Genomic DNA, 144,179 nt, shown 5'->3' on the forward strand with positions numbered 1-144,179 from the left:
GAAAGCAGCGCCGAGTTGTAGTCCACAAAGTGCTCTCACACAAAGTCTACCCGTATCAAACTTCTACCCGCTAAATTGTCGCATTCTTCACACGAAAGATTATATAAAAAATTCACAGACAACATATGTTCACATTCATGGCACAATTCGAACGGGACCAGAAAATAATTATTTTCTCCCATTCACTTGCATTGACGCTTTTTCAACTTTGAGGTCCAGCGGGGTTTTCGGAAGGGGCGGGACTTACCAGCTCTATAACAAAGATTGTCATCCAACAAACGCACTTTGTCAATCATTAAACACACCTGAAAAACACTAACATTAGGTTGCATTATTCAATGTTTTTATTTGTAAAATTTATTTACAAACCAAGAATGACACTACTGCTTATAAAGCACTGCAGTAGGCTATATGTTACATGGTCCATGTTTACATTACAGTACCAAATTATTCGTAAGTTTCCCTTTTGTATAGATGGTAATAAAATTGAAAGACTAACAGTGTAGGTGTTCAGTTAAATTTAATTGCTTTGATATTATTTGATTTTTCTTTTTAGATATTTAGAATATACAGTGTTTCAATATCGGATTACTGTCTTATTCATTTTTGTGTTGTGCTAGGTTTTGAACTTAAGTTTAAGAGTTTTGAAAAGAATATGTAAACAAGTGCGAATTGGTCTGTGAAGTACATACAGTTTTGGTGATGTTTGTGTCTAAGTGAGAAAGAATTAATGTAAATTGAAAGATGCCATCATTGAATGCATCTTGTGCCAAAGCAATGATACATGATCCACAGTTTAGCCCACATAGACTGATGCTGTGAACACTGTGTCAAGAGTTTTGGGGGAGAGAAAAAAACTGTAATGCCTTTATAAGTAGGCTACTCACATTTAAATTAATCATCTGATACAATACATTTGTACATACATGTACATGTTTTTAAATTGACCTTACATTTGTACTTGCATTAAAAAAATACCTGCATGTAATTACATATGTAATTAATTTCTATAATTACACTGCTGACCCATTAACCCACCCTTAATCATATCTCACCCTAAACCATATCACGAAACATGTAGCTAACCTAAACCGTATTCCGCCTCAATAGCAGCAAAAGTGTTTTGCAATACAACATGAAGACAACAATTTTTATTATTTTGTTTTATTATTCTTTGACGCATATAGTAAAAAACACCTTATATAAAGTGGGACCCATATTAGTTTGGTCTTTGCCTCAATCGCTCTTAAATTTAAAAAGGTATTTTCTCAACTTTATAGACCTTTACTACAGATTTGATCATATTCATCTGGGCAGCAGGTTAAACATCAAATGCATCTTAACGTAAGCTAATCATTTTCAGCTCTGCTGTAGAGAAAAACATTTACTGTAAATAAAACACTCCTATAACCAGTTCTCTACCATGAGGTCCATCAAAGGAAAAATAAATAATATGTGCCATTTGCTAAATAGCACATCACATTTCTATTTCAGGTAGCTGTCGACCATAAGAGCCTGAGGGAAGAAGAATGTTATCACAACAACAAACTAAGGGACAGTTGTTTCACATAATGACGTAAATTTAGGCAATTTACACTGATAAACTAACACTATGGCCCTTCTCAGTCCAGCTCCAGTCTTGGAGAAATGTAATCCACTGTAAAGTAAGTATGATGTGTTTTAAATAATGTTTAGTTAGCTAAAATACTAAATGTGCTGGAATTGTACAGTTTTGACCAGCTAGTTGGACTTCCTGATCATTGAACTGTTTTATTATGGGTTGCAAAGTTATTTGTCTAGTGACTGATCTGGCTTTTAGACTGTGATTTTTGTAACATTTTACAGTACTGTCACTAGGACCCATTTCTCAATATCACAACATCAGTATATGTGGGCTAAACTGTTTATCATTTATCACTGCTTTGGCACAGAATGCATCTTTCAAATGACATGAATACATGTCTCACTTAGACACAAACACTTTATGTACCTATACAGGCCAATTTGCAAGTTTACATACTCTTTTCATAATACAACATTGAAAAAGACAGCAATTTGCTACGTTCTACACTAATGCAATTGCAATATATTCTCAATCTAACAAATGTAACACTATCATAACTGTTTGATGTACCTGAACACCTACACAGGTGTTAGTCTTTCAATTTCATTACCTATCATCTATACAAAAAATAAATGTAGGAATAATTTTGTACTCTAATGTAAACATGGACTATGTAACATATACTGCAGTCGATAGCTGGCTGTCATTCTTGTTGCTAGTGTATTTTAGGTTGTTGTTTAATGAGTGACACTGTTTGTCGATGACAATCTTTGCTAGTGTTATAGAAGAATGAGTTGATTTGAGACATGAATGAAGTGTTTTGGTGCATTTTGAAAGTAAAATGAACTGCTGTGCCAAGCTGAAAGTTGATTAAGAGAACTATGTGAAGGGTTTTGGAAAAAAATGACCTAAGTATTGAGAAATGTGTCCAAGCGATTGTAAAAAAAAAAACTGTAATGCATTTCTATTCTGTCCACACACTGCTGCCTGCTGACTAGTCAATTATAATGAATAATAAATCATTCATCTGTCAATAAATGCAACCATGCATTATTTGAAATGCTCCAGAATTGAAAGTGAAATTCTACTTTACTTCTCTCCTACCTGCCACAGCTGACCATCTATATTAAGAAATCATGGATGAGTCGCTGAATCGCACAGATGAAACATTCATCAGACTGAGGAGAGGAAGAATCCTCTGTGTTGATATAGTAGCTTTGATTTGTGCTTCTTTTGGCTTTCTCTGTGTAGCCGTGATCACAGGACTACCGAGGTGGAAACTGACTGTACGCTCTGGAACATATGCAGAATATGGACTATGGACTAAATGTTCTTTTAGCCATAATGCCAGTTTATTAACATGCAAAGCCTATTTAGATCCAGCCCTGTGGTCAGCTCGTTACTTTATAACTCTCTCTTTGGTTCTGGCTGCGGCTGCATTGGTCAGTTCACTCGTGAGCATTCAGTGCACCCGTCCCGACAGTGCCAGGTGTTGCCTGGTTGGAGCGGCCTGTTTGCACCTGCTCGCTTCACTCACTACTCTCATCCCTGTGTCCTGGACGGCACTCGGCATCTTCCATGCCGATCATGGATTGAGCTCCATTCGGTTCCACATGGGGGAGGCTCTGTTTGTAGGCTGGCTGGCCTCGTGTTTGCTATGCACGGCTGGCCTGTTGCAGTGTTGTTCTGGCCCCCTCGGCAGGGAAGGAGAAGAAACCACCATCTCTGAGTCCTCCAGCCACAGCGACATCAGTTTGGACACACTGTTTAGCTCAGCCAGCCTAGACTCTCATGCAAATGCATGCATTAGTGAATTGTAAAAATGGATGAGTTGGTGACAGTAGTCTTTTTTAAAGGGATAGTTCACCCAAAAATGAAAATTCGGTCATAATTGACTTACCCTCATGTTGTTATAAACCTGTATGAGTTTATTTCTTCTGTTGAACACAAAAGAAGACATTTAAAAAATTGTGGTAACCAGACAGTTGACCGCGCCCATTGAATTCCTATACTATTATTTTTGCCTAGTGTGGAAGTCAATGTGTGCCATTAACTCTCACGAGAACCAATAATCTTTTATTTTAATATCTTCTTTTGTGTTCAACAGAAGAAAGAAACTCATACAGGTTTGGAACAACTTGAGGGTTAGTAAGTAATGACAACATTTTCTTTTTTGGGTGAACTATTTTTTAATTCACTTATAAATACAGAAAATAAAGACTGAAAGTATACTTTATGTGTGCCACAAGGCCACAACTGAAGACGTCGCATCATAACAAGGTTTAATTTCACGTTTAATTTTATTTTATTATGTTTAATTTAGTCAAATAACTATCTATCTACACTCAGCTTCTTCCCTTGCCATATGGGCTGTTATAAGATTTGCCCAACAGATGGCGTTGCTCCACAATTTGGCAAAAAGCAAGTCAGCTTTTGGTCCAATTCAATTTACCGAATCGGTTCCTTCCAATGAACAAGACCAAATTCAAGTCATTCAAGTGTTTCCAGATGTATTAGGTTTGATTTTTAATTATTATCACTACGTTTTCACAATTATGTAGATTGTCAAATCTGTTCCAACATTTTATTAATAGGCAAACAATATTATTGCTAACATATTATTATTATTATTATTAAGAGGACCATAATAGTAAAAATAAATATGATTAATAGTATTGCTGCTCCTAAACAAAGTCATCCTTTCAGTCGAGTGTTCTGCAAACGCTTATCGAATCATTTCGACTGAGTCAATCAAGAATCGGTTCAAAACATTTCGTGCGAACAAAACATCGTCACTCACTATAATTCTGAGGACTCTCTCTCATACATATTTTTTGAACATGAAGTGAATGAGAGCAACTGTTTAACTTTCCATGACAGCATTCAGCTCACTTTACCTCAAACGGATTGTCTCAATGTGTCTATTTGGAGGGGGAAAGAATTTAAGACCCAAGGAAAAGTCTGTGCGGACTTATAAAAGAGGATAACACCGTAAAGAAAGCCAAAACGCTGAGCAGATTTTGCTTTAATCCTGCGTCTGGATCATGTGTCTGCCAGTGGCACGCGCACTTTACTATCCTCGCAGTGCGCGTGCGGTGTGCTACAAGTATTTGAAGCGATGAACGGAGGATATCAGCACAAAATCTTACCTGAAATATCTTGAAGACTCTATTACATCGTGGATTTTCCGGTAAAGGATGATTATGTGTTGTTTTTGAGGCAATAACTGGCTTTTTCGAGGAGCTGTTTCCATTCCGCGCGATGGGAGGTGAATGGTTGATGAGCGCGCGCTACGATTCCCTGAATCCAGTTTTATGACATGAAGTTTTTTATTTTTATCAATTTTGATTACAAAGCCATGGATAAGCGCAAAAGACTGTTATTTTTCCTTTTTTACTTGATATCAAAATTTTACCTTAGTGACCAGCAGGTCATACGAATCGGTAAGTGCTTGTCTATCATGTCACGTTCATTGCAACTTTGTCACCTGCAGTTACTTGTTAATTTATGAACTTTCGGTGTTCGGCACCGTGGGTCTTTTCGACTCGTGAAAGGTTTTTGTTATCGCTTGTTTCAAAATATCTTTATCCTCTATTTATTTTTGTGACCTCTCTAAAAGTATCGTGCAGTTGTTATCTGCATATTGAAATAGCCTACCTACATATCCATTGAAATTATCAACATTAGGCTATCATATATAGCTACTATAACAATGTTTTGTTCGAGAACTCAAACGTTAAAACTTTCTATAAATTGGGATGAAATCATTAACAAAGATAGGTTTCTCAAAGTCCTTTGTTCTGGTTGACCTTTCCTGACATAAGAAGTGTCGTTGACGGGCCATCTTGAAAGTATTATGTTTAATATTAAACCATCAGCATCATCGTCACTAAAATGTGATGAGAGATTTGATCACTGGCTGCCCTCTATGTGTTATTGAGATAAAGCCTGCTGTAGTCACACAGAGTACAGTACTGTATGATGATTGCTGCTGTCTGACTTTGGCATCACAGTAAATCCCCAAAGCAGTTTTAACAACCTACATTAATCCTCTTTCCTACCCAAGACTTGATTTGATGCTCCTCTCCAAAAGATGGGACTTCAGTTGAAACAGAGAGCTTGGCGTATTGCTTCTGTGGGAAAGACTGTGAAACATATATATATATTATGGAAAAATTAAGAGACCACTGCAACATTAGCATTTTCTCTGGATTTAATATTTATACGTGTGTGTTTAAGTAAAATTATTTTTTAATATTATTTTTTAAATTACTGACAACATTTCTTCCAAGTTTCAAGTAAAAACATTGTCTTTATGAAGGATGCATGACTCAAGCCACGTACAAGGTTATCCCGGTAGAACAATATTGCTCCCTTCTGCTCGGACAATATTCCCCAACTCGAAGCATTGTTTTTTTCCACAGGACAATGCTCCTTGCCCCACAGCCAGGCCAATAGGACCACCAGACCAAGACCATTTCATGGCCAGCTTAATCTCCACACCTGAACCCCACTGAAAAAAACCTCTGGAATGTCATCAAGAGAAAAATGGAAGGTCACAAGCCATCAAACAAAGCCAAGCTGCTTCAATATTTGTGCCAGGAGTGGCATAAAGTCACCAAACAGAAATGTGCAAGACTGGTAGAGCATGTAAAGACACATGAAAGCTGCTGTAAATCAGGGTTTAAACCAAATATTAATTTCTTAAGTTAAGACATTAGCATTGTGTTGTTTAAAAATGAATGCGCTTTTTATTCGAGGTCCGGCATCTTTTTTTGTGATTTGAACCAGTTGCCATTTTCTACAAATAAATGCATTTTTTTCTTAAAATTTGGAAGAAATGTTGTCAGTAGTTAATAGAATAAAACAAAAATGTAACTTTTAGTCAAACACAATACATACATATAAATAGTATTATTAATTTATTAAATGAATGATTCGTTTATTTAAGTTATTATTCATTTTTAGATTACAGTCTGTTCAAACTGTAGTCTGATATAAGCACACCACTGGACCATTTCAAATCAAATAGTTAAAACAAAAGGTTTACACACTTTCTATTTCTGTATATGTCAACCTACAGTGTTGAAAAAAAATATGCATCATCCATCCATCCATAAACTACAATGAAAGGTTTACTGCAACGATCCACTCTTAATGTTGGTAATTTTTCCTAGGATGTATACACTACTTGTGTGTGAAAGAGTTCTTTAGCCCCCTGATGTAACCTCCTAACTGCCCTATTGATTCCACAGGTATTTCATCAGTTCTGTCCCTGAGGGGACTTGTTTAGAGAACACCATGTGTGGACCCTTATTATCTGAGTCATTTGTCAAAGTTTATCAGATATTGTAGGTTTACAACATATTTTATCTGTTCTGTCTTTAAGATGGATGTGCACTGGAGCAATGAATAATATAACTAGATATACACACCCTTACACATACACATGAATTTGATAGGACGTTGTATTTCAGGAGACACTGTCCTTATGTGCTTTCTAAAATACAGGTGCATCCACCTGCCATCTGTCATCTGAATGTTATGATGGGCATGTTACAAAGCGCAAGGCACTGGAGACATGCGATAATGATGGGATTAGTTTGCATAACAATGAGCCATAGTTGATACACTGACGTTCCTTGGCTTTTCACAAATGTTCATGTCAGCATTGTATGACAGTGTGCAGCTGTAGTTTCTGTTTCACATATGATGAGTAAAGATTAAAAATAGATGTTGGATGATACGGAAACAAGATTTTTAAGGTTTACTTTTTAAAACAACTCATTTTAATTTTAAATTGCCTCTATATTAATTGTATCCCTCTATTCAGAGAAGAAATATATGTAAATGTAAAAAAAAAAAACGTATCTTATTTATTTTAAAACAAGTTTGGTAATACTTTACTTAAAGCCTTTGCATTATAAAGGTATTTATACTGTTTCTTATAGCCTAATGCATTATAGCTTTTTATAAATAATTGTAACCAAAAGTATAATGCAATTATAATATTTGCAGATTCCTTGTAACATCTGAAATTTGTTGTTTGCCATGTGTTGTTATGCATTATACTTTCTAAAGGTGTAATAATGAATAGATACGTATTGTAGTAGCCTATAACGTATAACTGTGGTTACAATTATTTATGAGACCATACAATGCATTATTACAATGCATAATTAATGCATTAATCAGAGCACTCACCACGCTCTCCCAGCTATTAGGTGCTGAGACCTATGTCTCTGTAGTCAAAAATTGCACTGTGCACTCTAAAAATTGTTTTATTAACTTCAGGAGATCAAAAACAATGTAAACAATTTGGCTGTCTGCCTCCCTCAGTGCATAATTAATGCATTCAAATACCTTTATAATGCATTATATATAAAGATTTTAAGTAAAGTGTTACCAAAAGTTTAATAAATAAATGATTTTTGTATAAAAAAAAATCTAATAATCTAAAAAATCGAATCTAATGGCCTAATAAAAGCTGTTTTAATTTACATGGAGCGGGTCCATCCCATGGCAGCTGCCATTTTGAGATCACATAATCAGCTGTTTGCTTTACGGTATCTAGGACGGTAACCATATACTATCAGACAATTTCGGAAATTCGGTCACCAAATAAATGAATCATGGCTTTAATTAGTCATTGCATTTCTACAATAGCACAATTTTTTTACATTTACATGATGCTGCATCAATGTCACGTGTTTGGTACAGCCATTTACAGGTTTCTATCAGCATGAAGGAAATGCAAACTAAATTTGTTTTCTCATCTTCATGAAAAATAAGTCATAAATGTGTCATGTGATGTCTGCGGATGCCATTTGTCATCCCATTGGTTGCTAGCACAGATTTTGTGACTGCATGACAGCAATTTTGTTAGTTTTAGACAGAACTATTTCGCACACGTTCTTGTTTAAGATCTTTATAAATCTTATAATTACTGTCCAACCCTGTATGAATTACTGTGTTTAAAATCTTGAGAATATTAAGCTGCATCAGCTCATTCCTGAGAGTGGTTCAAAATAACCTGCGCTCTGTAAGTATCACAGTGTTGACTGAGGAAATGTGCAGTGCTGATGGAAGTATTTCACAGGCCATGAGTAGAAATTAATCCTTTTAGATTTGGATCCACGTGGCCTCAGATGTATGTTCAGGACTGTGAAATGGCACTGCTCTTTGGCGGTCAGCAGAATTGCCCTAAAAGTCTGTACGGATACGGTGAATTAGGAGCTGGTTTGCATGCCTCTGTGCATTTATTTGAACACTCTGTAAAGTATTTGTCAATTAATTAACAAATATAGTTGGTTGTATATATTTGCATCAAAAAATACTGTTAATGAACCTCTTATAGATTGAGCTTGAAATAACAGCGAATTAACTCGAGCGTTTAGGACGATCCCCATGAGAAAATCAAAGAGTTCGATCACAGTGGCGGAGAAAGTGGAGAACAGCTAATGTCTCTCGCTCTTTCTCTACTAGAGCATTGGTATGCATGCTGACTCTTTATCCCTTTGTGTTTTCTTGTGTTTGTCTGAAGGGATGTGTTTGAACAAGATTTCATGAATTTGAATGAGAGAGAAGGTTTTTTCTTTGATGATGCATTTGGCCTGTGTGTTTGCAGAAATCATTGTGATGTCTTTATGAGGAGTGTGTGGAATACATCATAGACAGTGACCGAAATGTTGAAAAGAAGGTCAGAGACAGAAAGACAAAGACTGTGTCCGAGGTGATCTGAGTATTCAGCAGGGGCTTATGCGCAGGTTTGTGTAGCCTATGTGTTTGTACGTGTGCATGCTTGCTTGCATTGGTTGTTGCTCATTTGTGCATTAGAAGGTTTTATATGCATGATCTTTTTGATTAATCAAGAACGTGTACATTACATTTATTCATAAATGCTTTTATCCAAAGTGACTTACAAATCAGGAATATCATACAAGCATTTCATCTTACAAGCCACAGTATGCAGCAAATTGTTAAACGAAAGTAATGACAGAAAGTATTATATAAATTAAGTCATTTAAAGGTGCACTCAACAGCTTTTAATAAAAGGTTTAAGCTAAAAGTTGTACATATAAAGAAAACACTTTTTTTTTCACATGTACAAATGTGCATTTTTAAAGTCCACATGAAATTACCCTATCTACACGGTAAAAAAAAAAAACCGCATGGTGTTTTTCAATTTCGATTTTGGCTCCCAACGATCACCAAAATAGTACAATTGAGTAAAAACGATTATTTTGCCATGTTCTGTTGTGCAAGAACACTCTTATTTTGTCTTGTGTTCTGAATGACACGCACACATCCGCCCCTCCCGAAGCCATAACCTCTCTCAGCTTGAATGTTTAAACTGATAAGACTTAAAAAGAAGTAAAAAATTCTCAAATTTAGTTACGATGCAATGTTGGCCCGATTGTGCAAGTGACAATTCCGTCATGTCCCGACTCCTAAACGCGAGAGTGTACTTTCGACGCTTGCCTTGTCCAACCCATTTTGAGAGACAGAGAGAGAGAAGACGCAGCACCGCTGAACACTCAGAATTTGCGTCTTGGAGAAAGTTTTAAAATGATTGATTTGATTGTATAATCTCTGTGGATTCATTTAGGCTACTCATACAATCCACATGCTAAAGTGAATCAATGCTTTTGCGGGGGAATTTATAAGTGCCAGACCTGCGGAATTATTAAAAAACTTATTGAAGTATTATCTGTTTGTTATATTATTTATTTTAATAGTTCAAAAAGTTTTTTTAAGAATTGTTGAAAGGTGTTTTTTTAATAAATGCAAATACGTTCCCAAAGTCATGTGAAATAATCGTGTTACATAATCGTGATTTTAATACTGACCAAAATAATCGTGATTATGATTTTTTCCATAATCGAGCAGCCCTTTATGTGTCCGTCTGTCCGACATTGTAAAGAACGATACTATTCCGAGTGGATCTCTGAGCTGGTGTGAGTGAGAGGAGGCGGGGCTAATTAGTATATTCATGGTTCTATTTATACTAAATGAAGCAGCAGTGTAGAGTTACATTCCAGCTATTTTAAGGCATGAAGACATTTTTTCATAGAATTTTTTTCTATGAATTTCATATTTTTCACTATCCCAGTTTTAAGGGATACAATTTTTGACAGGGGCACTTTAAAGGACTTTTTACAAGAACATAACATTTTTCTGTCTTTCTGCTTAACAATTTCATGTTTAATTTAATGTTACTTGCCGTTTACACACAAGTAAATCCATCAAATTTACACACACAAAAATCCCAGTGTATTTTATTTTATTGATTGTATTTTTTATTTTTTTTGTGATCATTCAATCATCCAGTGAAACGCGTTCTGTCTCCATCTAATCAATAACCGATGGGTAGAACCAAGTTCTTGTCGGGTCTCGTTGTCTATGTTGGATGCGTTTCACTACTCTTAATCTGATTTATTAAAAAGACTGCCTAATTATCTTAATCTTTGTGTGTATTATACCAGCACAATCCGTGACACCTGCCATGTTAAGATCTCGAGTCGTGTCATGTCATTTACGTTAGTTCTTTCAGCCAGTGCTCTAAACAAAACAAGCAAATCAAGTGGAAAAATGAAATATCCAAATTGGCTGTTTTTACTTGAATGATGAAACAATCCATGGCACACGAAAAGCCTCTGTGATCATCCAAAACACAGTGTGACAGCTAGCGGTCACAGTGCAATGGTGCATGAGACAGAGATAAACAGACGAAAAGGATCAAAAAGAGATAAACAGTTTAGCAGTTAGTAAACACACTACATACATCCGGACCACTAGGTGTCCAATACAACCGTGATGTTTAAATTGAACAAAAATGTACTTAGTGAACTTGAACTCCCCATAATTATACTTGTCTGACTCAAGTTTGAATAATTACATTGAGTGGAACAAAGGGAAACTCATCAACATTAAATATTGATTTTAATCATACAGTACATTATACAAATCAGCCCAGTTCCCTCTGCCTTTGTGAAATATTTGCTTTTATAAACTGCTGAATTTGGTTGTTCTTTTGCCAAAAAAACAATGCTGGATAAAAACACATCCATTCTGAGAATTCAGTTTGTTCTTACGTTGTGCAGAGCGTTCTGTCAGAATATAAGCAGCGTGGTTGAGGACAATGATATATAGTTAAGAGCTGGCAGATTTGTAGCATTGAAAAGCCTCAACTGAACATCTCCCGGAATGATCCAAGGGAAAATGAAAAAAAGTACCGGCTGAACGCACAGAGCAAAGTTTGAGATCCTTTATGGCATTACAAGGTCAGATGCACTCAAAAAACAGTCCCCATCCCCAAACACTTATGCATGCACTATCATCTGCTTATTGTTCATCAAAAGACTCGGGCTGCATCCAAATATGCATACTTCACTAGTATATAGTATGTGAAAAGAGTAGTATAGCCGAATTTACAGTATAAAACAGTAGCCAAAAATGACACGGATGACCTACTTCCGGCTTGATTTTAAAGTGCACATCCAGTCCCACAGGAGAGGATTTGTAAATGGCAGTGAAGCAGCACAACTGATGCTGTAGGTCACATGACAATGACAACATAGATTCATAATATAAAAATAATGGTCACAAAGTAAGTACGTAAAAAGTACGTATTCAGAGAGTGTTTTAGATGTAGTCTTTACGTCACTTTCAGTGACATTTTGTTTTGTTGTCTTAGAGTTGAATATTCTAAAGTTCATTGAGCTCAATATTTGGAGGGGGAAATAATGAAGGCACTTAAAGACCAGCAGCATTTCAGGGCTGCATTCAGACATCATCTCCAAAAGGCCTTTGAGATGTTAATTTTGGTAAAATGTTAAGAAAAGTTGAGAAATAGCACTTGACTGTAATTGCACACATGCTTCATCAGGGTATATATTACAGCTATTAGCTAAAAATCTCCACTGTTTTATGAATGAAAAGTCTTACTGTTTCCTTTATCAACCAGTTCCTGAGGAAAATGAGAATGAATACATGTGCAAAAATAGGAAAGAGGCACAAAGGGTTTGTGAGCTAAAAGGCAAAAAGACAATGCATCCAGTAACACAGTCTGGGAATGGCGACAATTACCCATAATTCAACTAATTTACATCAATTTAAATGTAAAAACTCTAACCTCTGCACCATTTTTGTTCATGTGTGCAGAATTTTAATGAAAAAAGAAAAAACTCTGAAGCAAATATTTCCACTCAAGTGTTCGTTGACAGTCAAATCCTTCAAAAGTTTATTTTAGTCTTTTTGTACTTTGATATCTTTAGTATATCTTTGATATCTTTTCAATCTTGATAAAGCAAATTATTAAAATAAATACAATTATTAAAACATTAAAGGTAATACATTTATTTATTAAATAATACATTCATAAATAATAAAATTTATTTAAAAAATGGATAATAAAAAATGTATTAAAATAATTTAACAATACAGTACTATAGTGAGATTAGGTGATTAGTGATGTAGGTTGATGAAATAGAAACAAAATTATTTCCAAATATTATTTTACACATTATATTAATATTATTAATATTAATATTATTAATTTTTCACAGTATAAATTGGGTCTTTATACATTAACTTATAAAGCTTCCTTTTTAAGCCAGCATGCACAGATAAATAATTTAAAATGAGTACGACAATATTCCATAAAAAATAACTGTCCATTTTGATTTTTGACTTTAAATTTAAGGTCCCTTGCATAGGCTATTTGGGGATCAGTGGTAAAAGATTGAAAACATGATCTATAGCAGAAACTACTACTTTTAGTCCATACTTTTTGCCAACCACTGGAGTTTGTGTTGCCTGCTAAAACCTTATTGCTTACCGACTCTGGGAGCCTTTGAACTGTCTGTTGATCAAAGAGAGAAGGCACTGCATACTGCGTATGTGACATTCTGGGAGGTAGGACATGTTCTACATTAAAGTACCATGAACTGCATTAATGAATTGTCCACTGTGAGAATATTTTAAGGAGGATGTGCTGTATACTGTCTGGCAGACTATAGATTGAACTAGGGCAGTGATCAGCCCTAGCCTGATCCTGCTGTGGCATATGGCACTGTGTGTCTGCAGCAGAATACTTTTGGATAAAACAGCTAATAATCGGTAATGAAATTTTACGATCGATTATTCGGGTCTGTATGGAGAAGCTTTGTCATTAACACAACTTTAAAGTAGTGGGGGGGGGGGACACATTCGAAAAAATGTAGGAAATAAACCCTTACAAAAAATATGTTTATTGAAGTATGCTATTAGTATACTTCTTTTAAACAAAACAAAAATACTTCTCAGAAATATACTACTTCTCAGAAATATATGTACTTCTATAAATATACTTAAAATTGCACGTCTTAAGTATACTTGATTTATACTGAGAAAATATTAGTATATTTGGCCAATACTTGTACTCAGTCTTTTGATCGAGATATACTTAAAAGTATAATGAAGTATTCTAAGTATACTTGGCTTGTAGTTTTGATTTGAGTAGCCTATTAAATAATTTTCACATAGTTTTACATACTGTCTTATAAACTTGCATTGTTTGAAAATATTGATTTATAAAGAAAACTAAAACTAAACAAGTATTTGACTAGTAAACTATTAAACTATATCACTTGTAGTATAGTTGTAGTACAAATGAGAAATGTAGTTGTAAACTAGTTGTGTACTCAAAGTATACTACTTAAAGTATACTTGTTTTTCGTAAGGGGAGTGAGCTGCTGCAGGAAACAGCACCAGCCAAAGCATCAAAAGCAGGTGAGAATTGTATTAAACCCCTCAAAGATGCTCATAAGCCCTTTCAAGTCTAGTGCGTGCTTTGTTTTATGTGTTTGAGAGGACTTTTTCTCTAGCGCATAACTTACATTTGACAGTTGTATTCTTATCTCTAACTCTACATTACAAATGCTAAATATCTGGACCTGTCTGACCTGCATGCCGTGTGAAATGTGTTTTGTCTGGACATTACAAATGCTGATGACCTACAGCCAATGCGAGAGCAAGATACAGGGCAAGGGAAAGTTCAGGGAAAGGAGTCATAGACTAGAACATCATCAAGCATAGCTTCTGCAAGCATCTATTCTCTCCTTCGTATTTTTTTCCCCCTGCAAATCAGCGCACAGACAACTTGGATCGCAGGCTTCTTGCGGGCTATCATTTTGACTAGAAGAAATCCAGTCCTGCGTGAAAAGGACTTGTGTCTTGTGCGTGATCATGTTGATTTCCTTACTTCCTGTACCACTTCTCGTGGTGTTTGGTTTTTGTGACACGTAGTTTGTAGATCAGACATAGGCTGGGTCCATCACTGGCATACTAACTTGAGTGGGTACTTGTTTTGAATAAGTACTTACTTCGCAAGCGCTTAAGAAAGCATGTTCTAAATAGTATGCATGTGTGAATGTAATGTAACTATATTCGCCATGCTGTCATTATCATGTGACCTACCGGAATCAGTTGAATCTCTTCACTGCCATTCATAAATCCTCTCCCGTGGCCTCATGGGATAGTAAAGTGTCCATCACACTTCAGAATCTCACTGGAAGTAGTAGGTCATCATCCCATCTGGATTTTTCTTTTATGAGTACTGTGAATTTGTATTACTTTAGAACACATTTGTATTACATTAGTACATTCTTTTGTCACATAACATTTTTCACATACTGTATAGTAGGGAAGTATGCGATTTCAGACTAGGGCTGTCACTTTTTATTCGATATTCGAATATGCATTCGAACATGACGTGAAATAACCGTAATCGAACTTCAAATAAACTATTCGGTTTTTAAAGTGCCATGTCTAGCGCATTTTTTACAGTCTATGATAAGACCGTTTGCTTTTTATTTTAAAAAAGCGTGTTATTTTGAAAGGGTGTTATTTTGAAAGCGTGTTACAGGCTGCTATGTTATAGTCAGATATGACGGCGCGCTGCAACACGTATCACCGCAGATGATCTATTCATCAAGCGTCAAGCCAATGTGCAAACTATCGCAAATCAAAGTGAAAGTAAGTCGCAGACGCTTTAACACACAATAATAATAATCTTCATTAAAAGTAAAGAAACGAAATGATCTTACCAGGGCTGCCGCTCTCTCTTATTGCAGTCTTTGATGTTAGCTGATGATCAATAAAATGCAGCTCATATGTTGCTTTCGGTGACATTAAATCCATTAAATCTGCATATAGCGCGGGAATTGAAGATCGGATTTATATCCGGTTTAAATCACATTTAGGCCTATGTGACCAGGTGTAAATGGAATCGTTTTGATAGCTATCCGATCTGAGAAAACGCGGCCAGGTTTAAACAGCCCCAGAAACGCAGCAGACGGCCAGAGCATCGCCAGGCGTCCAACATCGTATGACTGAATACTTTCCTGCACAACCGGTTTCGGATGGGAATAGATATTCGAATATATTCGAATACATAGGCTGGTATTTGATATCCGTTCGAATTTGATTTTTCTCAAAAGTGACAGCCCTATTTCAGACCGAGTCATAGCGTCTGCGATTCTTCCTATTGAAATGTTTTGTAATGTGATCCATCATGTAATGGGCACACAAAAGTGAATAAATGGTACCCCAGACAGTCATGTAATGTGGGAAGAACAGTGATTTAACAACTTTGAAAATCGTGTAGTGTGTTCATTGGTAGTGAAGAATAAGTTTGTGCTTTTGTACTTCTTTAGTCAAATTCATAAATGAGTGATTTGACGTTTAAAAATTAACACTTTGTAATGAACTTTATATAACAGAAATTGAAATATTTTTTTCTTTTCTTTTTTTTTCTCGATTAATCATAAAAATATGCAAAGCTCTACTCCTAAGTACAAACATATAGATCCAAAGCTTATAACTTTATTTTTAACTTATAATGTTTATTGCAAGGTCAAAATGCATTTAATGGCACACACATGATAGAAAAAGAAATTCATTAAAGTTGCGGTCTCCAAAGTGAGCCGCAGAGGCTTTTGGACATCCCTTGGGGACCATTTTCCAATGAATAGAAATAAAGCATTAAGCATGCTCAAGTAACCATCACTGTGCCTACGCACACATACACAAGTGTCTATATGCCACTCTGTCGGCTTTTTCATTCCACTCTAATCTAATGCTATGTCTTAAAGACACTGTAAATCTATTTGGTTCCATATGGCTGACTCTTGACGTGCCAATTAAAGGACATTTGAAGCTAGATTGATTTGGTGTTTCCAGTAAAAGATCAATGAGGGATCAGACTTTTTAGTCAGCTGAAAGAGTAAATAAACATAGCAAAAACGTAGATCCGATACCTCCTCAAAAACGAACCGAGACTTGTTTGCTGCCAGACTCATTGTTATCCACTCTCCTTCATGTTAGTGCATCTGCCTCTTCTAGAAAAGCTTCAGGCTTCATTTTCATCTCCAGCCTTCCAATCGGACACATTCTGACCATCTCGCTCTATATGAAAGCAATCAGTTTTTCACAGACGAAATCTCCTCTCCTTTCTCCCTGTGTGTGGAGGGCTCGGTCTGCGCTCTTTCCTCGAGGGACTATCTGAACATCAGACAGTGTTATCCACAGCAGGACTTTTTGGCTTTGCTCATTCCAACTCAGCTTTCAAAAAGCCAAAACAAGCCACTGAGACCCGGGTTTGGTAGAAGCTCGTATCTGCGCTCTGATGAGCTTCATCTCACACACATGAACATTTCCATTTAATTACTCTTATCTTCATTCACAGTCTTTTCATTAAACAGCCAATCTGTCACTTTCACTGTTGGAGGTTGGCTGTTTTTTGGTGAGTTAATGGCCCATTATTTCCTGCTGAGACCTGTTTGCTGGCCGTCTATGAATAGAGCCCGATCTCAGGTGGATGTCCTCCATGCGGATCTCACCGTTGCATTGTATTTGCATGTTGTGTAGTTTTAGTATCTCCAGCATTACAAGTAATGTGTCATGACAATGCTCTTGGTAACAGATGTTCATGCATAATTGTGGAGATGCACTCCAATGCAAGTCTTGGCCACTTAGTCATTTACGCAATGTTGACTTTGCACCCTGCCAAGTTAAATAGATTCTTGATTGGCATATTCAGTAACAAAGTCTGATGTTTTGACCATGATTATTTGCTGATTCAGGTGTGAACAATTTGTTTTGATCTCGATGATTGTGTGATTTGCATATGATCATTGAGAAGAGATGATGTTGATTAACCTCATGCGATTGTGAGAATAAGCTTCACCGCCAGCAATGGAAGTGATTTAAAAATGGCGTGTTAAAGGTTAAACGCACTGTAGGCCAATTAGTCCACATTTTTTAAGCAGTTAAATCTGCATGATTTGCCATTTCAGATTTTCTAAATGTTATGGAATTGCTGGATGACCTGGTGTAACCTGTTTAGCGAATTATATCACATACTTGGCATTGACATTTAGATGCATCATATCAGACTTGGAATTATTCAAGAGCAGAAGTAAAACAGCTATTGTACTCTGTTTTTTATGAATTATTAAGATAATGCATTCATGTCACTCTCTTTTATGTTCTTAATAATGATCAAACAGCAACATTGACAAGAAAAGCTCACTGAGAAACTGAATACTGAAAAACTCACACTGTTTGTTCCTTTGCTTGTAATTTATTTCTTTGTTCTTCATTTCATTACAGACTGTTTACTGATGATGTTTACTTAATTGAAAAATACTCAAACTCAAAGGCTGCATAACTTATTTTTGAAAAGTGTCCATCACTCAAGGGATGTTAATACAGAGCAGTCCATAGCAAGACTTCTGCCTGGATCCTCAGTTTGCAATCCTAAATTGTCAACCTGTGTCAAGCGTCAATGTGGTCTGGATGGAAAAAAAAAATCTAGAACAGACTATGAACTTTGTCAGCTGTTTGAAAATACCATTGACTATACCTGAGCCAACTTGTATTATTTACATGCGTCTTAGCAATGTTGTACCATTTCTTATTCATATATATCTTTTTTTTCACTAAAGGTGAACTCTTTGTTTAAAGGCTCATCTTGGCAAGATAATGTAAAAATAGTGAAGTTATATCTTTGATGAGTGTAAACAGACAGGACAAAAATATGATTTGTCAAAATAAATGTGTGCATTAGCCTGTTAGCCTTTTAGAGAACTTTAGCTGGGATGTGCTTGGATGGGTAATTTTTGAGAAGGTTAATTTAGTTTAAATGGTATCTAACAGATGGTTTTAAATATGTGTCTATACTCTCAGAGTGTTGGTAATGGATATGACAATGTTAATATGTTTGGTCTTGGCAGAATAGATCTGCTACACTGCTGATGTTATTGCTGCTGCTGCAGAGCAAGTACATGACTTGCTAATACATATATGACATCCTGCTGTGAGCAAGTAAGACATGCTGCTCCTGCTGTACAACATAGCGTACATTACCCGTAGAAGGTACAGGTGGAGTTGGGGAAGGTACAGAGTTTATTAAAGCGTGCTGCAACTGCTACAGTACATGCTGACCAAGTAAGGTTGAGCTGCGAGCTCATTGGCTACTGATACAGCAGGAACCAATTTGTGTACGTTTAGCTAGACACTGGTTTTTAAATGTGTTTTTAAGGAACTGTAACAAAAACTAGATTGTGCTTTTTTAGCAAGCCTATGCTTTAGAATGAACTTGAAATTTATTTATATTCTGAATGGGATTTATGCATTACCAGGGCATTCATTTTAATGTTATTCATCAGTACAAGTGAGATTAATCAGACTCTTTACTTACTTGTTGCTTAGCCCTCTTTATTTTGGTTAAAGGGGGAATCTTTGAGACACGGGAGAATGAACCCGTCAGTATGGATGAACTCGCCTTTAAATTTGCTGTTACAAGTATCAACCGAAACAGAACCTTGATGCCAAACACCACGTTGACCTACGACATCCAGAGAGTTAACCTCTTTGACAGCTTTGAAGCCTCCCGAAGGGGTATGACTCTTTTTTTGATTGATTTGATGTTGAATTTATTTGACTATTTTAGTCTTTGAAATTTGCTAAGTGGAATTAAATCAAATGTATACATGTATCGTTTTTTTATTTATTGGTTTGTAGTTTAGATTTATAATATTATATTTATTGTATTTTATTGTTAATTGAATGTTAATTCAATATATCATGTTATAATTATTTTAAATTGCTGGATACAGTTGAGAAGGTCAATACCTCTGATGAAGGACATGCCAAAATAACCATTTTAAGGGGCAAATGTGTAAAATTACCTACTTTGTTAATTTTATGTATCGTATCTAATTCAACAAAAACATGGTATTTGTGCCTCTAATGCTTAAAAATAGAAATTATACTCCAACCATTTTCATGGAAATTGCCATTATAAGCTAATTTAATGAAAACCCAGAACTGAAAAGGCCAGACTATTGCTTTTATTATATTAATGCTTTGTTCTGTTCTTTCCTCTTATGTGTTTCTAATACTCATTTTCTCATGTCACCTGCTTTTCTTTCCCTGTCTGTTCTCTCTCTCTCTCCATTTTTCTTCTCTCAGTATGTGACCAGCTGGCCCTGGGGGTTGCTGCGGTCTTTGGTCCCTCTCACAGCTCCTCGGTCAGTGCCGTCCAATCCATTTGCAATGCTCTAGAGGTGCCACACATCCAGACACGCTGGAAACACCCATCTGTGGACAATAAAGACAATTTTTACATTAACCTCTACCCTGAGTACACCTCCATAAGCAGGGCTATCCTGGACATTGTCATTTTCTACAAATGGAAGTCTGTTACTGTGGTTTATGAAGACAGCACAGGTGAGTGACAGTTATGGTTTAGAAAGGGAGACAAAGGGATATTTGAAGGGCAGATCAATGTGTTTTTTGAGGTTTTGTGATCTTCAATGGGATCTTCACAGCTTTGTGCTTTACAATGGGACACTGCAGGCCACAACATTTATACCGAAATCCTATTTTCTGTTGGAAAGAGTGACTGATGTCCACATATATTTACATTCTATTATATTTAAAACAAATGGGAATTCAAATTGTTGAACTGTTGAATTCAACAGTAACCCTAGCATTGCTTATCACCATCATATGTTTTAAATGCTGGTTCTCAAGCACGGAATACTGGTATCCCCTTCAGGCCATGCTGGTCAAGTTTTGTTGGTGAACAAGTATAAACCAATATGAAACCAGCATAAACCAGTTTGCAAATGCCTTGTGGTTTAAACTGGTCTTTTCAGCAGGGATCCCCTTATGAATTTTAGACATTTTTGTGTCGACTTACAGTACAATTTTTTAATATAAGGAGTTTTCTATTCTGTTAATGTTAGATATAGTATTTTTATGTCAATTAACAGTTCTGTAACTGGTTCGGTAACCGCCAATTTAAAGGAAAGGCACAGAAATACTTTTCTTTGAAAACTGCAAAGTTTCAAAGATCGAAATGCATGATAAATGTCATGTTCTGTCATGACAACTGTCTAAAAGATTGGCATGGTAATGGATATGGCAATGTTAATGCATTTGGTCTTGGCAGAAAAGATCTGCTACGCTGCTGCTGCAGAGCAAGTACAGAGACTGGCTACTGCCAATATATTCATTGCTGTGAGCATGTAAGACATGCTGCTGCTGCTGCACTTGTAATATACATGAATTAACCCCCGTAGCAGATCTATACAGGTGGAGCTAGGGAAGGTGGAGGGCTGCTAACAGCAACACTATCGGTATTTAAATGTGGGGCAACAGCTCATTGGCCGCTGATGCAACAGTAACCAATCAGCTGCGCTATGTGTACTGTAGATGACGATGCGATCGCTACCAAATTTAGTTAAGGACTTATCAGCCTGCACCAATAGAGTTTCTTGCTAGATCTTGGTATTTATTGTCTCCTAAAAGAAAGAACCAATTCTGAACTGCCAGAAACTAATAGAAAAAATAGCATAATGCCAGCCTATGGTCTTCATTGACTGCCTGCAAACAACGTCTACTTTGACCTGCCCTCAAACACTGTAGTTGTAGCTGAGGCCGTTTGGTTCGTGTCGTCAACATGTCGAGGAGACGTTGTTTCCTGTGCTACAAAAGCAAATCCACTTTGCAAGCACTTTCAAAAGGATGAAATTGATTCGGTAAAACCAACGCCACAGTTATTGTTCGTATCACTGTGTATCAAGTGCCGAAATTGAAAGCTGAAATTCAGATATGGTAATGCCGTTTTGTTTCCGACACTCCCTGTAAGCGGTAGACCCATCACAACAGACTGAGCCATCTGACCAATCAGAGCACAGTAGGCTCTTGGATTGGATGGTTTAGACCAAATCCTTGATCGAACTGTTTCAGGCACTCTGAGAAAAAAAGGTGATGCTGCAATGCATGTAAACCTATTGTAGGAGACCTTCAAAACTTAATTAGAGACCTTTAAAATAGCATAATAGGGGCACTTTAAATTCCTGCAATAAAATGCACAGTAATGAAACATTTCATATGTGGCATTGGTGTGTTTAATGCATGATTTAATTTGGTAAGTCTTCTTTTGTTTTTTCTAGGTCAGTTTGGTTTACCTCGCCCTTGCCCTTATCAGTTTAATTTCCTTTTGACTGCATTATTTCAATACCATATTTCATTTTCTATATATTTAGACTTTTGTGACCTTTTCTAAACTAAAATATTTTTGAAAACAGAGAAATATTGACTGAATAATCTCCTCCCACATTGTTTCCTGCTGATTACAGATATGTATTTCATAAGCCTTGGCTCATGTGTCAGCAGACGGAAGAAATATGTTGTTCAGATTTATAATTTTTATTATTTCTCTCAAAGAGGTGATCAAATGTGTCGATTACTCTCTCTGAAGATAACACTGAAGAGTCAAACAATAACTGTAGATATAAAACACTTGAAATCAACATGACATTAAGGGTGACTGACTACATTTTTAATAAATTGTCAATATTGTGAAAAAATGTATAATTTCAAACGTTTTTATCAAATCAAAATGTAATAACTTTCTCTGCCTCTGAGATGACTTCTGTTTTGATGTAATCAAAGCCATGCAGATGGGGAAATACTAACCTATAAAAATATCATAGCACCAATATCACCACACAATCAAGTTACTCCTTACATTTAAATCCAACTAAATAGTTGCATATGCAACTGCAGCATAATGCGTAATATGCAAATCACGCATGATGCTATTGTTCACCAACACACTTCAGGTGTCCCCCTGATGGCATCAAACTAATCTGGAGAGCGAATCAAATGCAGACAAACTATAAAAACAACCACAAGTCCAAAAAAAAATGGAAAATTAAAAATTACCCTGCAAACACTTCTATTTCTACAGCTTAAAATGAACATGCTGACACTGTAGCCAATGTCTTTGTAACCATTTGCTTGCACCAGATAGAAATTGTGTTAGATTGACCAGTTTCAAAATGATTAGTGTGTCTGATTCATAGCCAGTGACTTGGATCGAAATCATTAGGGGAGCTCAGGGAACAGATGCCAGCTCAAATTTACCCTAGTATTTACACATCACACCATCTCAGCTGTAGTGTGATTTGTCTTGGATTCCTGTGTTCCTATCCCATCTGTTTGAAAACACAAATTACTCACAACTTTCTGTGTTTATGTCCTATACTTTGATAGCATGATTTATGATCTTATCATTGCTTGGAAGTACGTTATTATATGGCCAAGACTAAATCAAGGCAAATAACTTGCCTGGAACTAAAAGGGGTTTCATACCTGTTTTTTTGTTTATTTTTTATTTTTATTTTGTTGCCCACACCTGTTATTATGACAGACAGGACATATTTCTTTATTCATGTCATTGAATTTAGTTGCACAGCCTTTATAAGAAATTCATGTCCCTAATATTAGTCTGCCACCACTTTTATTGACTTTCCCCCTAAGCCTGCATGGGATATTTTTTCTTTCAAAATATCTAAAAAAATGTAAGAAATGTGGGTTTTTAATTTTTAATCCAATTTGAATCCCTTTAGGTTTCAGTTACCATAAAGAGATAGTTAATAAAAGCTATTTTAAAGACATACCATTCGGTGTGATAATCTAATAAAGCCATCATGAGATTATAGACTAAAATACAAACAATACTAGCGTCATCAGAAATGTCTTATCAGATCTAACACCAGGAAACCAGTTTCAGCATATGACTTAAAAGTGCGGTTTATAATGCCATAACATTTTGAGAGTGAGGGAATAGAAACAATATAGAAGCTTGATATTTTAACCTTGACTTCCAGGAGCCCCTACGTGTACTGGGGGCCGGTATGTATCCGTTTCAGAGTCTCATCCAAGAGCACAGGGACCCCTGAACTTGAGAGATGAACCCCTGAATCTGAGCTTGTCTGGATATTAAAGTAATATTCATGAGAAGGAAGTCTGTCTTTAACAATCTGTATTCATTCACTGTTGTCACATTTTAATGCACAAGAATTACACTTAATTAAGTGATCTGCAAGATAGCCGCTTAAAAGAGTTTGCTCACCTGTATCAGTGTTGTTATTGTTAACTAAAACTATTAACTAAAATACAGCTAAAATTTGATGAAAATCTTACATTTAAAAAACTTTACTATGTTTACTACTTTTTACTATTATCAAGTCTGTTGGAATCATTAGAGAGATGCAATCATATGCAATCATATTCTAGTGAAAATAGCATAGGGGATCCTTATTATCTAATAACACTGACTGAATCTGTCATTTTCTGCAGTGGCCCTTGCTAATGCCTTTCCCAGGTCTGTTCAACCTTTAGATAACCTTTTGACCTGCTGCGGTTTAATGCATTACTTTTCGCTACTATAGACTGAGTGTTTTGAGAAGAGAAGCCCCAAATGCATCTTATGTATCAACAGAATAAATCAGTCCCAATTTATGGTCCCTGTAAACATCTGCTATAACACTAGGGAAATCAAAAGTGTAATTACTGCAGCTCGTGATGAGTTTGTTTCTCTCCACCTTCGATCACTTTTTTTGTGTTCTGTTTTTTCAAGGATTAATGCGTATGCAGGAACTGATCAAAGCTCCGTCCAAAAACAACCTGAAGATCCGTATCCGCCAGCTGGCGTCGGGAGGAGGTGACAGTCGCCCCCTGCTGAAGGAGATGAAGAAAGAAAAAGAGTTTTACGTCATCTTCGACTGCTCCTACCAAGTAGCCGCCGAGCTTCTCAAACAGGTGCACCGTCCTTTCAATAAATTCTCGTTTTGAACTTTCGTTGAACTCAATGTTGCGCAGATTGAAATGGATTGAAAATGAGAGTCAAGTGCTCTTGCATGCTGTGACCCAGCAGGTTCTCAGAGCTGTACTTTAAAGCGGACATGTAATTCAGTATGTGCCATGCTGCCTTTATTTCTGAATACTGCTGAAAGCGTCTTATTTCACACTCAATCCATCTTTGCTTTCGTTTCCTTCTGGATTCTTCCCAAAAAACATCTTTTGTCGTGTTTCTCCCCCACAGCTGATGTCGATGGGTATGATGACAGAGTATTATCATTTCTTCTTCACTACTTTGGTGAGTCTGAAAAGCTCCCTGCTTGCTATTAATAAGAGCTCTTTTCATTGCATTAGATGATGAGCAGGCGAAGTGATTTTCTGCTGTTTCTTATAATTGTTACTTGTCAGATTGTATGATAAAACCCCACTGACATCTTGACTTACCTTATACACCCTGGGTGACATAAACTGTCTTATGTCAGGCTTTACAATATTCATTCTGATTTATGTTTGACAGTGTTCACTGAGTTCACTCATTGACACATGAAACTAAAATGGTAGCGCAAAATCCTAAGCTTTTGTGCTAATGTTGAAAAAGGTTTTAAAAAATCAGAGTGAAATTGAATTTAGAGAAGAATTTATAACTAGAAAAAGAAAGTCATCAAGGCAAACTTTTAATTTTGGCTTGGAAACCTTATCAGAAAGTTTAAAGAAGTTTAAATAGTCTGAAGGCCTTGACAAAAAGCCCTGACAGACGGACAAGCAGATATGCTACCATTTAAAAGTTTATTGTTATAAAGTTTTTTTTATAGAAATTAATACTTTTATTCAGCAAAGACACATTAAATTGTTCACAAGTGACTTACATTAAATACTTTTACATCGTTACAAAATATTTATATTTCAAATAAATGCTGTTTTTGAGCTTTCCATTCATCAAAGTATCCTGACAAATGTATTAGTTTCCACAAAATATTAAGCAGCTCAACTGTTTTCAACATTGACAATCACCAACATTTCTGAGCACCAAATCAGCATATTAGAATTTTTTCTGAAGAATCACTGAAGACTGGAGTAATGATGCTGAAAATGCAGCTTTTTCCATCATAGAAATATATTACAACTAAAACAGAAAACAGTTACTTTTAAATTGTAATAATATTACCTGTTGAATTCAGTAAATTCAACTTTCTGCTATTTAAATTCCAATTCTACTTCCTGTGGGTTGTGGCTAATTCAATCCAAATTCCAACTTATGAATTTAAAGGAAGACAATTCTTAAATTCTGAGTTTTGCACAACCATAATTTATGGACTCATAACAAGAGCTTCAGGCTGCACCACAAACAAAATGGACCATTTCATCTCTTATGGTAAAGAAACACATGGCATAAAGAGGTTATATCTTGTGCAAAGTTTGCACAGCTCTTAAGGCTAAATCTGAACAAACTCTTGTTGTCTTGCAGGATCTGTTTGCTTTGGATCTTGAGCAATACCGCTACAGTGGAGTCAACATGACTGCCTTCCGCCTCCTGAATCTAGATGATCCGTATGTGGCGTCCGTGATCCAGAAGTGGTCCATGGAGCGCCAGCTGGCACCACCCAAACCTGAGAGTGGATTGATGAGCGGCATAATGACTGTGAGGATCCCTCTGCTGTCATGCTGAGTCCTGTTCTACAGTACTAATACAGTTTACTTTTTTAACATTTCCGCAATCAAATTCTGGGAGTTAATTTAATCTTAAACTCTGCGGTACATGAACAGTGTTGATCCTGGATGTTGTCGTCTGCACAACATATTTTATATATCCCTCCATGGCATATTTAAGTCCCACATTAATGCCCCTCGACGAGAGGTGGTCCTTCTGTGTCCAAAATTTATGAAAAACATCTTGGGACAAGGTTTTCACACTGACAGCTGTCATTGAATGACAGTTAGCAACTCTGTTTGTTTGTCCGAGTTCGCAACAGTAACTAAGAGTCAAACCTCTTAGTAAACACAGTTGTCGATCCTAAACACTGACTGTGTGAACACATAGTAAAACGAGCCAATCGCACTGCTCAAAATCCTCATTTACATATAGACCAGAACTAAAACCAATCCCTAACTTCTTATAAGCACATCCTTCACAGTTAGAATAACTAGGATTAAGTCTTACCGCTGTTGACTAATCTACCCGTCCTCCAGAAGCCAGTGTATACTGCTAGCACACTCAGCCTCATTAGACATGCATGAAGAGCTTAAAGCAGAAAGCATCCAGAGATTTATTCAAATCTATTTTTACCATCCAGGTCACATTTTAGCACTGAATAATACCCAGAGAAACATAAGGTGTGTGCGGCAGGGGACAGGGGAGGAGCTCTTTTCCTGTGATCAGATGGAAAGGAAATGAAACTTAAATGCCATTAATAAAGGTTCAATATTGTATGAATGGTAAACAAAAACACTTTCTGCGTGTATATGAATGCATTCATGTGAAGTTTGATTATATTTAGAGCATGTTTTGTGGGTAAATTCTTCCCTCCTTCTACAGACCGAGGCTGCTCTCATGTATGACGCAGTGTTCATGGTTGCTGTGGCGTCTCAGCGTGCCACACAGATGACAGTGAGCTCCCTACAGTGCCACAGACACAAACCCTGGAGGTACGGCCCGCGCTTCATGAACTTGTTTAAAGAGGTGAGAATATTGTCCTTTATGTAGCAAAACACATTCAGTTGATTTGAATCGTAAACTTGATTTTAATTGCATGCGGTTATAGACATTTTATTTTTAACTTTACAATAAACAGTGTTTACAGTTAATTCAAGTGATTACAATTAAATCAAGTTAAAATGATCAAAATTAAGTTTTATTTTGTCAAGGACTATGATTTCTTGCTGCTAAATCGCATACACTACCATTAAAAAGTTTGGGGTTTAAAAGAAAAAAAATTGTATAGCGGCACAACTGTTTTCCACATTGATAATAATAATAAGTAATGTTTCACCAAATCAGCACATTAGAATGATTTCTGAAGTATCATGTGACACTAAAGACAGGAGTAATGGCAGTTTTGCCATCACAGAAATAAATTACACTTTAAAACATATTTAAAGTTATTAATGCATGAATCCAACTCTGAATTATGACAATTTCTGATATGTTTTTCATGCATATTTTTTTATATATATCAAGGGCTGCGTTAATTGCAATAAATATTTGTAATGCGTTAAACTGGAAAAAATATGCACAGATACGCCACAATCGAGTTCTCTCTCGTGCTTGAACAATAACACAGTAATGCCAAACTGTCAGTTTTGTCGAGTATCCTCATAAGAGCAGCCTTAAATAAATTAAATAAAGTCTTAAATGAACATAAAGAGTTGTGAGAGAATGAGACGCGTGTGAGATCCGCATCATGTGCAGCAGCGGCAGGTCTTAAAGTGACAGCAGCCAATAATTCTGTCTGTCCGTAAAGTTAATCAAAGAACAAAGGGGACAGAAAAAAAATCACTCAATGCTCTAGACTAAAGAACTTTTGTAGCTTTAATAAGGATTAATATTTTCTACCTGTTAGATGAGGAAGGGAAACTGTAAATATGACATTTATTATGGGTTTATGTGAGGATTGTTTTAAGTTCACTTAAAAAAAGTTGTTACATTTTTTGAAGCCTAACAAATGTAAAAAAAAAAAAATGATCAAGACATCAGTAGCTGTATTAGTATCAATGGCCTAATTTAAAATATACTGTCTTTATGTTGTTTCTACATTCATTTGGAGATTAACTGTTAAATTATTACATTATAAAATATATTAAAAATGAGTTTTTAATTGTGATTAATCACAGAAAAAAATGTGTGATCAATCAAATACATTTTTTTCATCGATTGACAGCACTAATTATATCCCTTTGTGGTTACAAATAAATTGTACAGAACGGTGAAAACGACAATATCTCAAAGGGGATAAATTGCAAGAGCTTCAATGTCACTCCTTTTAGTAGTTGCAACATTGCATTGTTACATTGTTAAGTCAAACCTGTAGTTGCGTCGATGGCCGTGCACATATCATAGCTTCAACAGTCGCTACCACTCATATTGAAAAGGAGTTCATTTGGTAGATCACTGTATGATCACTGAATGTGTGAATCCTGCTTAATTGTGGAATATTTATCAGACAGTCTTTTTGTACTCTTTTAGACTTTAAACAACTTTTCCTTTGGATTTTTGACCCGTAGGTTACATAAAAATGTTTTTGTAAATGAAAAACATGTTTTCAGGGCAGAGGTGCCTGAAAATGGATACTAGTACTTTTGCGTTTTGATCTTTTTTTAAGTCCCAGATCACTGCTGGATGCTCTCACCGCCTTTGAACCGAGGGGTCATAACACTTCTCATTCATGTTTGAGTGTGGGGTGTGTGTCCATCCACTCTGAGAACTCAAAAAGCGATGCCTGTGATAGCTCAAAATGGCTGTCTAGGGGAACGAAAGCTTGTCCTGAATAGGCCTTTCAGTATCATTTTTAGATATGCTTTCAATTCCACTTGCATAGTGACTCAGCAGTCAGAGTGTTCCTGGCTTTAGAAATGGAAGAGGCTTTTTGGCTGTTTTTAAAAATGAATAGTGCCACATTGCATTAGGGAAGGGGCGGCCCGGCAATGCTCAGCGGTACAGAGAGTGAATTTGTTTCCCTTTTTGAGTCTGCCGTGTCGGTTTGTACTAGAAACCCTCGGTAATCAGTTTGCACCTTATTCACAGAGCTGCAATGCCAGAAAAAGAAAAAGTACAGGACTTAAAGATGTTTTAATGTTTCATGAGGAAATCACACTGCCTGCCATTTATTTCGTACAGTTGGATTTGCTGACATCTGGTTGGTTGACATGTCTTTAGAGGGTTTTTGAAGAGATTTGTGGTTTCGGTGATGGAAATGTGGTCGTTTAAAGCGGCGTGTGTAATTTCTGCACCATTAGTGTCACCAAATGAAATTGGAAACATAATGGCTGTTCTCAAACAGGCTTCTGGAACATTTCCTTCATCTTCCAGAAAAACAGGTAGCCCCACCCCCAAACTCATGCTATAGGTTGAAGTTTGTCACTTCTGTCCTATAGAGTGCAACTGTGCCCGCCCACTATTTCAGCAGCCTTGGTTACGGAAGTATTTTTTCTATTCATTTTTCCCATAGGGATTTTTAAAGTCTTTGTTTAAGAGTTATACAATAAACCAAACCAACCAGCTACGCTGTGAATCACACCATAATAAGCATTAATTTTATGTAAAAACTTACAAAAATACAAAAGTACTAGACTGTGTACTTAATGGTGTTATTGAGGGAAACAAAAAACAAATAATTTCAAAGTAAAAAATAAGAGAAGCATAAAAGTGTTGATTTAAAGAAGGTGATTATATATAGAAACAATATTTTGTGTGTATTGTATAAACACATAAATTATTACGGTAAGTAGTTTGAGAGCTTAGGGAGACTGACTCTATTGCGTCTTTAGCAGAGCAATTCTCTCATTGCTGGAGATTCCTTTGCAGAATCATGGGTAATGTAGTTTTTCACCAGGAATTCCACTGCTGAAAATGATTGTTAAAAAAAATAATTGAAACAATGTGGGCTGATGGCTATACAGAAGCAAATACCATCTATTAACAACCTCCTAGCTCATAGTAGTTCTTTAATGGTTTATAAGTTATTGTTAAAAATCAATTCTCCAATGGCAGGCATGTTTACACTTTTGAGGGAAATGAACCTTTAAATGGCTTACTTATAGTCATTTCCACATGTTCAACTGGGAATGGAGAAAGTATTGAGCATCTGAAAAATGATGCACTTTGGCTTTAAGTGTGTTTAAGTGTCTAATTAGGCTTGTTTTGAGTTGAGCAAATGTAGAGTTTTCTGTTCATGCCAACACCATGACGAACTGCTAATGAGTCCAGATGCTATATTTTAACGACCCATAAACTCTGTATCACAGCACCATTAAAGCCATAAAACACTGTTGTAAGAGGCCTCTCTATAGATGCTGAGCTAGAAAAAAAATGATATTCAAAATGTTGTAGGATACAAAAACACATCACTCTGTGAACTGTGTATGTGCTGTAGCCGCTGAAATTCTTCACTTTAACAGCAGAAGCAGCCATGCTGGAGAGCTTTTAATAGATTGCCAGGACAAATAAAAACCCTTTTCATTTCATTTATTCTTTTTCTTGCTTGTCCTGTCCATTTAAGTCATTTTCACTCACTTAAGTACTGTAATGGGAATTTTGGTGCAACTAATCAACTGTGACAGAAGGCTGAACAGCTTTAAATGTTGTATTTGTTTATGTTGACCCGTTGAGCAGGAGATGCTGAACAGTGCGGTTTTGCTTATGAGCTGCATTTTATGAGGAAATAACTAACAGAAAGTATTACGTGCCATATAATTTAAAATTGTGCAGCTCCTGTACTGTAGCAAAAAAAAAATTTTTTACACTCATTTAAGGAGCTTTGATTACACACTGTGTAGGACTTGGCAAAGCCATTCTGACGAAACGACACTGCATATACAGTATAGGACCCACAGCTCTAGTGACACATTTAGGGGAGGCTTTCACACTATTTATCCCTGCTTGGGGCCAAATTGTAGGGTTGAAGTGAAAAATAAGTATCATTATGTTATTTTCGGCACCAAAAATGTTTGTGGTCCCATTAGGGTCACCACCCTCTGCTTCTCAAAACCAATAAGGAAAGTTAGTGTCGTCATTATCAAATTATGCAGTACATGTTAGAGATTTTTAGAGTTACACTTTAAAGTTTAAAGCAAGATTAAAGCAAGTTTACATTCTTATTGTGAATACTCAGTGCTTGTATTCCAAAGAAAAATATATATATATATATATTTAACTTATTATCAACAGAACAATTTGACTAAATAAATAAATAACATTGTGACATTTTTCAATTTCTTAGTATTTGGTGTATTCCAAAGTGACAAACTTGGTTAGTGGCCTAGAAACAGTGCAGGATCTGAAATATTTCTCATAAAGTTTGTTTAATTTCTTTGTTTTAAATTTTTCAAAATCTTAAAGCTTGTTTTATTTCCAGGTTTGAAAATTACTTAAAATACCTATACTGGCAAAGTTTATTGCAATGCCGATAATCTAGCCTTTATAAAATATAAAAGCCTGATTTGGTGGCCAAAAGCTTTTACTTCTTTCTCACCCTAGAAAGTAGAGACATTTAAAGTAACAGTCGACCATTGTTATAACCACCACTGCAGTTCAGTGAACATGACAGTAAAGGCCCGTTTACACCAAGGACTATAACAATAATGATAAAGTTATAGTTTCAACATTCGTTCTAAATATAAAAGAATAGAAACTATATAATTGGAATCACTTTCAGAATTAGAATGCAGTGCACCCCTTGTCTCCATTGGCTCTATTACAGTTCTCATGCAATGGTGGAAATGGTTCACATCGAGGTCAGCATCAAGTCTCCATGTGTCCTGCGGAATAGTAAGCTGTATTCCCCTGAACAAGTCTGGTGACATGTTGAAGGCCAGTCTCTTGTTTTGAGATGTGCTCTGAGAAACACAGCAACCTTGATAATAGAAGTGTTTTTTCCTGATATCCTACCCACTTATCAAAGGTACAGAAGGCTTGAGTAGGGCTATTACTCTTCCTTAGTTGCCTCAGCTGATTGAATTCTGGGATTGCTTGCTCTCATTTTTAGCACAACAAAGCTAGGGGAAATGAAATGACGGTACACTAGCTTGATGTTCTTGCTTTTTGGGGAAAAATGCAGTCAGGCCTGACCATGTGTAGTGTAAGGAAGAGCACTTGTCATTTATTCAGAAAATGGAACCTAAAGATTAGAAATTGTGCCTCAAACAGCTTATGTGTGAATTGAATGTATTAAAAATAAAAATATATACAAAACATCCTCAAACACTTTAAGATTATTCAAAATGGGTAATCTCACTGTAAGAAAGTTAGTATGAAAAGTAAACATCTTTATAAACTTTAAAACTCTAAGATACACACAATGTAAGTGTAAAATCTACTGCACACTTGCATGTTTTAAATCATCCACACTTTAATATTCCATTTTTAATTTTTTGAATTTTTTGAATTCAGAATTTTGCAATTCTGTTCAAAAGTATTTGTTTTAAATATTTTGTTATAAATTATAACTTTTGAAATTAATACTTTTATTTAGATAAAGTCATTTATAATAGGTTACAAAAAGATTTAAAGTAAATTCTGGTATTTTAATGTAGAAAAAAAAACAGTATTTTAAATAATATTTTTCAATTGTATAGTTTTTATTGTATTTTTGATAAATAAATGGTGAGCATAAAATACTTATTTCAAAAACATTCAAAAGAATCTTACAGACAGCAAACATTTGAATGGTAGTGTATGATTTGATTTATTATAAATTCTAAATTGTCAATATCAAATTGTGACCATAAATCTAAAAATTACAAAGGAAGACATTGTTACTGTCACGATCTTGGTGTCAACATGCTTGAGGAAGTACTAATTCAAAAGTCTTTAATAAGCAAACCAGAATGCAGGAGAACATAGGACGATACACTGGAAAACTAGCTAACACACTTAAAGTAAAGATGATAACCGATAGTGAACTGAACAAAACAGGCAGTATACGCATATACACAGAAGCAAAAAAGGGAACTAAATAAGGCACAGGTGTAATTAATCAGAAACCAGGGAAACTAACAATGGGATTAACAAGACTAAACAGAAAATAAACACAAGAAACAGGCCCATGAATGAAAACAATGAAATCTAACATATTGACAGTTACTTGGCTTGAAATGCTGTATGTTGCGGCTCAATGGTTATAGAAAGTCCCCTGTTCTTTCTCTTTCTATTTGGACTTTGCATGTTCTCTCTGTGTCAGCGTGGGTTTCCTCCGGGTGCTCCTGTTTCCCCCACAATCCAAAAACATGCAGTATAGGTGAATTGGAGTCGCTAAATTGTCCGTAGATATTGAATGCGTGTGTGTGAGTCCCAAACCATGTAATGGGGAGGGTTAAGGAAAGACTTGGCAACCTACCCTGGAAAAAAGCATTGCATATGGCGAGAGATGGCCCATAGAATCAGCAAGAGTCGGATACAACTGAAATGGTTAATGAATGAATGAATTTCTAATGCTACATTTTAATATTGCTGTTTTACTACATATCAGAGAAAGTGCTGCTTTTTTTACAGTAATGTACTCTTTTATTCATCATTTAGGCAAACCTGAAGCACATGATCCAAGTGTTTCTGTTCAGACTCTGCACAATAGTCCATTCAACTTAAATTTAATTGACCAGCAAAGTTTTTTGGGGGGTTTACAGACGCACATTCCCTGAGGCTGCATAATATTCCATTACGGCTATGATTGAAAGACTAGCAGTAAAAACAATGTTGTGCATCATTCTCATTGTATACTGTTTTTGTGCCTCAGGCCCAGTGGGATGGTTTGACTGGACGGATAGTCCTTAACAAGACTGATGGTCTGCGGAAAGAGTTCAACTTAGACCTCATCAGCCTCAAGGAGGACGGCACGGCGAAGGTGAGTCAGCTCAGCTGGACCCTGAAGAGAGGCCGCTGCTATCAGCAGAGTCAATGGGAACCTTGAGCCAAGTGTCTTAATGTATTTCGTGTATGGATTAAATTAAACTGAATATGTTGTTTTGAAAGCAGACATATTTATTAGCCAGATCATTTGTTTTGACCTTGTTGCTCTCATGCTGATTACACAACTCTTCAATTCTTTCTAAAAGCGAGTGGCTGATGGTGCAACACGACCTACTAAATTATGGACAAAGGTTTGTTCCAGTCTTGGTTTCATTCCATGAGTTTGTGATTAAGACCTGTGGAAAGCTTGGATTTCCTTTCCTTCAGTAAACCAAGTGCCCCTTTCATCGGCTTCCCTCTCCCTGCAGAAATCCCTTCACATCCTTATCGAAAGCGATCGCTGCCAGTCACTTCAGCCAGAATGTCTTGCTGAGATGCATAATGTGTGCCAGTTTTAGTTATGACAGTTAAATCACCATCCTCAATATCCAGCTCTGTAAAATACACACTTTTTTTTCCACAGCGCTTCGCGCCTCAGTAAGTAACGCATCTCCATAAAAGCCTGCTCAGGCGCGCAGAAAAATGTGCATGAATCCACAGGCAGATATTTAGAGAGCAGTTCTAATCTACTTTCAAAGTTCATTTGAATAAGTCGCTCATTTCAGACTCATATGAGCTGTGTGACAAGTGCCATACATAAACATAGACTAGATTAGGCTTGTGTTAACAAAGGGTTTATCGCACAGAGAAAGGCAAGCCCTCCATCAAGCGGTTTAAATATTTTACTGCTGACATCCTGTTTTAAAGGAGTCATGTCATACTTTTCTCTCCTGTATAATGTTAGTCAAATTGGTTTAATTTAGATTTTTAAGCCACTAATACTATCTCTCTGATCTCTTGTTGATTTCTGAAACGCTTTTATCTCATAAGATCAAGGATGATTTGATTCCTGTAACATATTCTCTAGTCTAAATAAGAGCTATGCTGTCAGGTGACCGGGGAATACCTACTTTTGTGACATAAGATATCTGTCTGCCGTATGTCCATTTGTCTATCTATCTAGCTATCTGTCTGTCTATCTATCTATATATATATATATATATATATATATATATATATATATATATATATATATATATATTGCAGCATCGAATGCAGTATTCATATCAAACTCATGAGTAATACATTTAAAATAGTCATAACCACAATATTATTTTAATTAGTTGTGTACAATAATTTATCAAAATGGTCAGTCCAAACAAAAACAATACAAATATAAAACAAATAAATAAAAAGAACAACAACAATAATATCAATAACAGTTATATAAAATCTTTACATTTGATATAAATTGTAATGTATTCCTAGGAGAGACTTAAAAAAAAAAAAAAACATTAATGTACCTTATGATTATGTATTGTCAAGATAGTTCCATTTAAAAATACAACAATTTACCCTGATGACATTGTGTCGTTTTTTATAGAAGCTGTAACTCCTTAAAAGTTTAAAGCACTCTGAGGCTCTGAAATCTTCACATCTTTACACATTTTCCATCTACTTGTGCTTCTTGTGTTCATATTTCATATTCATATTTGAAGTCTATTACCCGGAATAGCAGTGGAGATAACAGAAAAGCTTCATCAATTGCAGAAACGTTGGAAAGAACTTGTTTCTGCTTCATTGACCTAGAGAAATACAGCAGACTACTTGTCCTCATCTTGAAATTTACACTGAATATTCTAGAACTCTATGCATAGATACATATACAGTATATATATATTTGTTTATTAGGTAGTAGATTACTAAAGGCTCACACTTTTATTTCAATAGAACTATTTAACCTGCTGATATAGTGCACAGAACTTTACAGGTCATTTGTAGCATTTATGGTGTGATGTTGCATCCACATCAACATGTGTGATAACCATAGACCCTTTCTCATACTTCTTTTTGACCCTTTCTCATACCTCCATCTTTACATGTTGTGTTTTTTATTTATGACACCATCAATTCAACATGGCTAGCAAAAGTGAAAAGTAATGCACTTAAGATTGTATATTTATGAGCTTATATTTTATTGGACAGATGTGTAACTCTAAAAAAAAAATCTCTGAAAAAAATATCGGGAATAATTATATTATTGTTGTTTTTTTCTTTGTGTTTTAATAATTCATGTATACAATTCATTCATAATGCATTAAATAGGAAAGCATTTTACTGGGTTTTATTGAGCAGGGAAGGAGTGTTTTACAGTCAAAGGGATTCAGTGAATTAGGACTAGATTCTTTCATTAAGTTCTTTCCTTTCCTTTCCTTTCCTGACCTATTTAATGAGTCTGCAGTGATAAAGTCTGTCCTTCTTTCACTGTCATCTCATGTGCTCAGAAACAGAGACTCATGTGCTTCATGCCCTGTCATTTCTATATTGTATTGTTAGATTGGAGTGTGGAACTCTTATACAGGCCTCAACCTGACTGAGGTAAAAGACAGTAAAAACATCACAGACTCTCTGGCTAACAGAACGCTTATCGTCACCACAATCCTGGTAAGAATCCAATCAGTTTTAAAACATGTTATAATTCCATCTTATATTAAAAATACTATTCAGAGATCACAATTATTTTTAGGTGGTCAGATTTGTATTTGCCTGTGAATAGTTTCACTGAGAAATATATACTAATATATATTTTCCTTTTATTTTATTGTTGTTTTTCACTCCAAAAATTAGACTGCACACTTTGCAAAATGACTCATTTTGAGCAGTTCATCTCAACTCATCCCATCTGACCAGCTAACTTTGCCTCTGTGACATCTGACCTACATGTGAATTTATCTTATGAACAGGAAAACCCCTATGTTATGATTAAGAAATCTGAAAAGGCGCTATATGGGAACGATCGCTTTGAAGGCTACTGTCTAGATCTGCTAAAGGAGCTCTCCAACATCCTAGGATTCACCTATGAAGTCAAGCTGGTTTCTGATGGCAAATATGGAGCCCAGAATGACAAAGGCGAATGGAACGGCATGGTTCGGGAACTAATCGACCATGTGAGTGATCTCCTACAAAGGGTATTTTCTATCATATCATCCAAATGCAGTCTTTGTGGATGATCTTCTGCCTTTCCACCCCATTATATTTCAGTTTATATCACACTATTGTGAGTATAAAACCAGACTGTCATTGACAACTGATTAACCAAGATATTTCAGCTTGTAATGGATGGTTTTGTAACTTGGCTCCTCTCAGGCAATTTAGCAGAGCTGAGAATTATGTTTATTTACAGTGTAAGTAGTCCAAAAGTTTTGATAGGAAGACTACAATTGTGTATACAAAACATCAAGGTGCACGTTCATTACTTGTACAGGTACTTCTACTTTAATGAGAAATAAAATTGGTACGTTTTTTTTCCAAGGAAATACTTTGCCAACCCCTAGTGTCTTCATAACTCATTTATTTGTCAGTATGGTAGAAGTACACAGTCTGACAATCTACAAAGAGCCTTTTTGCACATCTTTAGTTAATATAAACTTCATAAAATAACAGGAAGCTTCAAACAGCCAGTCATTTTTCATCAAAGCCTTGTTGTGGGATACATCTCCGCAGGTGTCACTTGTTTTTATCTTAGTGATTGAACTCTAATATTAACTGCATTTTTTCCAGCAGTACAAGTTCCCATCGCCTTGTAAACCTATTATTGTCCCCTTAACCAGATAGCTGACCTGGCTGTGGCTCCGCTGACCATCACTTATGTCAGAGAGAAAGTTATCGACTTCTCCAAACCCTTCATGACCTTGGGCATCAGCATATTGTACCGAAAACCAAATGGCACCAATCCAGGGGTGTTCTCCTTCCTCAACCCCCTCACCCCGGATATCTGGATGTACGTGCTGCTGGCCTGTCTTGGAGTGAGCTGCGTGCTTTTTGTGATAGCCAGGTATGGATGAAGGTCTCGGTTTAACACAAACATCACTTCTGCATCTTGGAAATATAGCAAAACAAATGTGCAGATTGGGTTTCAGATCTAAGAACACTGACCCAATTGTTCAAAAATGTCTTTCAGATGTTTTATAGTTTGACATAACATGAGGAGACACATTATCAGGCTGTCATTTGAAGAATATTGCTGTTATCTGCAGCTTAATGGTGCGTTCACACCGGACGCGAATAGCGCGTCAGGCGCGAGTCATTTCAATGTTAAGTCAATGCAAAGACGCGTTACGCGCGTAAAACGCGTCTAACGCGTCTTTGCATTGACTTAACATTGAAATCACTCGCGCCTGACGCGCTATTCGCGTCCGGTGTGTGGGTGCAGTAAGGGAACATCATACATCTCTCTTTGAAGCTTTCAAGAAGTTTTTTGACTCTCGACTTCAGTCTGATTTAAAATGTGTTAAAATGATTTAAGCTGTTTTGCAGAGTGTGCCTACAGATATCACGTTTCTTTGTGGGAGTGCATTTAAAGCAGTGTATTTTTCTCATGTTATATCATTGCTCTTGTGAGATTTGATTTGATCTTGAAACAGATCAATAAGTAATAAACACAGCGCCCAGACTTTATTATACTGCTGTCGGATTATAGTTTAATGATGTAAAAATTTCAGTCATGTTTGTCCAGATCCACTTCTTCCCCAAATGCACAATGTACTTTCTCAGTCGGTAATGTTTTGTATTTTGTATGAGTGAGCATTAGGTTGCGTCTGTATTGAAACCCAGTTCATAATCCTTAGCCCCGGGCAATTGTCCACATCTACCTAAGAAGAATATCAAGAGAGCTATGCAACCTCCTCAGAGCCAGATGATTGATTGCTTCAATTAAAATGCAAATGGTCAATAAAAATGCTGTCCAGTCAGACTCTGTTAATGGACATCTGGTGGGGTCTCAGTGTTAGTGTGGTTCATGTGCACTGGGTGACCCATTTGTTGTCTGCTGGAGGCCTTTTAAACTGTGATCTTGAAATTTGGCAGCTTTGATAGCAGACATACAGCAGTTTATAAAGTGAGCGTCTACACACCGTGAGGCATGACTAATGAGTATTGTGACATGTTCTGATCAGGCATCGATTCACCATGGGAGTTTTATAAATTACCCAATTTATGAGTGGTAAAATCATATAATTTTATTTTATTATATAATTAATCACGCTAAATTTAAATATCGACAGCCCTATAAATAATATTTTCTGTGAATTCTCACAGGAATAAAAACAGCTATTTAACATTAAATATGTTAAAATATAGAAGCAGACAAAATCAATGAAAAAAATTACAAGAACTTCAGAATTGAATTGATATTTTTTTATTATATTATTTATTTTATAATTAATCACACAAATTTTACATTAAATTGACAGACCTATAAATTATATTTAGTGTATTTTTTGTTTACATGAATTAAATTAAAATGTTCATAAAGAAGCACATAAGTTTCTTTTCCAGCTCTCCCTTCGTTTTGCTAACTGGACAGATTAGAACTCTGAAAAGTTTTCTCATAAAATTAGATGTTTATTAACCTTCGTTCCTAGCAGTTATTGATAGCCTGTGGGCAAGAAGAAAACATTCTTAGCTGTTCTTGCCAAACTTGGAGCCTCTCAAACACAGTATTTATACTCAGTCTTTTGTTTTGTAAAGTCTGTTTTTTTTTTTTATTCTCGACAGGTTCACACCGTATGAATGGTATAACCCTCACCCCTGCAACCCCTCATCTGAAGTGGTTCAGAACAACTTCACACTGTTGAATAGTTTATGGTTTGGTGTCGCAGCTCTAATGCGTCAAGGTATGTTACACACAAAAGTTCTGCATTGTTTCAGCTGATAGAAAAAACACTGAAACAAGTGACATTTATTTAGATAAAGAAAAATGTCACAAGCACTGTGGTTGCTCTGCTACATCTGTTTGAGCTTGAGGGTAGTTGACTTTATACATTCACCAAAAATCACCTTGAGACCAGTTGGTTGAAATGAATAGAAAAAAAATATTCAGAAAAGTGAAAGTGTTTTTTTTTTTTTTTTCGTTCAATGACATTCTTAATCAGGGAGTTGTAGTGGTATGAAGATGACAACACACCTCTGCTCTGGCACACAGTAATTGAATTGCAAACTTTTAGCTTGGTTTCCTCTGGTGTAACAGATGCTAGTGAGAAGAGGTCTGTAGGTTCCGCTACAGAAGGCATGAAACAAAATGGATGACCTGTCAGGTGTGCAGAAAAGTGTAAAACGCCAAGAGCTTCTTTAATGAGCACAGGAGAACCAGACAAATCATTATGCAGCATAGTCTAACCTCTGACGTTACAGAGAGATTTCTTCTGAAATATTAGATAAATCTTATTTACATCAGAGGGGCCATTCAGCCATGAAGATGGAAATTTACAGAAAAGTGGAGTGCAGTTGCGGGCGTTTCATGTCACGGGTGGATTTTAGGGTATTCCATTATGGTTAAAGCAGGTCATATTTATACTATGTGAGAAAAATGCTAAAGTCAGCATGAAATGAAAATTGACCCTATGTATTTTGTAAATGCATGTTATTAATCTTATTGTGAACAATTCATCCACACACATTTTTTTCCCTGTTTTTTTCCCCCTCACAATATCTTTAGAAAAATATCTCTGATGACGTATGCTGGACTTATTTAGACCTCTTAAAAACAGCCTCTTTCTTACAATTGACTGCAAACTGGCAGTTTTGAGCACGAAACCTACATCTCTAAATCCAATAAACAACTGATGGATATAACCAAGTCCTTTTATTTCTATTAATAATAATAGGAATATCTAAAAATTTCATTTGATAAATAACTAATGCTGATGTAGAATAGGGTGTTTACATAGAAAATAGACATAGTCTTAATCAGCAAATAACAGGTTCATTCTAACTCAGTTCTAAGGGTTAGAGAGAGATAGTGGGAAATGGTCATGTGAAACTAGATTAGATTTGTTGGCACAAAAAAAAAGCTTATGATCAAAAAAGTGATAATTATTTACGACATGACCTCATTAATATGATCAACAAGCTTTTTGAAACCCACACACATAGTGTTAATTGGGCTGATTAGTTGGTATTCATCTTGTGTGGATGTTTGTGTGTCGTGCATATGTGTTCACAGTATTACCTACCACAGCTAAACCTCCTACATGAGGTTACTGAAATAACCTTGTCATCTTTTTCATCTCATCAATTAAAGCATGCAGGGTTTTACCAATTAGCCAACGGTAGAAAAACAGTGAGAACAAAAAAATCACAAAAAGTAGTTTTTGTCCTTATGTTGACAGATCCATATTTTAAGATATTTTTATTGTTTGGGTTTTCATCAGCTTGTATTTTTCTCTTTATTTTCTTCAATAAATAGATTGAGATTCTTGATAATATCAGGGCTATGATTGACAGTTGTGTCCTCCCCATGCCATTTAAGAGTAAGACATAGGTCAGTAGTTAGCATTTAGCCATGCTAATTATCTGAGATTAGCAGCACAGCTTTTCCAAAGGAACAAACACACCTCATGGTGTCTGTCAATGAGCTGTTGCTCCCCAGGTGGCTAATGTAAAAGTGTTTGGTATCTTTCAAAAGGATTTATTAGCATGAGCATTACTGAAAGGTCAAAATCATGCATTAGCCCTGCTAAAAAAACATTCAACAACCATTGAATAGTGTTTGCTGCTGGTTTTTAGCCAATTTAGCTAACCAGGCTAGCTATTAACGGATTAATATATCTTGATTTCACACAGTTTATCAGAGTGGTGATTTTGCTTATAAGGACAGATTCATATAAAAAAAAAGAAGAGTATTCAGTTTTTCTTGGCTTTTCACAAGGATAAAGTACAGTTCTTATGATGGTTTCATTTTCTAGCGATCAAAGCCCTGAGTCATCCAGCCAGCCATAGTGAAAACCCTCAGTTAGAATAACACACATTAGATTTCTCATTAAGCTGAAGGTTAAAAGCTAGAGTCAGTGTGATGAGAGCAAAGGTAATATGAGCCTTTGATAAAAAAAGAAACCCATTTAGGATGTCACAGCAAGCTTCACGCTGCTCATGGGGTCCTGGGTGACTCTCAGTCCCTTGTGTGTGAGATTGGTTGAGAATGTGTGTATGCTTGCTTGTGTATCAGGGTTGTTTTCTCAGATGAGACGGTACCTTAAAATATCAGAATAAAAACTATTTAACAGTACAAAGGTAATACAAAACAAATATTGCGAAATAGTTGATGAAATGGTGTGTAAACCACTTTTGTAATGTAATACTGTTCAACAGATAAAGATTCAGAGAGAGGCAGCATCTCTTTCACTCAAGCTTGTTCACTTAAAAAAACTGAGATGCACAAGCTCAGATCAATGAGGCCTAAGATCAATCAGTTACAAAAAGAAGTACAAAACCGGTCCTATTTAAAAGAAAATAAGTTGATTAAAAGATTTAATCCAATATTTGGCAATAACATAGCATAAAGAGAGAATTAAAAGTTTTTTTTTTTTTTTTAGGCAAGTCTTTTTTTACCATGAACAAGGTCGAGAGAGAAAAAGGCACTAAAATGATCAAACAGTTTTTGGGAAGTTGTTATACCCTGTGGGAGAAAAGTCAGTAAGTTTTAGTCCAACACGATGACATTAACACACATTTTTTGGGGGAAAGTAAGGGTTAAAAAATGTTTTGTGAATCCGGCCACTGGTTTCACATTTCATGTTGTTGTTGCCGTCTGTGTAAACAAAGATAAAAGTTTTTAGTGGATGTAAGAATCAGTTTCTAGCAGAGTAACTATGGGTGTCAAAAGTGTTCATCACATTTGAAAATTGTATCTAATGTTATTTAATTGAGAACCAACCAAACTTTTTTTGTTAAATGTCATTTGCTTGTAAAGCTGTCTTTGTTTAAATGTCACTTGGTTGTGTATTTTGTTATCTATTGCAATGACATTCAAACATTTTTCCAGCATGGCTTAAGTGTCCAAGTACTTTTTGGGGCCAGTGTTTTGCTAAGCTTTTGTTTATTTCAGGGTCTGAGCTGATGCCTAAAGCTCTGTCCACCAGAATCGTGGGAGGGATTTGGTGGTTCTTCACTTTAATCATCATATCTTCATACACGGCCAACCTGGCTGCTTTCCTCACAGTGGAGAGAATGGACTCCCCAATCGATTCAGCTGACGATTTAGCCAAGCAGACTAGAATTGAATATGGTGCAGTGAGAGATGGCTCCACAATGACTTTCTTTAAGGTAAAATGTTCTCATCTTGCACGCAGGATCGATGTGCCTTAACACACCGTTCACATAAAAGCTACTGAAATACAGAAGGAACAGCCAGCCACAATCCAAACACTCAGCAAATTATCAATTTTACAAGAGGCTGCCTCCACAGAAGGAGCTGGAGCTTTTAGGAGTAAGTTTATTGGATTTCTGCTAGGACGTAAGAAAAGGAGATCAATCCTGTGTGTCTGTCTCATGATAAGATACAAACTATTAAGAAAGATGCAGAGTCACACACAGATGAGTTTTGAGTTGTGTTAACCAGAAAATTTCACATCCAATAAATGTCCCTCCCTCATACTGAGGGGAATTCCATGAATAAATTGCACTAGATAATTGTGCCGCTTATTTGGACAGGATGTCTGCATTGTTTTAATGCCATTCACAAAAAAATAAATTATGCTAATCAGGTTGCAATGCAAACACAGTGCAAAATTTGTGCTAAATGGAATTTGACGAAAAGTCTGTTTGCATTCTCACCGGTAACAGTTTTATGCTTTTAAGTCCAAATATATTGTGTATGTATTTTTTCACTATACTGTTCAAAAGGATGCATTTATTTGATAAAAAATGCAGTGCAAACAGTAATATTGTGAAATAACTGTTTTCTATTTGAATATTTTTTCAAATGTAATTTATTACTGTGATGGCAAAGCTGAATTTTCAGCATTGTTACTCCAGTCTTCTGTGACACATGATTCTTCAGAAATCATTCTAATATGCTGATTTGGAGCTCCAGAAACATTTCTTATCAAAGATGAAAAAGTTTTGCTGGATAATATTTTTGTGGGAACTATTGGGACTATAGGGATGCTCCGATCGATCGGGCCGATAATCATATATTCCACGAAACGATCGCAATTTGATGACGTAAAACCATAAAAAGTCGTCACCGATGTGCATGTAAACGATATATAACAGAGGCTTCTGCGCTTGTTTCTCTGGCACCTTACTGTGTGTGTGTGGGACTTCTGGGATCCAGTTGTGTCACCATCATGAGGCAGTGTTTTTCAACGTCATTTGAAAATTCAACCAATGGAAACTGGATCTTGCGTATGTTGGGTAGGATTGGGCGATATGGCAAAAATATTATATCACCATTTTTTTCAGGAAAATCACGATTCATGATTTTCATTCAATGATTATTTTACTATTTTGCCAGTGACTGAGCATTACAGCCAAACTAATGTCCCTATTTTAAAATCAAACCTTACAAGGAAACAAAAGAAAAATGAATAGACTTTTTTATTTCTCAATTAAATTAAATTATTTTATTTTGATTGCTTAGAAATATAATCATTAAAAATGCTTTCAGGATGTAAGGAGTTAACAGTGGCAGTCATCAGAGAGCTTGCATATTACTTTTATAAATCTTGAATGATTGAGATTGGTATCGGCCAATCATGATGACAAGAAATCGGTAGTTGCTATTGGCTGCAAAAATACTGATCAGAGCATCCCTAGAAACTATGAATAAATGAAATTAAATATAATAATATGATATCCAAGATATATATTGGATGCCGTTTTTTGCACTTAAATACTATACATGCAGTATAAGACATCACAGAGTCCTTGCTAATACCTCAAGTGTACAAGTTCGCAAATCCGCCTGAATCCTACTGAACTCTATTTACCTCCACAAATCCAGCTATCTAAAATTCCAGTAATTCCAATAATCCAGTGATCTATCTTATGAGTAGGATCCACACATATGCACCATTCATCATTTAGAGAGAGAGAGAGAGAGAGACAAACGAGTTCGACAGATAAAGCACAGAAGTGTGTACAGAGGCTGGTGAGGGCTTTATCCACCGAGATTGTAGAGTATGATTACATCTGCTTGTATCTGGAAAAATACAGGCCTGTGGAGAACCAAGACAAATCGAATCAGCTGTGAGAGATTTAGCACACAGCTGCCCCATTTCCCCCCGCTGTCCTCAGACACACTCAGACACAACATTTTACAACTTGTCCCCTTTTGACTCGGCCTAATGAGAGATCAGAGCGAACTTATCAGACTTGAAAAGCCTATTCCAGTAGCTGATGAAAGATCCAAAGAAAATAACTTTGTAGAATGAAAAGAAATATCGATTCAGGTGGCGTGATTCATGTCTTTAATGTGTCTTTAGTGCTTTTTGAAGGCTAAATCAACTCTTCGAAACTCTTTCAGAAATCAAAAATCTCAACGTACGAGAAGATGTGGGCGTTCATGAGCAGCAGGAAGAACACAGCCCTGGTGAAGAACAACAAGGAAGGGATTACAAGAGTCCTGACCACTGACTATGCCCTCCTCATGGAGTCCACCAGCATAGAGTACATCACACAGAGAAACTGCAACCTCACCCAGGTTGGAGGCCTGATCGACTCTAAGGGCTATGGAGTTGGCACGCCAATAGGTAATGGTGCCCCACATATCATCTGACAGGCTGTTGAGCCCTCTAACCATGACCTTACTAGCCTCAGGCAATAAACGTGCCATCTTTTTCAATATGTACTGTTGAGAATTTATTATAAAAGAAAAGACACTACACAACCAATTGAGTTTTGAGTTGCTTTGCTTGATTTAGTTCTGGCCTGATCATTTGCTGCATTACATCCAAAGTCGGAATTTGATGTCTCCAATACATTTGTGGGGAAATATTATTAAAAAATATGTTAATTATATAAATTATTATATTTAAATTAATATATTTCTAATATATGTCCCTATATTCTATATTTCTATAAATATAATTTATAAATTATTGCAGATTAAACTGCATTGACTTCAGCTTCATAAAATAAATATAGTATATAATATATATATATATATATATAAAATGTATAAAATATATTTATATTATTATGTATATACAGATTATTATTGCATAATATCATTGTATGCAGAAATTTCTATATAAAATATATATGTAAAATTAAGTGTGTATATCTATATATTATAGATCCAATTCCATTGACTTTATATATATAAAATATAAATAATTTGGAACTTTTATTCCACTTTACTTTAAAATAGGTACGCAACAAACAATGATAAGCTGATTGTTATTAGAATGTTATGATATTAAATTTTAATAAAATAGATAAAAGTTAACAAAAGGGAAAAGCGATAAAAAAAAATCTGTTATTTTGAAGTGAATTTAATAATCGAAACAACATACAATATCAACACTGGATATTCATTTTGAGATTTGCTAAAGATTACAATTAACAGTGTTATTACATATTCATGTTTTTCAATTAAATAAGTATCACAAAAGGTAACACTTTATTTTACAGCATCGTTGTTATACGTTACATGTACTTACCATAGTAAGTAATAACAGTAAATGATGCATAATTTCATGCACATATCCCTAATCCTAACCCTTAACCTATAGTATATGTTGTTTATATTACTCAGCACATAAATGTATAATTACACTGTAACAAGGACACCTTAAAGTAAAGTGTAACCTCAGTAAATTAAATACAACTCTAAAAAAAATTATATATTGTGTGCATCCCTACTTAAAAATGATCAAAGTTGGAAGTTTAGCTTCAAGTGCTGTTCTATTGCACTTGTGTAGGACTCTTCTCTAAACTGGAACAACTGTGGTTGTTTGCAGGCTCACCCTACCGCGACAGGGTGACCATCGCCATCTTGCAGCTCCAGGAAGAGGGAAAGTTGCACATGATGAAGGAAAAATGGTGGCGAGGTAACGGATGCCCTGAGGAGGACAATAAAGAAGCCAGTGCCCTGGGTGTGGAGAACATCGGAGGCATCTTCATCGTGCTGGCCGCCGGTCTCGTGCTGTCCGTGTTTGTGGCCATCGGAGAGTTCGTTTACAAGTCGCGCAAAAACAGCGATATTGAAGAGGTGAGTGGGGAGGCGGGTAGAGCGGCCCCGCGGGGTCCGAATCTTACAGGAGCTAATTACCTCACCGCTGTCACAGCCGAAATGAGCCATGTAAACACAAGTGAGACACTTGCGGGATGTTTTTGCAGCAGCCCACTGGTCAGGAACCTGTCGCAGACTGAAAGCACATGCTGTTTATCATGCTTGTTTTGCATGACATACATAGTGTTTTGCAAAAGTACCAAAGTGACAAAAACTTAACCAATAAATGTAAAATATCATCCTCCTTCAAATTTTATTTCCGGATCTGGATGGCAAAATACTGCCATTCAACACAGTTTGGCAATTCAGGCGGTGTGATGTGAAGTGTAAAAATTTAATGCATTCATGCACAACAGCCATTAAATATGTCTGTAATGCATTGACATTTTAATCGTTTAATTGGATCTATAGAACAAATTCAGATGGGATGTTTCACAAAAGTAAAGTCATTTGCACTCTTTAAATAGCAGAATTTAATATCACTGAAATTCAACAAGGATTAAATATAATTTTTTCAGATTTAAAAAAAGGCTATTAGACAACTACAGTCATTTTGATAATGTACGTAAGTTTGGGGGGAAATTTTTGCAAAGTAAATTGTATTGAATTTAGTTTAATTTAGAATATCTAAAATATATTAAAAATTAAATGTGTGTGTATATATATATATATATATATATATATTAATATATTGCTTTGTAAATATTAATTATTAAATTATGTGTATATTTTGATTATTTATTCATTATTGCAGAATAAATTGTGTTGACCTCAGTTTTATATGAAATATATACATACATATATTATATATAAAATATACATATAAAATGATGTGTATTTATATTGATTATTTTATTAATTCATGCAGATTACATTACATTAACTTGAATATATAAATTTTTCTATAATTAAAACAAAAAAGATGATGAAATGAATCACAAAGCCCTAGTTTAACTTAAAGTATCTCTTGAGTATAAAAGGTTGGTATCATACTAATGACAACACTTTGGTACGGATCGAATGCTTATGTAAATTTGTTTGCTGAATGCATATTTTAGCATGATTTTTATTTTAGTTGCTTGTGAATGCTGCTTAAATTTTGTTATCATATTGATCCTTTGCATGTTACTAATCTTGTCCTGCTTTTTGTCTTTCTGTTCTATTTTATTTATTTTTTTATCATTGATCTGCATGCACAAGGCCTTCTGTTTCTTTTACGGAGTCCAATCCCGGCAGCTGCAAAGAAGCGATTCCATCTCCTCCACTGGCACGTCCTTATCGACAGATTTAGAGAGCGGGCGGCTCCTCGGGGATGACATATGTTCTTCGCGTTAGCCACACACTCTCGTATCTGTAAGGGCTGTGCGTTATTTAAAGAAATATAAACTTCTTTCCCTCCTTCACCCATCTACTGGTTACTTCCAAACCATCTGCCCAAACCCTTGACCTCAATCCAGCACCGATGCGGCTCAGAAATTTAGTACGGTTTTCAAAGAGATGAAGAACACTTTCATTTTTTTGTTGCACACCCTGTCTGCGGACAGATAAGAAATGGAGTGCTCTCAGAAACTTTTATATACTGGCAGAAGCCATTCGAAGCTAAATTTTAAGTGTGAACTCTCTACATTTGATGTCCTAAATTCTCCCTCTCATTTTCTCAGTGCTCTCTCAAAAGATCGACCCACACAGCGAGGGTAATAATCATTATAATGAGGGTTATGATAATCATTTGTGCTATAGCCCACTGATTCTTGAGTACAGAGACTGCAATTGGTTAAGACTGTCAGATAGAAAATAATGTGTGAAATATTTATAATTATTGACCAATCGAGGATTCACTTTAATAAATGAGACTGCATGAGTGATGGTTTCAGCTCCTTCTATTGAATTGCTACTACAGTCAAACAGATATTACAGTGTGAACCAAATATAAATCATATTTTGATGTTCTAAATGCAGTATTTATTTTTCTAGTTTTGCTTGCTGCTAATGGGACCTGGAAATGACATTTGAGTTGGCATTTCATGGTCTTTATATTCAATATATTGTATGGATGCACCAAAACGGCTATTTTCAGTTTCGGACTGAAATGGTTTTGGAGAGGCTGAAATCAGTAACCGAAGCGCTTGACTGTGTTCAGCATCTATTTTGTGCACACAACATGGATAAACTATAACAGTTAAACATGATGTCAGCTGTGTGGACACTAGCTTGACAATATTCATTTCTTTATTTTAATCGGTAATATGGTTTCTTAAATCTAAAATCAAAAGTCTGTGCTGTTTTCTGTTGATGCGTTCATTTGATCCTGACATTTGTAGGGCGCCTGCCATCCATTAATCGCAAAAAGATTTGTGCTTTGTTACTTCTAATATGAAGTAAAGTCTTCAATTAGTTAGTTAAAAACAATTTTTTGCTAAATGAATGCACTGTATTCTGGAATTCATTCTTATGTATATATATAATATAATGCATTTACTGTATATAATTATTGTTGTTGTTAAAGATAATATTAATGTATGAAATATTATTTATATTTAAGAATAAATAATAATCAGAATATAATTATAACATCAATGCATTAATTATATATTTTATAATTATATTAAAAAATATGATTTTAAATTACTTTAAAAGGGCAGGTGGTTTTAGGGTAGTAAGTGTAATGTCATCATTTTGATTATAAAATAATATTGATAATGCAAAAAGTACATACAGAAACTATCAACTGGTAAAGTTGTAGTACCGTATATGTTTTGTGCTATCTCAAGAATCAGTGAACTCCACTCATTCGCTTCTTTTTCTATATAAACACCTGACACTGAGCATACAGCCATGAAACAGCGATATCAGTCTCTGGAACGCAATTAAAACTTAGAAGAGAAAAGACACCGAGAGGAGAGTCTTCATAATGACTCGATTAAATATTGATGCACTCAAAAAGAAAGAACAATTAAAAAGTCTAAGCCGCAACCGTATAACCGTAATCAGCCGGGAGCTAATTCCCCGCTTTATCTGCCTCTCACATCCCAGCGGCATTTAGAGCGGTGGCCTTCATGCCTCCAACATCTCACGACAGACGAGACCAGGACGTGCAGAACCCCTCGGAATCTGCATTATCACAATAGAACATGGGCTACACAACCCGGTCATGTCTATTGTGTGTCTTTGCAAGTCAATCTCGTGAGAGTTTCATAGCATGAAAGTAACCATGTTGTCCCGACCCTATTCTCCACATCATTTCCAGTTGTTTTCACACTGTCCTAAAGGCCCTGATATACTTCACGCAAAATCAAAGAACGAACTGGTGTGACGTCATTTTGAACAAAATCAGGCCAAAACGAAGTTTGTTTGAAGTTCGTTATTGGAGTTTGAAACAGCTTGCCTAGCGAACTTTCCGGAAAAGTTAACTGCAGCTGGTAAACACCTTCATACTACCATTAGTCCAGGATAGGTGTCTGCTGAGGCTCCGCCTTTTTTGACATGGAAATCTTCTCCGGGGCTGAATCCAAAATCGCCACCATACCCTCAAATATGGCATTATTTGAGGGGACAACCATAGTGGACTATCCAACATTGCACCGCAATAAAGAGTGTACAGCCGATGTACGCTCAACAGCTGTCCGAATTCGCTCACTCGTTTTTATTCACTCCTTCAAGTGAACCGTATTATTGGACTAACGTAAGGAATAGTGATTGAGGGTTTAGGGAGCGATTTCGGATTCTGCCCGGTTCATTTCTTCTGTTCAGTCAATCAAGGTCAAACGCTGCTTTTAAAGTAGAAATTGAGGTTGTAGGTCTAATAGTAAGAGACACTCACAGTGTGTTTTCATGTGTAATACTGTAAAGCTGATAGTTAAAGCAATCTATTGTATAAAGTGCTATATAAATAAACCTGACGTGACTGGAGTGCCGAGTTGCAAACATTACGCTATTATCAGATGCTTTCTTAACGGCTGTTTTCTCACCACTCTCATTTTTGTTGTGTAATGCTCGCAGCACATATTTACATATTTATTTACATCTAAGCGCCGCTCTCAGCAGTGTGGGCGTCGTCGGATGTTTGCTAACTGCTGAAAAAGCATTTCAAACTTCTTTTTACCCCTAAGTGCAGAACATAAAAGAACTTTGATGCGAGTATATCAGGGCCTGAAAATAGAATCATAAACAATAGATGAAATTGACACTATATGCATCAAATCAAGTGGACACTGTTAGATTGTTTGTTTGTGTGTGTATGTAAGTGTGCCTGTGTGTATGCATGTGTGTGTAGAGACTCACGCAAGCCCTCGTGTTCTTTTTTGACAGTGTGTCTCTTTCAGTGCTGTGATGGAAGACCTGGGCATATCCCTCAGGTGCCACAAGGCCTTGAGGAAGAAAGGCAGACACCGAGGAAGAGCAGGGCTGTCTGGAGTCTTATGTAACCCCAAACGCATCTCGAGGAAAGAGACAGTGGCCTAGATCCACATCCAACAGCCGCGCGGGGAGCAACTCTGCTTTTGACGTACCTGCCCGTGAAATGAATCTCTGAGGCTGTTTGATTTTTTTTTCATTGACATTTGTTTATGTGCTTTTTAATTATGAATTTGCTAGTTTTTATACGAGTATTATGTGGATCGTGTTCGTTTCGTGTCAGCTACACAGATTTTGGTAATAGCTTGAGTTGAAAATGAAAGGAATAGTTTTGAGATTTATTAACGTACAAGCACATTGCATAAAACGGTGGCATTTTCTTGTGCTGTCCTTGATTTAATAAATAAAAGTGTACATTTGACACAAACTTGAGGAATTGTATCTTCCAGTGGTTCTTTTTTCAGTGACGCAGGTTCTGTTAATTGAACGTTATATAACAATATGCTTCTGATGCGTGACGGTTCCAAAGGGAATGTAAGGCATGGATGTTTCTCCATTACTTTGTTCCCATTTTGACCCTAACAATTCAAGACGTTCTGCCTGCTACACACACACAGACACACACCGCCAGCCTCAAGGGACTGACCGAAGTATTCTCCCTCAAACTGAGGCACAATCAAGGCGAGGTCAAAGGTCAGCATCTGCTTCAAAAAGCTACCTGCTCCATGACCCAGACAAATTACTCTCTGAAGATTAAACGCCTTTTCTTCAAAAATACATCAGATGTGTCTTAATGCATATCAGAAAATGCGCTGAAAGATAAGACGCTCTGAGATGCAGGCGATCTTCTTGATTAGATTTTTGCGCTACGGATGAATTTGCTCGAAAAACAAAGTGTGTGTGCGTGTGTGTGTGTGTGTGTGTGTGTGTGTGTGTGTGTGTGTGTGTGTGTGTGTGTGTGTGTGTGTGTGTGTGTGTGTGTGTGTGTGTGTGTGTGTGTGTGCGCACACAAAATATTATATGCATGGACATTTGGATATGCTGGTGTCCCTTTCAAACCTATGTAAATCAGGTTATACATATGTAGGCCAGCCATGTCCGGACCAGAGAGACAATGCAAGTTTTGCTCAGTTTTGGCCTTGGGGAAATGTAGACATGAAAGATGTTTTGTGGTGTTTGTGAGTCTGGACATGTGAGGGGAAGCTTGTGGGCTATTGGCAAACGTATAGAAACTCTAGAGCTTCAGAGAGACAGAGGGCCATTCACACTTAAGGAGAAAAGAGGACTGCTCTGAGCTGTTTGGGCCTGGCAGTTGGTTTCAAAGGCCTCAGACTTCACTGAACACATGTGATGGCCATTGAAAACGACTTACATGGAGTCCTTGCTTTAAAAGCAGGAGCTATTATCATGTAGAAGCTTATTTTTATTTATTTAAATTATGTTATTAACAACAATTTCAGTGAAAAAAACATCTATATATCTATCTATCTATGTCTGTCTGTCTGTCTGTCAGCACTGAAGCCTGGAGTAATGACTTCTGAAAATTCAGCTTTGCTATCACGGAAATGAATTCTATTTTATATATATTTTCTGCTTAAACTCCGTCACTGCACGCTCACATTCATCTGCCTCTACTTTAAAGTTAATAAATAATACAAAAGTAATTCATTTGAATAAATTATACAATTGATTTTAATGACTGCATTGTATGTTAATGTTATGTAAATGTTTTCCACCCCCCAAAAATCACATGGTGGTGTTGCATGAAGAGAATAACCTTAACCTCAAGAATAATTTGTTTGCTAGATTTAGATCAAGTATCAGTACAGCGTAACAACATCTCCGTCATAGCTAAAGGTCAGATTGATGTCCTCTGATAACAGATGCGATCAGTTTTAATAAACAAACCTTGCAGATCTGAGTGCCTCAGTGATGATTAATATGAGCATCACATGAGAACTGAGACTATCTGTCTGTCAGAGTACGGTGTCACTTCCACACTATTGACTAATCACTCTTGTGCTTTATGTTTTTATGTTAATGGATGCCATTTAGGACAACACCAGTGCTTTTGAGCTATCTTTTTTTCTTTGTTTCTGTCATGTGAAGCCTGCATTTGGAATTTACTTCTGAGTCACATGACCCGTTTCTTCATTGACAGGTCTGCTCCAACTCTGCCTGTTAAACAGCTCTGTTGGACCTATGGGACTGTGTATGTCAAAGCAAACACACTGAACGTGTTTTTTTTTTTTTTTCAAGCGAGGTTGAGAGAGAGAAAGACATCAGGTTGTTCCCCAGCGTAATGCATAAACTCCGTAGTGGCTGAACTCTTGTCAAAGCCAGACAATGGGGCACATCCACTAAATCGTTGAGTTAACATTTGACCCGTGCCAATTCCCACACTTGCGGTCTTTGCACTTGACCACTTGTCTGCTTACATGAGTGTGCGTATAACTTTTGATTGCCTGATGGGACACACTTACAACAGAAAAAATGGAATAGCTTTATTTACACATTTTGATTTTCAATACTCCTTCAAATAAACTTTAAAATGTCTGTTCAGTCGTTATGTAACAAACTAAATTGATTTGTGTGCATGCTTCTAATCAAGTGATAAAAAGCAGTCGCAAATGTTTTAGAAAATACACAAACAGATCTCTGCAGCTCCAATAACTTTTCCAGCACCTTTTACTAAGTTATATGTAATATCTATTTAATTGAACTTACTCTGGCAAGTTTTCCTAGACATGTCGTGAAATCGGGGGACATAAATTCTTGAACAAAATGAATGATTGGATACGCCTCAAATACTGCTCCGAAATGCTATTAGAAAAAGTGTGGGTTTATAGTGCGTCCGAAAGCAGAAGTCTGCTGCCTTCAGAGGACGCATTTCAAGGTAGGAAGGCATCCAGGCACTTCCGAATCCAATGTTAGCTTCATTGATCGATTTCTTGAAGGCAGCATAGATGCATCCTTCGCTGCCTTTGATATCCCACAATCCTGTGCATGCCATTCCATGACAGTTGAGCTAAAAAAAACAAATATGGCGTATGAAAGTTGCAGTTGGTGGTTAGTTTGTGTGTAAATGTACAACTCTGACCAACTTTTTCCACTTTTGATGTTATTTCTAGCAATAAATTACTATTATAGTATTCGTTTAGTTACTAAAGTGCTCTGTTTTGTAGACCAGTAAACTGTTATGCTGCCTCGGAACTGTCTGATATCAGTCTCGTGAGGTATACCTTTGTGCACCTGTAAAGTCATTTATTGGATTTGAGGCAACAAGTCTGCTGCCAGATGTAGCCTCAGTGAGCATTAAACGTCCTGTAAATGATCGATTCATTCTTTAATTCATTCATTGTGATATATTTAAATCTGCATAATTTCAAGATAGATTTTTTTAGAAAGCCTGCATTATACATTTGTTAAAAATTGACCAATAGTTTGCATAGCCTAGATTGTTAGATGAAAAAAAAATGTGTTTCAGAGATAGAGTAACTTGTTCAATTTTAATGTATGATTATGAAAACATTTTTTTCCAGTAACATGCACTGATCATATACAAGACCAGTATAAGCTTGACCTCAATAACAGATTACCCCAATGATTCTTTCAGACTGGAGTTTTCATTGAAGGACGGATGTTAAAGGTATGCACCTGCTGTCTGACATTACGCCAGATGCATGCAGTATGCTATATCGGGTTATTTTATCTCAGCATGAGATGTCCATTCAAGCCTTTTTAATAATACACTGTCCCTGTTATCAGTGCTCAGCACACACATACACATTTGGCTGTGACAAAGCCATCAGTTTTACAGTGGTTCTCCTCATATTTATCTGGGCGTAGCTTCAGTGTTACAGCTAACCAAATAAGGTCTGAGTCTGCGGATTTGCTTTGTGGAGTGCCTCAAGGCTCTGTTTTGGGCCCTGTTTTATTTTTGTTGTATTTGATCCCCTTGGGAAAGATCATACAAAGGTTCAGCGATGTTTCTTTGTTTTGATTTAGATTTTATTTTGATTCGTTCGAAAATCGAACTTCACCGATTCATTCAAGAGTCATGCGCTATAAACAAAACTGCACAGCCAGTTTTGAGCTGTAATGTAAATTCAGTGACAGTGTTGCTGTCTTTTTGTATGGTGTTACTTCACATGCGTTTTGTTGTTGTTGTGCTCTATTGTCTGTCTGTCTGTCTGTCTGCATCACAGGGATTTAGTGACCATAGGCTCAAGCTCCAAAACTGAGAAAATAGCACCATATTAGGCAACGTTTCTTACAACGTTGACATTATTTGTTAAAAAATAATCTCAGCTCAGGTCTGTTTGTGCATTAGCATATTCAGTCATGGTCACGTCATACGAAAAAGTTGCTGTACAAAACGAAAAACTTAGTTGTAGGTTAATCTAGTTGTGTAGTCTATAGGCCACTCAAAGTTTACTGTTAGGCTACTCTTTTATTCACTAAAAAACCAATATAGTCCCAAGTATTGAAACACTTACATGTATACTTCTACTACATTGATATTAGTATACCTAAGTATAGGCTACTTACATTAAGTCTACTTAAATACTTGAACTTTATAGCCTACTCAAATAGGCTACTTAATAAAATTAACCAGAAGTCTCTTTTGTCTTTTTTAAACGCTTGATAGCCACTCGTTGCAGTCTGCTTTCATTTTATAGAAAAAAGCAGCTTGGACATTTTGTTCACCGTCTTCTCGTGTGTTTCATGGAATGTCAGACGTGTTTAGAACAGTAGCCTAAATAATGACTCATCATTTTCTTTTTGAACTTTAGTTTCTTCAACTATGTCCAATATTTATGCATTGTGAGATTTATTGTGCAGAAACAGATCTCATCGAGACACCCAAGGTCAAGAGACAAAAAGTCAGAAGTTGTGTAGTGTGCTGTTATCTAACCTTTTTAGATATTCAGCATCCTGGTAAATTATTCCCTCAGTCTTGACCAAGGTGTTTCAGAAGATCAAGATCCTAACCATAGACTGTAAAAAAAAAAAAAAAACATTTACCTAACTCCCAAAAACATGCAAATGATGCTTATTTTAAAACACAGCATACATTAGTGACTCACATACCTAGTGAATATCATCGTATCTCTGCACTGTGTAGTACATCAGTGATTAAGAGCTTTTATTCAAATCCACACAGATGGCATAATATTACTGTGCTGCTGAATGTGATGATGTTTACTGCCAGCTTAAGGTTTTTTTTTTTTTTTCCTTTTTAGTATTTTGATTAATTCTGGGATTCAGTTTAGACCGCCGTAATACTGTTTTCCCTGTCCCTAATCTGCTAACCTCATAACTCTTAATCAAAATCTCCAAACCGTTTTTCTTTTTTTTTGTCTTCTATATTGTAATCTTGAATGAATGAGGTCACAGATTACGTGCATGTGACATTCCTCCTGTCACCGCTGGTCTTACCTGAAACTCCTCTCAGAACAGTGAGGGACTTAGGAAGGATCATGCAACCGTGTCCTTCTCTGAAGACCTCTTCTTTCTTTGATGTCTTATACGCTTCATGACCACAACCCTGCCGCAAAGCATCAGTTGTTTTTTTTAAACAGACAACAGCATGAAATGTTGCCCATCACAATTTACTCGCCCTCATGTCTGTCAAAACCTGCATAACTTTTTCTTCTGACGATTACAAAAGAAGACTTTCATAGATTTACTGTACAATTGAATTCCCTGTCCACTTTCATTGGAAAGAACAGCCTAGATGTTCTGCTGAACATTTTCTTTTGTGTTCCACAGTGTAAATAAAGTCAAATGGGCATTGGTTCTTTTTATTTGTTTTATTATTATTTTGGAGGATGAACTGTCCCTTTAAGAAAAAGAAGATTTAAATCCACGTGTTTTGTGGCCTCAGAGGGATTTGTGTTTGTATGTTGAATGAATACATTTACAGAATCACACATCCAGCTCACCTATTTCAGTGGAAGTAAAATAATGCCAAATGTGTTTGAAATAAAAAAAAGCCTGTTGAATTGCACTACTTGAAAAAAATATGCATTGCATTAACCATGCTTGCATTTTAATCCATTGTATTTTTAGGGCTTGCATTTTTATGGGCTGAAATTCAACATGGTTGTAGGCTATATTTAAGCTGTGAATATTTCATTTCAAACAAATTTTCATTCATACAAATTAAATAATCCCTATTCACCTTTCATATTTATTTCCAAAATATTCAAACTGTTTAAAAAATAAAACCCATGATATTCAACAGGCAATTTTCGGTCCATTTTATTTCGTTTTACAAATTCGCATTATATATATTTGCACATTTAGGGACCATCTCTAAAGTTACATATGAAATTGGTATACACGTTTCTAACTTAAATAACATTGGAAGTACAGTCATAAAAGCCAACTGTAAAGTGTTCATGTAGGTGTCAGGCATGATGCCCACCTTTTACATTTTTTTATATTTATTCAAATAAATTGAAGTTTGCTATTGAAGTTAGAAACGTGTATACCAATGTCGTATGCAACTTTAAAGATGGTCCCTAAATGTGCGAATGTTCAACGTCAAGCCAACTTAACAGCCAGTAGCCTATGGCCCTGTCCCAAATGGCACACTCCGGACTTGTGGACTTCCTCAGAGTCCACACTTTGGTGACGTCATGTAGTGCAGACCTATAGGGCCCTTGGCGCGAGTGCACGAGGGCGCATTGAGAGGTATTTTTGGGACAGACTCGATCGCCACGCCGGAAATAGGAAGACGGTCCGGTTGTTGTTTAAATATTATATTTCTACAATTACATATGACTCAGTAAAGCCCTCCCTGACATTCGGTTCTATTTATTTAATGAATCATAATGCGATCGTAGCCTATTATTCAGTCCACTATTTATGTTTATATTAAATATAAATATATATTTATGTTTGAGACATCAACCACTGGTTGATGACCATATGTTTGTATAAACTGTAGGTAACAAGTGGTAAAATGTACACATAGGTCATAAAAACCATAATGATATTTACACTTAAATATTTTCTTCTCATGTTAACGTGAGCGAAAGCTCCTCCCATTCGTTGTCTGATTGGCCTTTCGCAAATTCGCAAGGATTTCTGGGTAGTTAAAGTGCGTGAAGCCTGCATCCATGCGGGCTTCGCGGAAGACCGCTTCAAGGGTACAAAGGGGGCGCTGCTGAGCACACTTCAGAACGTTAAAATGATGAATGGGACGGGCTACGGACTCGTAGACTCAGCGAGCACGCGCAATTTAAGTCCACGAGACCGAAAGTCCACATGAAGTGTGTCATTTGGGACAGGGCCTATATCACTGGGAAACGCTTAGCGTTAAACTTTCTGAGTCCATCTGCTTGCCTGTAGCTATATAGCCTACAGCCTTCTCAATAGGTGCGAGTTTGGTCTTTTATATCACTGTATTAGTCCATTAAGGTAAGTGTTTTATATGTCCAGCAATCCTGAATTATTGAGGGGAACCCATTGCAGCACATCGCCACGATATAAAGTTAAAGATACAATATGTAACAATTTTGTAATAAAAGATCCAAAAATCACTTGGACAGTGTGATATATTTCCTGCAGTTATGTACTTACAATATCCCAAAAGTCTCCAAAGATTTTTTATTTCAGAGAAATCCCAATTTTAAATAATTGTCCGTCCCGGAAAAAAATTTCGCCTATCAGTGACGCAATATCCGCACCATCCTTGGTTTCCGCAATATCACGTGGACAAATGCGTTAGAAAAAAAAGTTGCTCTAGCCAGGACACGAACTCGGGTCTCCCACGTTATATGATGGCAAACGTGCCCACGACACTATCGTGATGCGATAGCATATAACAATATTAAATTATACAAAATTGTCGGCCGCGTCCCCTCACCCACGCATGTACGTTAATAGCCTATTATGATTTCCGTCATTATTTTAATATATTTGTGTACCAGGTGCAGTCCGTGACCGAGATTATGGCAGTGCAATTAAATACAATCGGATATCTGTTGTTAAAAAATATTAAGCCATTACTTGCAAATGTCCGTTCAAATTTAATTTTACTACGATTGGTTTGAACACGTAAAACAACACTTTTTTTCTACATCCTAAAACTAACGTTACATCCTAAAACTACGCAGCATTAACCTAACAAATCATTTGACAAATAGCTGTAACAGGATAACATAGCATTACATTTCGCGTTCCTTGTAGTTAATTCATTATATCATGACATAACATTTCGCGTTCAGACGTACAGGTAATACAAAAACGAATAAATTACCTCATCCGTGAACATGATTCATTAATTCCATACGTCTCTGGATGTTGAAAACGACATCTCCCATCGTTCTACTCTCCTTCATCATCAAGTTTCGCCTTTGTTATTGTTGGAAACAGCGCCCTCTTGTGGCTCAAAATCTTACATACTGTATCTTTAAGGCAACTAAAAAACCAAGAGAAATAACGTTATCTAACGTAAGTTACCTCAAATCTAACATTTGTTCTGTAATGTTACATCAGCATCGGGGGAATTCATTATAATCTCGTTCAAAACTCTCGTTCAAAAAATGCAAGAAAGATGCATTAATTAAACGTAAAAACAGCCCTCATAATAATCACAAATACACTTACATTTCTATAAATCAGTTTTTATGAATGAATGAATGGCTTGCTCTAACTGTTGCTCTGGTCTTCGTCAACAACACGCGCTTGCACCCCCTGCTGGTGAGGTTGATTAACAGCAGATGGAGATTATGCTCGGTAATCTACTGCTTTTCTACTGTGATGAATTTACTGTCGAATTTGAACCACTGAATTTGTGGAAGCGAATTTGTAAAGCGAAATTAAATGGACCGAAAATTGCCTGTTGTTGTATTTTTAAACAGTTTGAATATTTTGGAAGTGAAATATGAAAGGTGAATATGGATTATTGAATTTGTATTAATGAAAATGTGTTTGAAATGTTTTGAATTAAAATATTCACAGCTTATCCCATGTTGAATTTCAGCCCATAGAAAGACATGAAAATGCAAGCATGGTTAATACAATGCATTTTTTTTTTCAAGTAGTGCAATTCAACAGGCTTTTTTTATTTCAAAAACATTTGCCATTATTTCACTTCTATATATTTCACTCAGTTTTTTTATTATTCTCATTAAATCATATGATTATTAGGATGTTTTAACCATTATGTTGCTTTTCTGACTATAATGTGACAAGTAATATGCTATTGCAAAATGAATACTGTGTTTGAATAGTGATACAAAAAATAACCTGTTTTCTGATGGTCCTTTCCTTTGTCATATTAAGATCAATAATATCCGATGGCTGTCTGGGTGTAGAAAGTGATGATCATGGCAGATTAACCCAAGGGAACAGACACAAACAAACACAAACACGAACATACTGTTCTGTGGCTGACAGTCGGTAAGAATATCCATCAAAGTGAGTGAAATGATGAAAAATGCCCCACAGCCTGTCATTATCCCGTGCTCATTCTTAGTTCTGCGAGAACACATTGTTATATGAAATAATTTCACAAATGTATCTTCAAGCTGTCCTTGTTTAGACTGGAGCGTGTTTACATATTATAGACGCAACTACAGGTGCAGTAATTATGATAGTTTATCAAGCATGAAGGGATGCCAATATGAAACTTTGTCTGGTGGGCTGCTGCCATCTGTTGGTACAAATGTATAACTGCAAATAATGAAAACCGTCATGTAAACTCGAGGATTCCCAAACTTTTGTCTCAGCCAAACCCATTCAACCCAAAATATTTACTTGAAGTATCTGTACATTTTTACAATTAATATTTTGATAATTTAACTGTAAATTTGCATGGTCATGATTCTCTAACATATGACATGCAGGTAAACAATACAATATTTGATATACTTTTATATAAATATTTATGCATATACAATATTTAATCAAATATTTTAGTCAGTGTTTTGTTTGTATTTTGAAAATTTACATTTTTATGATTTAATGAGTGTTATTTTTGTATTTATATGCAATTATAGTATTTATTATTTTGAATTAGCTTTAGATTTCATTTTAGTTGACGTTTTGTGCTGTTCTTTTTTTAATAAATATATATATATATATATATATATATATATATAGATATAGATATATATTTAGCTTACATGTATTTTTTTATTAGTACTCAACATTTCTAAATTTCGGTTATGTAGTTTACATTTTTAGATTAGATTAGTTTAGATTTAGGTTAGATTTTTCATCTAATATATATATATATATATATATATATATATATATATATATATATATATTAGCTTTATTTAAATTTTAAAAAATGAGTTGTAATATTTTTATAATAGTTTTAGTTAACAATAAAATCACTGGATTAAATTATTTAATTTTTAGTTTTTTTTAACTCCCGAACCCCAGTTTGGGAAACCCTGATGTACAGTAGCTCATCCTTTATACTGTGAGTGTGAAGCAGCATTAAACAATAAACTAATCAGAAGGAAACCAAATCCGTTTCAAATATACACATTTATAATTTATTAAGCTTTCAGATTCTTAAGAGAGAATCATTTGGTCCCAAGAAAGATGTTAGAGCACAATAATCAAAATAGAATCACATTAAATGAAAAAGAAAAAGAATCAGATAATTATTTGTTTTGCTTACAAATAACCGTTGGATTTTGGAAGTTCAATGACATAAAATCAGCATTAGTGAAACTACAGTAAGTGCAGCTCTGAACACCTGAGAGTTTGATCCCAGATTCACTCGTCTCTTTTCTAAAGTCTCCAGACTTAAATGAGTGTCACAGTTTCAGCAAAAACAGACTACAGCACAATAATAGTCCAATAGCATTATGTCCCCTGAGAAGAAGAAAAGGTTTTATTGAGCTGCGAGATGAGGTTAATTGTGTTGTGAGTCCAAAAATGATCCAGGCTGATTGATTCAATGAGGATGTGAGGATGTGGGACATGTGTTAGGTAAAGGAATACTTCATTGAACACTGACCAATACAAACTGAATGTTAATGCTTAAAGGGTTTGAGTAATAAAATAAAAAAAAGGTATATATATACACACAAGACGTACGTCCTACAATCAGACGAGGACAGTAGTGATGTCACGTTTGTTGAATGCATCTTCAGTGAGCTTCAGTAAGATGTAAAAAATCCTTCCGTGATTTTCCGTGGTCCTTCCTTCAACCAACACATCTTATTTCGCTATTTGTTTGTTTCATGCTTGCTGCCGAGAAGATCTGTGCTGAGTTTCACCATTGAACGACACTCGGTTTTGTCAAAAGCCGAGGCGTCAGGTGGACAGGTGTGTGGCGGAGCTTCCACGACCCCCAGAGGTAACAGGTTCTGTGAGCTCGATTGTGCTACGGTGTTTTCCATTGAGGAGTGAACTGGTGGTTTGGCTCCAGAGCGACAGGTGTGCGTGGAAAGGTCTGAAGCCTGGGCCGGGTGTGAGTCTGGGGAGGAGCACAGGAAAGCAGACAGAGGGCAGTCCGGAGAGGAATATTTGGCCAGCACCTGTAGCTGCTCAGGTTTGAGGGAGGCTTCAGCACAGACCCTCTCGTACAGGCCTGAGTAACTCTGCCAGGTCTTCAACTGCATCTGATTCAGCTTTATCCGTTCTACTGTCAGCTTCTCTCGCTCGCTCCTCTGCAGAGAACAACAAAAAGATATATACCGGTACATTAAAAAAAATGAAGATTTATCCATTTGAAATGCATACAATTTCACTGGATTGCACAATTTTAACATGAACCAAAAAAAAAAAAAAGTATTGTGATGCATATTTGTCAGTCATACATAAATTAATCTATTTGATCTTAATTAGATAGTCATATATTCAAAAAACATTTATTCAAATACGTCTTAGAATCAGCATAAAAACATTGTGAAATCAATTACATTTATTCAGTTCAAATAAAGCTGTGGCACAAGCAATATTCAGGAGGCTGAAATGTATGAAATTGAAACAAATCGGATTTATTGATGATATATTTATATACCTGGTTATTCATTCAGTTCAGTGTATTATTATTCAGTTCAGTTTATTATATTTAGTTTATTAGTGCTAATACAAATATTTTACCTGTTTCATTTATGCATGACTGACAAATACGCATCACATTAAGTTCATTAGTCTGTTCATGTTAAAACTGTGTAATAATATATAATAATAATAATCCTAAAGGTTGGACATTTTATATGCAATTCAAATACATAAATATTAAAATTAGACAAAAATATTTTTAGGTGGATCTGTATAATCTGTCATATTTCACCCAAAAATCTAATAATAACAAATCAGATTTTTCTTAAAGAAAATAAAAGGTATATATTTTTTTTATTATATTTCAGCACCTTTCCCCCCTAAATTATCATTACCATAAATAATAAATAAAATATTTATAAATGATCATTGTATTATTTTATTTTGTATTTTTAACTAATGAAACCCACAATGTAAAATCCTGTTCATTTTTATTTATTTAAGTCCTAAAATAGTTTAGTATTTTCTTTAATAACAATAAAGTCTCAAATTTTTCTTCTTTGATTTTGGGGTGTGAAATTCACTGAAATAGCAGCTGTAGATCAAAACGTTCATCCCGAATGATATATTATGATATACAAATAATATTTGAGGTGCTTGTGTACAGTTATGACCTTTGAGCCTTTAGGGCTTCCTTCGGATACTCACCAGTTTCTCGATTTCACACTCCAGGTTGTGTATGCAGTCCAGTTTCCGCTTGCGGCAGCGACGGGCAGCGATCCGGTTTTTGCTCCGTCTGCGGATGTCGTGCACAACATCGAGCTGCTCCCGTGTCAAGCACTGCTGCTTCAGCATCTGCTGGAAGTCGTTCCTGCTCAGAGACACGATCTGATCCACAGAGAGCGGCAGCTCCATCTGCAGTGAAGGAACAGAGTCAACATGTCTATCATCAACTAAACAAATATGTCAGATTCCTCCTGCTAAGTCATGGCACCAGCTCTGTTTATATTTGAAACACTATAATGTTAACTTCTGTCTAATTTAGAGAGTACCGGTAAAAGATTAATGGGTTAATAAGGTCCTCATTCAGGACGTTTGTGGACTTTTGACTTCACTGCAAGTCTGACTGGTCATTATCAGGTGTGCAAAGTAGGTACATTCCAGCCTGCTCAAACGGCACTGAACAGGGCAAAGTCCAGCATGCATTAACAAATAGAAAAACTCTTACCACAGGTGCCGGGTTTTAGCTTACTATGGAAGCTTGTTTCGTACACAGAGTAAAAAAAGGGTAATTGCGACTTTTTAATCTCACAATTAGTACTTTTTTCTCGCAATTACGAGTTTACATCTCGCAATTCTAACCTTTTTCTCAGAATTGTGTGATATAAACTCGAAATTGTGAGTTATAAAGTCAGAATTGTGTGCTATACTGTAAAGTCGATTTGCCAGTTAAAAAGTCTGAATTGCGAGATATAAACTCACAATTCGGACTTTTTGTCTCGCAATTGTGACTTTATCATGCAATTCTGACTTTATAACTTTCAATGAAGAGTTTTTGAGAAATTGTGAGAAAAAAGTTTACAGGTGAAACTCGAAAAAAATTTATATTGTGCAAAAGTTCATTTCAGTAATTCAACTTAAAAGGTGCAACTAATATATTATATAGCCTCATTACATGTAAAGTGAGATATTTCAAGCCTTTATTTGTTATAATTTTGATGATTGTTGATTTTGATGATTATGGCTTACAGCTATGGAAACCTTTTCACAATATTCTAATTTTGAATTTGGGGTTTTCATAAGCTGTAAGCCATAATCATCATCAAAATTCTAACAAATAAAGGCTTGAAATATCTCACTTTCCATGTAATGAGTCTATATAATAGATTAGTTTCACATTTTAAGTTGAATTACTGAAATAAATGAACTTTTCTGCGATATTCTAATTTTTCGAGTTTCACCTGGAAACTCACAATCGCGAGAAAAAAGTCAGAATTGCACGTTTATATATCACAATTCTGACTTTATCTCTTGCAATTGCGAGTTTATATCTAGCAATTCTGAGAGAAAAAAAGTCAGAATTGCGAGATGTTAACTCGCAATTGTGAGAGAAAAAGACGCAATTATCTTTTAAAATGTTTTATTATATGGTGGAAACAAACTTCCATAGCTCACTGCTCCACCACCAACTGTATTTATTTATTTTATTTTTTTCGCTTGACCAATATTTTTAAAATATTGACTTAATAGTAGGTATGCTGACAAATGGCACCATTTGGAGGGTCTCATACTAATGACATGTATGGCTGGCTAATTATTCAACTGAAAAATAATAATAACAGCAACTCATACTTAAGAAATGCAACAACAAAAAACATACATTTTCAACCATTTTGATAAATTTTGGATTCAACCAAATTTGGATAAATATAATGACATTAATAATACAAATTATTATGATTATTTTAATACTATATTTATATCAATGCAATTCATATAATTGTATTAATTAATTATATCATTATTAATTATATTAATTAAAATGCTGTTAATAACAACAACAAAATATGAATTATTATTATTAATTTAAATATATAATTGTATTTGCATAACATATTCATAATCTTCATCAAATCGGTTTTAATAAAGCAATATATCAATCTCTATTCATGTTCCATCTATAAAGTAAGTCCATCTTTTATTATCCATCAGGACTGTCAGAAGTTTGATCACTTAATGTAATACACACCTCTCCTCAACAAAATGCACAGTTTAAGATAAAGGTTTGTTCAGATCAATGAAGCACCACTGTAGCGTATGGGAGCCGAATGCATGATTCGTTTATCTGAACAATGTACACATTCTTGCCAGAGACTAAGAAGACCCCTTGGGACTTTAAGCACAGGATATTGACCACTTGATTAAGTTAATGAATAACAACCAGAACACAGCCCTGTTCTTTAAGTTTTCAAAGATCACCCTGTTTTGCGTCAAAAGTGACCCACAAAAGCGCTATTCAGGACACAAACCGACATTGTCCACTGATATGATTACTGACTCCCCAAAGGTTCGTCACGAGGTCCGAACTTTGAGTAACTCAACACACCCCCAAACTCCCATTCCAAGATCACGTGATGCCTTAAAGACATTGACTTTTTACACACACACACACACACACACACACACACACACACACACACACACACACACACACACACACACACACTCATACACTCATGGACTCTCATGAAACTGAAATTTCCACATATGATCCAATAGCAATGTTCTTGATATATATATTTTTATGTGTATAATTGGTCAAGATAATGTCTGAGGTATATATATATGCAACGTTATTATGTTAATCAAAAATCACTATGCTAGTGATTATGAGGAAATTAGGTAACCCTGTATTTCTTTCATCCAAAAAACGTCATTCGAGGTGTCATTGTAATGGGAAAAACATGTCAGAGTCGAATCTTGTCTGCAAAGTACAATAATATGCATTTATTCTAGGAAATACCATATTTCTAAATATGAATGTTAAATATGATCTCTCACATGACATAGTCATTCTTCACAAACAAAGAAACATCTTTTCCGCTCCAGATCAGAAGACCTGATTTGCTGTTGTCCCAAAAAGAAGGCGTAAACATATGTTTTAAAAGGTAGAGTCCCCCTCTCTTTTTTTCTCTTTCCAACGCTATCCAACTCTCTTACGGCTCTTGAAGAAAACAAGCCTCTCCAGCGAGCTTCTCGCTCTCTGACCTCACCTCCTGCCTCTTCTCCCCCACGCAACGCTTCTCCAAGGAACATCTGAGAAGGGCACCGGCCTGCTCACTCGGACAACACATGTTTGAGTCGTAGCTGTTGTTCTTGCAACTAAGTTATTCGCCTCTTCCTTCACGGGAGATGAATCTTATTTTCCGGTAACGTTACATTCAGTGAGCCTTTTAAGCTTCCCGCGACACCGGAAGACGCAGCAGAAACAGGACACCGTCCGCGCTCCCTTTCTCTCAGCATCACCCGAACAGAGAACAAACTAGCAAGTATTGACCTCTTTAAAGCTGATTCCAGGTGTCTCTTGAAATTAGGTTCCTGTCTGTAATTATTACCAGCTATTCTCTTTCTCTCTTCTTATTTTCTCTCTTTCATTTCATCCACTCTGATCACGCTATTTCTTATGTTCTTGTTTGTTTAAATGTTTGTTTGTTTTATTGTTTGCATTTTTACGTACGTTTAGCCTATAGTTGTAGCTCATGTAATCTCTAGTTTTGCCATTTATTAAAACCCATTCATACTTTGACTGTCTCCGTGTTTGAAAAACCCATTTTATGAAGTCACTGAAATGCCAAAGATCTAATTAAGCTACACGCTCGATATTATTGACTACTTTGAGTAGTTTTAATTCATAAACTCAGAAAGTCTTATGTTCATGGCCAGAAGATAAACTTTCTTGGAGTTTGTAAACACGGTAATACCCTTTGCTGATCTGTGATAAGCTATCTTACATAGGTACACTTGGTGGAGTGACTGATTTTAAAAACGAGACCAGATCAGTTAATAGGTAAATACCGAAAATTGATAAAGTAAATGTATGTGCGATTTATTAATTATGACCATGAGTTATGATTATTAATATTTCCAAAATTCCCTATTGAGCTAATTCGCATGGACCCAGAGTCCGAGTCATTTATGTTACATATTGGTGGAGAATGCGGGCATTTCAAACTTTGTTTTATGGGCAAATTCAGTTTCAGTTAAATGTGTAGCCTATTATGGGTATACTAATAATTGTGCACACGCATCATGAAATTGTGAGATAAGTCGCAAAACGCGAACTCACACCTAACTGACTGAGGCAAAAAGCCGAAATCAGTAACGTTACATCTTAACAAGTTGCTAAAATATGCCTAGACATTTTTATCACTGTTAAGTGCTAAAGTAAACTGCAGTTCATAATATTTCATTTGTCCCTGTAAAGACGAAGCAAACTCTTTGCAGTGGTACATGTAATATTATTTAAACCGACTAAATAAGACGAAGAAATCTCTTTTTAGTGCGAAGACGTAAATCTGAATTGAGCAAGATTCCTCATTTACAGTCGTAATAGGCCTTATATTATATCGTTCGCAACGATAATCTCCTGGTTAAATCCTGGCGTAGCTAACCAGGGCAAAAAAAAAAACCTAGCATGTCATTCATAAAAATGCTGCACACCGATCAGTGTTAGTATGACTGTAAGTGGAGACCATTAGAACATGTGCTAAGCAGACGATTAATTCCTGTTTGTTCATAGTTCTATAAATTAAACAGACGAATAATTCCTGTTTGTTCACAGTTCCATTAAGTAAACAGATGCATATAGGCTAATTCCTGTTTTTATTTAAACTGTTTCATGTATAATGTGTAATTAAACAGATGATTAATTCCTGTTAGTCACATTTTGTGAAACTCGCGTCATTTGTCGCATGCAACCGAGCGCAAAATGAGCCCAAATGTATATTGTGATTCTAAGATAAAAATCTGCAGTCTCAGTTGCTGAATCACTCTGACCAACACTAGAGCCCTTTAGGTGTGTGTGTGGCAGTTCTCAAATTACGCGCTTCCCACTGACGTCAGCCTGCATGAGCGCAATAACGCCACCTTGTGGACGCTCTCAGATAATACCTGTTTTTCATGCTCTGCAAATAATTTTCTTTTTCCTCTTCCCCGACTATAGAAGGAATGATCTGACTCTCAAATACTTAACTGCATTCAAAGCTTAGCTTATGCTGATATTATTTGGAGTTAGACAATTCTCTTTTCTGTTTCTGACTGTCACACTTTAAGTGTGGTTCGAAAAAACTTTTCAAATTAAAGTTTAAATTTGATTCACTCAGTTCATTGATAGTCCACCTAGGAGGCACGCCACCGTGTGGCCATCCTGGGTCGACTTATCAATATCTGTTTTACCCCCAGTCTGCATTTGAAGTGTCCCAACATTAATACCCTCCTTATTTGATTATTTTATAATCAATACTAATAACTTCAGTGTTATTGTAAGGATTATAGGAAGTCATTCTAATTTTCTTTTCTTCTTTATTATTATTTGGACCTCTCCTGGCATGCTTATTTGAATTTTAATTTAAACTAGTTTGAATTTTAATTTAAATTGTGTCTACTCAAGCAGGTGGACCACTGAGAGGAAATACGCCCCTCCCCTTTGTGGCACAAACCCACAACTGCGGCCGGTCTTTTCTTCTGGGTTCATTCTGTCTTTTCATTATTTTATTTTATAAAAACATTTTTATTACAATTTTTTTTTTTTAATAAAATAATTTTTGTATTCATTTTTTTTCATTATTCCTAATTTTTCTTTATCTCTCTTTTGGGCAGGTTATTCTGATAATTACCATCAGTTATCATAATTCCCTTTTGTTGTATCATTATTTTAGTAAAGCCTTTGCCTCTGACTCCTGCATACATATTTACTCAATTTGGTGAAACCAGAAAGCCTTAATTCACTTTAGGTCTAACGCTGTCATCCCTTATTGTGTATCTAGTGGCAGGACTCCCTCAGTGCACTGTGGTGAGTCGAAGGTCATCACTGGTTGGTTTCCAGTGGCCGGGGATCGTCTGTCCGGCGTTACCGACACTGCGCTCCGTCTGGTGTTGGGACCGTCGGAGAGTCTGACCGCGCCCGCTGGTTTCCGCCTGGGTGACCTCTACTCACCCCAGGTAAGCTAAAATTGATAAAACCCATCCACTTATTATGAATCGCAGAATACTAGATATTCCTCCGGATATATTTTAAGTGTTTGGCCCACCTTTTTCTCTCTAAGACACACCTTCTTCCGAGGTCCTGTCCCGATAATCCACGCATCTGCTGGCCCTTTCAGGAACTCAAGCAACGTTAGGCTTAGGCCTCTTTATTTTACATAACGCTCCCCGTGTTGTTGTTTGTGACATTTCATTGCAGACCAATTCACTTCCTTGTGTTGTTTCCCTTTGATCTTCCCTACCTTCAACTTTGTCTTTTTCTCCATTCTGTTGTGATTTGTTTCTCCCATTTCACTTAGAGACAGAACCTAAGAGAGACCCCAGGCAAGCTGAATAATAGAGTGACGATCAAAACCAGCGTCGCAAGACGACCACCAGGCTAACGCCTGTCAAAATTTCTATTGTGGATTTCACCCATACCCACGAAATTGGCTCCGCTAACTGTCGGCATCAGTTAGCCCCGAAATTCTCATAGACGGCATAGCCCGTATGAGTATAGCTCATTAACCCTAAAGCAAACTTGCATTTTGTCTCTTTTTGTGTGTGCTGTGCTTCTCTCGCCCATAGTACGCAGAGATGGCGAGCTCACCCAGTCCCGCAGTCCGCTGGCACGACCTCGAGACATGGCTGCGAGAAATGACGACAACCGTTCTGGCCCAGGACGCCGTTGACCCACAGCACCTGGACCAGTTTGAGACCTACGATCCAACCCAGAAGTACGACCACGAGCAGCTGGCCAAAATCTTCGGAAACCTCGCACTCAACCTTGTCACCAAGGCCCGGGCCAGTGAAAGGACCAACCTCGACCTGGAGCAGAAGGCAGCCGCACTACAGCTCCAGGCCACAGAGGCCCGGAGGAACCAGGCCCACACCCAAAGTCATCTAGACAAGCTTCTGCTCCAGACCGAGAAAGAGGACGCCACAGATCCAGAGCTACAGAAAGAAGTAGAAAGACTTCGAAAGGCCCTGCAAGATCTTCGCCTCGACACAGACCAAAGAGAACAGTCGGAGAAAGAAACCCGTAAAGATCTCGACGAAAGACTCCAACAAAGTGACGCTCTCCTCGAGAGGGCAAAGACTGAACTAAGAGACAAAAACGCTAAAGCCACAGCCTGTGAAAAACACTTACAGGTGGCCAGAGCTGAAATCCATGAGCTTACTCTGCAGAGACATGATCTCAGAGACGAACTTGACATTGTTCACAGAGAACTGAGCCATTCTTACAGACTTAACAGTGACCGGGTAGGGGAAACACACACCACAAAGTTTCCCCTGACCAGCCGGTACACACCAGCCAGCCAACAGAAACCCCTGTCAGCAGAAAGGGGGGAGCCCTCACAGAGAACACTTACCGCTCAACGCGGCACGGCTCCCAAAGCTGAAGGGGGCGGAGCTGAAAAGGGTCAGAATCCCCCCCAGACGGATTGGGCCCCCAGCAACAGCTCCTCCCCCACAGACTTTGACAAGTTGGCCAGAAACATCCCCACGTTCACTCCAAACCTTGCAGGAGGCCATGATGTACATGCTTACCTTCAAGACATTGACTTTCACCTGCAAACTGTCGCCAACGTGACAGCTTGGGACAAGTTTTACCTGCTCAGAATTACGTCTAGCCGTGACGTGCGCAGCTTCCTAGACCGTCAACCAGAGACTGTCAAAAGGGACTACCAGCAGCTGCGACAAGCTTTGATCCGTGAATTCTCTGATCCAGAATCAGAACAAGGGTTCATCGCCGCCATGGACATCAAACAGGCCCGACCTGAACACCCACAGACCTACTACAGCCGACTCCGACACGCCTACTTCGGAGCACGAAACGAGCCCGTTATGGAAGAAGATGTCAACTTCAGGACGCTGTTCCTCCGAAATCTGCATCCCACAGTGAGTCATCACTTAGGCGTTCTGGCCTGTCCACGTAGCATGTCCACTCAACAGCTACGTGACTTGGTCCACAAAGCTTACACCAAGCAAAAGACTATTTCCAAAAAGACTGTAAAAGACCCCACAATCGACTCTGTCTCTGAGCACTGCTCAGAGCTAGACACAGAGGGTGCCCAACAGCACCACAGTCACAGACTTCACCACAGAGAGTCAAGACCGTTCCAAGCCAGCAAAGGGCAGCACAACCGTGACGGTGCTCATCCAAAGCATCGGAGCGAGCGCTCTAAGAGGTTCTGGGACCAGCATCACCCGCCGTCCAGAACTCCAAGCCCAGAAAGCCGGCCCTGGAACCCCTCTCGACATGCTACTGGTAAGCCCAAGCCTCATCGCACACCAGAAAAACACAGTGCAGCCACGTCGGAGACAGCAGAGATCGTGAGGATGCTGAAAGAGTTTCTTCACAAGAAACATCGCAAGAGAGACAAGGACGAACCAGACATCTTATGTCTAAGCATAAGAACTGAAACCAACACCCTGTTTGACTGCTATCTGCCTGAGCCAAGCACCACGAACACTGCTCGTCCCCCACAGACTACAGGGCTAGCTGTCACACCACAAAGTGACAGCTCCACTCCAGCACCACGGCTGACAGCTGCACACCCTACACGAAACAGCACAACACATCACACCTGGGACCAACATCACAAAGTCCCAGGAAGTGCTGTTCCGGCTAGCTGCCCCCGCAGCAAGCCACACATCCCTCCCGGGGACAACCCACCAGACATTGTTATCAAATCGCAACCCATGAACCTTGCTGTTGCATCACCAAATAGCAGCTCCACTCACTCCCTCCATGCAACTGCCCCCCAGAACACTGTTTGTCGGTCACCAACTAGTGAACTCATTGTTGCATCACAAACTGACAACACCTGTCATGCATTCCGGCTGACAACAACAGCCCCGACGCCAACGTTTCTGGGCAACCTTCTCGAAAGGGGGGTGACCAGGAAACCCTACCTAGCCTGCACTTTGGAGAAGGAAGTAAAACTTGAAGCCTTGATAGACACAGGAGCAGACCTCACTGTGATCTCATCTCAACTTTTCAACAGACTCAAAGTTGAAGCTAAGAGACAGATTCGAACTCTTGAATCTCACACTTGTGAACTAAATGTGCATTCATACAGCCAAAATAGCATCCGGTTTGAACAGCTAACTCTAATCCACCTGTCAATAGGTTTTATGTCGCTGACTCACCCTGTGTACGTTTCACCAATGAACACTCATCCACTCATCATTGGCAAAGACCTGCTGGATCGTTTCGAGCCCTTACTGGATTTCAAAAAGCGAACTCTTTGGGCTCAAGTGCCAGAACCTCTCCCCATCCAGTCACACAGGCCACCCGAGCCAGACTGTCAGATCACAGAAGTCACGAGACTTTTCACAGAGCCAGACTGTCAGGTCACACAGTTCATGGGAACTCCCACAGCCAGTCACAACGACACAGACTTAGCACCAGGTCAAGTTTCAAGTTCGCTACCCTGCACCTTCCAGCTCACAAAAGACTTTAACAACTGCTGTCCCAAGGTCAAGACTGACCTGCAGCTACATGACCAAACTCATGCCCGCGCCAAGCCTGGCGCACTAAACAGAAAGCAGGGGTCACACCCGACCCACCCACCCGCCCTCACAGTTGCAGCGACTACACACTGCATAAGACTTTTACAGGCTACACTGCCTAACCCTGTGCCTCTTACGCTGACTCCGCTGTCTGCAACACCCAACATAGCGGACATGCGGGCTTCTGACATCACAACAAAGACTTTGCATTGCCACCGCTCATGCCCCTCCTACCACCCTCGCCCGCCGGCTAAGCTCACTGACAGCCAGTGCCTCACACCGCTGCATAACATGCACACGCTTCATGCACACAACATTACGGGTTCTGCACCTGTTGACATCACAGCGCAAAAGCTTGTGATGAACAGTTGCAAAAGGGGGGTCATGCCAATGTTTATCTATGACGCATCATGTGCGGCACAACACAGCACCAGAGTCACTGACGAGACATTGAAGCAAGCGACCGGCTGGCAGCAAGATGTGACAAAACGTGGGCCAAGGCGAGCTAAACCTAGCTGCCACCCACAAAGTAAAAGAACTGCCCTGTCCAACCAAAGACAACCCTCGTTTGCCTCTTCCTTCCCTTTCTCTCTCTCTCTCCCTGTCATCTGTACCAGGTTGCTGCTGTGGGTCGTCATGCTGTGCTGTCAGCCATCCAGAGGACAGCTGCCACCGAGAGAACAACTGAGACTCCTGATCACCGACTGCGGAACCTACACTCAGCCAGTGTATGGTCGACTCATCCAGTCCCGCCCGGTCTACAGAGCACACTACCCCAGCACCGCAGCCCCATACATCTGGGCAAGTGCCCAACGGACAGAGGACTCCCTCTCGCATGCCAAGGCCAAGGTCGAACACATGCTCAACCAACTTGAGGAAGTGACTGTTACACAATCAGGACTCCTAAGCACCAACCACCGCTCCAAACGGTTCCTGGGAGCGTTGCTCGGAGCCGTAGCTGCCGACAGAACTCTGTTTAACATTGGTATGTCCAGTATCAACACAGCAAACCAGACTGTGAACTCCATGAAACCACTGTTTATTATCTTCCAGAATGACTTTGCCCAGACTCCGCTGATTACAGCGCTAACGACAGACATGCTGTGGGAGGTGAGCTCCTCCAATGACAGCCTAGCCACAGGTGCAATCCCACCGTACCTGAAACTCTTAAGCCTTGTGCGAACTGTGCTGGCTTCCAGCATCACCACGCCAGCTGACCCTCTACAAACACACCTTGCTTACTCTCTGGGTTGCGCCACCCCACTTCACGTCAACCCCGAGCAGAGAGAAGTGGGTTTTCTCCTAAACCTACCCATCATCGAGTCAAAACAAACCTCCAGGCTCAAAGACATTGTCAACATCGGGTCCTGGAAAAGCAGGACCCAGTTCAAGATATGCACTCCAGACGTGGTGGCCTACCACGACAGCGACACCCTGCTGTACCCGGCCCCAAACCTGCACGGGTGCACCTTGACCAAAGACAGTCACTATCTCTGCCCTAGCAAACCCTTCCTCAAAGACAATACTGAAGGATTCTGCGCGTTGCAACCCCTGGCCAGCCACACACGCGGCCCTGCTGAAGCTAAGCCTCGCACAAAAGTCACAGAGACACAAGCAGAGATTGTAGGTGAACGATGGCTGGCTAACACACCTGCGCACACAGCCACTGTCACTCACGAACAGCATGATACAACCAGCCGTGTCAACCTGCTCAGTCAGAGTATGCCGACTCAAGTACCGACAGGTGCCATCTCACACCTCGGTAACCTGTCATGGTACCATCTTCCGAGCAAAGAGTACCAGACAGCACTGGAACTCCCATCCTTTAAGAACTACAACGTCACCTTAGATCCAGAAGGAGATCTCTGGTTTGAGAAAAGGGGGGTCCCAACTCATGAACATTGCTCCTGTCAACACAGCCCTCCAAGCATGGGCAACCGCCAAGCCTGAATACCTCACCTGTGTCTAAACCTGGACCGCAGCTGATACTGTTGTATCTCTCCACAGTCACTGACCACGCCCCGACACTCGTCTTGGCCTTCATCCTGTAACAGACTCAACGAGATGCAAACATCCACAGTCAAGCTCACGAACGCTGTGTCGGGAGATTTCACACGGAATCCCCGGAAAGGGGGTCCCACACCATCGATCGCGCCGCACCTCATCGAGCTGAATACTCAGCCCCAATGACCACCTGCAAACCACAATCATGATTCGCTTGCCATCCGACCATTGTGAGGAGTGTCGTCCGATGATGTCCACACAGGAACTTCATCTGACGAAAAGGGGGACTGTAGCGTATGGGAGCCGAATGCATGATTCGTTTATCTGAACAATGTACACATTCTTGCCAGAGACTAAGAAGACCCCTTGGGACTTTAAGCACAGGATATTGACCACTTGATTAAGTTAATGAATAACAACCAGAACACAGCCCTGTTCTTTAAGTTTTCAAAGATCACCCTGTTTTGCGTCAAAAGTGACCCACAAAAGCGCTATTCAGGACACAAACCGACATTGTCCACTGATATGATTACTGACTCCCCAAAGGTTCGTCACGAGGTCCGAACTTTGAGTAACTCAACACACCCCCAAACTCCCATTCCAAGATCACGTGATGCCTTAAAGACATTGACTTTTTACACACACACACACACACACACACACACACACACACACACACACACACACACACACACACACTCATACACTCATGGACTCTCATGAAACTGAAATTTCCACATATGATCCAATAGCAATGTTCTTGATATATATATTTTTATGTGTATAATTGGTCAAGATAATGTCTGAGGTATATATATATGCAACGTTATTATGTTAATCAAAAATCACTATGCTAGTGATTATGAGGAAATTAGGTAACCCTGTATTTCTTTCATCCAAAAAACGTCATTCGAGGTGTCATTGTAATGGGAAAAACATGTCAGAGTCGAATCTTGTCTGCAAAGTACAATAATATGCATTTATTCTAGGAAATACCATATTTCTAAATATGAATGTTAAATATGATCTCTCACATGACATAGTCATTCTTCACAAACAAAGAAACATCTTTTCCGCTCCAGATCAGAAGACCTGATTTGCTGTTGTCCCAAAAAGAAGGCGTAAACATATGTTTTAAAAGGTAGAGTCCCCCTCTCTTTTTTTCTCTTTCCAACGCTATCCAACTCTCTTACGGCTCTTGAAGAAAACAAGCCTCTCCAGCGAGCTTCTCGCTCTCTGACCTCACCTCCTGCCTCTTCTCCCCCACGCAACGCTTCTCCAAGGAACATCTGAGAAGGGCACCGGCCTGCTCACTCGGACAACACATGTTTGAGTCGTAGCTGTTGTTCTTGCAACTAAGTTATTCGCCTCTTCCTTCACGGGAGATGAATCTTATTTTCCGGTAACGTTACATTCAGTGAGCCTTTTAAGCTTCCCGCGACACCGGAAGACGCAGCAGAAACAGGACACCGTCCGCGCTCCCTTTCTCTCAGCATCACCCGAACAGAGAACAAACTAGCAAGTATTGACCTCTTTAAAGCTGATTCCAGGTGTCTCTTGAAATTAGGTTCCTGTCTGTAATTATTACCAGCTATTCTCTTTCTCTCTTCTTATTTTCTCTCTTTCATTTCATCCACTCTGATCACGCTATTTCTTATGTTCTTGTTTGTTTAAATGTTTGTTTGTTTTATTGTTTGCATTTTTACGTACGTTTAGCCTATAGTTGTAGCTCATGTAATCTCTAGTTTTGCCATTTATTAAAACCCATTCATACTTTGACTGTCTCCGTGTTTGAAAAACCCATTTTATGAAGTCACTGAAATGCCAAAGATCTAATTAAGCTACACGCTCGATATTATTGACTACTTTGAGTAGTTTTAATTCATAAACTCAGAAAGTCTTATGTTCATGGCCAGAAGATAAACTTTCTTGGAGTTTGTAAACACGGTAATACCCTTTGCTGATCTGTGATAAGCTATCTTACATAGGTACACTTGGTGGAGTGACTGATTTTAAAAACGAGACCAGATCAGTTAATAGGTAAATACCGAAAATTGATAAAGTAAATGTATGTGCGATTTATTAATTATGACCATGAGTTATGATTATTAATATTTCCAAAATTCCCTATTGAGCTAATTCGCATGGACCCAGAGTCCGAGTCATTTATGTTACACCTCTAATAAATACAACCAGTCCTCACCTCACACACACGTTCACTGCTGTAAGACTCACTGTCCCCCTCGGTGTCAAAACTATCAGAGTCCTCCCCTGATTGGTTGGAGGGTAAGTACGGACTGCCCTGGGACGTGGATCCCCCCTCTCCATCGTGTAGTTGAGCACCCTCCGCGCCAAAACTCTGCATAAATGGACAATCTAATGCTCTGGAATCCAGGTACCAGTTTTTCGGACAATTTGAGGGTTTCTCCACCAAGCCCAGGCCAGAGGGAGACGCCTGACAAGAATCCTGCCAGAATGTAAGCTGCTTGGCCACCTCGATTTCCTCTGTGCTCCTCTGTTCGCTGCTTTGGTCATCTCTGAGGTCCATGTACGTTCTCTCAGCATCATCTATTCCTGAGCGAGGGGACATTCCCCGGTTAGACAAGTCTCCTGAGTCACAAATGGAATGTGCCGACTCGTTGCCGGTTGGAAAGGATGGCTGGCCTGTGCAAGGACCAGGATTCAGAGGACAAAATTCAGGAAGAAGAGAATCTTCATCTTCGTCCGTTTTGTTGCATGAAAATGTCTCCTTGCAGTCTCCATTGCTTGAGCGAGAAAGGTAGTTTAAAGGACAGTCGTCATCTGTCTTGTCAAGGGACATGGGTGTCGAGTCGCAGACATCCAGACAGGATCGCTCCTTCCCGCAAGCTATTTGAAACTTCCGGTATTTCGGGCACAGGAAGGAGTAATCTGTGTCTTTCCCGCTGTAACAGCTTTTTGCGACATCCTCAATGGCCACCGACGGAGGGCAAGATGGCTCTTTGGCTTTAAGCTGAGGCTGTGAGGGTTGAAGTAATGATTTATCTTCATCAATAGCATCGTCCTTGTTAATCGAGCTCAATTCAACCCTTCGTGATTTGCAGCATTTGGTTTTACAGCACTTCTTCGGGACTTTTGATGTGCTTTTGCTGCTGTCAAAGAACTTGGGGAGAAGGAAGTCAAAGCAGGCTTTGTCCAAGTTCTTAAAACCAAGAACTGAAGCACAGTTACGGATTTCCAGCACATTCTCTTTGGTAAAGATGAGTTTTGAGGTGTAGGCAAAATCCAGCAAGGGTTCAAACCCCTCTGAGGTAACCTTAAGATGGAAAAAAACAATAGATTTTAAATCAAATGCATGAAAATCTGCCTTTTCTTTGCATCACGTCTTATATAAACACTGACGAATTAAATATTTCTGCCACAATGTTGAGCCAAAGATCTCATAAACTTCCTCCTTGAACAATTCAGACCTTTAATTATGTTGTTACCTCATCAGGAAGGTTGATGACAATCCCTTCAGGTGTGTGACTGGACACACGAGCGCTGAAGTAATCACTGCAAGATGCCAGAACTGCCCGGTGGGCCCGGAAACTCTGGGTCTCCGCCACAATAGTCACATCACACAGAAGATCTTTCTTCCTCTGCTCATTCAGACATTGCAGAACGTAGGAACTGTGCACAGATGACTGGAAGGTGAACTTAAACAACTTTGAGCTTTCCATCGACATGTTGAGTCAATCTGTATGGTAAAAACATAAAGAATAGATTTACATGTGCTCAATTCAAGGAAACTGTGTCAAGTGTATACTAAAATGATTCGCAACATGACAAATAGACTGAGATAACTCATTCATTTGGCATATAAATCAGGCATCGCACAGTTTGACCAATGAATTTCAATTTCCTATTATTGGACAAAGATTCAAAATCATTTTATGGATGTTACATGCAGAATTTTTAAAGAGCAATTTCTAACCAATTCAATATTTTAGTGCTGAGCATTAAAAAAAATTGTATGTATGTGTTATATATATATATATATATATATGACCAGAGAATATTATATATATATTCACTATAGAGAAGATTTTCATGTTGTGAACACAATTTTAAAATAACCTGTGATTTTCACACACATTGTGCAACAGTTGCCCATCCACATTTTTAGCGAATTTAGTTCCGGAAGTATTTTAATTAAAGGGTTATAAGCCATGGTCCAAAAACAACCAGCTATGAGTTGAATCACATTACAAACCTTTATTTGAAGAAAAGGTACAAAGCTGTGTACTTTAATGAGTAAAATAACTACAATCCCATGAAGCATTATGAATGACAATCTAATTTTTTTTTTAAATGGATAAATATAAAACTATTGATTTAAAATATTCAGAATCAGTATATTTTACGTTTATTGCAAAATATGCATAGGCCTACACAAATATGTAAGTAGTTTGAGAGCACAGGGAGTGGGTAGGCGATAGAGTATTAGATTTTGTGCAGAACCATGGTAATGTAGTTTTTCAAACAGAATTCCACTGTTGAACACGATTATTTAAAAATAAGTTAAAATAATGTGGACTGTTGACTTCAACAAAAGCATATCATTGCCATGATTGGTTTACCAATAGCTCACAATAGGTCTAAGTCAGCTAGTTTTAAATTTAAAAGAAATGTAATGGGGTTTACTTCTGGAACTCAGAGTAACACTATACGACTCTCTGTTCCAGTTTGTGTCTAGCTTGCGGTGCTTCGTTTCGTGAAGGTGAAAATTCAATTGGCATCACAGCCGACCTTATATTCAGAACTACAGCGCTCATGCTCGCGTAATACTTATTTTAAAAAAGTCTCAAACTCGGACAACAACAAAAGTGCCTCGATAAGAAATGCTTTTTGAAACACTCTATAAGTACGTGTCCTTAGCCACGGGAACTCTTTATCTCAACGGTGACGGTGTACTAGTCTACTGATAATAATTTAACCTAGTCGAGTCATGAGTGTCTATGCATGCGCGCGCGCGCGTGTGTGTGGCGCAAGAGTGTGCGCGCTCTGCTGACTCATTCGGTTTTGCTGATAAAGGATGAGCAAGCATTTTCCCCGTCTGTCCCTTTCCACTAACTCCTCGACTTTATAAAGAACTTAGGGACCAGTTGCCTCATACAGTTCAGCTGGAGTATTTTATGTTGTTGTTAAACGAAAACATCTTAACTCGTTTCCCTAATAATGTGTCGAGGGAAAAAACAACATACGCGCATTTTATGTAATAAATACCGAACATTACGATTGTGCAACAAAACAAGTGAGCAGCCAACAAAGACAGCATAAGGTAGCCTATCTCAGGTGCTTTACATATTTGATGGAACAATCGACGCGCGGATATGATGCCCAAATATGCTGTCTAGGTAGGAAGCTCATTATGTTTTGAGACAGCTAACGTTACGTCCGACGAAAAAAAAGACATCTGTATAAGAATATTATCGCTTCCACGATAGTGATCATTGAAAGACTTCCACCGATATGGCGTGAAACAGAAGAAGATCTGAACTAAGTTCTTTCATAAGTATTAACATTTAAATTGGATATTTTAAACTTTTAATTATAAAGTTTAACGATCTCCATTTTCCATGACTTTCTGTCTCTCAGTTTCGACATACATAAACTAACAAAACCACTAGCTTGCGTATTTACTCACCTGTCATATCACCGGAGAGAGTGAGAGTAAAAGTTGAATTTGACACTACATACTAACTCGGGTTGCTTAAAGCGATCACTTGTAACTATGAAAACAAGGCGGCGCTTGTGTTTCACTCTGGTGTCATGTGACTTCAGCCCAAAATTGTTTTTGTCCCGCCTTCTCAAACACAGCCCCCTTTCATTAGCCCTCTGTCCTGTCAATCATTAACGTCACGACTTTCTTAAAAAAAAAATCGCCACCACCAGACCTCCTTGGTTTTCACCACCCACGCCACACACACACACAAGACAACACATATACATACTGTACGGTACATAATTTAACCTCATCAGTCCCGAGTTGGGAAACTTTACAAACAAACAATCTTTGTCAAAAAGAGAAAACGGCAATTTAAATAGCAAAATGCAATACGCTAAAATTCAATGGTAGCCTATATTGAAATCATATTAAATCTGATATTCTGCTTTATTTTCACCAATGTTGCTAGGCACAACACATTTGTGTGTACTGCATGTAAAGAAAAACCTGACATGTTTGTTAGATAAAGTAATAGTAATTAGTCATGCTTAAAATCACGAATTTCGATTTTTTTTATCTTATAGTGTCATATTATACTACTAATAAAAAACATGTATTTAACTATTTCCTGGAGCAGCTTACATGTTATGGTTAGTTCAAGAGTAGCTAATTATATAAACATGTGATGTGGTGTGTAAACACTGTCTAAATTAATAAGTGCCAGTATAGCCTACTAGACATCAGATTTCCAAAATTGTTGTATGTAAAAAACAAAATGGCATTTTTTTACATAAATAGTCTATCATTAGTCAGACAAAGAAATGAAACCGGCACTACAAAAGTCTAGAGGAGTAGACTAACTAAAATACCAATGAATCTTGAGGAAGCAAACGTTTCATGCTGCTAAACTGGTATTTCAGCTGTATTGGGTAGGAGGTGTCAGCCATTGATATTTTTGAAGGGTTTCACAATCCTAAAATGAGCAGATCACATTTCGAAACTCAAGTTCCCTATTGCTGAGTGACTACACAATGTGTAGTTACGTCTATTATCACCTTGATTGGACTCAAATAGCTAAACAGAAATGTAGATCCTCAATTCCTTTTTTATGCAACTGACAGACAGTAAACAGTAAAAACTTTTACTCGGAGTAACATTTACTCTTTTTCAGCAGAGCAGTTTACATGGTAAAACACTGATAAAATTTCAACTGTACAATATAGGCGAGTGAATCCACAAACACGCCCTTAAATCACACAAAGAAGTAGTATATATTCAGAAATATATGAGTGAGGTGATCCCTCACCTCATCTTTGGGCCACAAGACCATCTGCTCTGAAAAGGACCCCTATTAGCTTAAAATATTATATATACATTGATTAAGTGTCTCAGTCTAAGCACACTGATTCAAGATCAGTTTTCCGCTTCGGTACATAACCACTGAAGGAACGCTGAGATGTTCATAAGCTGTAGTAAAGACCCAGAAGAGAAAGAGCTTTCGCGTTGGTGTCAAAGGTCACGAGGAGCCCTGTCTCTTTTGACTGACCACTCGGAGCGTCTCGAGCTGCTGCGCTCGCTCGCTGTGGGCTGTTATCAGGTTCCGGTTCTCTTCCGTAAGTATCCTGTATTCCTCCTCCAGTTGTGCAAACTCCATCGAAGCCTTTTCGTCCTCCAGCAGCTCGGCCATGAGCTCTTTCCTGAGAATGACACACACGTATATAATAAAATTGTATACATGATCATTCATTACATAACTTTTTTAATGACTGTAATGATGATATGAAAGGTGTGTGCTAAAATAACAGATTATGTGGCTTGGGTGTCACACACATGACTACAGGTGGCTGTTCCGTGCCTGAAACTATTTTATAGGAAGTGAATCTGTTGGCACTATAGATTTGGGTAGCTGGGTTGAAACAATGTCAAACAAAACATTTTCATTATAGACAGAACTGCAGAAGTCTATGACCTGTCTGTGCTTTGTTTCTCTAGCTCACAATGACACTGAGTCAGCGGGTGATCCATTCTGCTTTGCCCTTTGGACCAAGTTAATCGTTCGAGCAGGGTTGTAGTGTGGTGTAATATGGATGTTTAAAATGTGGGGGGAAAAGGGTTAAAAGTGTCTATAATCACACAAGGATGAAATACATCAGAACGAATGGTTAGGAGTAATACATCTGCAGAAAATGTACAGAATTTATTTACAGTATATTCCTGAACAGCTGAGTTTGGCACTTTATCTGAAATCAGTGTATCTGAAAAAGTTCATGCGTTCTCCTCCTTAAGAAAAAAAAGCAACCGAGAAAGAGAACAAACACTGAACATTTTCAGTGGCTTTTAGATGTCAAGAGATTGTGTGTGTTTCCCTCCATAAACAATCCAGCTTTTTTATTCTGGGTTATATTTGTGTGTGTGTGTGTGTGTGTGTGTGTGTGTGTGTGTGTGTGTGTGTGTGTGTGTGTGTGTGTGTGTGTGTGTGTGTGTGTGTGTGTGTGTGTGTGTGTGTGTGTGTGTGTGTGTTCCTGTTCCACCTCATCCTAAAGGTCCTCTATTAGACTGAGATCTGGTGACTGTGGAGGTCATTTGAGTATAGTGAACTCACTGTCATGTTCAAGAAACCAGTTTGAGATGATTATTAATAATAATAATTTGTTACATTTATATAGCACTTTTTCTGGGACCTCAAAGCGCTTCCATATGGAAGGGGGAATCTCCTCAACCACCACCAATGTGCAGCATCCACCTGGATGATGCGACGGCAGCCATATTGTGCCAGAACGCACACCACACACCAGCTTACTGGTGGAGAGGAGACAGTGATGAAGCCAATCAGTGTATGGGGATGATTAGGAGGCCATGATGGACACCAGGGGGCAAATTTGGCCAGGATATACCCCTACTCTTTTTCAAAGGACATCCTGGGATTTTGAATAACCACGGAGAGTCAAGACCTCGGTTTAACGTCTCATCCGAAGGACGGTGCTCTTTGACAGTATATTGTCCCCGTCACTATACTGGGGCGTTAGATCCCACACAGACCACAGGGTGAGCGCCCCCTACTGGCCTCACTAACACCTCTTCCATTTTGATTTGTACATGATTTGTAGATTCTGCAGACCTCGGTAACCAGTGGTTATTTGAGTTACTGTTGCCTTTCTATCAGTTTGAACAAGTCTGGCCAATCTTCTCTGGCATCAACAAGGCATTTTCCCACAGAACTGCCACTCACAGGATATTTTCTCTTTTTCAAACCATTCTCTGTAAACCCTAGAGATGGTTGAGCGAGAAAATCCCAATAGATCAGCAGTTTCTGAAATACTCCATGCCACGTTCAAAGTCACTTAAATCACATTTCTTCCCTATTTTGATGCTCAGTAACTTCAGCAGATCGTCTTGACCATGTCTACATGCCTAAATGCGATGAGTTGCTGCCAGAGGCATCACTAGGCCCATTTTGAGGGCTTCAGCCCCCCCCCAAAAGTCCGCTCATCCCCCCTGAAAAATTTGTACGAATTTGTGATCGCCTCAGTCCCCTTTAAAACTCCCATGAAAAAGGTGCGAGGCTTCGGTTCCTCCTCCTCTTTTAGTCTGCCTCATTTTCCATGTTATCTCCATGAATGAAAATGAGAAATGTAGATCTTTTAAGTGAATTTTACTGGACAACTGTAGAGTTAAAGAAATGATAAAGTGTTTAAAATATTGTGTAATAATTTACCTTTTTCACCCCTGATGAGTTTGCATCTCTGCATTTAAACTGCTTATAAGAGTAAATGACAAAGACAGAGAAACATCATGTGAGTTATTTCATTCAACTAAATATTGACCCAGCAGGTGATTGTGACACACACACACACACACACACACAAATATATGCCCTCATTTGGGGCTGATCCCCCCAATTCTGAAATCCTAGAATCGCCCAAACTTGCTGCCATATTATTGGCTGATTAGATATTCGTAGTTATTTTTGCTATGTGAATGTTAAAAAAACAAAAAGCCCTGTATACCACAATACAGTATGTCAACTCTTGTCATGATTACACAGGCACAGTGCATGACTATCAAGGAAACTCCAGACAAATGCAGCTTTCATCAATGATCTGTCTGTTCAAAGGTGTGTGTTTATATGTAAAGGCTACATACTGTATCAGAATATATCAGGTGAATCTCAGTAACAGATTGTGTTACTTGTGTTAAAGCTTACTTTCTGTCTTCCAGCCAGGCGATTTCATGTTTGACCTGGTTGAAGTCATTGGCCATCTTGCAGTGGTCTTTGTACACTTCTATGGACTCCTTTAGAGACCGGCACGGCAGCACCGGCTGTTAAAGGTATAGGAACATGATGACATTATTACATGTAAATAAAACTGTAAGCGTTTTATTTTTCCTAATACTTCAGTACAAACCACAATTGCTCTTTTTAAAGAGTTTAGCTAAGAGTGACTGGGGATAAATTGAGGAACTTCGTTTTTTTTTTTTTTATGATGTTATATTTGGATTGTCTGCTACATCCTGGAATATACACACAATCGTCATACAGCCTGACAAGAAGGTTCCAATCGACAGATGAAACACAATATGTGGAAACATTAGTGAGACGCTTGACTTTTTTTTAATTCCTTTTGTGTCAGGAACTTCTTCTTTCGCAATGACTCACGGCACAGTCCTACAGAATATCATCCACACGACAAAGCGCTTCAACTTCTCCCAGTTTTTCCCCTTTAGTGTGTGTGGGTGTATCTGTGTATTTGCATATATGTTAACCCAGTGTGTGTGTTTTTTCAGATAGGACAATTTCAGGTTTCAGAATCTTCCTTAAACAGTTCTTGTCACATTGAGCGGCACTGATATTCTAAACACCACGTGGCATTGATAATCCATAATCATATCATATATCATAATATGACAAACCAAATTTGAATGAAAACACTATAATTTAATGAAAAAATAAAATATTTCAAGATTGATAAACAATAGATTGATATAATGTTGACAGATGTTTTATTTACACACTACTAGTACTCAGTGCAGTTCATGCCTCATAATGAATGTAAGCTCTCAAAGAAAGCTTTCTTTCATAGAGAGAAAAAAACCTGTCTGTGAGTACTTTATATTAGAGACAGAGACATTTGTCTCAAATGTCACATTTGTGTATGAATAATGTACTAGTTATGAGGAAATGTCAAACCCAACCCTTCATGCGAGCATGAAACAGCATTCCCAACCCATACTTCCGTAATGTAGCATATATTTGAGTAAAACAATACAATATATATATATATATATATATATATATATATATATATATATATATATATATATATATATATATATATATATATATGTAATGGGAAAAAATTGTATAGGCCAGCCAAGGACATTGATTGGACTGTGAAAAGTTAGACATCACCCGAAAAAGAAAAGCAAGTTATCACATTATGGAAACAAGCATTTATTTTTCATACATAGATTGTCCAAAATAAGACCAAGAATTTTATATTAAAAACGATGAGTCACAAGGCCATAAGAATGTAAATAAGTTCAATTGATTTCCTGTTTACAGTAGTGAGAACTTTAAAAGTAACCGATGCCATCTTGTGGTCTTACAGAAGCATTGCTAAAATATTCTCTCTTTGAGAAAGTTTGATCCATGAAATTAACCAAATAATAAATTGTGTAACAATATGTGAAAATAAGAAGGATAAAATGTCCTCAGCCAAGGAATCGACATCAATGAACGCTTTTAAAAGGAGAGTTCACTCAGTCAAAAATGTTAATTTTGTCATCTGTCGTGTTCCAAACCTGTATGAATTTATTGCCTCTGTTGAACACAAAATATTTTGAAGAATATGGGTAACTAAACAGTTTGTGGTCCCCATTGACTTCCATAGGCAAAAATATACTATGGAAGTCAATGGTTTCCTACAACTGTTCGGTTAAAAACATTCTTTAAAATATCTTCTTTTGTGTTCACCAGAGGAAAGACATTCATACAGGTTTGGAGCATAAATTATATCAGAATTTTCATTTTTGTGTGAAGTCTGTGAACTATCTCTTTAAGGGAGCAGTATATTATTACCATGTTGTTTATGTTGTCTGGGTGGATTTGACACTATTCCTCTCTGATTTAGCTTCTTTCCTCGTGAATCTTACATGCAGGAACAATTCACTGCACCCTGACTCACAAAACCACCACTTACTTACTCACACTCTCTCTCACTCACACTCACACACACACACACACACTAGCATTAATATTAAACCAGTGCATTAAGCCTTTTTCTGCAGTTTTTTCTACGCCAAATGTCACACCATATATGACCCCAAACCATTATTATCATATACAGTACACCTTTAGTTGTGATATATAGTCAGATACACAATATCTGCAGCCAACCATCAAAGGCTTATTTTAGCTGTATTCTCTATGCAGCAGACTCTGTAATTGTATTCCAAGCATACAGCAAAATAGATTATTAATAACTTTACCTGCAGGCGTTGCTCAAGGTCAGGGAATGATGGAAGGGGATCCTCTGCATCTTTCAACTCTGTGAGGAAAAGAAAGCCAGATGAACATGTCTGGTATGAGAATGCTAATGTTTGAGATCTTTATTCCAAGGCCTTAGTGGTGACATCTATATCCATCTAATCAGCTAAATCATACCACAGTTCACATGACACCACAGTATGTCCAGTTAGCTGTTTACACTGATCTAGGTCCAGTTTCCTAAAGTAAACATTCACATGGTTGTTCGCCTAGAAACTGGTTCCGGATCAGTGCGAAAAGCCAAATTCGAACACCACCTGTTCGACCATGGAGTCTAAATCCTAAACGGACAGATTGAAAGTAACTATCTCCCATGTTCTTCGCAATGACTTGTCTGTAACGAGCACTCTGACAGACAGCTTGTCTGTACTGATTCCCGCCATGCCAGCTATGAGCTGCAGTATGTCCACGCGAGAATCCTCTGATGCAGCCAGCTAAAAACAGGCCTGTTTACAGTCATGCATCAGCCAAACGGCCAATTAAAAGATATATATACATTGAAATTTGCAAGGGTATTATCTGAAACATGATATGCACATTATTCCTGCAGAATGTGGCCAGGTGGGGATGAACATGGCAGTTTAATTTTGGCTGATTGAATGCATTGTTTTGAATTTTTGATTTAGTTTTTATTTCACTGTAAAAAAAAAGAAGAAGAAGAATAAAACAAGAAAGATCAATACGTTATGACAACTTATGTTTTTACGTTGCTTTACATCGTCAAAAAAAATTATAAGTTATAAAAAATTCCACTAATTTTCTTAAGTCAGTTTAATTTAATTTAAGTTAAAATGACTTAAACATCCAAGTACTTCAAGTTGTAACATCCAAGTTATTGCACTTAAAAATTGTAGGCTGCAACTTAGTCATCAATGTAATTAGTTATTTAGTGTAAAATATACTCACACATTCTTCTATAAATACAAAAATAGCTGCTAAAATTAATCACAAAGCTATAGTGATACATCATATTATATTGTGTGTGTGTGTGTGTGTGTGTGTGTGTGTGTGTGTGTGTGTGTGTGTGTGTGTGTGTGTGATAATTCATTATTAGTTAAGGTTAGTTTTGGAGTCATGAAAATGTATTTGATTTTATTTAGATTTTTGTTATTAAAAAATAATTGTAATTTATTTTAGCTTCAGTTTTTCCCAGATATAGTTATTATTATTTTATATATCAAATTATTATTGATTATTTTGCTATTATTTTAAGTTTCCTTTTTAGTTCAGTTTTAAGTTTAGCTTCTGTTTTTCCCAGTCATGTTCATTTTTATTTATTTATTTGTTTACTTCAGTGAAACTACATTTTTTTCCGTTTTCATTGTATGGTTTCATTAGCAAGTGACTGTAGTCAATTACACAAAAGATTGGTCTACATGCTTCAAAACTAGTTTGTAGGAAATTATGGGAAAGACAGATAAATATAGTGTGTTTATGTGTTGGGTTCTATTTGTGTTCCACTTTTGGGAAAGAAAGAAAAGGACGCAGGGCAAAGTAGTGACGAAGCGTGAAGCATAAATGCTTTTAAATTTAGGCCAGTGTTCTAAAAGCAAATGAGTGAATCATGCAGCAGTGAGGTATTAAAACAGAAACCTGATGCTGCAATGCCCAGGCAGCAGCTGCCATCAAAGCATTTGCCTGAATAGCTGTAAAACACTTTGACAGCACTGTTGACTTTGTGGCTAGGTAGATATTTTGTTTTTAAGATGCCAGAGATCAACTAAAATAGAGGGGCACCTGTTTCTTTGTAAAGGATGGCAAAAGTTGAATTGATCCCACATAAGAGGCTTTAGGTGGGTTTTACTCGTTGCCATTTTAGTAGAAGTCACGCATCGCACGGACCGAGCAGAGCGAGGGGACGCAACTCTATTTTAGTCTCTCATTCACAGTGACTCTGTCAAACACATGATGTAAACATCTAAAACAATCATTTTCACATTCCTATTAGATGCCTTGCCTGAGGTTTCGTTGAGGCTGAAAGCGATTTGTACTTCAGGTTTATCTGCAGAGACTCGTCGAGTTGAGGTGATCATTTATTCCTAGAAAAAGAGCAGATTTGGATTAAACAAGGGTGGATGTAAACCTTATATGGTTTAACCTTATATCCTCATATATGATTAATCTCATAGTATGAGATCAGCAGCCTTTCAGGGGGTCGTGAAAAGGTTTCATCATGTGCCCAAAGTTGCATCAGGGATTAAACAATTGAAGATAAATCCTCTTCCAGCCAGCAAATGAGATCATACTTCTAAATTGGTTGCACAGGGTTCCTTATGAAATCATAATTGTGTATGTTTATAGTAATATTATGCATATTTACTAGTGCTAATGCTGTATTTTATAGCTGAACATTAAGGAAGACACAAGTCCAGTCATGAAAGTGTGAAAGAGGCTACAAGCATAACTTGTTGGCTACTGTAACTTTACTTTGTTCAAATTAAAAGATTATTCTCAAGAAGTTTAATTTGTTTCATATGATAATATGAGACAGTAAAACCCCTTACCTGACAACAGAAACGTATTTACAGAAAACTCTCTAATAAAAATCTTAAAAGAGTCGCTCAGCAAAAGACACAGAGCTGAAGACACTCCATTGAGAAGCCTGTAGATCTTCTTGACTGTTAATACTGTAAAAAAAAAATCACATTAAATCAGTCATAATCCTTGTAGTGTAAACTGAGAAGCAAGAAGCAGGTTCACAAAACACAGCCGAAGTAAAGACAGAGCTTCAGCAGGAGGCTGTCAGAGTGGCACTGTGATTCTCTGTGTGTGTGCTAGACGAACACCAATTAAATGGCTCAGATGGCATGACTTTACACTAGAACAATGTCCACCTCTCCAATCAGCTTTGAGTGACCCACACATTGACAAGAACAATGCAAAGGTTTGCAAAATTTTCATTGTGTGTGTGTGTGTGTGTGTGTGTGTGTGTGTGTGTGTGTGTGTGTGTGTGTGTGTGTGTGTGTGTGTGTGTGTGTGTGTGTGTGTGTGTGTGTGTGTGTGTGTGTTTGAGCACTGATGTTTTTTTGCTTTTTGATTTGTTTTGTTTTTTATTGCAAAACGATAATCATTAGTGCAGGCATTCAGTTGTGTACATCAAATTGTTTAAAACAACAGTCACACAGAGAGAAAATATAACAAAAAGAAAGAAAGGATATTTAACTAAATAAGTAAAAAATATCTATCTAATAGAAATATAGGAATAATATCTAATAGAAAAGCTATCTAACCAGATTTATGCATTTTGTTTGTCTGTTGTGTCATGTATGACTATTTTGTATTTATTTTTACTATTTTGACTATTTAGGCTACATACATGGTAAATATGGTATTTTAATAAATAAATAAAAAAGCTTCGCAAATTTCTGGAAATTATCTGTAATTTTGATCGCGAAATTATTTATGAATAATGAATAATACATTACATAGCCTGCTTTTTTCAGATTTTCTTCTGGGTGGGCACTTAATCGGCGCTCCACTATCTCGCCTACCTGGATTAGTAATCCGTGTTTCTGCTCTCTGCTGCTCCGCCTTTTCTTTCTTAGCTGCATGCTTCCAGTGCGCTGCAGCCTCACCCTGCATCAGTCTAATATCCATCTTATCTGGTTAAAATGGCTCTTCACGTCCCCAAAGCTCCGGGCTTTGCCCAGATGTTAAAGGATGGTGCGAAGGTAGGGCTGCTGAAACCGTGTTTTGCTCGTATTGTGTTGTTTTTAAGAGTACGCGCAGTGACTTCCCATAGATGTTTCTAGAACATGGGCCTCATGCCGTCCAACGACCGGTAAAACTACCAGACGCTTGAGACTTCAGCTGAATATTAACGTTTTGCACAAGGTCGTAAATAATATTAGGGTTTCATGAATAATCGTAGATTAGATAGTGAATGGGTTCCGTTAGAAAGTAAATTATGTATGAAGTTAGCATGTTAGCTGAAAACATGTGCCACTGACAGACACTCCTCACACTTCCATCACTCATCCAAATGTCTTGTAATCATAACGTTACAGTATTCGAAAAGGAAAATGCTTTTGTTAAACTTCAGAATTACAACACTATATATTTTAAATCTAACGTTACAATTTAATTTTTCTTCTATAAAAATGCCGTTTTGTGCGGTTCCTCATTCTTAATTCGTTTTTTTGATATGCTGATCAGATCATTTAGTTATTGTATTTTATTAGCACTATAACAGTTAACTTTTTAAAGATTCAGCGTTTTCAATTAATCAACTTTAGTACATTCTAAATATTTAGCGTTTGAGATTTATTTATTTTATTTTAGATTTTCACTCCTATAGTTCTGACAAATGTAGTTTTGATAAGCATCAAAATATTCAACAGATATCAAAAATATTATTATTTCTTATCCATCCATTTTGTTGTCTTTGAATGATATAGTAAGGGTGTGCAAATTATTATTATTATTATTTTCATTATAAAATTAATACACAATGAAAGTAAAATTGGCCCCCCTTTTTTATTATGCTAGCATGAACATGTCAACTTGAATGGCTGATCTCTCACTGCCTAGTATTTAATTTTGTATTTGTGTTGAAATACTTTTAAAAAAGAAAATCAGGATGCTTGCCACTTAATTTTGTATTTTAAAACCACTAACAAACCCCGCATGCTTTATATTTTCAAAATATGAAATGACTTTTGTCTTGTTTGTTCTTCACAATCAGCACTATTCGGGTCTTGAAGAGGCTGTTTACAGGAACATCCAGGCGTGCAAGGAGCTGGCACAGACCACAAGAACTGCATATGGACCCAATGGTGAGGCTAATTTGTTTGTTTAATGTGATGTCTTGGACCTTTTTTTAATGCAGAACTACTTGATTCTGACTGGACTGTGCATGTTCATTTAATTTTGTACAGGTATGAACAAAATGGTCATCAACCACTTGGAGAAACTCTTTGTCACAAATGACGCTGCCACTATTCTGAGAGAGCTGGAGGTAAATATTAGTAATTGTGATAAACACATTAATTGAAGGTGCAGTAAGTGATTTCTGAGAAACGCTGTTGAAAGTGGATCAAACCGAGAGCTAGGGCTGGGCGATAAACTATCGTATCAAGATCGCAATAAAATTTATGTTGATAACGATGATAAGCTCTGGATATTTTTTTACTCGATGTGGATTAATCTAACAGCCCATCACACAGCAGAAATAAATGCGACAACAGCCAGTCAGTGCATGTCTCTAGTAAGGGATTTCTGTGAATGAATGGCATGGTTTTGTCTGTCTGATACACAATCTCACACACCAGTGTTTTCTGCATCTGCCGTCTCAATATATGAGGACATGAACTTAATTTCCAGAGACGCTTTGAGTCACTTCACAACCTTTTCACCCTTTAATTTGAGATAAACTTGCATCAAATTCACACTGAAACATAAACTGAAAGATCTTCATGACAAACTGTCAAAAATACAATTTTGGTTTAGCTTCAAGAAATTATAATAGCAATATATCATTACTGTATACTAAAATGTACTTCTAAAAGAAATAATAGACCTAAGTGGGAAGGCCTGAAAACAGACACAGAGGATGCATTGTTTTTGCACCATACTTGAGTAACATCAGTTTGTGTGTTTCACAGAACAGAGGTGTGCTGTTGTATTGTTAGCTAGCTATAGTAACAGGACATTTGTCCAGAGCTGCAGTGCTGCTTGCGACTAACAACAAACTCTTGCTTGAATATACTCTTGTGTAGTTTATTTTTAGTTCTTCCTTGTCGTTCGTTTTGTCTTATTTGCTTTTTCGCAAAGCTTTACCGTAAAACTTAAAATAATAGCCCGGGTTTTTATTTTCCCAAAACGCCGAACTGCACCGGCTTCTATTTGAGACAGGCGTCTATATGAGACAGGCCTTTTAATTTAGTGTTGAGATGTTGTTCATTGAGTCTAGGCCTAGAGATAACAATCCAAATAGCATAGACGGAGAGCATTGCAGTAGGAGGTTACCACATTATATTACGTTTTATTTATAATTCGAATGTGTTTAACAAATCAGTTAATTAGCCCTACTATTACCGTATGTCTAAAGGGGGTCGCACACCGGACAAGGAGCGCAGCGTCGCGTCTGACAACTCGAGGTATCACACTCCGGACGCGCACTTTGTCAGTTTATGGCCAGCAATATTGTTATGTTTAAGGACATTATGGAATTATGATCATGTCTGTGCTATGTTATGATTGTACTGTACAATTAAATACAATCGTTGCTTAGGGGGCTTTCACACTGGTAGTTTGGTTAGGAACGGGGCATGGTTCGCATGAAAAATCGCTAATGTGAACGCTGGAGCTTTCATGCGGAGCCGGCTGCGCATTGGGGTCCCGAACCCGAGACTACCTGGAGGAGGTAGTCTTGAGTTCGGTTGCTCCCGAACCGTGCCGCGGCTGAATTAATTGAGAATGGTTTTCAGAACCTGAAAATCTGGTAACATAAGCAATTTTCATTCAACCAGCTGATTTCTGTAAATGAATGTAAAACTAAATGTATATTACAGCACAGGGTGAAGTCAGTATATACATTATAACGATTTGAGACAAATCAATGTAAATTTAATATAAAACTATAACCCTTTCGATTATTGGCAGCATAAAAAAACAAAACGATGTGACAGCCATGGGCTGAACAATACAAGTTACCGGTAATATCCATCGAGCCTATGAGCTTGTTGCCCGAAACACATCAACAAGAAAGAATGAAGGCTACCCTGTAAAACAACTGCAATCATGCGATACAAAATGACCCTATTCATCACTATCATCATCACCTTAATCTTCAACTACAAGTTAATTGGCGAATTCCTCCTCCTCATCGCTCTCCTCCTTCTCCCTCTCCGGCCTTCGCTAACTCTGCATGCCTTGCTTGCGCTAACAGCCTTCGCCCAGATGCGCAGGGCTCTCTTGCGCAGGCAATCTGCACCATAGAACTGGCTTAAACTGATGATCTGACGGGTTTTAGAAGATCAAATACAACCCGAAACAAAAAACAGACCAGGCCTCTATTTGAGACCGGCCTTTATTTATCCGAACCTGTAGCCACACCAGGCGTGTAAAAGAGACGGGCGTCTATTTGGGACTCGGCTATTATTTTAAGTTTTATGGTATTTCGTTTTGCTGAACCTATGATAAAGAGACATCCACTCTTGCATTGCATGTTCATGCATTTTGCGGGCGGAGCAATGAAGGGAGGGTTTGTTTGGGTTGATTTCAAATGTCAGTAGTATTTCTCAGAAATCACTTACTGCATCTTTAATGCTTATAATTTGGAAGAATATCTCCATTTATTGTGTCTATTTTTCCCTCCTCCAAGGTTCAGCACCCAGCAGCCAAAATGATCGTGATGGCATCCCACATGCAAGAGCAGGAAGTAGGTGATGGCACAAACTTTGTGTTGGTGTTTGCTGGGGCTCTGCTGGAGCTTGCAGAGGAGCTGCTGAGGATGGGTCTGTCCGTTTCAGAGGTCAGTAAACAACACATCTAATGCAGTATGTCACTATGCACTAATTTTCATTAATCAGAATAAATCCAATCTGATTTGAGATTCAGAAAGTTCTGTTTATAAGAAGTCTAAACGTTGCGATCTGCATCTGTAAAAAATTAAAATCCATAAAGTTGAAAGTCTGGGATAATGCCTCCAGAGATGATGTGAGCGTAATTGTTGTTTTTGACATGATGGTATGTCTAAAAAGAAAGCTGACATTTATATCAGGAGTTTTTTTTTTTTTTTTTTAAGCAAATATGAACTGGTCATTCAATGAGAATGAATAAGACCTAAAACATATGTAATCATACACATTACGGTGCTGCACATGTGCTCAAGGTATTTTTGAATCTGGTAGAGAAAATAGTCATATTTAAGCGTTTACATAATTCATTTTGTCCTGTTGATTGGATCATTGCAGGTCCACCCCTTCAATCTAATCAAAAAATGTTTTGGATCCAGCTCAATCAGATCAATTTAGGTGTTTACATGAGAGCTTTTCAGTCCAATTGAGCCATCAATCCAATTATAAAATGAATATTTTGGTGCATGTAAACATAGATACTCTCAGGAACGAGGTTTTCATTATCTTTTAAACTAGTTTAAGAAATCTTTAAAAAATTTAATCGTGTATTTTGATAGTCTTGGCATATTCCCAAAGTTTGGTTCTCACAATAAAAACGTATGTAATTTAAATTAATGGTTGAATGATTATTTTATAATGCGTTGACCTTGCAAGTTAATGCCAAGTTATGAACTAATATATCATTTATTTACATTATAGATAGTTTATTTGCCTGAGATGATGATTGTTGATTATTTATCCCAGGTGATTGAGGGCTATGAGATGGCATGTAAGAAAGCTCTGGAAATTCTGCCCGATTGCGTCTGCTCGTCTGCTAAGAATCTGCACGATCTGGAAGAAGCCACGGCCATGATCCGCTCAGCCGTCATGAGCAAACAGTACGGCAACGAGGACTTCCTGGCCAACCTCATTGCACAGGCCTGTGGTAAGGCATGAACTCTTTGGGGTACTCTGGAAAAGTGAAATTTGTGATATAATTTTAGCGGTCATTTTAATTTTATTATTATTTATTTTACAGTCTCTATATTCCCCGAGTCTGGCAATTTCAATGTTGATAATGTAAGAGTGTGCAAGATTTTGGTAAGTATAAAGTTTAATAAATAAAATTTAGGCCATTGCTAAATGATTCCTAGAGTGCCTGTGGGTCAGTTACATTTTTTTTTTTTTTTTGTAGGGCTGTGGACTGAACTCTTCTACTATGCTTCATGGGATGGTATTTAAGAAAGAGACCGAAGGAGACCTCACATCAGTGAAAGACGCAAAGATAGCAGTGTTCTCCTGTCCGTTTGACTGCATGACTACTGAAACCAAGGTAGAAAAAAGCGAATTGAATTAGATTAAATGTATTTATACTGTCTACCTTGTGTCTCTATGGCTGGACAGCATTTTCTTTGTGTGATGTTCAAAAAAGAGCAAAAAATCACATTCTCCTTTTTTATTTATTGCTGTTCGGGCTTTCTTCCTTCAATATTTATTTCTGATGATTCATAGGGAACAGTACTTATAAAGAATGCAGAGGAGCTAATGAATTTCAGTAAAGGAGAGGAGGACCTGATGGAGCTCCAGGTGAAGACTATTGCTGATTCAGGGGCCAATGTGATTGTGACAGGGGGTAAAATTGCTGATATGGCCCTTCATTACGCCAACAAGTACAAGCTTATGGTGGTCAGGTGAGAGAGAGGAAGATCCATCCCTTTTTTGTGCAGCTTGATTCAGCATTTTAAATGAGAATTTAGCTATATGTCTGATATTTATGAACGCTGTTCGTTCTTCACCAAGGCTGAATTCGAAATGGGACCTCAGAAGACTATGCAAAACAGTCGGAGCCACTGCGTTGCCCAGATTGGTGAGTTAATCTTGATTTTCCAGGCTGCATTAGAGCTCTACTTCACTAGTGCCACTTGGTGTGAAGCAGTGTTTTCGTGATAAGCCAGTTTGCATCATTATGTTTGCTCTGTGTCGGTGTTTCTGTTGTTAATTTTTCCTCTGGACAAACAGACTCCCCCGACTCCAGAAGAGATGGGACGCTGTGACAGTGTTTACCTGTCCGAGGTTGGAGATACGCAGGTTGTGGTTTTCAAACATGGTGAGGAAAGACTGGAGTAATGATGCTGAATTGAATATTGAATATTGTTGTTTGGTCTGGCAGTGATGTATCCAGACAGCTCATGCCATCTCACTTCTATTTCTAGATAAAGATGATGGTGCCATCTCTACTTTAGTAATTCGTGGGTCCACAGACAACATGATGGATGACATTGAGCGTGCCATCGATGATGGTGTTAACACCTTTAAAGTCCTTGTCAGGGTGAGCTAGTAAATTCACCACTAATCCAATCCACTAAATCATGAAAAAATCTGACTGTAACAGAACTATGTCCCCTCAGGATGCACGTCTTTGTCCAGGTGCCGGTGCCACTGAAATTGAGCTTGCGAAACACCTCACCTCCTATGGAGAAGTAAGTAAATAAATCTAATTTTCTTTTGCTGTTGGCACACCTTAAACAGTGTAAATAATTTGAAAACGTCCTCTAAAGTCTTGCCCAGGCCTGGAGCAGTACGCCATCAAGAAGTTTGCAGAGGCGTTTGAAGCAGTGCCCCGTTCTCTGGCTGAAAACTCTGGCGTGAAGGGCAATGAGCTGATCTCCAAACTCTATGCCACACACCATGAGGGCAACAAGAACTATGGCTTTGATATTGAGGTGAGGGGCCCGCAGCAAACGCTTGCTTTGTAAGGGCTACAAGTATAAACGGCAATGGGAGAAGAGAAGCTATTTATAATTTAGAGGCTGCAATCCTGAAATAGAGAAGGTCCCTAAATCATGCATTTTAAACAATAAATTTAAAAGTCTAAAATTCAGGTTTTATACATTAAGGCTACAAAAATTTTCTAACTTCTTTCACTTTTCTAACTTTAGTTAGTGTGAAATGTTGCTTTTTGAGCATAAACAAGATCTGCAAAGTTACAACACTCAAAGTTCAAAGCAAAGGAAGATATTTGCTTTTAAAGGGCACCTATTATGACATTTAAAATGTTCCTAATGTTGTTTTGGGAGTCCCCAACAACAGTTTTACATGCATGCAATGACAAAAAACACTTTAGTTGTCGTATAATATGCATTTATTTTTACCTGATTTGCTCACCGACTCCCAAATGAATCGTTCAACGACTCATTTTTCCAAACCCCTCCTTTGCGTGACGCTAATCTGCGATTGGTCAGATGACCCAGCAGTGTTTACAGAGATAATACTTATTGTTTAACACGGAGTACAATGATGCTTTTATCAATTAAATCGTGTTATAATAATGATTATAGTCCACTGATTTGTAGTTTGTAGTAAAAAACTAAAAAATAAGATAAAGAATTTAATGTTATGTTAGCGAGCATAGCCCAGAGTTCATATTGTAAAAGCACAATCAGTCTTTGTTTGCATTAGCCCGATGCATAAACATAACGTTTAAAAAAAAAAAAAAAAAAAAATGCAGTTATGTTACTACGAGGTATTACTCTATTCTTTAGACAACTCCGAAAACAACGACAAACACTTCACATATCTTAATACAATTGTCATTGAAGACCTAGAAGCTAAACGGTGCTTACACAACAAACAAAATAATTATTAAGCATGCTACATAAAAGCAACAATTAATAATAACACTTACAGGTTGTGATACGGAGGAGGAAGCTGATGCAAATACACTTGGAACTGAACCTTCCTTCAATATCAGCGGCTCGCGAATCCAAGTTTGATTGCATTTAAGTTGGTAAAGCAATCGTCTTCAAAATGGCGCGAACAAAGCACAAGGCTCGGACTATACTTCTGTGGTATAGTTGTATATATGAATTGTAGCCACTTAGTCTTCAAATGCTCCTCCTTGGGCAGATGAAAAAAGTTGTTTTTTGAGTCGCACTTCAGAACACAGCGTTTCGTCGCCCTGATGTTTTCAAGTTTTCCCTGGCCTTGGAGCGCAATAAGTGGGCGTATCGTATTCAAATAACTTGACAAGTTGACGTCATCTAGTCAGAGAAAAAGCTTCGGTCTTCTAACGATTCATAAAAATGACTCGGTCGACTCTTACTTTTGAAAGACAATAACTTTATATACGGTGCACTTTCATATTTCAAACTTTGCAGGATGTTTTTGTTCACTTAGATCTATGTTACACACTACATGAAAGGTACATTTCAAAATTCCATAATAGGTGCCCTTTAAAGAAAAAGACTACAACAAACGGCTGGTAGGGACTACACGACATTCCTCCCGGGTTAGTGACATAACCAACCCTAAAATGTACATAAACCTGTAAATTACAGGAAGGTGTTTACGTAGTGTAACGAGTTGTCAGGAAGAAAAATAGGGATACCGGTAGCTCACAGCTAAAGTTATTGCAGAGGCCAGACAGACTCACGGAGGCGATTGGCATCTTACAACTCGCACTTTATTCCCCAATCGAACTCGTGTAACTGTCTGTCACACGTTCTACCGTCCACAGCGTTACTTAATAAACAAAATAAGATTAAAATGAGCATCTAACAGAAATAACACATAGGCCTAGGGCCTACAATAGCGCATAGGCCTACAATACAATACAGACTGCAGACAGTTCAACAGGGAGCGTGCAGCTCTTAAAGGGGCCACACCTTTTTTCCACTCGAATGCCGAATGGTCGCTGTTGCGCTGCCGTCTCTTTGTGAGAGACTGGAGAAATCAAAACAAATAAGTTACACAAACTCACAGAAAAAACACACAAAGGGCAAAAAATTCAAAATTTTGAGTTTTTTTATTTATAATACAGTCTATGATATATACTGACAGTTAAGTAACAGGATAAAGGGATCTGTTCTACTGAATATTATCACGATTTCAAATGTTACATTGAATTTATAGTTAAAAGGTATTGTGGAAGATTTTCCCGAATTTTAGAAAAGAACCGCCCTCTCCACTTTTTGAAAAAATGCACATGCGCAACACTCTACCTGCTCCCGAGAGGGAACGCTATTAAATTTATCCTCGTGCACGCTCTGTTTACAAGTTGCTGTCGGCATGGCTCATACAAGCCTACTTTTAAAAAGAAGATTTGCACCTTTTCCACGGTCACACATTGGAATTATCAAAAATCAACACACAAGAGTTTATAACATTTCAGCGTGATACCTTTTACCATTTCGTCATAAGGCTACTTTAGACAAATTGAGATGTTTACCATGTCTGCGCGGTGCGTGACTTGTACCAGGGCTAGCATCGCTAATCATAGCTTACATTAACTTTTAGTAGCAGTCATTTTAAATGGATTTCTCCAAATAGCATGCCAAACTGTACCTGTCCAGTAGAAACTTTGCGACTGAGGCATCAGTGGGAAGCCCAACCTGTGCTTTTAGCGCACGCCAGCGTGTGAAATATTCTCCCAGAAACACTCTGGTCTTGTTTTCTTTCTTCAGAGGCCTTTCTCTTCTTGTCAAACAATTAGTAGACACTTTTTCTCTTGTGCCCCTCAGACATTTAAAAAAAACCCGGTGAGAACGGCGAGCTTCAATGAATGGCTGAAACCGTAGTTCACCACACATATACACCTGAAAGTGTGTATGCGCAGAAAGCGAAAATTACCTAGGGACGAGCACGTATGTAAACATATCACCAGAATGATTGACAACTAGGACCAATAGTCTTGATGATCCACCCGGAAAAAGAAAATCTTCCACTATACCTTTAATAAACAAGTAGTTAATATGTAGTAACTTACAATTTAGATCCAATATTGACGTTTTTGTTCTATCACACCGCTCGGTGTTTTGTTTATTGAATGATTCAGTTCATTTTGAACAAATCGTTTTAATGAATTACTCAATGATTAATTTATTAAGACGGCCATTTGCCGCCACCTAGTGCCGGTTTAGTTTCATGTTAACTTTTTTTTTTTTTTTTTTTTACATCAAGCTCATAAAATTATTTATTACAGTTGTAATCTTGCAGTGTAAATTATTTAATTTGATTGATAACAGCCCTTATTATTAAAAATGGATGTAAGAATTTGACATGAAAGATAAAGCATTTAGTAAGGTTTAAAAAATTGTCCTTTTGTGGATCGCTTTGTTGGGGCTGGGTAGGGTGGTATAAAATGTAAAAATGCAGTTTGCAACAACAAAAATTCTATGATTAAAAAAATATATATATATTGTCCTTTTTTAAGGTAAATAACGCCCTGGGGTGAAAATTACAAATATGCAGATTTAAGTATGTAAACGCTGATGAGAATATTGCTTCAAAATAAATTATCTTTACTTACGACAGCCACCATTTAAATGTTTTTATATATATATATATATATATATATATAAAAAGAGTAGAAACATAATTATGTCATTAAAAATGTATTATATCGTTATTATTAAAACTTCCTTATGTGTGATTTAAATGTAAGTAGCCTACAAATAAATAAATTTTAACCTTTAATATTAGAATGATGTACCAAGCTGGGTTGCGAATGGTTTACAGCATTTTTTTAAATGTATATTTTTTTCTTTGAAGAAATTTTTCTATGCACTGTACCTGATAGGCCCCAACTTAATCAATATTGAATCAAATTGTCTAAGGTTTTTTTATTTTAAGCAAATGCATTTTAGAATGCTTAATTTACATGTAAAAATCATAAAAAGGGTCTCATGGGGGACAATGCCACAGACCCCCCCCCTACAACAAATTACTTCGTAACCATGTCACCTTTTTCACCACTTTTGAGTTTGCAGGTGTGTGATTTACTGTTTGAATTATGGCAATGTTTTCCTTAAGGTGTTTGTAATTGTTTATATCATACCTGCAAACTCGTCGCATTTCTAAAAATGCAAATAAAATAATTTATCATTTTGAACTCATCCCTTTTCATAATAATGGTTTAAAGGCTGAAATGTAAGGTTTTATCATTTTCTAAAACTTTTTATTTGAACTTGTATTATGTTATCATAAATGTTGCTCTATCCTACCCATACGGTAATAACTGTATTTGTGCAGGTCTTAAAAAAGGTCTTAAGCCTTCAATTCGATTTTAAAAACTCTGCTGAGACCCTGTTAATGTGTTATTGATTTCGATGTACTTTTTAAACCATTTAGGGAGAGGGGCCTGCGCTGAAGGACATGTTGGAGGCCGGTATCCTCGACCCATACCTGGTGAAGCACTGGGGCATCAAGTTGGCCACAAACGCAGCCATCACCATCCTCCGTGTGGATCAGGTTAGTGCTTCACTTTACAACTATTTGCATATCATTACATTTCTTATTCCATCCATATTTATCAATTCAGGTGCTTTGTTAGCTTGTTTTCTTTTCTGGATTATAATGTGATGTGTGTATGCCAGATCATTATGGCAAAGCCAGCAGGGGGACCCAGAGCCCCCAAACAGCAAGGACACTGGGACAAGGACGATTGGGATGACCAACCAGAAAAATTTGATACACATCATTGATAAGAAATCAAAATAATAGCAAAGGTGCACAAACAAAAAGCTACTGTTTGGAGTGCTTAACCACTGGAGTGAACCGGGTTGCATGAGCACTGTGTGGAAATTCACCTTGAATTTGTTGTTGCAATAAGTTTAGTCTGACTGCAGTCTTTACATCACAGATAACAGTTATGCTGTTTTAATTTGTATTAACACATTGATAAATATTAATTCAGATGGTTTTTATCCTCAAACTTTTTAATTGGATAATTTCATCCTGAAAACCAAGAGATAATGATTGGACTGAGTATAATGGTTGTTTCATAACTATCAGTTTAAGGTCTAGTTTTGCACTTCACAAGCATCACTAACTTCAGTCTCTGTGACACTTTGAATGTAATCTGGGGATTTTGGTCCAGGTGACTTGCATGCCGCATGCACTAAAAACACTTTTTCCTCAGGATTTTCTCCTGCTAACGTTTGCACTGCGCTCAATTGCCTGTCTTTACTATTTTTGTCTTTTAAGTGTCTGATTATGTCTGCTTCTCCTCCACAGATTATAATGGCCAAGCCGGCTGGTGGACCCAAAGCTCCACAAGGAAAGAAGGACTGGGATGAGGATGACTGATGTCACTAGCCTGTGTGTCTCTCTGTCATCGTCTTAGCTTTTCAAGTGTTATGTATTTAATATCTTGCCCCATTCTTTTTGTATTTTTTTTTTTAGGAGAAGCCATCCACATTAACACTGAGTGGCTCTGAGCTGTTTTTCTTGTCCCAATAAAGGCACTTGAGCTGTCAGCATCCTTGTTATTTTTTTTATATATATATAATTCTTGGTGAATAACAAAATGCAGCAAAATTGCAACCGTTTGATATTCTTGAAAATTACAGCTATTATATTTATCCAGTTAAATCAACACAATGACTCTATAATATTGGGTGACCTTGCAGCACTAATTTTGTGCAGATTGGATTATTATTGTGCTGAGTTGATTCAATCCTTTCCCCAAAAAATATAGGCCAATTAAAAATATATGGTTTCTCAGACAGGGTTTAGATTAAGCCAGGATTAAGCCTTAGTTCAATAAGGACATTTAAGTATCTTTATAAATTTGTAAAAATTGTAAATATTACTGCTGTGCATCTTGAGACGTAGTGCGAGTGTTTCGTGGAAGTCCACTCTGGTTCTATCAAAATCTACATATATATACAGATTTGCTAATTGTTAAGTTGGCACATACTAATTATTTTATGTTTATAATAATTTAAAATTGTATATGCAATTTATAGATCTGTGTTTACTAACTGTTATTGGGGTGCCAGTATTCAGAAAGATTAAAAATCTGATTCATTATGAATGCAAAGGTAATGAATCAAAGCCAGTATCATTGTAAATCGATTATACATCACATCCTCCAGGTAAAAATGGTAACCACCAGAGTTAATGTTTTGCTTTAGTTCATACAGTCTATGTTTTAATTATTATGAGAAATGCTTCGAATCTTTCTGTAATTAATTGCGTGTAGTGTGTACGACTAACTAGTCACAGCACTTACATATTGTTGCCCTGTTGTTTGATTGCTATTCTATTTGTAAGGCGCTTTATCTGCTAAATTATTATTATCATTAAAAATGATTCACTTATATTATAACTAACAAATAATAATTGTTACATAATCAATTTAATTATTTTTGTGTGTGTGTGGAAACAGTAACCGTGGCAGTTATCTGCCCTTCCAGGGTGCGCGCGTTCATCGGGAGCGCTCTTGCAAGAAACAGTGGACGGACGCGCGCTCCCGACGTGCGGTACTAATCATGGCTGCTCTCAGTAAGTCCATACCGCATAGCTGCTATGAGATAGGACATACATGGAGTACTTCATGTACGAATTCCACCCTCCAGGTGACAGCCGGTGCTCTGGAGGTCTCATTCAAGATATACGCTCCTCTGTATCTGGTAAGTGTATTCGCGCGGATCTAAACGTTAATTCACCCTGGCAAGGGCGCAGTTAGCCTAGTAGCTAAGTTACATCAGAGTCCTGCAGGACGACGCGAGGGCCCGTAACAGTAGCTAAGTTATTTAGAAAGAAAAACACAAAAGTCTGTCTCAACCCGTCGTGTTTTACATTTACTAGCATACACATTGTGCAGGAAAGGTCGTTAGACTGATGACATGCTCAGATGAGCAGAGAGAGAGAGAGCTGAATGATACTGATCAAACTGTCAAATGCTCATTTGTGGAACTTTGTGCAGAACTTAGGCACTTTCGCTTTAATTGTTTATTGACATTGTTTAATGTTCACGTTTCCGCATTACAGTCTTCTTTTAATTATTTTGTTAAATTGAAATGATGCTTGACATACTTAATTTGATGATAAACTTTGCACAATCATTCTCATTAAACTGAAACTGCAGATTTAAGATGATCTATTACCGTTTAGCAAAGCAAGGTTTAGGTTCAGATGTTTTATTTGGCCAGGATATTCGCTGGCTCCCATTAAAACTAACCAATCAGATTCGTGAACGAATCGTTTTTGTAGTTTTGGATCTTTTCAATGAATTGGTTGAATCTTTCTAGCGAAATTTTGACACGCTTGTTTCATGCATACATTACTGAATGAATCAATCGGAAACAAGTGTGTCAAAACAAAAGTGTGTCTTTGGCCCCTATCCCTACGCTCACACCTAATCCTAACCGTCACATGGGGTCATCGGCAGGGGAGTCATAATCTCATGGGGAGACAGATTTTGATGTCACACCTGCTTGAACGATTTGTTCATGAATTTCCCCCCATTAAATAAACTGATAATTAGCAGCCATCGGTGCTCTGGCCCTAATAATGCTGTGCACTGATAAATCATTTATTATAAATATGGCAATAATCCATAACATAAATAATTGTCAGTTTTGATTTCATGATGACTTTAACCACAGATTGATGGCTAAATGCCACATTACATTAGTATATTTATTCATCAGGAAATGTTATCTTGTATTTATGTGCCTGTGATGTCTTGGCACAACTGGCTGGCAGTCTTTATAGATCTCATCATTGTGTTGTCAACTTTGGATGTGTCATTTGCTTCCATTGCAAAACTGCAGTTCATAGTGGTGCAACACCTGAACATGTAGGGTTGCTGTGCAGTGCTGGCATTCGGTTCAGTTTCGCAAAAACTATGGCTCACCACAGTGTCTGTCAGCATCTACAGAAACCATTGTGTTTGTAATGAATGATACAACAAATGTTACAGCCAATGTCATATTGAAAAATGTACTGTAGTCTATTGTGCCACATAAGCTCTCAGTGCATTCTTTTTCCTTTAAAGTTGGCATGAAACCAAAGTTGCCAGCTTCTCAAACAGCAAAAGATATTGGACAGGATTTGGGGAATTGATTGGATGGTTGGATCATTGTCGTTTGCTATTGGTTGATCATGTGAGTGACAGGTTGTCCCGCCCTCGCACCAGGGAACACATCATCAGAGAAGAAATGTCACTGCAAGAGGGAGAAGTTATTTTGATCAAAGATTACGAGGCCGCATGAATTTAATAAAATGACGTGAACGGATAAATAATTTAGAATAAATGCTACAATATTCCATAAAAAAATAGGAATTGTCCATTTTAATTTCAAGGTGACTTTAAAAGCTCAGAGTAAAATCAGAAATGGATTTATTTGAATAACAGGAAATATCCTCAACATTCAATTGATTGTTTTTTCTGTGTTCCAGATTGCAGCCATTTTAAGGAGGAGAAAAAAAGATTATTACAAGAAAAGGCTGCTTCCTGAGATCCTGCAATCCACGTCTTTCCTGACCGCAAATGGAGGCCTCTACATTGCGTTTTTCTGCATTCTCCGGTAATCTTAACAGAATTCCGCTAACAAGCAGTACTTGGAAATGTTTGCTGTCCCACGTGTACTGTTGCTGCAACAAGAGCTGTAAAGCAACCTTTGAATCCACGTCCTTATCAGCTGTTCAGAGTCTACGCACATATTCATCCAAATAGGATTGTTAAGACCATTGACACATCAAATAAATTATGTACTGATATAAACTTTTGGATTTATGACCGTTATTCTGCATGACCGGTTCAATAGAATGAAGGGCACTTAATTTGTGAATACATTTAAATCCCGTCTAAATGAGACAAATATTCAGCAGCGATATTACCCTCGGTTGAAAGCACGTCAGTTAGCTCTGTTGTGTAGTTTATGAATATAAATGACCTACTGTCCTTTCCATTGTTTCCTTTCTTTTTCCTCTGTTATTCAGGAAGCTGTTGGGACGTTTCTACTCCTGGTCGGCCGGCTTTGGGGCGGCACTGCCGGCCTCATACATCGCCATACTAATAGAGCGGAAAAGCAGGTTAGCCCTGACGTTTTCCTTTCATGCTGATCAGATTTCCTATGGCATTTCTTTTACACAAATTTCATGCAAAGTTTAAACTACATTTACACAACCTGCATATGTACATTTTCTCTGATGGAAAAGATTAAAGGCTCGTTCACACAATGGATGATAAATATAATGCTAACTATATTAGTGCACACTCCAATTGAGCTCTTTTAACTCTTTCACCGCCTTTGACAGAATTTTTTTTTGTCATTTATGAGACGCTATTATGCAACTTCTGAAAAAGTAGAGAAGCTCCGGATCAAAACACAGGAAAAAAAAAGAGCAGAAACAAGTGATTAAAGCAGTGTTTATGCACGTTCTAGTCTTTTTTGGGGGGGGGGGGGGGGGGGGGGGGGGTTTCAACATCAAAATGTTGCTTTTTTACCCACATTCAATTGTTGATAAAATAATGCAAGAAGCTAGAATTAAACTACTTTCTTTTGTTTGAAAGCAAAGGCTCTGTTTTGATCTATACGCTGGTATGGAAAGAGTTAAAGTCAGGTGGATGTCAGTGTTTTTATAATTTATCAGCTGGAAAATTGTTCTGAAAGCGATTCCAACTATATTTTATCTGCTGTGTCATTATAGTTGTGGTGTGGATGTCTCTATTCTCATATAATTAAAATAATTATTACAAATATAGTTCTTTATTGATTATTCAAACTATATTGTTATCTTCCTTTGTGTGACTGGGCCTTAACATCGCAAAAAGGTTAGAGATCCGATGTAATTCGTCTGTCTTCTTATGCAGGAGAGGACTTCTTACAATTTACATGGCAAACCTGGTAAGACAGTTCAGCGTCGCTTCTTTTCAGTTCCACTGTGTTAAGTCTTCTTGACAGTTTTTTCATACTGGCTTGACCATTTCCTGGCAGTTGTCAACATTGCATCTGTTATCTGTCACTTATGTTACTGTTTCTGGAAAGCTTTGATTAAAAAGTGTCTGTTTCAAGGAACCCTCAGCTAATTTTGATCTAAAGTGCTCTGTGTTATTTCCAGGCAACGGAGACGATTTTTCGGATGGCTGTCACGAGGGGTCTCGTTAAGCCCATGAAACATGGAGAGGTACGTTACGGTTTATGTTACCGTTAATACGAATTTAAAAAAAATAATGAAATTAATACATTTATTCAGCATGGATGCATTCAACTGATTAAAAGCGACAGACATGTTTTTAACCTGATCAGAACGTTTTGTTTGATGTCTATCTCATATTTTTAAATGTTTTCCCCCTAGGTCCTTCTCTTCTGCTTGACTGCATCTCTCTACATGTTTTTCTTCAGGTCAGTTGGTCAGCTTATTGGTTCTCAGCCCTGGTTCTGGAAAACGCCAGCACTGGTTATCTTCGTTTATTTAACACATCATCTTCTCATTAGTAGAGGCTCCAAGACTTGCTGAGGTTCTCCAGGACCAGCATTAAAGGGATAGTTCACCCAAAAATGAAAATTCTGTCATTTAGTCACCCTCAAGTTGTTCCAAACCTGTATGAATTTCTTTCTTCTGCAGAACACAAAAGATATTTTGAAGAATGTTGGTAACCAATCAGTTAATGGTCCCAATCGACTTCCACAGTATGGAAGAAAACTACCGTACTATGGAAGTCAATGGAGCCCATCAACTGTCTGGTTACCAACATTCTTCAAAATATCATCTTTTGTGTTCAGCAGAAGAAAGAAAGTCAAACAGGTTTGGAACAACATGAGGGTGAGTAAATGATGACCGTATTGTTATTTTTGGGCGAACTATCCCTTTAAGGACAAGCACAATCTTCAGAACACAGAAAATCCTAGTTGTTTGATTACAAATGTTGACCATTCCCATTTCTGGTTTTCTCTTCAGATCCAAAGACGGACTGAATGGCTTTGCTTTCTCTGCCTTAAAGTAAGTTTATTTATCGTTTATATGACTTCTGTACATACTACTTAAATTCCCAAGGATTTTCAGTTAATCCTAAGGCCCCCCAGGAAACACCCTGTTCAGAGTATGAAGTCATGTCAGGCTGCTGAAGGAGATTATGTGTCTGGCTGTGGCAGGTTTATTGTTGGGAAGGAGGAGATCCCGACACACTCTAGCCTGGCTGAGCACGCGTACACACAGGGTTCAGAGAGAGACGCACAGCCACCAGATGACAGACCAGAGCACACGCCTGCCTCCAGGGGGAGCTGCATCAGAGCATTTACACGCAAACTCCTAGACTCTATGTGAGTGTGAGATGTATACCTAGAAAACCATTTCAAACTTGCATTCAAGACTGGTATTTTTAACAGAAAAAAGTATTTAATTCTATCCAATACCGCCAAAAGTATTATATAATTAAACATTAAAACTTAATTAAGACTATTTATTTTTATTTGACATAATTACTTAAAGACTTTTTAATTTATGGAAAAATATTTAGAACTGTCAAAGTAAAATAAATTAATTGTGAACTAAGTTTACTCTTTTATCAGATGTGGTGTTATTCCTTTTTCTTTTGAATGACTTTTAGAATTTATGAGATCAGTTTATTCTATTGACCACAGTAATAAAATACTAATTAAAACCAAATCTGCATATATATTTGAGAAAATAAATTGTATCATAAAAACTACACGTACACAATACCATTCAATAGGTTTGTGTCAATACGATTTTTGAAATCTCTTATGCTCACCAAGGCTGCATTGATATTAAAGATACATTAGAAACTGTAATATTGTGAAATATTTATAACTGCTTAATAGGGCTGTAACGATTTACGATATTAAACCGAAATCGCGACACTCAGATCCACGATCCTGTGTCGCGATATGAGAAGGCAGATCGCGATCGACACACCCCTTCCCAGACTTATCTTTCTCGTCCAGAATAGATCCTATGGCTGTGACGGGGTCTTTTACATATTAGGTATGGGAATTTCAAGCAAAAATAATATTCGAAGATCGCTGGGTAGGCCTATCATTTGATTATTATTCAAAAACCGCGCTCTCCCCCACACGCACACACGCGCGCGCGCGCGAGCACACACACACACAAGCAAACACCAGAGCAAGTGAGCAAAGCGCGCGGTGTTTGCTTGTATGTGTGTGTGTGTGTGTGTGTGTGTGGCACCGGCGCGCGCGTGAACTGGAGCTCACCTCATAAACGAATCGAAACTTAGAAAGCTTGAAATACTTTTACTTGATTTAACGTTTATTCAAAACATAAAGAAATGGCGGCTTAGGCTAATTCGTAGGAAGTGTGCATTTCTCTATATAGGCGCGTTCACTCTGTGGCAAGCGTTATTCCTGCGCTTGAGATGCGGGTCATGCGGAATAGGCAATATATTATTTGTGGTTTACAAAGTAAGCCGGTTACCTCAGAATAATTTTTAACATGCTCGAATCATCTCCACAATGGAGTATAGTTCTGTTTATTTTTCAAAAGTATTTTGTTACAAGAAAACAGAGTTAGCTATTTATTTATTTATTTATTTGGCTTTTTAAATCCTCCCTCCTCGCAAGAATCGCGGTTTGTATCGAATCGTGGGTCAGAAATCGGGATACGAACCGAATCGTGGGTTTGCTGTATCGTTACAGCCCTACTGCTTAATATATTTTAAAATGTAATTTATTCATGTGATGGCAAAGCTGAAATTTCAATGTCACATGATCCTTCAGAAATCATTCTAAAATGCTTATTTAACGCTCAAGAATAATTTCTTCTTATTATCAAAGTAAAAACAGTTGTGCTGCTCAATATTTTTGTGGAAACCGTGAGGATTTTTTTTTAAGTTAATAGTTTTTTTTAACAATTTTTTTTATTATTTGATGAAAAGAACAGCATTTATTTGAAATGGAAATCTTACATTATACGACTTTTATACATGTATTTGCTGTCACTTTATATACATTTAATGCGTCCTTTATCAATGCAATTATTATTTTTATTTTATTTTTTTATTACTGACCACAAATAAAAAATTTACTACCTCATGCAGTGCTGTTTTATACATTTATAGTGGGTAAAAAATGGCTTTACTTCCATTTGCCACTTTGTGAGTTACTTTTTATTCCTGGTTCAACCGTCAGCTTCATTATCATGTGTGAATGTTCCCCTGCTTCATAAGGTATTGTGCATTCGCATTCATTGTGCGTGTGTTGTCCCCTTTAGATGCAAACATGGACCCAGGCATAGATGTTGCAAACACTATCAGGACAACTGCATCTCCTACTGTGTTAAAGTAAGAGTCTGAGACCACCAAACCTGCTGTCTTCCAAACCATTCATCTGTTTGTTCTGAGCACATGTGTTCGAATGCATAAACGTGTAGCATTCATCTGGGTGAAAGGCTCTGTTGATATAGCAGTGCCCTTTGCTCACTGACAGCTGATGTGAAGTTGCTGGATGTTTTCTGGAGAGCAGCTTCTGAGATGCTTGCTGCTTGCTTTGTGTTTTTAAAGGGTTTCATCCGGATGTTCAGTGTGGGTTACCTCATTCAGTGCTGTTTGAAGGTTCCATCAGCATTCAGACAGGCCTTCACCAAACCCTCTCGTCTGCTCTGGCTGCTCTACAACAAAGAGAACTTCCAGCTAGGAGCTTTCCTGGGATCTTTTGTCAGTATATACAAGGTATTTTTTTCCTATGAGACGGCAAGATTCTCTGCAACTTGTAGGGGTTTTTGTTTCCTTCACCTTTCTCAGTAACGTATTTTTCAGATGTGATATTTCTCTCTCTTCATCTCACTTCTATTTTATGAAAGGGCACAAGCTGTTTACTGAGATGGATGCGGAACCTGGACGACGAGCTCCACGCTCTCATAGCAGGTCAATTGTGTTTTGAACCCCTTTCCTTTTGCATAGCCATTAGAGATTCTCAGCTCACCTTTTTCTCCATCTTTTCAGGTTTTCTTGCCGGCACATCAATGTTCTTCTACAAGAGCACCACTATCTCCATGTACCTCTTCTCTAAACTAGTGGAGGTAAGATTTCTATTGCTTTTCTAGTGGTTTTAAATGAGTAGGGCTTCTCAATTATGTGTTTGCGGTTCGCTATCCTCCACCTACCCAGCTCCACCTGCCTAGATCTGCTACAGGATTTATCGATGTCTATTTATGCAGCAGCAGCAGCATGTCTTACATGCTCAAAGTAGTGTATCTATTAGCAGTAGCAAGTCCATACTTGCTCTGTAGAAGCAGAAGCATTAATCAACATCATCAGCCTAATACATTAACGTTGCCACATTCAAAAACTCGCTAAAACTATTCAGAGAGTTAATTTATTTTAGTAATTCAACTTAAAAGTTGAAACTAATATATTATATAGACTCATTACATGCAAAGTGAGATATTTCAAGCCTTTATTTGTTATAATTTTGATGATTATGGGACAGTTATGAACACCTTTTCACAATATTCTAATTTTGAATTTGGGGTTTTCTTAAGCTCTAAGTCATAATCATCAAAATTATAACAAAAAAGGCTTGAAATATCTCACTTTGCATGTAATGAGTCTATATAATATATTAGTTTCACCTTTTAAGTTGAATTACTGAAATAAAATAACTTTTGCAGTATATTCAAATGTTTTGAGTTTCACCTGTATAAATAAATAAAACTAATTAAGAAGTGTTAGTCTGTCGATAAATTACCATAAAAGCCTTATATATTAAATATAATTAATATAAAACTATGAACAAAAACGAATAATATTTTATACAGTTCATATAAAGGTTCAATATATATTTTTGGATTTCAAAAATAATTTATATACCATTTATAATATAAAAAAATATATATATTTGTTTAATCATTAAAATTATTATTTTAATTTTAAATATAACTCTGTATATGTGTGTATACATTGTTAATAATCTGTTCACTGTCTTTTTAGACGTTGTATTTCAAAGGGATCGAGGCGGGCAGGTTTCCTTACTTCTCTGAAGCCGACACCATAATCTATGCCATCTCCACCGCCATCTGTTTTCAAGCGGTGAGTTTAAAACGTTCTTTAAAATCTACCTAAAAGGACCTTCTGGATGCCCAAGGACAGGTTTACAGCAAGGGAAAATACAAACTACATTAAAATGCAGAAGCTGTTTGTGCCTGTGTGACTTATTGATGACTCCGTCATGAACTGAATGAGAATCACGCCAAGTGCGGTTTCCATTAAAGATACGTAGGTTTGCCAGGTTTTAAATTAAAAAGCAATAAATTCGAGACAATTTCAAAAACCTACTGGAGACATGCCCATAGTTCATGTGTTTTATTTTGAAATAATTTTGTTTGACATGTCCTGGATGGGATCTGATCAGGCGGTCATGGAAGTGCAAAATCTGAGACCATCATACTGGAAGTTTCTACTGCGGTTGACAAAGGGCAGGTGAGTATTAATGGAAAATCTGACTTGATTATCAAGTCCCATTATTCATATGAATTGTTGAACACACAAAGTTATGATTTCTTTGTCCAGGTTTGCTCTGATGAACCGAAAAGTGCTCGATGTTTTCGGGACCGAGGCTTCCAGAGACTTTGGTGACTACACGCCTAAACTCGACCCCAGATACGCGCTGTGTCCCGTCGACATGGACGTGCAGCTGGGCTGAGAGAGACGTCTTCACACAGACCAACAATGACACAAAGGCACGGAAAGCTCTTGCACACAATCTCTCTATCTTACATTCTCTCGGCCTGGCGCTCATTAAATGTGAAGTGAAAGTGTGAAGGCTGTTATACGTTTACGTTAATGTGGATCTGAAACATTTTGCAATGTAATTACCGCAGGCAAGATGTGACCTCTCTGTACACACATTATAAGCATTTGAAGATGATTTGAGGTTTATAGGATAATGGTTGCTTATTGGATTCTCAAGGGCAGAATGACAGACAGACTAGGAATGTGTTCACGCTAACTCAGCAGTTCCTGAACTATTTGGGATTTTGGCCTGCAACCTCTGTGTTTTTTTTTAGTCTGTAGCATTAACTTAATCGGCTTTGAGAATATGAAACTGTTTTTAATTTTTTAGTTTAGTTAGGAAAATTCAGACAGTTGTTTACAGCACAACGTCGGCCATCTTAAAAGGTGATGCTGGATTATTTTTGGTCGTTGTCATTTCAAATCCTACCAAAAACGATCAAATCTGTAATTGACTGTCAGGATATGCGGGTTCAGCCATGGAAAAAGATCTTGCTGACATCAGGGTTGTGTATGATCTCTTCTGTCTTTAGTGTGCTCTTAATTCTTGTACAGATAAATTGAGACCTTCTGGTAAGTAGAGGCTTTTATGGAATGTTATTAGTGCACATTACTGTGTAACTACACATTTACTAGCCACCTTTTATTGCAGATTTGATATTTGCAAATATTCTTTCAGGAGAGATAAGCTGATTAAAACTCCTCTTAATGGACTTTCACCTTCATTTTTTAGTAGCAAATCTTTTTTTTTTTTATTAACAATAATAATATAGTGTAAAATCTGACAATATAATCGCAGTATTGCTGTGTATTTGAAATGTAATTTATGTAAAAAGAAAAAAAGAAAGCCTTATGTCTTTGATGTTTGTATAAAAGCAAAAGCTTTATATTAAAAAAAGTTCAGATGAAATAAGGTCTAGTGTTTTATTTAACTATATATACGCACACACACACACCCACGCACATGCACACACAGTGCCTGTCAAAAGTTTGGCAACATTCATTTTTTTTTATGTTTTGAGAGAAATCTCTTCTGCCTAACAAGGGTTCATTTATTTAATCAAAAATACAGTGAAATATTACAAAATAATATATTGTTACGGTTGTGCTGCTTAATATTTTTGTGGAAATGGTGATTCTTTTTTCAGGATTCTTTGATGAATAGAAAGTTCACACTGAAGACTGGAGTAATGATGCTGAAAATTCAGTTTTGGATCACAGGAATAAATTGCATTTTTAAATTTATTCAAATATCAGTTATTTTAAATTGTAATATTAGTTCACAATATGACTAATAATCACTTTTTCTTTTTACAAAAAAAGATCATGTTGTCCTCTTAAAGATTGATTTGGATTGGTTTGATAGTTTAACAGATGTTATTTAGATGAGTGATACATTTAAAAAAAACTATATATAACCGATTTTTCCAAACGTCCACTGGAGGGCGGTGTTATACTCTGTTTAAATCGCACATCATCCAAGATTTGAATCCATGAGTGCACTCATTAATTTAAAATTTGCAAGACTAATATATTTATTTGTTTATATAGGCGTTTATTTGTAAACCGAGATAATAATAGTAGTATCTTTATTTCTAGTAGTAGCCTAGACCAATTTAATACGGAAACTTTATTTGCGTCCAAAATATACTTTATATATATATGTATATATATATATATATATATATATATATATTTTTTTTTTTTTTTTTTTTCATTTTATCTTAAATTATGGCCCTAGAGGACAAAATACAGTGATTGTCCATAGAGGAGAGGCTCTGAATCTTCTCAGTGCTGCACTTTGTATTCAGTTCACATGATCCTCCTGACGCAGCTCAAATTGTCTTCGAAATGGTTACAAATTGCTTTGTTTTGTCCTCTCACTTTCACATTGGCTTTGTTTACTGACAAGCATTTGTGTCCATGTTTCTCGACTTTCTGTCCAGTCTCCGGCCCTCTGAGCGGCCCAGTGTGAGAGTCATGTCTAGTCCTGAGAGAGGATCTGTCCATGCCTGTTCATGAACAATGATTCATTTGAACTGGTGGAGAAGTGAAAACTCAGAACACTCAAAAAAGACATTTGACTTCTACATTGATATATTTGCCAGACTATACTGCAGCTCACTGATAAAATGCTCACCCTGAATGCACTGTACGTTTTTGAATCAAACCAGTGACCTTGGCGTTGCTGATGTCATGCTTATAAGTTGAGCTACTGTATGTAAATGGAATGGCGTTCTTCTTTCTTGATAAACGAATAACATTTTCATCTCCGTTCTGTTGATGGAAAAGGGATGGAATTAAATGTGAGATGCTTTTTAAGACTGTCCTTGCCGCATCTCCAAGGAGAAATATTAATCTGATCTCCGATTCCTGGTGACGATTCTCATTTTCACGGTTATTTCTTAACCAGAGAGAGAGCAGAAGAACAGACATCCGTGCTGTGGTCTCAAATCCGTGCAAACGCAAACTTCTAGAACAAATCCACGCATTAATGTGCGACGCAAACCCGTCTTTAATTGTGCCAGTATTTTTGCGGTGACCTTCAGCACAGATGTAGCAAACTTTCTCTTGATTCACGTCCTTCATGCTGAGATTTCCCACAGGGCCTTTTAAAAATAACCGGTTGATCTAGAAGTTTCGGTGAGCACTTTTCAGGTGCTGGCCAATCAATCACTTTCAGCTGTCTCCATGGCAACTGAATCTCATCAAACAGTCTGAAGGATGAGAGTGTGAATGTGTGCGGCCAGAATGTGCATTTATCGAAAATCATCCCTATACTGTACTTGCAGCAGCTGAGCATTCCTCAAAATGTACAAAAGCTGCAACGTTTCTACAAGGTTACTGAGGGCTGCAAACTCTCTTTGTCTCGGTTCCAGTGCTGTCTCTCTTCTTCACACTTGTCTGGGACCTGATCCAGATGAATCGAACCCAGGTGCAATGTCAAGCTGTCATGTTTGTTAGAAACCGGCGAGAGGTGTGTGTGTGTGTGTGGTTAGCCTCAGATGCACACCTAATCATGGCATGTCCTTTCTTGCCTCTGCCTCCAGGTTGTCAGGATCCATGGCAGAATGAGGCCACACAAATGCTCTGATCAAAGTGATGCGGTTATGTCTGTTTGCTGTTGTATTGATGTCAGAGAAGTCGTCTTGTTGTCGCTACTCTTGGATTGGATTGATTTGGCTTGAGAATATTTTACCGTCGGAGAAGAGCGTGTTGAGGGGGCTGGCTGACCTGCAGGGGCTTTAATATATGGACCGGCAGACAAAATCTATAATAAAATCTAATCTACTTAAGCCTATTTTAACACATTTATTAAATGAGACCCGGGATGTTAATGAGTCTGGCAGGTATCGAGTGAGGAATACTCCAGGCAGACTGCTGAGAAGATTAATACTACTCACCACATTCATTAACTCATAATCCCCTCCTCATTGAAAGTCTGTTTTGTAAAAAGTAATGGGGCATTTTGCATGGCAGCTTATTTGATTTGAAAATCACACAGAGGAAAGCCAATGTTATTATAGAAGTATTTGGAGATTATTATATACAGTGCCCTCCAAAAATGTCATAATTCACACAATTCTGTCATTAATTACTCACCCTCTTGTTGTTCCAAACCCATAAGGATTTGATTTCGGAACACAGTCCTCCAATATGAATCCATCCATATAAATTGAACGGTTTAGTCCAAGTTTTCTGTAGAGACACGATCACTTTGTATGATGAACAGATTGAATTTAGGCTTTTATTCACATATAAACATTGATTAGTGAACATAAACAGAAGCTCAACCGAACATGCTTGGCGTGCAAGAACAAACCTCATTGGTTCTTGCTGAAGCTCAAACGTGCTGCGTGACACTAGAATGAACCTCATTGGTTCTTGCTGAAGCTCAAACGTGCTGCGTGACACTAGAATGAACCTCATTGGTTCTTGCTGAAGCTCAAACGTGCTGCGTGACACTAGAATGAACCTCATTGGTTCTCACGCGTCAAGCGAACATGCTTGAGCTTTCGTTTACCACAACCGATGTGTGAGTTAATGAATGGTTATTTGTGAATAAAACCCTAAATTCAATCTGTTTATCATATAAAGCGATCATGTCTCTTAAGAAAATTTGGACTAAACCACTCAATTCATATGGATTTGTTTTACGATCTCTTTTTGAAACGTCGAAGTGTCAATCGAGGGACGGGAAGATCTCAGATTTCATCAAAAAGATCTTAATTTGTGTTCCGAAGATTAACAAAAGTCTTATGGGTTTGATTAAAGCATGAATATGAGCCAAAAGTACAGAATGTCGCATTTCATTTTTAGCTGTTTCAACACACATGTTTTACCAACTGACAATTACAGCCCTTTTAGAGGACTTTTATCTCATTTTAGTTTAATTTTGATATTAATATTTAATTTTTATATTATATTATTTTAATTTTAGTATTGGGTATTGCAGCCCAGTATTAGTATTGCACATTTACAAGTTAGAAGCTAGTATTTAGTTGCAAATCCCTTGCACACAATCACAGCAGTGAGACTTTGACCCGTAGACATCACCAGACTCTTGGTTTCATCCTTTGAAATGCTTTTCCAAGCCTATAATGCAGCCATGTGCTTGTTTTTGGGGAGTTTCTGCCTTTAGTCTCCTCTTCAGCTGGTGAAATGCATGTTTGGTAGGATTTAAATCTGGAGATTGACTTGGCCAATATAAGACCTTCCATTTCTTCCCCCTGTTAAACTCCTTGATTAAGTTGGCAGTGTGTTTTGGGTCATTGTCCTGTTGCAATATTAAAGAGCTTCTCAATGAGTCTGGTGGCATTTTCTTAAACATGCATAGCCAAGATGGTTTTGTACACTTCTGAATTCATTCTGCTGCCGCCATCATTTATTAAGTCATCAATAAAGATGAGCGAACCTGTTCCAGGGGCAGCCATGCATTCCCACGCCATGACACTACCTCCGATGAGGCTTTAGATCATTTGCGGTTCCTTTTTTTCCTCCACACTTTTGCTTTCCCATCACTTGAAAAAGTTTGTCTTTGTCTCATCTGTCCATAAAACTGTTCCAGAACTCTACAGGCTCATCTCTGTCTCTAATCTGGCCTGTCTATGTTTGGTGCTGATCAGAGGTTTGCATCTTGCTGTGTAGCCTTGTGTAATTCTTCTGTCGAAGTCTCCTGTGAACGCTAGATTGTGAGACCATTTCAGCTTTCTGGAGGTTGGTGATTTTACTGACACTTATTTTAGGGTTCTTTTTCACAGCTTTTATGATTTGTCTGTCATCAACTGCTGTTGTTTTTCTCAGCCGACCTGCGGTGCGTTTTCCAAAGCCAATATGACCATGGTTGCAAGTTCCATCATTATCAATAGAGTTCAATGGAACATGCAACCAAAGTTAGCTAACAATGCTTTTGGGAAACGCACCCCTGGTTGATGTCGGTTGATGAAGTTTCTTTCTTTTCCAGAACATTTCAAACTGTTGATTTGGCTATGCCTATTGTGTGTCCTGTAGGCTATCTCTAATTGAGTTCTTCTTTTCTTTTAGCATCCAAATCAGCTCCCTCGTCTTCATCCTGGCTTATGTGTTTTGTCTCCAAACGCAAGACTCAGAATGCAGAAGCAATGGATATAACTGATACTACTTATTCACTGCTTTTAAGGTGAACTACTAATGCAACAGGACACAGCTGATCACTTAGGGACTGTTTACATGACACCGTTTTCAACTAAAAACGTAAAACTTTTGATGCGTTTTGGCCGTTTTATTATGCAATGATGTTTTGGGTGCCTGACAACGCAAAGTTTTGAAAACGGGTTTCAAAGTGCAAGTTTTTGAAAACGGTCTCCGTGTAAACAACAAAACCGCGAATCTCTGAAGACGATGACGTCACGCACATGCGTATTAAGTGTTCTATAGTCTTATGTACTAAATTTAGTGTTTAATCGCCATCTAATTGCCTGGCAGCAGAATACAGCCTTTTTAGTCGTTTTGCGGATCCGTGTGAATGGGGATCATTTTGACAATAATGTTGTATACGCGGAAAACTCAATGGAAAAACTTCTGTTTTAAAGGAACATGCCGACTTTTTGGGACTTTAGTTTATTCACTGTATCCCCCAGAGTTAGATAACTCCATACATACCCTTTTCATCTCCGTGTGTGCCGTAACTTTGGCTGTGCAGTGCTTCGGCTTCTGAGAATAGTTCCCAGTATGTATACGGTTAGAAGATGGCTGTGTCTCATGTGACCTTGTTATTTGTACAACCTGTGACTATACAAATCACAACATGTAAATAGGAAAATGTTGGCGTTATTTTGTCACTTATTGGGAGCAGTATGCTAGCTGGAGCCGTTTACCTCCTGTCTTTGTGCTAAGCTAGGCTAGCGGTGGGTGCGTCAGGCAGAGTTACGGCACGCACGGAGATGAAAAGGGTATGTATGGACTTATCTAACTCTGGGGGATACGGTGAATAAGCTAAAGTCCCAAAAAGTCGGCGTGTTCCTTTAAGCATATCGTTGTCGTGTAAACCTACCCTTAACAAACCCAATTGTCCCAACACTTATGCTCAAATTAGATTGAGCGATGAAACTCTAAGGGTATGTTTACACGACAACATTATGCTTAAAACTGAGAAGTTTTTTCTTAACAAGCATAAAACATAACATGTACACCCTGTTGTGTCAAATTAAACGACATGAAAATGTTTTTGACATAAAAACATATTAGATATATCGATTAAAATTCTTATTAAATGATAATCTTCTGCTAGCATGTCTTTCCTAGCTAGTAATGGCCTTTATTAGCTTAAAACGTCCACCCTGTTACACTGCATTGTGAATAGGTTATGCAACAGGGTGGACAAGTTCCATAGAATGTGATTGTGAACTGTAAAATATTTTTGTCAGGATTATTAGGTTATACTATAGCCTGAGCTTGACCTGTGTGCTTTTTAAGATAGATAGACATTATCTCCTTTTGAAATGTTTACAACAAACCTGCTCCTTCCAAAATCAACCAAACTGAATAACCCATTTACGCCAGAAACCACCATTATATGTTATTCAAATGTGCGTGTCAATAAATCTGCTTTAAGTCACCAGAGAGAGAGCGAGAGTGCAGTTAAATAACTCTTTTAGGTTTTAGTTTGACTTTCTCTTATGAGATTAGAAACTGACAACTCGTTCCTTCTATGAAAAAAAATATTGTGAATGAATCAAAAGCCGAACGCTTTCAATCGCTGCCCACCTCATCACTACTAAATATTCGAACCGCCCTCCACAGCTCATTCATCATGGAGACATCCAAACTCATTCTTTCTCTCTTTTAATTAAACTCTCTTCCTATTAGACATGTCTGGAGGGCAAGGCCCAAGAGTGCCAAACAGAACAGAACGGGACACATTATGTCCTCTCTCATTCACTTGTGCTCTGTCTAATTACAGGAAAGAGATGATTACTACACCTCTGCTCTATGGCCTATTTGCAGAATCCACTGCAACGCAAACCAAACGGACAGTTCTTGTTCTCATAATGGTTTGGATGCGGAGCCGACTGACTGAGTCAGGACATTTTTAGCTGTATTCTGATCCCTCTGCGACCTAAACTGAGTTAAACATTACACATTACTGCTGCGTGGTCCTCATAAACCCGCAACATAACCATAAAATCTGGGACAAAATGTCACCCCCTTTGACTTTGTCTGGTGCCATAGAGTGGATGGAGAGGCCAAGGCAGACATAAATGAGCTTACTGGAGCCAGTGAGTCACTAGACCAGCCAATATAGGACATTATCTCCGGCCATGACACTGTCCTTGTGTTTTATGGGGAAAAACAGGTATTTTCTCGGTCACTTGGGTCTGATTGTAGTCTCGCTGTCTCTGTTTCACAATTGTGGACCTAGGCTGGGTTTGCTTTAGGATGCAGATTTTACACTGGACATTAGCCTAAATGGTAGCAACTCAACACCATTCAACAGTTGTTTATCATACAAACGTTATCCCAAAAATATCAAACATTACAGTTTTTTACAAAAACTTTGTGGGCGTGGCTTAATTTTTTGTCAAAGTATAAAAATTATTAAATATTAGTGTTGCCAAATCAACCAGTCACGATTATAACACTGCCTGGAATAACACTGCCTGATATTTTAAAAAATGCGCGACTTAAAAAAAAATTAAAAGATGTGTTCAACAACATAGTCTCGATTCATTTAGAAACACAGAGAGACAAATCTGTTACACTATTTTTTCAACTCTCAAGTCTGGTTACTTGTAATGTTTGGTTAAAATGACAATTAACCACTTTATGTGTTGTTATTTTCATTTAAGTTTGGCCATTTTTCTGGTAACAGTAAAACAAGCTTTTAGTTTTAGTATCTCTTTTAACTGTCATCTTTGTCAAACTATATAGAATATAAAATATTCCGTTTTCTTATGGCAACATTTAATTTTTTAAAAATTCAATGTTTTTTAAATTATTACTATTTTTATCGTATTCCAGCTTAATTAATCATAACTAATGAAAATGATTTTTTTTGTGATTTTTTTGTTTTAGTAATCAAACAACACTGCCATGAGGTCTATATAATTATATTCTTTCAGGTTACATTTTATAAAACAATTTGAGACAAGATATATTGTCCCCGTAAGCACACACACACACACACACACACAATCTGACCCCAGAGCTGTTGTAATTCTCGGCAGGCAGCTGTATTGGACAGATGTGCTCTCTAGCTCTTATGGAATATGTGCAGGCATATACTGTACAGTCTGTACCTCATTTTACATGAATCTATATTCTATATTGAGCACTGGATGCTCTTGATTCACTCTAGTCCGTTGAGAGTCCACTCCGGGGTCTATTTCAAATGTCCCACTTATTGATGGAAGGAGGTGAGCTAGTCTTGCCTCAAGATAATGACAGACCTCTCATTTGAACAAAATGGCATGCAATGAACCCTGCAACTATGTGAATTGAAAATGATCAATGAGATGCAAAACATAACAATATTAATGCGACATTTGGAAACCAAATCTGTCTTATTACTGGACTAACAAAGGATTTATAATCTTTTGAAGTATATTTTGAAGGGCTGTTTCAGGAAAACAGAAGCACGTCACACACCTGAGCATTAAAGGATTCAGTCTCGTGTTGTGAGCGCTCGACTGATGTCGTCACCACACACATCCTCCTCCAGCGGAGCCTGTTTTGACTGACATACATTTAGAAGGCTGTCAAATATCTGTCACTTCAGACAGAAGAGACAAAATGTGTTCATTGATTCCTGAAATAGCCCTGAGAGTTAATCCAATAACAGGCACAACTTGCATATTCAGCATCATTCTACTCATCTTTAAACAGGAAATTAAACTACTGTCATTTCTACAATAGAGATGATGACTCACCAACCTTGTAAGATTGACACATTTGCAGATTGTACATTTAAGACTAGATTTTGACATTTTCTGAAGAAATTATGAAGAGCGTTTGCCCATGTATGCAAAACTTGTTGCCACATGCTAAGCTGTTGTGGGTGGTTGCCAGGAAATTGTAATGTGGTTGTTAAGGTTTTGAGAGTGTTTTGGGCACCTTGTAATGTGGTTGCTACCAGGGTCACTATGTTGGTGCTAGGGTGTTATGAGTTTTTGCTAGGGTTGCTATGCAGTTGCTAGGGTGTTTTGAATGGTTGCTATGGTTGCTATGCGGTTGTTAGGATGTTCTGGGTGGATGCTAAGTTTGTTTGCTATGCAGTTATTAGGGTGTTTTGAATGATTGCTAGGGTATACAGTTGCTAGGATGTAATGAGTGTTTACTAGGGTTGCTATGCAGTTGCTAGGGTGTTCTGAGTGGTTGCTGGGGTTATGTGGTTGCTAGGGTCACAATGCAGCTGGTAGGGTGTTTTGATTGGCTGCTAGAGTTGTTATGATGTTCTGGGTGGATGCTAGGGTTGCTCTGCAGTTGCTAGGGTATTCTGAGTAATTGCTAGGGTTGCTATGCGGTTGCTTGGATGTTCTGAGTGGTTGCAATGCAGTTGCTAGGGTGTTTTGAATGGTTGCTAGAATGTTCTGGGTGGATGTTTGGGTTGCTATGCGGTTGCTATGCAGTTGCTATGATATATTGAGTGGTTTCTACTGTTGAGATGCTGTTGCTATGGGGTTCTGAGTGGTTGCTAGGGTGTTGTGAGTGGTTACTAGGGTTTTCATAGTGGTTGCTATCCAGTTGCTAGGGTGTTTTGAGTGATTGCTTTGTGGTTGCTATGGTATCTATATGGTTACTAGGATGTTCTGAGTGGATGCTAGGGTTGCTCTGCAGTTGCTAGGGTATTCTGAGTAATTGCTAGGGTTGCTATGCGGTTGCTTGGATGTTCTGAGTGGTTGCAATGCAGTTTCTAGGGTGTTCTGGGTGGATGTTTGGGTTGCTATGCAGTTGCTAGGGTGTTCTGAGTGGTTGCTAGGGTTGCTATGCAGTTGCTAGGATATCCTGAGTGGCTTCTACTGTTGAGATGCTGTTGCTATGGTGTTCTGAGTGGTTGCTAGGGTGTTGTGAGTGGCTGCTAGGGCTACTATGTGGTTACTAGGGTTTTCTGAGTGGTTGCTATGTGCTTGCTAGGATGTTCTGGGTGTATGCTTGCTAGGGTGTTTTAAATGGTTGCTAGGGTGTTCTGAGTGGTTGCCAGGGTTATTGTGTGGTGCTAGGTTTGCTATGCGGTTGCTGGGGTGTTCAGAGTGGTTGCTAGGATTGCTATCCAGTTGAACGGTTGCTATGTGGTTGCTAGGGTTGTTGCTTATTGACAAAAAGATGAAGTACAAGAAGATGATGTTCTGGTCTCATTTTTTTTATTTTTTTATTTATTTATCATCTGCCAGTTCAGAAATCATTAGTCTGTTTGCTTAAAAACACATCTTGCAATAAAATAATCTCATTAGGTGCCACTTTTTATTTTATTTTAAAGGGACGTGTCATCAGTTTTTGAAGATCATCTTTACTGTACCCACCAACTAGTACACAATACATTTTAAAATATAACATTTATAATATAATGTTTATCATGTTAATCATCACACATGTTGTTATAGACCCTAGTGGATTTACATTAGAGTCTAACAAGCTGAATTAAAAAACAGCATTTTCAAGGCATCAGTCCTGCTCACATCCACACATTAACTAGGTCAGTGTTTTGTCTGGCTAATAAAGTGATTCACTCTTACAGCTGCAGACATGAGGAGCAGTCTGAGAAAAGAAAGGAATGGACATCATAATGGACAATATCTGGCTTTTTAAACATCCTAAAAGCGTTGAAGTAAATGAGCTCTTCTGTCTGTTATTTAAACCCAGATCCAACTAAATCCAGTGATCGTCATTTTCTCATTAAGAATTTGGTTGTTTAGAATGGAAGAGAACTGCATACTGGACAGTGTATACACACTGCCTATTGTATAGTACATACTGCATGCTGAATAGTGTAATGGAATGCTGTTCTAAACACATCTGATATTATACACAGTTTCTCACACAACGTTTCTCCATGAAACTCAGTGTAAAACTGGCCATTTTCTCACATTTGGTGTGACTGACTGAGAAGATCAAGACGCGAGATGAACTATAGTTTTACAGTATACTGCTGGATACGTGTTAGTTTGAATCTTTTATCTCTCCATCAGTCACACTATTTCCTCTGACTGTGTGCATCAGGGTTTGAATTGCACTACTAGATCCTTTTCCTATTTAGCACCAAAACTTTGGAACAGTCTTCCTACCATTGTCCGGGAAGCAGACACACTCTGTCAGTTCAAATCTAGACTAAAAACACATCTCTTCAGCCTAGCATACACATAACACATTATAGACTTATATAATTAGGCTGCATAGTTTAGAACAGCCGGGACCGGGAACACTTCCCGTAATCCTGATGTACTTGGTACATCATAAGAAGGACGGCGTCTACGCTAATATTAGTCTCTCTGTCTATCCCGAGGTTTACCGCTGTCCACTGGAACCAGGCCGTATCCAGATCTGATGAAGGACCAGCGCCAGGACACGACGACGACGCCGCTGACCTGAAGTGTCAACCAGTCTCTCCTCCTCTCCACTCTGACTTCAAACAACCGGAACTGGACAAATACTCTGATTCATTCTGAACTTCATACACTGTTTACTCATTGGCCAGAGGAGAACTGGCCCCCGACTGAGCCTGGGTTCTCCCAAGGTTTTTTTTCTCCCTTCTGTCACCTGATGGAGTTTTGGTTCCTTGCCGCTGTTGCCTTACCTTCTGGCTTGCTTAGTTGGGGACATTCAATATTCAACAATATTATAGATCTGCCTTAAAGGTGGATGATGATGAAATTATTTTTTGTATTATTTTCATGTTATCACTGTGAAGCTGCTTTGATACAATCTGTATTGTAAAAAGCGCTATATAAATAAAGATGACTTGACTTGACTTGACTTGGCCACCAGATGGACGGCACTGCAGATATAAATGTACATCAAGACGTGAAAGACATTTTAGAAACTGCAGTGTCCGTGAACATACTGTAATGTTTAAATTTGAGATATATTTTCAGTATAATTCCCACATTTTTAATAATAATAAACCATTATTATATGTTAGATATCTCTACAGTATATTTTTACACATTTTTATTATTTGATTATAAGTATTATTGTTTAATCAAATTTTTTTCAAGAATCGAGAGACATTTTAGATATTTCATTTATCAAATATATATATATTCATTTATTTACACACAAAACTTGCATTTTAAAGCAGTTCATGATTTTCTGCATGGAAAATCTTCCCTGATATTTGGTTTGATCCAATATGCAGTAATCTGCTTTGATCTACAGTAAACAGTTCCTTATGTGACACTATTTGATTGCAGAGACAAGCAAAACACAAACAAAAACACTAGTGCTATGGATTTAGTTGTTGTTGTTTGCCATCACAATGCCATGTTTTTTAGGACAAACCATAGCATTGCAATATGTTTGGACTTATCATGGCAGTATCCAAGTATCATGGCAGTAAGTGTACATCATGTACTGTACATGCTACTGCCACAGTATGAGGAAAATAAGAAAGCAAGAGCGATTTCTATCTCTATAAGTCTGGACAATGCAAAGTATGTGAGTGGGAGGATGTTTATGTGTGCTCATCTCCATCTAAGTGTGTGTGTGTGTGTGTGTGTGTGTGTGTGTGTGTGTGTGTGTGTGTCTCTATATGAGAGTAACAGTGTGTGTGTGTGTGCGTGTGTTTGTGTGTGTGTCTATATGAGAGAGAGAATTAGTGTCTGTGTGTCAGGCTGTGTGGGTGTCTGTGTGTGGGATGCTCTCTCCAGCACAGCTAATGTGAAGTGTTCGGAGAGCTCAAGAGAAGCGCATAGAGCTTTTAATAAACATAGGTAGCCATGCAAATGTCCACTCCCCCATAAACGCCACATTTAAGGCTCTTCTATTCTATTTCAATGGCACCACCTGAACGGCAATTATGTCATTAAGCATCTTGTTGGATCTAAAAACGTCCTCCTGGCGTTCTGCGCAGGATGTGCAAAATTCCCCTTCCAACTCAATTTTCTGCTTTCATCATTTATCTCTGTGTATCTGCGAGAGTTGCAGAAAACGACAAAGGCATGGGGATGTTTCAGCAAATTAATAAGACTGTTTAATCAGACTTTTTTTTGATGAAGGGCTGAGGAGGAATTTGCTCCTGATGCAGCTTGGTATCTGTCACAGTTAGAGAGGAGTAACACCCTCACTCTCTCCGTCACATTCACTCGTTCTCTCTCGCTCACTCACTGGAATTCGAGACTTATTACTAGCAGTCTGCCTCCAAAGCTAGTTCCTGTGTAGAAATTATTTTAGCATGCTTATATTCTGCTGTTGAAAATGCAGTTTGCATGGCTTTGTTTTTTGTATGTTGAATGGACATAAAGATAAAGGGATAGTTCACCCAAAAATGAAAACTCTGTCATCATTTATTCACCCTCATGTTGTTCCAATCCAAATTTATTTCCTCTGCTAAACACAAAAGAAGATATATGGGCAACCAAACTGGCCCAAGGCCCCATTGACTTCCATAGTATGGAGGGGAAAAAATACCATGAAGTCAACGGGGTTCATCTTGAGGGTGAGTAAATGATAATATTTTTTTTAATTTTGGGGTGAACTATCCTTTTAAATGTTGCCATGACTTAAATTGTTCCATCATTATTACAATTACCTATTTAGAAGATGGGCATTTCTTTAATAGTATCTTCTTAAGAAGAGCTATATGCAAATTATTACACTTTTGTATTTGATCTAATGTTTTGTAGTAGAAATGTACTTCTAAATGTTATGGAAAGTGTTCTTTTTCGTAGACATTTGATAATCACATGATAAACACTCATGAGACAACACTCCCAATAGAGGTGATACGTGAAATTTTTCATGAAAAAAATGGTAAATGTGTAAAATGCCTGCATGGTCAATCCTTCAGCGAATGATTCAATGACTCATTCTGTGTTCATTACACATAAAAGACACACTCTCATTGCCCACATACTTATGCAACAACGAATTATCGAGTTATGCATATAAATACTGTTCCCAGGAGGGACACAAGGTACAACACATGACTATGGGATATCACGCTCTTGAGCCATTTGCTGAAGACACCTTTATTCACGCCTGAAAGGCCAATGGCGAATGACAATGTTACCTGTCCACAGCTAAATGCAGACGCATGCGACATTCCCTTTGTTCAGTCCAGCTCTTCACCAAGTCTCTGACTGTGCAGGGTTCAGAGGTGTTGTACCTTGTTGTCCTCCTTCTGGGAACAGTAGTTATATGCACAACTCAACGTTCTCATTCAGTCGGTTCACTTGGTACAACACATGACATGGGGCATTATATTCCCGCCCCGCAAATTTACTGAACTAAACATAAGGGACCAGCACAAACACATACCCCTTTTCCCTTTTCAAGGGAGCGACGGACCTTGATAAAAAGCCCCTGCGGTGAGCTCGGACTGAGCTACCGTTGCCACAGTGACATCTAGTCTGTAAACCGGACATGTGTGCCATGTGTGGTGAAGCCCAACTGGCACTCGCACGAAAATCTTAAACGATGCCCATAATGTTTCCATGCCCTTCGTAGAGTGCGCACGCACCCCTGCAGGCAACGTCTTAGTGCTATAGACATAGCTCTCTACAATCCAATGCGAAAGACGGCTTCCCCCTGGCAGAGTTGGAAAAGATGACAAAAAGTGCAAAGAGTGCACAGCCTGCATCTGCTCAATGTACCTGGGTACAAGTCTCCTGTCTTCCTTTGAGTCAGAGAATTTACAGGGCAAGCAGTTTGAATAAGAGCGCACTCCAGACATGACTTTAGGCATATACGCCCAGTTTGGACGTAACCCCGCCAAACACAAATTGGATGCAAGAGGGATGAAGATCACCAACGCGCTTCGCTGGTGCCAGTGCCAACGACAGCGACAGCATCCTTAGATTCAAGGATTCTAAAGGCTCAAACAGAGGTTCACACATAGCCTCCAGACCTACGATCAGGTCATGACGGCACCATTCATTTTATAATAAGCTTAAAAACACTGAGCCTCTTAAAGCCCAAAGTATACTTTTTGTGTCCACACGGACGGTGCATGTACAACAGAGCATTTCCGATTGACTTAAGCACTTGGAAACAAAGTCCACATGCGCCGAATGCATCTTTCCACTCGCACAACCAAAGGAGTATACTTTGAAAGGCTCACGCTCATTGGCATAGCACCATTAATGCCCTCATGACAAGCCATCCAAATAAACTTCCATAGTGGAATGGGAGTGACCATCCTATGGAAAAGAAATTACTATACCCTCAATTGGGCATTGATACGGCAAAAAAGTTATTCGCCTGCTCCAAGCTTCAAATACGCGCTACTTCAATGCAACGCACTTCAAAATGCGAGTGCTCCATATTGTAGCTACAATCAGGTTCTCTTTCTCAACAGGTAGGGCCCTAGAGACCACTGTTCAGGCAGAGGGTGCAGAATCTGCCTCCTGTCTGGGACAGCATGTCAGGGAAAGACACCACAGTGTCCTCAACCGCAACGTCATGATGTCTTTACCATGTCTTTGCTGGCCAGAAAGAAGCCACCAAAATCAGTGACAGACCCTCCCCGCTGCACTCTTTCCAGGGTAGGCTGTATCAGTTCCCCCTGTGGGAGTCCTGGGCTATACATGAGACAGGGAATTCACCCCCAGCAGGGCACTCCTGTCCATAATCAAGAAAACAGTGTGCTTTTCTGCAGGTACAAAAAGATTCACATCGGCCCTGCCGAAAACAGATCTGCGCCACTATTCAAGGGTGCAAACGCCACTCCAGGAGGGACCGCAGGTCTGCCCCGTATCAAGACTGTTTGTGCCAATTGTAGCAGGGGAAGAGAGCGAGTACCCCCTTACCTGCTTCTATACAACACCACTGTCGTATTTATCATTCTGACTAACACATGTTTGCCCTGCTGGGCCAAGTGTTTCAGCACCACGAGAACTACTTACAGGAGAACTACGAACAATCTTATGTTCTGAGGACACAGCAGAGACAACATCTTGCAGATTTTGCAGATTTGCGTGGTGCTAGGGGCTTAAAACTTGTAGGCAATCCCGTTGACGGAGACCTCTGAAATATTATGTGCTCGGGTGGACTGTGGCATATGCATCGGGCAAATCCACCGATACATGCCAATCCTGAGGATGCAGAGGTGTTCCCCATCATGTTCCTGGAACTGCCCCTGGAACTGAATTTACGTAATCTAAAAATAATTTTACACTTTTGTCCAGTGAATTCGGATCACTAAATCTATACTCACTTAATTTTAAAAAAATTAATGACAGCAGACACTCAGGGTAACGTTCCAGAATTAAATTTTTTAAGAGTTCGACAATACTTTTAGAATAACTGCACCATTGTGACTAACAGATATAAAAATAGAGACTAATTAACTCGTCAGCTTGGAGAGTATTTGCAAAAAATTACGTTTAGAATATATCAGGCTAGTTTGAAGAGTCCATGAGGATAATAATACCTTACTTTCACCTCACTCTCTATTTCTCTTCTTTCTTACACTCGTATGTGCTGAGTAATGGCACTCATGTGACTATGAGAAAGCCTGTGCGTTTTCCAGAAACCTGTGGTAGTCAAATCTAATTCCTGGGAGAAAAGCAGATGCAGTCATGTGGTCCATTAAGAGGACACAAAGGTTCTCAGAGCACTGGTGTCCTCACCAATGAACTTCTCGCTTGCATGGCAAATAAATGAACTCAATACTCGCTAGAATCCTCATTCTAAACAACTTTTTGAACTATAGAAAAAGCGAGTGCTAGGCACATTATCGATCGAATCTGTGTTCTGAGTGAATTCTCAGAATTTGGGGTTTTTGTAAGGATTTCCAGGAACCTGCTATGAATCACTTTCTCATGCTCTATGAAGAATCAAAGCACAAAAGTATAGCCTGCAGAGGCTTGGACGCAAAAAAGCGCCATGCAGTTGTCATGGTGATAACACAAGAGTTGAGTATAGGTGGGAAAAGAACTACAAGGCTGTAATTTGTCTAGCCTCAGCCCGTTATTCCACCTGAGAGATCACGTTTATGTTGTTATACATGCACTTAAATATAATTGGTGATAATAACTTTTATGTTAATAATGCTAATCCTGTAAGAATGAAAATTCAGTCAACAAAACAAGAGATTTATTTCACTCTGCAGCTTTAAACGTAGACATTATACCACTCATTTTTCAAGCGAATAATATGTGACATAGCATAAAGTATCTCTTCATACTTTGAAACAACTGACAACGTCTCGAAAAAATGGCTCACGAACACTTATTTAATGATACAATACAATCCCTAATATACAACACCTCCCACATAGACAAATACTATCTGAGAATAAAAACTCTGTTTGCAGCAGGTGCAGATGGATAAGGCTGTGGATCAATATACACATTAAAGGATTTAAATAAAGCACATGGTGATGTAGGGAATCATGGGAGATTTATATAATGTCAATGAGTCATACACTGAATCACTGAGAGATGCAGAGAGTGGAATAGGAGTGAAGGGGGGATGAAATGGAAGGATGGCAGTAGATAAGAAGGACCAGGGTTTTAAGAGATGGAGTGGATGAGGGAAGAGGTTGGCAGCTCTCTTTTTAGAGATACAGTTTGACATATCTACTCTCTGCAAACATTTAATAGACATTTAGCCTGATTATAAACACTCTAGACATGCTAGCATCAGAATGCAAGTTCAGATCCCATGAATTAAAATGATAAAAATCCCATAAAATAGTATTTATCTTAGCATGCCAGTCCATTAACAGTGTCAATAAATATAAAGGATGGTAAAATAAGCATACTACAGAATATGTCATAGTGAACTGGTCTAAACACTCCACATAAATCAAAACCATCAAACGTCCATTTTTTTCCAGCTTTGAGATGAACTCCTAAACATTAAAGTTGAAATAAAACTGAAGAAGCGAAAGATCTTTTTTCTGTATTGTGACGTATATTATCCAAGTGTAACGGAATATCGAAAAAGAAAGTTGGGCGGGGACTTGGTCCACTGGTTGTTGATTGGATGGACACAGATCTGAATGCGTGTGCAATAAATTGTAAGAAAGGGGCGGAGTTTAAGCAGGCTAAATCATTGAAAAAGTTCGGCATTCATCACCAGAAAGAAGTCTGTCGTTTAACGGAAGGTCACAATATGAGATTTTGATAAAAATTTCCGAGGTCAAAAAAAAAAAAAAAAAATTTGTTAACAATAAGATGAATACCATGCATTTAGATAATAGATTGAATTTTCATTTCAGCCCAACTTTTGAAATGAGCAGTTGTCTCTGATGAGAAATCCAAAGCAAAATATTGATGACTCATCCTGCACTACACAGATATTTGTCCAATCAAATGCTTTCTAGAGTGAGAATGTCCCTCCAACGAATACCACCTGTAACATAACTAAAGCATACCTGTTTATTTAAACAAAAAAAAAGTGAAAGAAAGAAAAAGAACAAGCCCTTGTGGTATGTCCTGCTTAAACTTAAAAGAGAGAATAAAACGGCTCTTAGTGCAACTTTATGGGCTTTTAAAAAATATCAGTGAGTTTAGTCAGGAATATAGCTGAAATGCAGATGCAAACCAGTTCTGAAAACATCTTGATGATGTACATTTTCACTTGACAACCCCAGTCCACCAGAACCAACTACACCTATATTACATGCTGACTAAAAGACTCCTGTTTCTAAAAGCATAATCAGCCATATGTCTGTCTGACAGAGAGAAGTTCTCATCTCTCACATAATCAAGCATGCTAGTCCAGAACTCCCCAGGTTTTTGATATACAACAACAACACAAAAAGACTCACTTAATTAACTCACAAAAACATAAGGTGCAGCTTCAAACATGAATACATTTACTCTGTGTGCAAGCTCAAAGTGTCTGTAATTTAATGATGTAGACAGGTGTAACTAACGGACAGATCTTTCTGCTGGTTGCGACTTTTCGATGGTCGACAATAGTGCTGGAATCAGAGGGATTCTCATGTGAAGATCTACATCCTCTTCAGTCCAAGGACCGCCAATGCTGCATTGTTGCCGCCTCCTCTCAAGGTTTGAAACATGCAGAACAGGTCATTTCTTTACCAGAGTTGAGCTGAGGCGAGATGGTATCTGGAACTACCGATTTCAGGATATCGTTCTCACTGGCAATGATGTGTTTCACTAGGAAGTTGGCAGCTTCGTTAATGTTGAGGTTTTCCTTAAATTTGGAGAAAGAACATACATTAAACTTTTTTTTTCTGACTACCAGGTTTCAAAATGTTCAGTTTGATCATTCGGGAATAGACTGTGTTTGATCTCATCTCCCATTGAACTTGACCTGGGAACAGTAATGAATTATTAAAACCTGTGAAAATGCTCATAGCTGGAGAATAATTTAAGACTGACTGGACTCTTCATTAAGAATGGATAGAGGTTCTAAAATAAATGAAATAAATATATGCCTTTGAAACATCTCAATGGGATTTAATGAGATGGCCTCAGTGTACCAAAATGCATTCTCCCGTTTCCCTCGGCAACTGCTCTGCATGTGAGTGGCAGCTGTAATTAGCGTGCAAATATGAATAAGCTTCAACCAGAAGCTTTAATCAAGAGCTAAAGGTTCTGACAATACAAGTTATCAAAAGATATTTGTTAGTATCATGTCAGCAGGCGAGAAAAGCTATTTTATTGTAGCCTACATAAAGGGGGTCCCCGCTAATCGTGAACGTGATTTCGCCAAGTGCAACATTCAATCAACCAATCAGATTTGAGGGACAAGTTTACAGTTTGTCAAGTTTAGGATTACAACTAGGTTTAGGTGCTTCTACATCAGTGTTATTTCACTGATTCTTGAGAGTCGGGACAAAACACGTTTTAAAAAACTTTTTTTTTAAATACACACTATATCAATTAGAGTTATACGTTTCTGCAGAGAAAGGTCTTAGCTATTTAACCATGTAAAGGAACAGGTTCTAAATAAAAACACATTTTAAACAAATTGACATGTTTCCCTTCAGAACTGGATTTGTGTCAACTCCGTCAGACACACTAAAAAGTAAACAATTTAAATTCTTCCAATCCAACAAGAATCTAAAGTTATGAAGTATATTGTAATAGTGTTTAGTTACTCTGATATGTAAACAAAATACAATATATAAACTTAAGTTGTGATTTCACACTATTCTGAAAACTCAGATTTCTAAATATTTGCATTTTCAAACTTTGATTTTAATTTCAATATTGTAAAAACAAATTACTTAAATAAATAAAACCTAAGAGGATGTAGATCAGATGGTCCTTTATTACAAAAACAACACCAACTGAAGGAAGAATATTTTTTTCCCAAAAAAATTAACAAAAACATACATCCAAACGTCGAAGATCTGACGGTGTTGACGAAAAACTGACGGTGTTGACAAAAAACTGACGGTGTTGACACAAAATGTGTGCATTGCTGATTATTGAACAGATGTGCTCTTTAAACACTACTACTAAAACTACTCCTTGTTATTAGAGTATTGAACTTACTGTAAAGCAAACTATAATAAACATATTGCACATACACCGTTTCCAACTATTTTAAATTAAACCGTTTCCAACTATAAAAAACAAAAAAAAACAATAAGGGAAACCAGGGGCTACCCTCTGCCGTGATAATTTTTTTTGGCCATATCGCCCAGCCCTACACTGGCTTCTCATTTGTCTATCTGTCTCTATATATATAAATATATATATATTAAAGTGCTGGCAAAGTTACACGTTACACAATAATAAGCAGACCACTGCCTGCCCATTCTCTACAAGTCAGATGCGTATGGTTAAATAATGTAATGCATGCTATGTATGTGCATTTATGTGTAAATAAAACCCTGAAATAACAGTTTAACCCTTCACTATATTCACAAATAATATTATATTCGCACATTAAGAGGTTATTGGTGGATTTGTCAACTCCGTCATCTTACAGGTCAACTCCGTCAGACATAGAACCTGACGGAGTTGACGTCTGACGGAGTTGACGTTAGGGGGCATGTATTTTCCACCAAAACATGTATTGTACACTGCAGCTAGGTAGTTTTTCCTCAGTTGCTAGCTGTCCCAATAACCTCACTAAAATGCTTAAATTCAATCCACTATGGTTTAAAAAAAGTATCTTAACAGAAAGATGGTATTGACATGGTGCAGCTGTGACCATAGGAATATTGACATTGTTTGTCTAAAATAAAAAAAAATGTAAAACGTACTAGAGCATGTGTGGTAGTGCTGCATTCACCACAGGCAGGGAGATGAAAAGGGGTCCTCAGGGATATAGCTGACCATGCTATTTCCTGATTTAAAGAGCTTTATGAAAATATCTGACGGAGTTGACAGAAACTGAGGACACAACTTTAATAGGCAGATTTCTATGGAAAATATTGTTTGATGTTCACTTCATGCATTGTTTTTTATATGTATACCCCTTATTTTGTATTTGATATATATGTTTTCACAATTGTAGAGCTTTTTAAAAGTTTTTTGGGATGGTTAATGTTGTGACCTCTTGCTGAGGACAAGTGCAATAACATGGACCTTCTACATGGACATGTAGAAAACCTTCAAGTTTTCCCCAAAAAGATAAAAAGTTTATTCTAAAAATCAGATAGGTATATACAAATCCTTTAGATTTAACTTTGTAAGTATGCCAATCATGATGAATTTCTTAATTTTTGCTATAAATTAGACTTTTCTATGTGGGACATGTTTTGTCCCGACTCTCAAGAATCAGTGATTTACCATTAATTTCTTAACTTATGGGTATAGCCTAGGACTAAATATTTGGGCAGCCATCACATGGCAAACTCTCTTTGTTGGTAATCCTCCACACACTTTCACAATTGGATTCAATTTATTGTTGGTGAAAAATACACCTGCAAATACAAAAACGTGCTTTTGCGTGACACACCAAAAGGAGAAATATGAATTCTAAGACTAACGTTGAATCAGTGGGGAAAAAACTGTGGCGGTACCCTGGTAAAGTGGTGGTAACAGATGTAAAACCATTTGATATTTAACAATAACATTGTAGTACTATAGGCTATTCATAAACCAGAGTATTTACATGGTACTCCAAATAATACCATGCAAAACACTGTATTACCCTGATGCCATGTCCAAAAACATCTCTTGTTGTTAGTTTAAATCCCATACATGAATACACTTAGTGAATATAGTACAGTGGGATATAAAATTACGGTATGGTATTAGCATCTAAAACCCTCACTATTCCATGGTTCTGTATATTCTTAGTAAATGTGAACACAAACATTCTCCGTCATTACTGTTGCTCTATCTAAAATCACAGCAAATGTTATATCTTACCTTAGCAGACGTCTCAAACCAGCCCACAAATCCATTCTCCTTGCAGTACTGGTCCATCTTCAGGCTGTTGTTAGTTAGAAAGTCTCTATTTTGGTCGCACTTATTGGCCAGGAGCACTGTGGCGACACTCTGGCCATTTGAAAGTATTAATTTTGAGTCCAGATCCTCCTTCCATTTGGAGACTGCCTCAAACGTGGTGGGTCTGGTAACATCAAAAACAATGAATGCCCCAATGGCCTCCCGGTAATAAACCCGCGTCATGTTCCCGAACCTCTCCTGACCTTCCAGTGCAGATGGAGAGGGAGGAAAAAAGGTACAAAACAATTGGGAAAAGCACAACACAACAAGCCAAATGCAGCACAGATATATATTCCTGTTCAAAAGTTTTGGGTTGGTAAGATTTTTTTGTTTTGTTTTTTAAAGTCTCACCAAGCAAGGCTGCATTTATTTGATCAAAAATACAGCAAAACAGTAATTTTGTGAAAGAATCATTTACAATTCATAATAACGGTTTTATATTTTAATATAATTCTACTTGTAATTTATTCCTGTGATGCAAAGCTGAATTTTCAGCATCATTACTCCAGTCTTTGGTGTCACATGATGTTTCAGAAATCATTCTAATTTGATGCTCAATAAATATTTTTTATTATGATCAATGTTAATACACATTTTTTGGAGACCTTGATCCAGATTTTTCAGGATTCTTTGATGAATAGAAAATTCAAAAGAACAGCATTTATATTTATTTATTATTTGTTTCTCCTCTTGTTTTATCTCTTTTTTATGTCTTCGTTTGTATTTTATCTGATCCCTTTGAAAGTGTACAGTACTATGTTTTTGAGGTGATTTTTTAAGAATTTGATTTGATTTATTTGAAATAGAATAAATGTTTTGTAATGTTATACATGTCTTTACTGTCCCTTTTGATCGATTTAATGCATCCTTCCTTGCTGAATAAATCTATATTTATTTCTTCAAAAAAATCTTACTGACCCCAAACGTTTGAACACTACACTAGTGTATATATTGTATAAATAAATTGCAGACAGACACAGTAAGATATTTTAGCAGCTCATGCCAGACATTCTCAAATTCTAAGAAAAGGCCTGTGCCAAGATAAATTTGGCTTGATTACATTTATTATAATGAATCTACTGGACAAAAACACATATGTGTCTATACAAATCATTGTGTAATTTCCAGCAATGTGCATTGTTCTGACTGAGCAGTATCCACAGCAAAGTTTCTTGTCCTTCTTATTCAGTCGAATATGCTCATTACTGCTGATTTTTCCAGCTAATGGCACATTCCATCTGTGTGCCTTTCTCTTGTCTGACTCTGAATGCAGCCACTCTTCTGGGCTGCCAACATTACACAACATTCCCTAGGACAGCTGTTTCCCTCAGTTAGTTCTGTTATTTATTCCAAATTAGAATCAGGAGGTGCATCTTGATCTCCATGAGTCTGACAGCAGTCTGCTTCACACCACCAAACACAAGATGCTGTATTGGTTTTGATAATCCATATGGGCTTTTGAGATATTACACAGGTGTTGTACACCAACAACAATGAATTATGAATAATGGATTATAATGTAAATCATCAATCAGGTTGTGTTTGTGAAATCACTTGCACTTGAAAACTTCAGATGTGCTGCTGTTAACTATCCTTGACTTAAATTTGATTAAATTGTTATGGTCACCTAACTTGACAACGTATGCGTGTGTTCAGAGGAAACTATTAGTCACTAACAAGGAAAATGAACTCAGCATGTTTCACTTCATGAAATTGTACTATGTCAGATGACTTCCAGGGCAGCAATGAGGGGCAGCAATGAGGAGTTTATGAAGCCCACGCGGAGTTTATGACTCCATGTATGACAGTTTCTCATCTCATCTCTCAACAGTAGCCTAAATGCTGGAAGTACACCGTGGTTTGGTTACAGAGATTTCCCCACAATGTCATCCGCGTGCTTTATCTTTCTCACATGAGACCTTTCCATGCGGGCACGCGGAAAACGAGTTCTTTAGGCTGCGCGTGCCTGACACGTGAGGAGGGCAATAAACAGCAGAGACTTCTGGTTTGGGTTGGCTACGTATTTTGCTGCAGAATAAGATCAACTAACATTACATTTAACGACGTTAAACCGTAATGGTCTAATCTGATATTGAAATTGAGCTGTAGCCTACTAAAGTTTTACGAACCAGTGTTCCACGGCTTACCACAAAATAACACATAATTTATTTAAGATAAAACTATTGGCCTACATTTTGGTGATTTATTTTAAAGTTCCTAATCAGAATTTGTACAGGCTGCCATACAAAACATCAAATTATGTAATTAAGTGTAAATAATACACTTTCTTCATTCTCATTCTATTTCAGCATAAATGCTGGCACGGATGTATCTCCTGCTTTGACACACTGCTGTAGGCTAGTCTATACTTTCTCTTACCTGCGATGTCCCACAGCTGCAGCCGGACCGTCTCTGAGTCCCAGTTGAGAACTTTGAGCGCAAAATCCACCCCGATAGTCGCTCTGTAGTTTGCGGAGTACGTCTGATGCACATACCGTTTGATGATGCTGGTCTTCCCTACTCCCAAATCACCGATGACAAGAATTTTGTACAAATGCTCTTTCTGATTGCTATGCATCGCTGAGGACATGTGTGTTTCCAGAGTTTATCACACTACCTCATCTGTCATTGAACTTAAACTGGCACCGCCCAGGGCGTGGAGAAACTTGTGACCAGCTGTCAGACACGCTGTTTACTCGTGTGGGAATCTATCTATCTAGGCTATCTATCTATCTATCTGTCTGTCCGTCCGTCCGTCCGTCCATCCATCCATCCATCCATCCATCTATCCATCTATCTATCTATCTATCTATCTATCCATCTATCTATCTATCTATCTATCTATCTATCTATCTATCTATCTATCTATCTATCTATCTATCTATCTATCTATCTATCTATCTATCTATCTATCTATCTATAGGCTACCTGCCTGCCTATCTATCTATCTATCTATCTATCTATCTATCTATCTATCTATCTATCTATCTATCTATCTATCTATCTATCTATCTATAGGCTACCTGCCTGCCTATCTATCTATCTATCTATCTATCTATCTATCTATCTATCTATCTATCTATCTATCTATCTATCTATCTATCTATCTATCTATCTATAGGCTACCTGCCTGCCTATCTATCTATCTATCTATCTATCTATCTATCTATCTATCTATCTATCTATCTATCTATCTATCTATCTATCTATCTATCTATCTATCTATCTATCTATCTATCTATCTATAGGCTACCTGCCTGCCTATCTATCTATCTATCTATCTATCTATCTATCTATCTATCTATCTATCTATCTATCTATCTATCTATCTATCTATCTATCTATCTATCTATCTATCATGTATGTACTGTACACATAAAGGGAGAAAGAAGTACATAAAGGAAGAGAAGAAAGAGGGGGTGGAACTGCATTCCACACTTAATCATGGAAACTGTGAAAATAACACAACCACGCAAACTCCAGCCTTGGAGCACAGCATCTCCAACTACCTCAATACTCCAACTATTCACCGTGAATATTTTTTCAAACGATTAAAATAAAAAGAGAGAAACATTTGTAATTGAGCCCCCTTTAATAACACTCAGGTAAAACCAATATTTTTTTTTACACGCTTTGAAGAGAAATAAAAAATACTTATCCACAACATAAATAAAACCTCCAAGTAACAGAAATATTGCAAGCTACATTCGTCCCACTGTCACAAAGCTTAATCCACTATGACCATCATATTGAATAAGCACAAATATTTAGTAGAAAAATACATCACACACACGGTCGAAATCTACATTCTATGAACATCTTGTCAGAAAAGGCAAAGAGCGAAAAATGCAAAAGACTTTTAGAAAATGTACAAAAGTTCTCAAAAGAACATTAAGCACTTATTTTAGCTAATGGCACTGTTCTGCATGCAAACATGACCATAGTACATTACACATATTCAAGAAGAATATTGCACATTGATTAAAAGAATATAGATGTCTGTTGGTAGGTACAATGTGCGTTTCTTCTAAGTCTAAGCATTTTAGCCTAAAGTAGTTCATAAAGTTCATACAAAAAAAATCGTATCTTTAATAGAGACTTTAATGTGGTTTATAGGTTTTATCAACAAAATCTGTAATGCCCTGTGTAAGAATCATGTCCACAGTGTAATGACACTTTTTTGGCTCATCTACTGTATTTATGTATTTGGAACAAAAGCCTGAGTGGATAAAAAAAAAAGGAAATGATTTGCAAATCATATACTTATATTTGTTGTAATAGGCCCTGCATTCATATATATTGCTTTATGTATAAATCACTTGTTAACTTATATTACTGTTCAAAGTTTGGGGTTAGTAAGGTTGGGGTTGCTCACCAAGGCTGTATTTATCTGATCAAAAATACAGTAATTTTGTGAAATATTATTACAATTTAAAATAACTATTTTAAAGTAAAAAAATGATATATTTTAAAATGTAATTTATTCCTGTGATGCAAACGTGAATTTTCAGCAGCCATTACATAGTCTTCAGTGTCACGTGATCCTTCGGAAATCATTCAAATAAACATTTCTTCTTATTATTATTATTAATAATGTTGAAAACAGTTGTGCTGCTTAATATTTTTGAAACCATGATACATTTTTTTCAGGACATACAGTTAAAATAACAGCATTTATTTGAAACAGATTTTGTTATAACTGTCTTTACTGTCACTTTAGATCAATTGAATGCATCTTTGCTGAATAAAAGTATTAATTTCATTAAATAAAAATCTTACTGACCCCAAACCTTTGAATGATAGTGTAAAAAGTTGAGTTTTCTTGTATCAACAATCAGTTTGCATCATTTCCTAAAATTTCAAATTCCATGTTTCAAATTAAAAGGATTAATCGCTAAATACTTCAAGTAATAGTCTGGGACATGTTTATATAAATTAATAAATGTCATATTTCTGCGGTATCTAAATAAACTTGCCCTTACTTTCCTTCTATTGGATTTATTAAGAAAAATATAATAATAGATATTATTTTTAGTTATATAAAGTGGCACAACATGCAACCTCTAAACTAGGGTAATAAAGAAAATGACCAATATTTAAACAAACTGCTTTGCGCTCAAAGGCTCAATTTGGTCCTACATTCAAACATTTGCACTTCCCTCGTATGTGAAGAACCGTGCGAGACGTTCAGACATCTTGCTGACAGGCAACAGGAGAGATAAAAATGACATCACCTGGAGCATGAGTTTTGTTATAATACACACCTGTGTGGATTGACGTCGTTGGAATGTTATTAAATCTTCCGGTCTAAAGACTGACCAAAATAACTTCTCGCCAAGGAGAGCCATAAACTTTGTCAGAGCACGAGAGCATATCAAGTACATCCTTAATTAACTGAAAAGCAGTTTGGTGAAGTGCCTTTCCCTTACGCAAATCGGGATTTTGAGGACGGGCTGGATTCCAAGCACCATAAAACGTCCTCAGCGAGCGCTTCTATATTAAGAGTTTACACTCCTTGACATTTACAACTGGGTTTTGCAATCTAAGCAGATGCACGCTCTCAGAAATTGCCTCTCGGTCTCCTTCCTGTGCTCCGAATAATCTCTCAGAGTGAAGAGGAGCTCTGGCTGTAGTGCCGAAGCATCAGCTGGTCGTATATTGGGGAGCAGGGCTCGCACAACGGCAGCTCCGAGGCTGGCGATGTGGGAGACTCGCTGATCGAGTCCACGGAGGAGTCTCTGAATGGCGAAGGTGGTGTCAAGGCGCCCAGATCCTCAAAATCAGTGGTCCTGACCGCACACGAGGAGTCGTAGGTGCTGTCAAAAAGGCTGGCAGGTGAAGCCCTGCTACTCCCACCGGCTATGATGCCCCCGGTGATGCCGACCGCAGAACGAGGGTTGGTGTTTGCTACGGCCACCACATCTGCGTAGGTGGTGACGGTGGTGGGATGCGGCCTTTCTTGCGGGTGGAGACGGAAAGAGGGGGAGCAGGGTCTAGGGACCGGGGCGGTGGTGTTCACGGCTGTTCCCGGCGGTGACCCGGGCAGCATCATGCTGTTGAGCTCACTGATGTTTGCCGTGAATCGACTGACCACACAGCTGATCTGATCCATGATGGAGGTCTGGGGCGGGCCGCCATGATGCAAGCGCTCCGTTAGGTATGAGGGTATAGTCACCACTGTCGCGCGCTCTTCATCGCGCTCTTCCAGTTCGCACCTCTGCAGCGGAGGTCGCTGACACACGGTTGGCAGTGGCGAAGGGGTCCGGGGGTGGTAGGTTACAGGGTAGCGCTGGTTTTTCTGAGACCCGTCGTATGCCAGCTTCACCTGGTCTGGCGGCCGATCACAGCCCTTTGAGAAGGGCTTAATAATGGCCGTCTGGTTGGCCTCTTCCTTTTTCTTAATGTGGATTGAGATCCGCTTCCACAGGTTTGGCCTGTAACTTCTCTCGTTCTGTGCCCAGGTCACCGTTTTGCCATTGGAACTGTGGAAAGAAAACAGCAATGTGTATTTTATTGATTAATTATACATAAATACACATAACAATTTAACATAATTAATATTTAGTATAGTACATTATAGTATACTAAATGTTATAAAGTGTGTATATATATATATATATATATATATATATATATATATATATACATATATATATATATATCAGTATAGTGTATATCAGTTGAGCAACTAAAGGCCTTCCCAAAACGGACAAATTGAGACTGAATTTATAGACATTTGGTATATTTATGCAGGGCACAGAATCATCAAAAAACGAAGAGGGACTTCCCCCCCACATGGTTGCTACGCCCTTGCTAGTTTTAAACA

The 144,179-nt window shown here is 37.6% G+C and overlaps 7 protein-coding genes across 19 annotated transcripts in view; 3 read left to right on the plus strand and 4 right to left on the minus strand.

Moving 5' to 3' along the window:
- Positions 1-4,313: 4,313 nt before the first annotated feature.
- grik1a (glutamate receptor, ionotropic, kainate 1a) lies at positions 4,314-52,228 on the plus strand. Of its 11 annotated transcripts, none has more exons than XM_079599523.1 (18): positions 4,363-5,007; positions 19,340-19,507; positions 20,081-20,338; positions 24,546-24,727; positions 25,011-25,064; positions 26,232-26,405; positions 27,300-27,443; positions 34,210-34,317; positions 34,529-34,573; positions 36,759-36,866; positions 37,166-37,369; positions 38,033-38,256; positions 39,978-40,096; positions 43,306-43,523; positions 45,727-45,952; positions 47,165-47,415; positions 48,637-48,789; positions 51,759-52,228. In XM_079599523.1, exons 1-17 carry the CDS (start codon positions 4,884-4,886, stop codon positions 48,769-48,771), a joined length of 2,742 nt encoding a protein of 913 aa, XP_079455649.1. In that variant the 5' UTR covers positions 4,363-4,883; the 3' UTR covers positions 48,772-48,789; positions 51,759-52,228. The 11 variants fall into 11 exon arrangements, with proteins under 11 accessions (XP_079455653.1, XP_079455649.1, XP_079455651.1 ...); XM_079599521.1 differs by having other exon boundaries at positions 4,374-5,007; positions 51,745-52,220; XM_079599518.1 differs by lacking the exon at positions 48,637-48,789 and having other exon boundaries at positions 4,374-5,007; positions 51,745-52,220.
- A 9,952-nt stretch (positions 52,229-62,180) lies between these two features.
- Positions 62,181-81,907, minus strand: bach1b (BTB and CNC homology 1, basic leucine zipper transcription factor 1 b). The gene is made up of 5 exons (XM_079600802.1): positions 81,707-81,907; positions 79,506-79,756; positions 78,242-79,333; positions 64,483-64,689; positions 62,181-63,437 (listed from the first exon to the last, which is right to left on the minus strand). Exons 2-5 carry the CDS (start codon positions 79,743-79,745, stop codon positions 62,994-62,996), a joined length of 1,983 nt encoding a protein of 660 aa, XP_079456928.1. The 5' UTR covers positions 79,746-79,756; positions 81,707-81,907; the 3' UTR covers positions 62,181-62,993.
- A 256-nt stretch (positions 81,908-82,163) lies between these two features.
- Positions 82,164-91,839, minus strand: map3k7cl (map3k7 C-terminal like). The gene is made up of 6 exons (XM_079598760.1): positions 91,766-91,839; positions 90,779-90,901; positions 90,232-90,313; positions 88,217-88,275; positions 85,932-86,047; positions 82,164-83,424 (listed from the first exon to the last, which is right to left on the minus strand). Exons 3-6 carry the CDS (start codon positions 90,305-90,307, stop codon positions 83,244-83,246), a joined length of 432 nt encoding a protein of 143 aa, XP_079454886.1. The 5' UTR covers positions 90,308-90,313; positions 90,779-90,901; positions 91,766-91,839; the 3' UTR covers positions 82,164-83,243.
- Positions 91,730-104,088, plus strand: cct8 (chaperonin containing TCP1, subunit 8 (theta)). 2 transcript variants are annotated; one of them, XM_079598758.1, is made up of 16 exons: positions 91,747-91,945; positions 92,959-93,049; positions 93,152-93,231; positions 95,599-95,748; positions 96,599-96,779; positions 96,873-96,934; positions 97,029-97,166; positions 97,346-97,524; positions 97,634-97,700; positions 97,853-97,940; positions 98,047-98,162; positions 98,242-98,313; positions 98,392-98,556; positions 102,962-103,081; positions 103,207-103,338; positions 103,847-104,088. In XM_079598758.1, exons 1-15 carry the CDS (start codon positions 91,886-91,888, stop codon positions 103,312-103,314), a joined length of 1,677 nt encoding a protein of 558 aa, XP_079454884.1. In that variant the 5' UTR covers positions 91,747-91,885; the 3' UTR covers positions 103,315-103,338; positions 103,847-104,088. The 2 variants fall into 2 exon arrangements, with proteins under 2 accessions (XP_079454885.1, XP_079454884.1); XM_079598759.1 differs by lacking the exon at positions 103,207-103,338 and having other exon boundaries at positions 91,730-91,945.
- A 932-nt stretch (positions 104,089-105,020) lies between these two features.
- Positions 105,021-115,243, plus strand: tmem135 (transmembrane protein 135). The gene is made up of 15 exons (XM_079599005.1): positions 105,021-105,246; positions 107,021-107,148; positions 107,564-107,656; positions 108,438-108,471; positions 108,686-108,751; positions 108,923-108,969; positions 109,526-109,567; positions 109,720-109,887; positions 111,818-111,887; positions 112,107-112,274; positions 112,406-112,469; positions 112,548-112,624; positions 113,535-113,633; positions 113,956-114,023; positions 114,114-115,243. Exons 1-15 carry the CDS (start codon positions 105,106-105,108, stop codon positions 114,244-114,246), a joined length of 1,398 nt encoding a protein of 465 aa, XP_079455131.1. The 5' UTR covers positions 105,021-105,105; the 3' UTR covers positions 114,247-115,243.
- Positions 115,244-132,046: 16,803 nt separating this feature from the next.
- rab38b (RAB38b, member of RAS oncogene family) lies at positions 132,047-139,977 on the minus strand. 2 transcript variants are annotated; one of them, XM_079599721.1, is made up of 3 exons: positions 139,733-139,977; positions 137,276-137,551; positions 132,047-134,135 (listed from the first exon to the last, which is right to left on the minus strand). In XM_079599721.1, exons 1-3 carry the CDS (start codon positions 139,844-139,846, stop codon positions 133,983-133,985), a joined length of 543 nt encoding a protein of 180 aa, XP_079455847.1. In that variant the 5' UTR covers positions 139,847-139,977; the 3' UTR covers positions 132,047-133,982. The 2 variants fall into 2 exon arrangements, with proteins under 2 accessions (XP_079455847.1, XP_079455846.1); XM_079599720.1 differs by having other exon boundaries at positions 137,276-137,556.
- A 1,009-nt stretch (positions 139,978-140,986) lies between these two features.
- The window catches only part of grm5a (glutamate receptor, metabotropic 5a), a gene marked incomplete at its 5' end in the record, with an annotated part of 22,038 nt that continues 18,845 nt past the window's right edge, over positions 140,987-144,179 (minus strand). Inside the window, one exon of the mRNA XM_079599079.1 lies at positions 140,987-143,835. Within this exon, the coding sequence (XP_079455205.1) occupies positions 142,959-143,835 (877 nt within the window). The 3' untranslated portion in view covers positions 140,987-142,958. The remainder of the gene's footprint in view (positions 143,836-144,179) is intronic.

The sequence above is a fragment of the Phoxinus phoxinus genome (genome assembly GCF_949152265.1).
Source record: "Phoxinus phoxinus genome assembly, chromosome: 23".
Taxonomy (NCBI): domain Eukaryota; kingdom Metazoa; phylum Chordata; class Actinopteri; order Cypriniformes; family Leuciscidae; genus Phoxinus; species Phoxinus phoxinus.

Excerpts from the sequence above, each read along its gene's own strand:
- grik1a (XM_079599518.1), top strand. The coding sequence starts at position 4,884 with ATGAAGTTTTTTATTTTTATCAATTTTGATTACAAAGCCATGGATAAG. Across the intron at positions 27,444-34,209 it reads TCATGAACTTGTTTAAAGAG|GCCCAGTGGGATGGTTTGAC; the intron begins GTGAGAATATTG and ends TTTGTGCCTCAG. Across the intron at positions 38,257-39,977 it reads GTGCTTTTTGTGATAGCCAG|GTTCACACCGTATGAATGGT; the intron begins GTATGGATGAAG and ends TATTCTCGACAG.
- bach1b (XM_079600802.1), bottom strand. The coding sequence starts at position 79,745 with ATGTCGATGGAAAGCTCAAAGTTGTTTAAGTTCACCTTCCAGTCATCT. Across the intron at positions 79,334-79,505 it reads TCATCAACCTTCCTGATGAG|GTTACCTCAGAGGGGTTTGA; the intron begins GTAACAACATAA and ends TTCCATCTTAAG. Across the intron at positions 64,690-78,241 it reads GCAGTGAACGTGTGTGTGAG|ATGGAGCTGCCGCTCTCTGT; the intron begins GTGAGGACTGGT and ends CCTTCACTGCAG.
- map3k7cl (XM_079598760.1), bottom strand. The coding sequence starts at position 90,307 with ATGATCACCTCAACTCGACGAGTCTCTGCAGATAAACCTGAAGTACAA. Across the intron at positions 86,048-88,216 it reads ACCTTGAGCAACGCCTGCAG|CCGGTGCTGCCGTGCCGGTC; the intron begins GTAAAGTTATTA and ends TACCTTTAACAG. Across the intron at positions 83,425-85,931 it reads GCCTGGCTGGAAGACAGAAA|GAAAGAGCTCATGGCCGAGC; the intron begins GTAAGCTTTAAC and ends TGTCATTCTCAG.
- cct8 (XM_079598758.1), top strand. The coding sequence starts at position 91,886 with ATGGCTCTTCACGTCCCCAAAGCTCCGGGCTTTGCCCAGATGTTAAAG. Across the intron at positions 96,935-97,028 it reads TAAGAGTGTGCAAGATTTTG|GGCTGTGGACTGAACTCTTC; the intron begins GTAAGTATAAAG and ends TTTTTTTTGTAG. Across the intron at positions 97,525-97,633 it reads TACAAGCTTATGGTGGTCAG|GCTGAATTCGAAATGGGACC; the intron begins GTGAGAGAGAGG and ends TTCTTCACCAAG.
- tmem135 (XM_079599005.1), top strand. The coding sequence starts at position 105,106 with ATGGCTGCTCTCAGTAAGTCCATACCGCATAGCTGCTATGAGATAGGA. Across the intron at positions 105,247-107,020 it reads TATACGCTCCTCTGTATCTG|ATTGCAGCCATTTTAAGGAG; the intron begins GTAAGTGTATTC and ends TCTGTGTTCCAG. Across the intron at positions 113,634-113,955 it reads CCGCCATCTGTTTTCAAGCG|GCGGTCATGGAAGTGCAAAA; the intron begins GTGAGTTTAAAA and ends GGATCTGATCAG.
- rab38b (XM_079599720.1), bottom strand. The coding sequence starts at position 139,943 with ATGTCCTCAGCGATGCATAGCAATCAGAAAGAGCATTTGTACAAAATT. Across the intron at positions 137,557-139,732 it reads GCAGCTGTGGGACATCGCAG|GTCAGGAGAGGTTCGGGAAC; the intron begins GTAAGAGAAAGT and ends CTGCACTGGAAG. Across the intron at positions 134,136-137,275 it reads GGTTTGAGACGTCTGCTAAG|GAAAACCTCAACATTAACGA; the intron begins GTAAGATATAAC and ends TCCAAATTTAAG.